This window comes from Perna viridis, chromosome 2, assembly GCF_037379345.1.
Source record: "Perna viridis isolate PV_CMFRI_1.1 ecotype Kerala chromosome 2, ASM3737934v1, whole genome shotgun sequence".
Lineage (NCBI taxonomy): Eukaryota > Metazoa > Mollusca > Bivalvia > Mytilida > Mytilidae > Perna > Perna viridis.
This window is the reverse complement of record NC_142446.1, coordinates 20,947,551-21,084,157: the sequence shown is the minus strand read 5'-3', so window position 1 is coordinate 21,084,157 and position 136,607 is coordinate 20,947,551. Positions and strand designations below refer to the sequence as shown.

General features: G+C 32.3%; 5 protein-coding genes across 5 annotated transcripts; 3 read left to right on the top strand and 2 right to left on the bottom strand.

The window, feature by feature from the left end:
* Positions 1 to 4,172: 4,172 nt before the first annotated feature.
* Positions 4,173 to 24,331, bottom strand: LOC148624025 (pinin-like). The gene is made up of 9 exons (XM_088566434.1): positions 24,172 to 24,331; positions 18,838 to 18,909; positions 17,792 to 17,851; positions 16,135 to 16,219; positions 12,720 to 12,817; positions 10,926 to 11,001; positions 10,477 to 10,632; positions 9,248 to 9,386; positions 4,173 to 6,447 (listed from the first exon to the last, which is right to left on the bottom strand). The coding sequence occupies exons 1-9, from the start codon at positions 24,291 to 24,293 to the stop codon at positions 5,621 to 5,623; spliced, it is 1,635 nt and encodes a 544-aa protein (XP_088422560.1). The 5' UTR covers positions 24,294 to 24,331; the 3' UTR covers positions 4,173 to 5,620.
* A 67-nt stretch (positions 24,332 to 24,398) lies between these two features.
* Positions 24,399 to 37,259, top strand: LOC148624024 (trafficking protein particle complex subunit 6b-like). The gene is made up of 6 exons (XM_088566433.1): positions 24,399 to 24,520; positions 26,283 to 26,344; positions 28,663 to 28,780; positions 32,816 to 32,899; positions 35,529 to 35,622; positions 36,664 to 37,259. The coding sequence occupies exons 1-6, from the start codon at positions 24,440 to 24,442 to the stop codon at positions 36,693 to 36,695; spliced, it is 471 nt and encodes a 156-aa protein (XP_088422559.1). The 5' UTR covers positions 24,399 to 24,439; the 3' UTR covers positions 36,696 to 37,259.
* Positions 37,260 to 53,482: 16,223 nt separating this feature from the next.
* On the top strand, positions 53,483 to 61,242 carry LOC148624023 (sodium-dependent phosphate transport protein 2B-like). The gene is made up of 9 exons (XM_088566432.1): positions 53,483 to 53,634; positions 54,443 to 54,502; positions 56,520 to 56,598; positions 56,860 to 56,988; positions 57,276 to 57,419; positions 57,648 to 57,839; positions 59,047 to 59,162; positions 59,595 to 59,772; positions 59,997 to 61,242. The coding sequence occupies exons 1-9, from the start codon at positions 53,608 to 53,610 to the stop codon at positions 60,893 to 60,895; spliced, it is 1,824 nt and encodes a 607-aa protein (XP_088422558.1). The 5' UTR covers positions 53,483 to 53,607; the 3' UTR covers positions 60,896 to 61,242.
* A 5,401-nt stretch (positions 61,243 to 66,643) lies between these two features.
* LOC148624022 (uncharacterized) lies at positions 66,644 to 104,804 on the bottom strand. The gene is made up of 8 exons (XM_088566436.1): positions 104,506 to 104,804; positions 103,135 to 103,272; positions 102,489 to 102,589; positions 96,956 to 97,196; positions 93,812 to 93,976; positions 88,649 to 88,808; positions 87,012 to 87,172; positions 66,644 to 66,808 (listed from the first exon to the last, which is right to left on the bottom strand). The coding sequence occupies exons 1-8, from the start codon at positions 104,639 to 104,641 to the stop codon at positions 66,666 to 66,668; spliced, it is 1,245 nt and encodes a 414-aa protein (XP_088422562.1). The 5' UTR covers positions 104,642 to 104,804; the 3' UTR covers positions 66,644 to 66,665.
* LOC148624021 (proteasome subunit alpha type-3-like) lies at positions 104,804 to 129,391 on the top strand. Its single transcript, XM_088566444.1, has 10 exons — positions 104,804 to 104,912; positions 114,257 to 114,339; positions 116,602 to 116,725; positions 120,038 to 120,139; positions 121,027 to 121,173; positions 121,485 to 121,550; positions 124,756 to 124,802; positions 125,102 to 125,169; positions 126,786 to 126,850; positions 129,215 to 129,391. The coding sequence occupies exons 1-10, from the start codon at positions 104,892 to 104,894 to the stop codon at positions 129,257 to 129,259; spliced, it is 768 nt and encodes a 255-aa protein (XP_088422570.1). The 5' UTR covers positions 104,804 to 104,891; the 3' UTR covers positions 129,260 to 129,391.
* Positions 129,392 to 136,607: the final 7,216 nt, after the last annotated feature.

Here is a 136,607-nt window from a genome sequence, read left to right as displayed (position 1 = left end):
TATCGATAATTGTAAATTTAATACTAAAAGAGGTGATTTTTCATTCCCAATTGTCAACTTTCCGTTTTAGACAGTGACGTCCCCTTGTCACCATATATATCACAACTGGGGCAATTTTCTCGTTCTGTAACAATGTTTCGGACTTAAACGAAAGGAATCTTTATATAACAGAGACGTTCACGATATCACAAGATCGTAAAACATTCACAAAAAATATAATCGATACAAGAACTAATTTTCAAATACAGATGTATTTGTAAAGCTTGATACTCACCCAATAAATTAACTAAACCGTTGAATAGGCTCATTTGTATGGGATATAGTTACAATCATTTATGACACTGTTGTCAAATCGGGAAGGACAGCATTTTTTTATTAACATTAATTCGCTCATAGGGACTTTAAATTAGAAATTAAAACAATTTATTTAAAAGCTGTTTTGGCATGACATGGGTTGTGTCCTTATTGTATGACTTATGATGTACCGTGTTTCTCAATCCCACACATACTCTAATCCCGTCGCATGTTTGCGCTTGTCCCAAGTCAGGAATTTCTGCCCTCTGTATGCCTTGTTTCATTCTTATCTTTAGGTTACAGACCACCAATTCAACCAATGAGCATTTGGAACGTAGGCAAAAATAGTCCTACGCAGAAATTACCCCTGTTCCTCATAGTGCTGTGAAAAAAGTTCTCATCTTATTTAAAAAATTTAAACAGTTTCTGAAAGGAAAAACATTTCTGTACATTTTATAGGTGCATTTTGCTTCTTGTGATGTGAAGCCTAATCTCCATAATGATTTTTAAATATACCCCTATCTTGTGAAAACACTGGGATTTCCCATGCTATTTATAGACCCTTCACTTCCGGTGACCAGTACTGCACTGCAAGTCTGCTAACCCCACATGCCATTCTGAGGATTGTGAGCTGACATATGTAGAATCATGCTGATATATAGTCCTCTGCAGGTTAAAGTTAAGGTAAAGTCCAGAGAAGCCATTGAATATTGTGAAATTAGCATAGAAGCCTATGGAAAGTGGAATTAGTGGTTTTTAGCCTTAAGTAGAAGCCATGGCAAAATGAAAAGTTTTTTGAAATAGCTTTAAACTACTTGAAGATCTTGTTAACTTTGCCATGAGAGGAATACACTACAAAAATCCTTCAAAATATGCATTTTTTTAAGTTATAGGTCCAAATTATTGAAAATTGGTCTTTTTGGCTGATTTTTATGTCCTATCTTGTAAAAAGTGTAGAAAATTAAGTAAAAATATCAAATATTAAACTTTGAGGGCTATATTTACCTAAATATGGTGGTAATAAGCACTTGAAATCAAGTTTTGTATAGATTTGAGCAAAAATTAGGTTAGAAATGAGGAAAAACTCACTTTCATTACTGCGGTTAAGGCCATATCAGCATTCCCCTATGGCAACATGGAAAATCCATTATTGAGTACTTTTTTTGCTTTAGGTGCCCTTTACTGGTCATGTTTTAATGTGAAAACACCGTATTTACAAATTTAAAGCCAAATATATCACCTTTTGTGAAAATTTAAAGATTTAGGATTTTTGACGTGATCAAGAAAAAGGGGGAGGCATGTCAGAAATAATTTTTTAAAAATAGACCAATTTCTCAGAAAATGATTACTTTTAAAACTATTTCTTCATTAATATTGTTAAAAAACAAGTTGTGATTGATATTTTTTATTTGAAAAGTCAGAAAAAGTTCTTTGCAAATATTTAATGCATTTAAGTATGGTAGAATATTGTCACTTTTTTGCTCGCACAACTTGGTTACCCTATATTTAAAAATCAAATATTTAAAAAAGTGCTTGTCACATTTCACTGAAACTTTGCAAATGCATTCAGTATGTGTGTAGGAAGATACCTGTATAGTTATTTATTTTTTCTAAGACAAAAAGTGACTCTTTAGGTTACAGACCACCAATTCAACCAATGAGCATTTGGAACGTACGCAAAAATAGTCCTACGCAGAAATTACCCCTGTTCCTCATAGTGCTGTGAAAAAAGTTCTCATCTTATTTAAAAAATTTAAACAGTTTCTGAAAGGAAAAACATTTCTGTACATTTTATAGGTGAATTTTGCTTCTTGTGATGTGAAGCCTAATCTCCATAATGATTTTTAAATATACCCCTATCTTGTGAAAACACTGGGATTTCCCATGCTATTTATAGACCCTTCACTTCCGGTGACCAGTACTGCACTGCAAGTCTGCTAACCCCACATGCCATTCTGAGGATTGTGAGCTGACATATGTAGAATCATGCTGATATATAGTCCTCTGCAGGTTAAAGTTAAGGTAAAGTCCAGAGAAGCCATTGAATATTGTGAAATTAGCATAGAAGCCTATGGAAAGTGGAATTAGTGGTTTTTAGCCTTTAGTTCACTGTATGTTACTCGAGTATGTAGGCGGCAACTCTTTCGCTGTACCTGTATATAATGGTGCTTTGGGTCGTATGGGGCCTGCCCTGTGGTGTGAGGGTTTCCTAGTCGTTCATTGAAGACAAATGGGTAGTCTTGGGCTGACATTTTCATCCCGTTGGGGTTGTTGTCTCTTTGGCGTATTCACCATACATGTTCTCGTTTTATAATCAAGTTTTTTTTCTAAGTGTTAGTGCAAAAAACAGTTTCAACAATAAAGTTGTTGGTATACTAGCATGTATTCATTGAAACATGTAAAAAAAAAACTCTTGCTGGGCAACTGGTTTTTTTCCTGCTTTGACAGTTAATTAGGCCTGAAGTTTTTCTGCTGACGGATCTGATGGGTGGATAGATATTTTGAAGAAGAAAAATTGCGTCCGACACAACATTCAAACTTGATATAGAACTTTAGATTTTGAAGAAATGTACAAGATGTCGCTGGGGATAAATTAATGCGGCATATATGGTCAGCCCGTGGTAAAACAATGGTAAAATGGAGTTTCCGTGATCTATTTCTTAACTAATTACAAATAAGTAATAGCAAATAGGTATCAAATAATAACAAATAAGTATTCACTAAAAATCAATAAAAATAAGAAATAACTATCTTAGAACAGAAATAGGACAAGTTCGCGAAAAATGTAAAATGGCCGAAGTCGACACCTTAGTTCTCGAAATTGGAATGGCGCTTTATGGTACAATTTCAAAGCCATCAATTTACTTAGTCAACTTACTGTACATACTTCATATAAATGGTTTTTTCCTAGGTCATTTTTTGGCACTCTCTTCTAAATAGTTAACCATCATAATCAATTAAAGTATTATCTTATATAGTGGTATGAATACCAAATGAATTACAAAACAGTTGGGGTCATAACCCCAAATTTCAATACCATCCTTCTGCGGTTTTGTAACTTTGTTGTATAATTTGATTAAGATGAACTTATATTTACATGCAAGTTATCACGAACAACTACTCCAACTATACGTTTCCAACTTTCCATACTCCAACTGATGGCACGAAAGTAAGAAAATAGACTACCTTTAGCACTGCTGGAGTAGAACGACCACAGCGCCTACCATTTATTTACGACAGCATTTTTTGACAGGTGCCAATTGATTGCAATAGATCACATGGCCCTTGTGAGCCACTGCTAAATATTCACATTAAGACTGCTTCATGATGTGTGTGTGTGTGTGTAAGATATCCTCACAAATACGTGTATAATACGATGTCCGTCATCAACAAAAACCATACAAGTCTCGACCCGAGTCACCTTCATATATTTGTCAGCATAAAAGTATCTTAAAAATGTATATGAACAAAATTGAAGTGTGGGTAATGAATTTTCTGGAGTAATTTACTAATGATGGCATCTATACAGCAGAAAAATAATGGTAAGTTCAACATGCTAACGTTGAAGAATACTATATCAAATTTCACCATAATAGAAGGTATACATCTGCAATAAAACTCTATGAGTGACAGATGGGGTTAAGTTGGTACTGTCCACAACAAGATATGACAAATAATTGCTAAAATTATAAAATTTCTCGATAAAAGGTGTACATATTCATTATGTTTATTATCAATGTGCAAAATTTGAACAATATTCGTTAAGACCTTTTTGGAGAGTACAGATTACACAAAAATCTTCCAAAATTGGCATCAGTCAGCTGGATAAAAACACTATGGCACTAAAAATCCATGTACTGAGCAATAGTGATAATACAGAAAATCCAACATTTTTATTATTTAATACAAGTTGTAAACATTACACAGTAAACGTCAAGTGTATTTCTGTAACATTTGAAGACAAGTGTGTATACTATTTACTTAATGGCTCTGATTATTTGAATCAGCAAAGTATTTTAGGAGAGAAATGAATTTAATGAAGATAATCCAACAAAATAAGCAAAACAAAGGATTATGTATATATTTACTGAAATTTAAAAGACCTCATCAATATGTACTTGTTCAAATACTTGTACTAAGTAAGAGGTTTAAATTCCATTCCTCCATACACCAACCGATGGCACCATCATAAAACAGCTTGCCAGACAACCTCTAGCATTGCTGGAGTACTGTTCAATTTAATCAAGCAAATATTAACCAATTTTTATATTACCCATACTCACCTTATTTGATTCAGCACAAAATCATTTGAATCAACTTAGATTTTCTATCTAAAACCTTTTAGTAATCATTTTAAAAGTATAGTTTAATAAAAAAAAGAAATAAATTCAAAATGAAATTTTCTAGAAATTTGCTAATTATATTTCTGTAGAGCATTTAATGAAAGTTGGTGAGAATGTAGAAGCATCAAATTAACGTCTACAATTTATTAACCCATGATTTCTTATTCCTATTATTATAAAACTGTCTGTCTGTCTGTCCTTTCAGTTCTCAATAGTGTATATCAAATTACTGGTGGTCAATTTAACCTTAAAATAACATTTTGGAATTACTAATTACTTTGGTTACTTTTAATGTACTGAAACACAATCAATTTGTTTTGTGTGAAAAATCTTGTCACTCACAAGTTTTCCGCTTTATTGTTCATGAATCTAATTTAAGACTAGAAATAAAAAAGTAACAAAAACTAAAATGGCATATAACATCAAAGACTAAAGTCATGCTTAAACAACTTCAGAAATGATTTTACAAAGCCAATGAAAAAGTGGAAACTGGGAAATTGAAAGTAAACAAATGTTAAAAAGGAATGGAATGGTCAAATCAGGATAAGAAAAGTAAGATTAAAGTAAAAGAAAATCATGTCCATAACTTGATCATTTCATTTTCTACAAAAGTTGACACCTTCTTTGACAAAAGTTCCTGAAAATTTAAGCAGCAGTCAATCTAATAGTATAAATATGGCAATCATAATTAAAACACGAATAATAAATGTGTGACACAATATTATTCTTCATTATTGATCTGATAATCAGACATTTGATTGACAGGATAATTTGGTTCTAGTCGGAATCCATATTTTAAGGCATATTATTTAATTTCCATAAACTACAATGGTGCTTATCAAGAGCTCTTTGAAAATTACTTCATCCTGTTTTATAATATTAATGAAATATCAATTTAAGATGAAATAAATTGCAAAGTATCGATCACATCATTCTTATAACCTTCATACAAAATTTATACTATCAAAAAGAGAAAGATAAATCTATGAAGGCATTGGCCTTATATCATCAGGCATAGGAATGTCTGCCATGTTTTGAGTAGTGGTGTTCACTGTAGACACTTCCATCTTTATTTCTGTCACAACTGGAATTTTATTAGGCTCCTCAACAGCTTCACCCTCATCCTGTTCATCATAGTCTATAGCAACCTTAACACCATCTTCCTTCTTATCACCTTTTCTTGAAGTTTCCTTGCCTCTATCTTTTTTCCTTCCATCATAATCATGCCCCCTATCACTCTCCCCATGACTCCTCCTCCTCTCTTCCTTTCTATCCTCATCTTTGTGACTGTCTCTTCTCTCATTCTCCCCATGACTCCTCCTTCTATCCTCATCTTTGTGACTGTCTCTCCTCTCATTCTCCCCATGACTCTTTCTCCTATCCCCATCTCTTTCTCTCCTACCCCCTTCCCCTTGACTCAAACGACGATGCCTACCTTCAACGCCGTGATCAGAGCGCCTTCGTTTATCTGATTCCCCACGGTGTACATCTCTATGGAGTTCATCAGATTTTCTATGTTTTCTATCATGGTCCCTGTCCCCACTGGATCTCCGCCTATTCCCCCTGTCCCCGCTTGATTTTCTACGTTTCCTACTAGATGGATCGTTTTGATTTTCTTCTTCCTCAGTTTTAGTTCTGTAATGTCTAACAACACGGTTTTCTTTTTCAGGTTCCTCCCCCTTTTTATATCCTTCCCCATCCCCAACCTCAGGATGATCCTCCTGGTCTTCCTCTTCCACATGTCCCTGTCTTCCTGCCATTAAATTATCTATTTCTTCTTCTAGCTGCTTTTGTTTTTGAGTAATTATTTCTGAAAAAGTAGTTCAACAGTAAGGTATGTCGTCCCACTAACAAGTTTTTAATGCAGTTGAAAAGAATACTGTAGCTGACAAGAGGCTCCCAGGAGCCTGAATCGCTCACCTGGTTAAATTTGGTCTTTCAAATGCAATACATTTAATAAGGAGTTGTCAACAATTTTGACTCAAGAAGACTTTGGTAGGACTATCATAAGGATCATTTCAGCGATAGAAAGTTTCTTTCTATCTATTATATTTTCAAGATATTGGCTGAAAACTGTAAAAAAAAACCCATCATTTTTCATCTTTCAAGGGCAATAACTCATATAAGGAGTCACCTGACAACTTTGATCCCTCGTAGACTTTTCTATGCCTTCTAATAAGGATCATTTCAGTAATTGAAAGAAGTGGGCTAAACCTAACCGTTTTGGAGATATAATATGCGAAAAACTACTGTCTGACCTCTATATTCTATTTTAAGTGACTGCAGCCACGTTTTTGACGGATCAAAACTCTCCACTTCAGTTCTGTGCAGGATACCTCAAGAAACATTCATACCAAGTTCGGTTCCAATTGGTCAAGTGGTGTCAGAGGAGAATAATTTTGAATTAAAAATAGCAAAAAAAATAACGTCGAATGGGGGCAAAAACTCCAACATGGACTAACAGATTAAAATGAAAATTTGACCACAGATAGATCTTATCATGCTGAAAACTTTAACCCCATCAGAATTTGGCAAAACCTAATGGTTTTGGAGATATATGCGAAAAACTATTGTCTGACCCCTATGTCCTATTTTTAGTAACAGCAGCTATATTTTTCGATGGATCAAAAATCCCCACAACAGTTTTATGCAGGATACCCCAAGATACATTCAAACAAATTTGGTTCCAATTGGTCAAGCAGTGTCAGAGGAGAAGAGTTTTGAAGATGACGACGGACACCAAGTGATGGCAATAGCTCACATGACCTTCGGCCAGGTGAGCTAATAAAGGGAGCACAACATCTCCAGTTAAGATTGCTATCATAAAAAGTAAAGTATAAACTGTGTCCATAATTCATCGTTTTTAAACTAGCCCTTACAATAATGTTTAAAATACCAATAAACAATTTGAGTGGACAATAAATAAATGATGAAATAAATCTGTATCATCAAAAGAACCTCATCCGAGAGGTAATCAGCTGTTTATAATGTTTGAGTGGGTGAAATAATAGCTTGTTAGTTCAATAAATCCACCTTTTAATAACTTAAACTGGTTGTAGAGAGTATGAACACAGTATTAAAGCTTGATACAGCTCCAAATTTCGATTGTAATTAAATGTTTGACACCACATAAGTTGTGACAAGGATGAAAAGAACTTACAAATTTGCAATGAGACAATGAACTAAATGTAATAAGACCCAATACCCATAACAAACATTAATATTATGGTTCAATTCTTGTATATCGCATATCAAAGAACACAAAGAATTCATTTTTTAAAACTATAGCTGTGTGTGTGCTTGCTGGGTACATGTAATGATCAGTGTTCACAACATGTAAAACGCTTAAGTTGGATTATCAATATTTACAAGTATCACCTTAAGAAATAATTATCTTGCTGCATATACATCTACATCTGATGCTTAAACTTCCTAAAATTTCATAAAATCATGAAAGGGTGTAGCTTGATACAATTAAAGCGGTCAAAACCTGAACAGTTTGGGCAAGTATGTATACATCATTCAAGCATGATCAAGTTGTGAATTTTGATCGCAATTAAATATTTCACAAAGATAAGGATTACACGATTCAAAATGGCCTCTTATTCATTAACAGTTCCAGTCACAGTCACCAAATCAATACTAATCTTCCTTTTTTCAGTATAGCACCATGTAAAATTTCAAAGAGATCCATTCACTCATTGTCAAGTCATCATTCAGACATCATGAAAATGCATATTTCTTGCCATTTTTTGCTGCCTTATTCCCTAACAGTTCAAGTCACAACCTCCAAAATCAATGCTAGTCATCCTGTGGTGGTATGGAACCTTCTCCTACGATTTCAAAGACATCTGTTCACTAATAGTGAAGTTATTTTTCCAACAACATGAAAATGCTTGTTCTGACCCCATTTTGGCCCCTAATTCCCAAATAGCTTAAAAAAACAACACCCAAAGCATTTCCAGCCTTCCTTTTTTAATATTATATTGTGGAAAAAATTTTAAAGAGATCTATGAACTAGAGCTCACGTTATTGTCCAAATATCTGGAAAATGCTGACTTTTACAACTTGCTTTATGGTATGGGTTTTACCCATCATTGAAGACCCTGTGGTGACCTGTAGAAGTTTAATTGTTCCTTGCTTGGCTTTTGATGGATGACTGTCTCATTGGCAATCATACCACTTTTTACCTCTTTTTACATTGTTTCTGGCCACCTTTTCACCCCTAATTCCTGACAGTCAAATAGTCACAACACTGAAAACCAAACCAAGACTTCTTTTTGTGGTATGGCACTGTGTGGTACAATATCACAGAGGTTACTGTCTGGACATAAAATGTCTATGGACAACACAACATAATACAATTATAAGACCACACCACTTTGCGGTCATATAGATTAACATATGAATGCACTAACTAGATATATGGGCAGACAAACAGATGGAATGACCGTGTCATTCCAAAACTTTGTTGAGAGTATATTCGACACAGGGACATAGACAGATTAATTCTAATATGCAAAACCCAACACCATTATTCATAATTTTTTTTTTGCAGTCTTAAAAAAAATATACACAATACAACTTCAGAAAGTAGCACAATAATATACCATTGATGATTGCAGCTGTTTCCTTTTTCTTGGATTCATGGATTTCTAACATCATTTTCGGCAGATAGAAGATATGTGGCTTTGTCTTAGTTCTTATAAAATTTACCAACTTTAATCTTTCAGCCTGGCATTCTTGGCTCTTAATGAAATAAAAAATAATTTCTAAAATTACTTCTGTAAATCCAATGAAATTAAAGTCTCTGTCTATTAAGCTTTTTTTACATTCCCTGCTAGGAGATGCACATTTTTAAGGCAGATCACACCTATTACAATGAGCATTCTTTTCTGTCATCTTGCAAAATCATACAAAGATACATATTTGCTATAAACTAATAGTATTTAAAATGACGTAAAAACAGTATGTTAATATTATTCATAATGATTTTTTGACATAAGAATTAGTATGGTAAAATTAAAAACATTATTTTTATAAAGCCTCTTTCAAGGCGAGAAAATTTGCAGGAAAAATTCATTCACAGAGGAAATAGTATTATTGAAATGTATTGGAAATATTAGTACTTATAATATTGCAATAAAAAGACTTTGGTGACCTTCAATATTTGGTTTGAAATATGAAAGAATGTCAGTAAAGTGTTCTTTATATAAAGTTATGAGGAATTTTATCTACCAGTTTTTTTTTTTTAGAAGCTTGCAAAATATCGAAAATTTACTACAGAATCCATATAAAATGTAGTAAAATATTGCCTTCAGTAAGGCTCAATGATGTCAAAATCATGTTTGGTGACTTATGTTTTTTACATTAAAATTTTAAAGTATATTCATCTGTGGTCATCTTAAAGAAAAACTAGGAAAGTTTATCTACTAGAAATATAAGGTATGATCTACCTTAATGTTAGTGGCAAAAAGTGGCTATAAAAGAATGTGTAAAAAATTTTTTTATTCTCCATAAAAGGGGGTGCACATCCTAAACATGCAAATAAGCACTGTGTAGTTTGAATTCTATTGGTTCTGAACAACATGATTTTTTTCTACATATTTTTTTTTAATGAGAATCATGTATTTTCTGCCTCTGATCAACCAGATGTTTTTTTTTTACTTTGACATAGTAAACAATTGCAAATTTAAAATAGTGACACTTTTTACACTATAACTCAGTTTAACTTGGGTCTATTTATGTTCTTTCACCCCCTATTATCAAAAATATATTTAATTTTTATCAAATTGCACATTTGTAATATATATGATTTTTATACAGTTGTAGTTCTTACTGTTTCAACAATCTCAATTTTCTGTTCAATTCTGCGTAATTTGGCTTGTGTTTGTCTTCTCTCCTGGAAAAGCTGACGTCTCTCTTTGACTATTTCATCTTTTTCTTCTTGAGCCTTTTCTTCCAATTTATGCTCAATTTGTTTCCTCTGGTCCTCCTATAAAAAGGTGGAAGTTTCTACATTTATGTTTTAAAAACATTCTGGTGATAAATCCAACTAACTGCTACAGTATGTCATGCACAAGTTAATAACATGTTAGCAAAATGATAAAAACAAATGGAAAGATGATCAGTTTTGATCTGGAATCTACACTAAAACTTCCCCTTCTTCAATGCCTAAAATTAGCACCCTTTAAAGTGTTGTTGCTACTGTAACTACAAAATAGCAAAATTAAGTAACATAAGCTTCAGTAATTCCTAGCATGTGCTAATATGTATCACAATACTGACTTTGTCTTTGGATTCTTTAGCTTCATCTTTAAACTTCTGCAGAGTACCAAGTAGCAATCCAAACATACGTCTATTTCTAAAATATATATATATATGAAAAATAAACTATAACATATTCATTCGAAACAAAAGTTAGTTGTTCTTACAAACCAGCAATCTATTTCACAAAATGAAGTGTAAAATTGGGTCATACGTAATGATGTCACAATGCCTTTAATCTGCTGTTAATCAAACATATCATATTTCCAACAAATTAAAAAAAGATAATGATAGCTACTCATACCATACATTTGTATGCCCTTGATATATGATATACATAAAAAGTGTTAAAAGTTCAAATACTTCTTTCAAAACTTGAGTGTCACTGTCAATTGGACAAAAATTTACCAATCAAAAACTATTGTTTTCGCTAAAAGACACATCCAATCTGGACAAATAAGGCACCAAATATCCTGTTTCATCTACTACGTTCAAAGAGACTGCAGTTTTGGGTAAAAATGAAACTTGTTTAGGGCTATTCCAGGAATAAATGTATGTGGGGGTGTCGGGAGTCACTTTTCATTTGACCCCACTATGCATACCATTTTAATTTATCATTTCCTTTCATTGTTAAGGTTAACTACCTTAAATAACAACCACCGATCAAATTTAAATGGAGGGACCTCCCAATCCCCAACAACTGATTCTGGAATAGCCCTTTGAGGAGTAGAAGCTTGAATAATTAAACTTGAATCATGTATATAGAAACTTGAATGTAAGTTTCTAAAACCAACTTTTTTGGACTTAAATTGAGATAAAAACTTGTATTGTACATAAAGGTATAAAAAATTTAAGCAAATAAACATGACAGAATAAAAACTCACTTCCAAGGATCCGGAAACTGCCAAAAATGCCGGTCATTGACAGACAAATTTTGCAAATGTCCGGCAACCATTTTCCAATATCGGACATAAAACACATTGTCAACCCTTATAAATTACAGTCAGCGTGGTTTTATAACTTTATAAACATCCTGGGTACCTGTCTCTAATTGTTTATTGGAAATTATTTGTCAAGCATACGTCAATATTAATTAGCCTATGTTGCAGCCACCTGTGACTGTGATTTTACCTGTAACTGATTAGTAGATTGCATAATTAAATTAACGCTACACGTGCAGCACCTTTGCGTATACTAATTAATTGAAGTGACTCTGAGAATTTTCATACATTCATTACTTGATTTAAATAAAAAAAGATTGACAAATCCATTTTCTCGCAGATTTTTCGGATGTAACGCAAGCACATGGTGCTGAAACTACAAATCAGTCGTAGTTTGTTATTATTCATCCATTGAGTCTTTTTAATACAGAAGTCAACAACCCATTCAAATCAATATACAAAATGTATACACGATTTTCATGTTTAAAATAATCATCATTTTTTTCATCACCCAGAAATTTTTCGGACGTTTGCAATTGCTGCTGTGATGAAAAAGTCTGAGAGACATGATGTTTTGTTTACATGTCAGAACATCCACGTGTGGTAGAAACCGAACTTATTTACACGTTCAGATATTTTGTAAAAGACAAAGTATGTGATGGAATAACACAAATTCCAATATTTATCTATAAATAACAAAAAAAAAGGGTTTTTGAAAGTTTATTCTCGATCTAGGCAGGTAAAAAACTGACACAAATGTCTGCTGAAATTTGATAAAATGTTCGACATGGGCTGTCAAAAATTTCCGGACCCTTGCTCACTTCATTTATTTTAAGTTTTAAATGCATTGACAAGATTTTATCAGTGTCCTGACCTTGCAGTGCCTTTCTTATCTTTCTTCTGTTCCTCTAAACTGTCTTGTCTGGTTTTCGGTTCTTTTGGGGTGAGTATGACTGAAGACTGGATAGTGGGCTGAAGAAAAAAATGATGAAATCTTGCAAATTATCCATGTAGTTAAATGAGATTTTTAGGTGTGCATTAAATCAAGGCTCAGTGTAAAGTGTATATTATTAATTATATATCAGAAATTCATACCATCGGTTAATGCAAAATAATCACACAAGCTGCAATAAAACTAGGGTGTAGAGGTACTGTAACTCAAGCTTGTGTTTAAATGATGCAATGATTCAGTCAACAGGCTCATGATTTCATTTTTTCCAAATTATTTTGCTATTTTAAACATGTAGCTTATGGTCTTTGCATGAGTTTTCAATCGGCATGTGAAATCTACCATGAAAAAAAAAAAACAAAAACCACATGCAAGTATAGCACATGTTGAATTACTTCCTCTAATTTAAGTACTTTAAAAAACAATGTAATGCAGCAGAGTAACTTTCTGTTCTTATCAGACAAAATGTTAGAATTAAACAGGTAAAGCACTTATTTTTATTTCTCCCTAAATTTTCTTCATCTTTTTCTATTTGTAACTTAAGACCCCCAAAAACTCATATCTTCATGTTCTGAACTTTCCACATCTGTTTGTCTGTCAACTTACTTGGACAGTATTGGTATAAAATCATAGGACTGTTCTAACCAATGAACATTTGCCTTTTTTAATTAGGAGAAGTAACAGATTCAGATTTATATACAATGTATAAAATTTGTTCTAGCTATTAAATCAAAGTTCATTATTTAACTTTTATTGTGTTTTTTTAGTGAAGATGCCTCACTATATTTGAATTTTCTTTATCCTCATCTCAATCCCTAAAAAATCTTAATTAAGAAAAAAGAAAATTAAGAAAAAAATAGGGTAGTATAAAGAATTAAAACACAACTTATAGATATCTTGATTTTGACAGATCAAGCATATTGAATACAAGTTCATTGCAATTTCAACTGAACTGTTACATGCCACATCAAATTCATTCTTCTAAAATATAAAATAAAACATTTCAACAATTTGTCTCATACAGTAATGTCCATTTACAACCTCAGTGAGTTATCTATCAGAAATTATCTAGGGTGATCAAATTCGTGTACTAGCAGTATTTGAAACATTGGTTGGAGGTCTGTGTAGAGTGAATAAAAACAAAAACAATCATATGCACTAATGTTCAGCAATCTATGCAGAAAGACTTTAAACAACCAACCTAATAAATCAAAGTGCTGTTAGCACTAGGGTTTGTTGATTCTTGTGAAAAGCATGAACAAAATTTAAAAGATTACATGATGTAAAACAAAACTATAATCATGCATTTGCATTTCCCATATTGTTTAGAACTGTTTTTCCTAATATGTCATATAAACTGAATGTAAATCAATAAAACTGACTTCTGAAGTAAAAACTGAAATCAATAGTGAAACAGTATCCAACTTCACACACATTTACAAATTTTGTTCTGCTTTACCTTTTTACCCAATTTTTTAAACCTGTCAAAAAGTAAATTTGCACATCACATTCAAAAGTACTTCAACAGAGTATTATCCTACACTGTAATTATTCTCAAATGGAACTTATTTCAGCTTAAGAAAATAATATCCTTGATCAACAGATTTTCAAAAGTAGACCCTTTCTATCAATTTGAATTTTACTTCTAATTTCACTTGGTTAAAATCAATACTCTTCAAATCCTGTTTATCAATAAAAAAATATTGATGATAGGACGGAGATTTTGACTGATAATTGTATTAAATGGAACATGATTAGCACATTAAATGTTTCTTGACACATTACTGCAAGAACTTCATTCACTTACTGCTAATTCATTACTAAACATCAAAAAAGGAGTTCCTCAATCTTCAGTTCATTTGAAGACTACATCTTGATTTTATTTGCAGGAATAATAGAATATTATTGAGCTGAACAATTGCCAGAAACATATTTACAGGAAACAAAAAATGTATTGAATGATATACCATATTCTTCCGTGTATACCACACACTTTTTTCAACTTTTCTTTGTTCCAGGAAGGGGGTGTGCAGTATACACCAAAACAATGAGTTTCTACATTTTTTCTTTCTGGAGACATAATTTTCGGTAATGTAATTTTCGGTAATGAGAACCGAAGTCGTCAACTAAAAACAAAATTGAGCCATTAAGTATTTTTGAGACCAGTTTTATGTGAAATAAACAAATAAAGTTTTACTGCTATTTAATAGTTGTCTTATCCATCAATGCCATTTCCTTGCATTTCATAACATCTGAGTAGAGTAGAGTAGAGCGTTAAATACACAAGAACGGGAGTGCCAACCTGTCCTCAGGCCCATTGTCATTTAATTATCAAATAATAAAAGATCAATTTAAAAGGTGAAACAATTGTCACTAATCCTTTAATCTGCTTGATGAACTGTTTCCAGATGGTTAAAATCAATACACAACTTGGAAAATTAAAACATTTTTTTTATAAACGGTCCGACTTTACGCCAATGTAATAGTGAGATACCTGATTTGCATACGAACAGGAAATGTAAACATTTCAGCTGACTCGAATCCAATACATCGCTGTATAAACTATTTTAATCAATAAATGGCTTGCAAACGTAGGGAAACATAGAAAAATACTTTTACTTAAAGGATATGCATTTCTGGGAATTTACAAGAATCCTTTCATCTCAATGTGGTCTTCTGCTGGTAATTTTTCCTTGCTTCCTAGTGCACGTTTTACACGGTAACTTAACTTTCTCCGCTGATCTGCCTTGCCAAGAAGGGAGTGCGTGGAATACAAAGATGCGGGTAATACACGGTAGAATATGGTAACAGGAACTACATTTGGACATCCTGTATATTTCTGTGTAGTGATCAGAAATAGTAGGGAAGTTCCAGGCATGAACAGCAACATAAGATATTTTGATAAACCAAAAACCCAAAAATAAGTGATATGCAAATTTATGAAATAATACAATAACAGTTGTTAGGTGATCGAAAACCTGTACAACCACCATAACTGAAAGGTATCATTTACCAAAAAAATCTAAAGATGTTTTAAGATGCAAGAATTTTCGAACAAAATATCAGGATTTTTCAAAAAATTAAAGAGAGCTTAACAGCATGAATATGTACACTTTTCACAAGTTTAATTTTAATTGGTACAAGAGTTTATGAGGTATTATGACCCTAACTTCTGTGATGGAGAGTATGATAGACAGACAGACCTACTGACAGGGGTAAAAAATACGCCCCCGAATTATGACTTTGGGATCATAATAATACTTTTTTTTCTATACAAGCCAGTAATAACCATAGATATTTTACTGGGTTCCTTAATGTAAGATAGGGAACATCAGTTTACTTTATTGGGCAGTTCCTCTTCTTCGTCACTATCAGCTGTCCTCCTGGGTCGTCCTCTTCCAGCAGCTCTAGGGCTGATACCAAGCCTAAGATAGCAGAAGTTAAAAGAAAGATAAGTGATTGGTTCAAGCTCCAAGTAAGCAACTGACAGTTACCTTGGGCATAATTTAAACAAGATAGCCATACTTAGCCATATGTCCCCAAACATTGCAGATTAAGTTAATCAAAATATAAGTCATTACTAGAGAAGAGCCTTGTTGTTAAAGTGAAAAGAGTAAAATACTCAAATTCAGAAGTAATGGATGATGTTATATGGTTAAATGAGACATGAAACTAAAAATATCATTTTATAAACGTTTTCATATATGAAACTATATAGAATAAAACTTCGATTTACTTTATATAAAAAGTTCAATCTAACATGACAGAACATTATGAAATATTTCTAAGTAATCTTCAAACAGAAGTGATGTGGTCTCACTGCAAATAGTCTAGTCATCATAAATGTAACAGCTTAATATTTCTGACATTGTTTATAATTTTCTTCTCGCAGTGGTTTAAATTGATACAACTGTAATTATATATTTGCTGGCAAAACAAAACTTTCAATATTTTCACTTTCAGTAGTAGAAATCTTGCAACAAATGCAGAAGCCCCACACATTTCAAGCACTTGATCTATGAACTGAGAACAAATGACGTAAATTGGTCATGTGACCACATGGATAATAAAAATTTGTATGGCTTGGGTTATCATCAATTTTGAATTAATTTATCTTCAATTAAATGACCGCTAGTGACTACAATTGGGGTTTTTATGATATATATTAGGTGTAATAAATCAAATAAACCAAAAATTGAAAAAAATGAATTTTTGCGTCACATCTCCTTTAAAGATTTAGACATTAAAGTGTAAGTTCTGAGGTATTGCGACTGCATAACAAATTTCCTCCCATAACTCAAACAAAATTCGCAAAAGAAAAATGTCAGTGATGTATGCTCGATACTACACTTCATAACAATACATCATATTAAATATCAAATGAACCAATCTTGTACTTTCAGAGGACCTGTGTCCACAAGGTCTCCATTGTTAAAACATGCTGAAAAGTTTGAAGTCCCATCACTCCAACAAATTTGTTGAATCAAAATGGCTGAGTAGTATGCATATCCACACTTCAAAAAAAATACACCACACCAAATAATAAAAGTTTCAGAGGAGATGCATTCACAAGACATTACAGGAGGACAGACTAAAAGACTAAGAAGGCCTACCATTACCATGCTGCTTCAATGCTTCACAGAAGGGGACAAGAATGGTTAGATAAAATGAGAAGGCATTTTTTTAAAGAGAGATTACCATGAAGATTTATGTTACACAAATATAAATACTTCCAGATTATGATTAAACTACAGTTTAACCTGTATGCTTACACATAATAGCTTCATCAAAGTTGATTGTAGAGTGTAAAACATTTGTAGTTGAAATTGTCTCACTTTGGATCATACAAGAATTTAACTCGTGTTTATGTGACTGCATATAAAAAATGCTCCAAATTAATATATGCAAGTTATGACACTGAACTTCAAAAACAATTTGGGAAAAGAGTACACTGTAACCTTCTTGCGCATTTATTGATTATATACGTATCAATGTACCTTGAGAAGGCTCCTCCAACAATCCTACGAGCTGCTTGGCCCTCACCATCTCCAAATCTTCTATAAAGTTTAAAAAAATAAATGTTTAAACCACAATAAACTTATGAGTCAAAAGTTAGATCATTTGCTCTCTTTCAAGGTCCTTTTTGAAAATAATAAAGAATAAAAAAAATTATATAAGTTAAGTACATTATTGAGTCCAAGCTCTAGTATGTAAGAGTCACTTACGGGCTAAGCAAAAGATCTGAATATATCTGTGTATGTGCCAGTCTGCCAATTTAATCAGTACCCTCTCTTTTTCGTGTCATGCTTAAAGATATGATTTTGGTATGTATATAAATATATACAAAAAAGTTATTACAAGATATATTGATGGGTTTCTTCGGATCTAATTATTTTTAATAGTCCTTTGATTAATAAAATTCATTTTTATTGGTTTATATGTGTACTCAACCTGTCTGTCTACCATTCATTTCCCCACATCAAGCTTGAAGATATGGACTTGGTTTTTGACATTTACTAAGTAGTTTTACAAAAAAAAGTTACAGATCTACTAGATAGTTTGCACCAGGTAATTTTTATTTTGTAGAGTTATAGTCCTTGGTCAGAGATATTTTGAACAATGGTCAAATTCACTGAATTAAGATTATAAAAAAGATCTGCACCAAATCTTCACAAAAGAATCAAATGCTAGATGCAAGATAAAGTATGATACCCTTGGTGGGATTCAATCTTTAAAAGTTTGGTTAAATATCAAATGAATCAATGTTTGCAGACACTTACTTAGTGTAGCGAGTCAAAACAATGACATGTCGAATTTTATTTATATATGAGATCCAGATAAACACACAATACAAAAAGTTTTAAAAAGTCAAGAAACGGTTCTGTAATGTAATAACAAAATGATGACAAAGATAAAGCTACACGTCCGAGCCACTTCTTTTACATACATGTGTAGTTACCTATAATAAAAGCTGAAAAACAGGAAAAAAATTCTATCGAACACATCTTTCAAGTGCAACTAGTTATGAGAAATAAATCTTTACCTTCCTCCTGGAGTTAATGTACGTCCTCTACCCCTAGAACCCTCCAAAGATGATCTCCTATTTCCTGCAGGTCTACAAGACAAGTAAAAATATGTGAATTAAGTTATACAATAACTTCCAAAATAATTCACACCTTATAAAAGCAAATTAAATTATGCACACAGTATATGTACATGTATATCAGACTTGTAAGTCTTGTTCTCATTTCTATTGTTGCCATTACTCATAATCCACATAAATAACATGTTTCAATATTTGGTATATGCTCCCATCTGAAGTTTAAGTGGTTGTACAAACAACTTGGGTGCCATAATATCGAAACTAGCAAATAATTTCTGAGATTGGTTTGGCTCTCAATTGCACATATGCAAGTATACGCAAATGAAGCTGCCATTATGCTGTTTTTCAGCTCCTGAAAATGCAAGTACAAACCGGATATTGATGTTTTTTCTTGCCATCATAAGTATACAGGACCAAGTTGATAATACAACCATAAAGGGAGCTTACCAATCATACATTTCTGAAAAAATACATGTAGGAATGGCTAAACATTCAACAGAATGAAGGCACCCAAATGCTTTTGAAAATCATGATGATATTGGTAATCCCGAATTACCATTTATTCCTTATAAATGCCTGACAATTTGTACAGAATAATAGGGTAATTTAAACCACATAAGGAGGCAATAAGAATAATTTAAGTTAACCAGGCTGAAATTAAAAGTGGTATATGTTTCTTTGGAGCACTTCGGGTTACATTTAGCTGCCATTTTCAAAATTTGGACCACAGAGCTGGAGATTTTGTCTGTACAAAAATTTGGGAATTAGCAACACAAATAGTTGCAATGTTTACAGGGTTTTCTGACAATCAAATGCCTTGTGTATGTTATGTTTCATTTCCTAAACATTTTCCTGTGAACCTACCTTATAATTTACACATTTATTTATATCCCTCGATTTACAGCTAAAATTATACAAAATGTAAGATCACAGCATAATTTGTTTCCACTCGTGTTTTGTTATAAGTTCGGACTTGAAAAGCGGAAACAAATACATGTATTTACTGGCATCTGATTTCTGCATTACCAGTATTTATCATATGAACACGATATTCCTGTAGTCTCAAAATCACTCCCTATATTATGTTCACATAATAATATGGCCAGGTGAGCTAAAAAGTTACTTTTAATGATCATTTTTTTATATGATAATATAACATTGTGCTTCCATAAAATTGTTTTTTTATAGGATGGTCTTATTTATGATATCATGATCCAACATGGTGACTATGACATCAAAAGGGGAACCAATAAGAAAGATAATACATTTCCATCTAAGTAATATGAAGTTTTAAATAGGTTTCTACAATTTTTTTTAATTAAAGAAATGAAGCTTTAAAAATTAACATAATTACATAGTATTTATTATATCAAAGCACTTATATTTCTCTAATGACCAATCTTGTTTTCTTAAGTATTTACTCATTTTATCGATTAAAATTATTAGAAAAGTAATTCAACTTATTTTACTCTAAACAAAGCAGATAATTACAATTTTGACATGTCTTTCAAGATACCCTGCTGATACAAAATTCTAGTTATATCAGCACATGGTTAAATATGCATGGGACCACAATTAATTTTCAATATACACATTTGAGCAGATTAAAAAAATTCCTACGGCACAAACTGAATAAAACTTCTCTGGCCTAAAGATATGTACAAACAGGATTTTTATATATAAATTGTAGAAAATTTTACCATCATTTTCTGAAATTAATACATACGAGCCGGAGATGGAGTGAACATGACAAATGAACTGAGTTAAAAGTCCTAAATTTTAACCTTCTTCCACTTAACCAAACTTTTAGTCAGAATTGATTAATGAAAAAAAAATCCCATGTAATTTTAACCTATTTTCTACCAATCAGACGCAAAACTTCAGCAAATAATTTTCCAGTAAAAATATGAAAAAATGTGGAATGTACCTACTAACAAAGTTGGCACTATAATCGTATACAACGAAAACCAAGGGGAATTAATTGTGTTCATGTACCTACTTGTACATAGTCAAATTAGCACCCAGTCTGATTAAATCTGCAACTTGTTTTTTTGTCATTAATCAGCATGTTTATTGTTAAAAGATTGGCCTTGGAAGAAAAACCTTTGGATATTTCGAGGGAAAGGTGAAAGACCTCAGCAAGTTAGTTGCAAAATTACTTTAATTACAAAATGCCATGGAACAATAAGCAGGATTTAAGACGAGTTATATTCCGTTTCTGTTTCCCATAAATAAAAGTTACAAGAATTTCAGTATTTTAACATTATTTCTTTTTTCTTCTTTTCATTTTCACAGATAATAATTTGCACCTTTGTTTTTAATCTTTCTGTTTGTGTCCCTGTCCTATTCTATTATTTTGTATTATTTCAGGTTAACCAATATTTGAATTAAAAGCATCATAAATTTCTTTAATTTATTAACGTAATTGATCTTCTTTTCATACATTTATCAAATAGCAGATCAACAAACAATGAGAAAATGGGAAAACACAATCATGATATATTAAACTATAGCTATTGAGGGATAAAGCATTACATTTTAAGTCGAATAAGTGTCATTACTGAGCTGCCGGTCCATAAACAGTGGTCAGTGGTACACTCGCCAAAGAGCTGACTAGCACTAACTACGCGATCAACATACTGTTGCCAAAGACAGAAAACTTTCCCTTGAACAAGTGAGGTTTTCTTTTGTTGGTACCACTGCAATTTGCCCTCTGCCACAAGCCTGAGTTCAACAAGGAAGCCACTTGCTTCAGCATTCAGATCTGTGATCAGATTGTAGAAGGGAATGACACCATGGGTGACAGTGTTGGCATTGAAGTGGCTGTGCCAACCCTCCATATCAATGTTGGTACCTACAGTGGACAGGACGCTCCAGTGATGAATCTTGTATACACTGTTTTTGATCCAAGTGTCCGCTTTCATCTGAACAGTAATGTGTGGATGTGATTCTTCTGTCCCCGTCCTTAGGTTTCAGCTTCCTGGATAATAGTAGCTGGGCAGTTGATGGTCTTGTCACCCTTGTTGTACTTCCATAAGATGTGTTACATGTTCTGTTTTGCCAGCTACTACAGTTTTCACACTGCAGGGCTTCTTGCCCCGGTCTGACTGCTATATTGCATTGAATAGTTCACTTATCATCCACAGACATTTTGAAAGTAATTTCAAATGCACCCATATTAAGGTATTTATGTTGAAACTATGGCTTGTCTTTTTGGAAGATTTATCAAGATGCTTGGGTATCAGTTTCACTGTCTTTTTGAAAACTTCTTTGATGAACTTGCATCAAAGGAACATAAAAAAAAACACTGAGTGAAATTACCTAAACAAACCCCAAGCTTAATTATCAATAATTATTTTAGTATGTATACATTTAATCACGATACAAGTCATTTCGGCCATACTACCATCTCGGCTATAGTTATCTCAGCCACAGACTGGCACAGTATATTTCATCCAAACATTTAAAAATATTGTCCTCTGTTTTAAATATTATACCAATTTGTATATATAAACTCATTTAAGTAAAATAAAGATGGATATAAAATAAAAATTGATTAAACAAGAGAATGAATCATTAAAACAAAAAACCTATAATAACAAGAAACAAGATAGACCATACAGAAGACCAGGCAACAAAAGCAATGTATAAAGTATTTAAAATGGGAAGGAAATATAAAATACATGTAAATATAAAGTTACAAATAGATTTATTTGATAAAATGGTGAAACCAATTTTATTATATGGTTGCAAGATCTGGGGCGTTGGAAAAACCGATATTTTGGAAAAGATTCATCTAAACTTTTGTAAAATACTTTTAAACTTAAAAACGTATACTCTGAATTATATGATATACGGTGAACTCTGTAGACTTCTGATTTAAACTGACATAAAAGTACAACTCATATCATATTGGGCAAAACTTGTGGTTGGTAAGAATACCAAAATTTCATGTATATTATACAAACTTGCAAGACGTCTGTTATCTAAATCATTGCAATGCTTTCAAGTTTTCGAACTTGATGTCGACTAAAAAGTCGCATCTACTTCTTAAACTTTGTAGTTTATTTAAAGATACCCAAGTTCAAACTAAGCAACATAAAAAGGAGCCCAACATGCTAATCCCTTTCACTATTCACCATGGCGTTTCCATGTGTGCTATGCAACAAAAATGTCTGACCGCAGAAATATGCTCCAAATATCATTCTTTACAAAGATTTGCCGTTTGTATATCAAGGATTCTGTATTATATAAGACACTTTTTAACTCTAATAAAACTACTTTTTCCTCCAAAAAAAATGACAATGCTAAATATATTGCAAAATGAAACCAATTAAATGTTAATTAACCTATGATATATTAATTGAATACATATTGAAAACCATGGCCGAAACTAGTTCTATAACATAAAACCATGTATTTTATGTTAATCTTTCATCAGATATTTTCATTTTTTGTTTACAGTCAAAATGCAAGGTTTTATCATTGGACAACATTTTGCGGGAGTAACATTCTGGCAAATTGACCTGTGGGTTGTTTTTGTCTAGGTATAAGGTAATATTATATAAAAATATTTGAAATAGATTGAAGTACTAAGTTTTGGATAATAAGTGTAATATCAAATAAAAATATTTAAAAATGATTGAAGTACAAAGTTAAAAGATGTGGCTCTAAAATAAATTTCTTACCAGATGCAGAAATTCCATTAAAAACATCCAAATTTGTTTTTAAATCAGCACATGCAAGATTCTATAAACACCAGAATCGATAAGTCCCGAGGGTAAATTTGACTTCTTTTTCTTGTCAATATATAGTTTTGTTGAAAAAATATTCTTAAAATGTCTGAATTTAAAGTTGATTTTTACACCTTCAAATTAAGGTCCAATGATATAACCTCACATTTTGACTATAAACAAAAAATGAAAATATCTGATGAAAACATGAAAGATAAACATAAAATGTGTGGTTTTACTATGGCCGAAACGTCCTACGGCCGAGATGACTATCATCATTGAATTGACCAGGTCCTGTTTTAACAAGGTTCCAATTTGTCTATTTTTTAGGTGCCGAATTAAGCAAATGACAAGTGACAAACCAAATGCCGATTTGACTTGTTACCATAAGTTAACTGTTGCAGATATTATTAGCTATTGCAGATATAACACTTCGATTGAATTTATTATTATTTTACATGATAAAAATGTTAAACGAATTACAGCAACATTAAAGGTCAGGGGCATGGAAAATTCGGACTAAGTAAACTTCGCTAAGTACCTTTGTTCGTACGGATCTCGCCCAGTTAATTTCTTTATATTTTCGTCGACACCTTTCAAGTTTTCTCTGGCTTTTTCAAGTTCATTTTGAAGAGCCAACACGCCACTCTCGATCGACGCCATGGCAGAAATCCACTGGTTCCCCTGACTTCCGAGTAACTAGTTATTCACGATGTAACGAAAGTTCAGAGTATTGGTACCAGTTTTCTAAAATAGTAAAATTAGAAATATATCGGGGTGATTCCGTCAGTCAGTTTTTGTTGACAGAAATGGCAGACGAAGTTATTTTGGAATATCTACACATGGAAATTGTTAATTACATTTATAGATCATGTGAAAAACCTGACCAAGTAATAAGGGGACTTCATTGGTATCGGGATGAACAAGAAATCTTTCGATTTTCTATAATTTGACGTGTGATTAAACTTTACAATTCCAGGTCAATTATAATCCCTGCCCCTGGTCAGTCGTACTTTGGTAGTCCTGATAATCATGACGGTCGCTGAGACATTTTTTTTTTAATTTGACGTTTATGTCTCACTTACGAAGGAAGGCGACCAAGCAAAATAAAAATAAGCCTTCCAAGTCGTGAACGGTCCAAAATGTGTAACCTGTACCCTAATAAATTTTAGGATTCGGCGTTGGAGATATTTTTTGTTTTTACCACCACCGATGATGAAAACAAAAATATCTCCAGCGCTGAATTCCTAACCATCATGTCATTTTGTAAATGTGTACCAACTTTCAACTGAAAATATCGTGTAACAATGAAGAAATTGGCAAAATAGTATTAGGGTAAATTTAAAAGTTGGTACGGGCTACACATTTTAGACCATACCCCCAAGATGGCATTATTATTTAGACTAGGTCAATGGTAGTTTTAACAGGGACATATAATCAGTTATACTAAACATAGTCCACTAGAGACTATTAGATATAATGAGAATAGATTTGGCATATGACACCCCCACCAGGGTGAAAATGTCAGCCCAAGGCCACCAAGTGGTCTTCAATGAACAGTGGGGAAATCCTCATACCATAAGGCAGGTTACAGCTGGCCCCAAGACATCATTATACACAGGTACAGCGAAAGAGTTACACCTATATACTCGAGTAACATAAAAAATAAACTAAAGGTGAAAAAGAAACAAGACATGCAGAGGCCAGAAATTCCTGACTTGAAACAGGCACAAAAAATGCGGCAGGGTTAAAGTACTTTGGTGTGATAACTACTCTCCCCCTTTAAGATCTGGCCACTGTGGAAAATATATTACACAATTAAACAAATAAAGAAACTGAATATAAGATACACAAATGTACAAACTAGGTAAATGTCACCCCAGCTCCAGACCAGTTTAAACCTACAAAAAGTACTTTACCCATTTTAGTTATTCTATGTAATAATAACAGATTGCTAAGTTTTGTCAGGTGCATGTAGTGCCAAAAACTTGAAATAGTGTAGAGTTACCAAATTTGTTAACTACATGTATACATATACCAATTATGTTAATTTTAATGGTATTCAATAACAATATTAGTTTAGAAGTTTTCAAGAACTGAACATGTTTTCTGAAATGAAACAGGTTACTATTGAATGCAACATTTATATTCTAGTCTGAGTCTTTTTAATGAAATTTTGTAGTAATGTTAGGTTTCATATGTAGATGTGCATGAAGGAATATAATTATTGAGGAGGGACTCCAAAAGGAGCAACTTAAGGGCTTTACATATTACATTGTAAGTGCAAGTCCACTAAAACAGCTCTAGAAATTTTTATGAAATTTTATTGGAAGGTTGGGCATCAAATGTAGATGTGCTTGAAGGAATTTAATTATTGTCAGTGAATTGAATTTCTAGTTGGTCATTAATAAGTATCAGAATTAGAAGTGTAATAACTACTATTTATACTTTTTACTTACTATACTCTTGATTAAAAAAAAACTTCAATTCCCTGACAAAAAGATCAAAACAAATCAACTTAAGCTGATAGGGAAAAAATTGCTTGAGCCCCGTTGATTATGTCTATGTGGGACTGTTGCATTTCAGAAAAACAAGGCATTTTATCCAATAGCTTGAATTTTTGTTATAAGATTTCAATTATGTACTTTTCAGGAAAATTGCATTTCTAAGTTGGAGTCAATAGGATACAGAATAGGACAAAGTTTAGTTGAACGGTAGGAATAATTATTATAACCCTACTACAGGCCTTTCATTAAGAGGTGGTACCAGGTACTTTTACCCTTCTCAGCTACTAAAAGGTACCTCCAGAATTTTTAAATTTCATATATGCTTATAAAAGTAAATGATGAAAAGTACCTCCTACAAAACCAACATTATCTGCAATGCAAAAAAATAATGAAACCCCTGCTACTAACAAAGTTTGGGGTATATTGGAATTACCATATCTATTATCTGTCCACATATTTTGTTTCAGCACCACTAATCCTAAACTGCTCAAGAGGTTTTGATTACATTGGAATCATATGTAGATTTACATAAAGGATTATCTATAAATCCAAAGGGAATTAATTAAAAAATTATAAGAATGTTAGGAATCATATGTTGATGTGCATAAAAGGAAATATCTTATTGTCTTAAAACTTCTAAGGGATATAATCGAACTTGCTCCTCCTCAAGTATGTCATCTTGCAATATCATAAAGACATTTTATTTAATTTTTTTTTAAAGAGTATTATACATAAAAATTTATAAATGCCTCTTTCAAGCGAGATAATGGTTGGGGAAAATACATTCAAAGGGGTGATAATTGGCAAGAAAAGTAATAGGTATTTTATTTTTTTAATATTACAAGAAAAAGAGTTTGGTGACCCCTAATTTTCTTTTTGAAATATAAAAGTTCTTTATGTAAACTTATAGAAATTCTATGTGCCAGGTTTTTGATAGTTTTCAAAATAGTGAAAGTTCATTACAGAATCCATATAAAATGGAAAAATCCCTTTTTTAAGGCTTATTTATATCAAAATCAAGTTTTGTGACCTATGTTTTTTACACTAAAATTCTAAAGTATGTTCATTCAAGGTTATCCTTGAGTTCAACTAAGAAAATCTGTATATTAGAAATATTAGATATGATCTATCTTAATGATGTCCTAATCAAAAGACAGTCAATCTTAAGGGTTTAACATAAAATACCGGTAAGTCAATATTCAGCCAGGGATATTCTCTTTGAACTTGCTCACAGTAGTTTTAAAAACAATGAAGTCTTCAAAGTTGCTGATTGTCAAATATTCTATGCAACTAATTTTGGCTTGCTTTCAACATCCAAGCGAATTCAATGCTCTACTTCACTTAACTCCCAATCAATTAGTGATTTTCACCATAAACCCTGGCATAGATATATGTATGGACTTGGTTTGGAATTAAAGTCACAAATTTTAGTGGGCAGAAACATGAATATTTTAGGTGGATATAAGGTAGACTATGCAAGGATGATGATTAATAATATACATTCACGTTCTTTTTCCTTTCACATCTTTTGACATTGTACGTTTGTACATTACTAGCAAAATAAGAGTATTCCTTTTTTGAAAATATACTCGACATTTTAGAACTATATTGTGTCGGTTTTAAAAGATTATGCCAGTTTATAAAGATTATGCCCTTTTTAAATGCTCATTAGAGCTTGTGTTGTAATGTTTTATATGTACCAACTTAAAATAAAGCTTTTGAACTTTGTTGTGTAACGCAACAGTTGGTCAGTCATCTAAGTTTGGCAAGCTTTGAGTGAGTATGAAATAGTATGAACTCAAGTGAAGTTGCAATATGCTCTGAAACAGTAACTGTGATGATTTGAATGTTTTTCAATCAAAACAACTTGGATACTAGGCATTCCTCAGCTATATAACAGAACCAACCATTTCTTCTTTTAATGTAAACTTCCTGCACTCATACAAATAAAAAACTCTCGTAGAAAACATGCGCATGTATGGTATTTAAGAGGTACATTATGAAACTAGAAATGACAGGTCTGTGGCACCTACCTGAATCATAAGGTGTTGTAGTAATATATAATTATGCAAATCATATACAAGTGTACAGTTCTGAAATTTCAAGTGCAAGAAGTTGCTAACAATATTAGTGATTTAAAAACAGGTTCTGTTGACATATTTAAAAGACATGTTACTCTTTTGGATCTACTTACGTATCAAAGTTTTAAGCACAAGCTGCCCATGAAATCAAAATATCTCAAGCTTTTCAAGTTTTTACTTTTATATACCAGTATGCTTTTTTAAATCTGTTAAGCTAGTTTGTAGGTTACAAATCCTGTTTGCTAACTATTTTCTTGTGTTTATTGTTTTGTTTTATGATTTTAACTGAATTTTTAATAGGAAGTTCATACATAACCTCTGTAAAATTGACAATCAGATTGTTGAATGCGTGAAAAGTATTGTTTGTCCAGTCATTATAAACATATTTTGTTAATTGATCTGTATGTCACATAATTCCTAATCAAAGTTTTGTTTGTTTTTTAGTTTTACAAAAGATGGAACTAGATTTAAAGATGAACTAGATACAATGAAATTTATTTGCAAAGACCTTTGGAATTTTGTTTACAAGAAACAAATAGATAATCTACGAACAAATCATCAGGTATTTGTTTTCATTTCTTATTTTATTTTAAGTCACAATTGGTGAAACTTAACTGGCATGAAAGTGAAACATCCATGTGAGCTATTGTTTACCCTTATCTGTCATTATCATTAACTTTTCTCTAGATTTTTTTTTTTTTGTTATTGTAGATAACAATAACATATGTTGTCAAGAGCAACCTGTGGGTCTCTTAATATTGTGTTGATTATACTGATCAAGCATAAAACTTTTTAGGAGGCAAGGTTTAAGAAATTAAACTTTAAACTCCATAGAGAGATACCCTTACCAAAAAAAAATCAAGCCTCTGGTGCACAGTTGCTGCAAACTTGCTGCAAATGTGGTTTTTTTTGCATGCAAAGTAGTTATCCAGCACACTTCTTTGGTGCAGTTGCAGCATACAACATTCTGGCACTACTATGGCACACTATCAAGTTCTGACACTATATCTGGTTTACATTTTGCAACACATAAAATCCTACATATATGTACATGTAAATTATGTCTCCCCCTACTTTGGTGGGGAGACATAATGTTTTTGGCTTTTCCCTCTGTCCATCTGTCTGTGTGTGTGTCACAAAGTTAGTCGGTGCAACTCCTTTCAAACTACTGAACTGAATTTTAGGAAAGTTTTTATGTAAAGAGAACATCTTTAGTTGTGCATATTACTAGGAAATTTTTATCTCCTAATTTTTGTAGTAGTTATGCGTCCTTGAACATAGAAATTTGCCAAAAGTCCTCATACATTATTTTGTCAGGGCAACCCCTCTGAAACTTGTGAACCAAATTTTACAAAATGTTGTATGTAGCGGGAACATCATATGTAATTGTGCATATTACCAGGAAATTTTGATCCCCTTATTTTTGTAGGAGTTATGCCCCTTTGAACTTAAAAATTTGCAAAAAATCTTCATAGATTTCCTTGTCAGCACAACTCCTCTGAAACTATTGAACCAAAAATCCTCAGAACAGTTTGCGGAACCAGGGGGAACTTATGTTTTTGCAGACAAAACAAACTGTAATAACATTGATTCATTTCAATGTTAAATGTTTCATTGTTTTATTCATCAATTTATGTGAAACAAGAATAAGAAATTATGTGTTATAAAATTGGATATATAATAAAAAGAATGCTATACATGTCTTTGACAAATATTTTAGCTATTAATTAAAGTTGACCTCAAACAGCATATTGTGAAATATTTGTGTTCTGCTTTACAAATATTGCTAGACTTGAACATGATATAATCTTATTTCTTGAAAATACACATACCAGTAGGTTAATATAGTACATGATTTGAACCATACAAGCATCTTCATAATTTCTATGAATGAATATATATCTTCCTTTGACCTGCATGCATTTGAATCTGTTAGCAAGGTATGTGTACCTTCAGTATTATATAGAATATGAAAAATTGCTTAACTTTAAAATATTCCATAAATACCCTTAAAATTTCCAACAGTTTTCATATTGCAAGAAAACTTGTCTACCTCCAAATTCCAACTGTGCGCATTTAAATTTTGTACAACTATACATTGCATTTGTTTGGCTCTTTATGTTACCAGATTTGGTTTTCAGCTTCAGGTACTTTTCTGGCTCGATTAGTGAATATTCATTACTTTGAAAAATCTGCAAAAAGTTTGTCAGAAGTGTTCCAGTAGTGGCCATCCATAACACTTCTGTCACGCTCATTCAGTTGCCGCAACAAATTTTTCATTTTCATAAGAATAGTGATACAGAAAAATGAAATGTGACTTTCCTCTTTTAGCTTAAAAATGTATGATAATTCTTTATTGAAGTTGTTGTGCTATGAGACCAACAAGGGCTATTTGGCTGCCTTGAAAAAACCACAACAGTCAAAAACATTTAATCTATGGAACCATCCTTATGACAAGTTCTACAACTAGTTTTCATTGGGTTAAAGCTGTATGACCACTCCTTTTATGATTTATTGTCTGTAAATGTGAAATGGTATTTTTTGCAATTTTATGCTTTTTACTCTTAAACCATAGAAGATAAAGAAACCTGCTGCAGTCATATTATGGCCAAGCATAACGATATGAACATAACGATACAGTTCCCCTCAATTTAGTTTCCCCTGCGATGCCTCTTTTTTTAATCCTAATTAATATCTATTAACAAACAATCTGATTAGAGACCTTTTTATTACAGTGTGTGCAAATGAAATAATATTATCATGTTTCATTAACTCATAAGCCCTGGACTTTATTTAATTTGATTATAAATCAGTGTGATTGATATGAGATGAACAATTATTGTTCTTTACCATCGTCAAATGTCATAAAGTGCATGTATGGAAATTTGAAGTCTAACATTTTGTTGTGAAATGATTTGACAAGTCATAATGAAAAAATTAATAACTTTTTGTCTATGTAGTCGGACTTGATTAATTCATCAATGCTTCTTTGATATGTTTCTGATTTGGTCCAAAAACACACAAATAATAATTGTGATTATGAAAGGTTATTTTAAGACACTACAAGTACTCACATATGATATTTTACATATTTTGCAAAATATATGTTGTTGGTTTTATCATGGGTCAATATCAATACACTTTGGATTACATGGTATTTTCAAAAACTGACAGGTAGCATTTTGATAATATTTAACATGGATTCAAGTTTATTACGATCAAAGTTATCTCTCTTACATTATTTGATGTAAATACCAAAAAATCTAAGATCTACAAAATGTAGGTTGATGTGTTGAAAAGAAACTTTGATGGAAATATGATCCTAGAGATAGAGTTTAAGTTTTCAAGATGACATGCAAATGCCTTAAACAAAAAATATACTCTTCATTTAATTTATACTCAGCAAACAGTTGGAATTACCCTGGGTTTTACATGATTTTACTTCTAAGCCCAACTCCACATAAAACCTATTTTTATGGTAAGTTAAAAGAGGGCTAGGCATCATTTGTAACACGGTAGATGTGAATAAAGGAGATTATTAATACTGTATGACCACTAAGTTAGTTTGGGGTTTACATGTTAAGTGGTTAGTCCCATTAAGAATCAAAGGGTGAAATAAGCCATCACTTTAACTATGTTATTTGACTTTGTATCATCATAATCTAGAAATAAGAACAGGATATTCTATACCATTATGGTAAAATGACTTATGATTTCATCGAAATACAGATAACTCTGCTGAACACCTAAAACTCTAGATATTTTAATGAAAATATTCCTAACTTCTTCCTTGGGTGAAATTATATTGTTAGATTGATGGGATTTTGACATGCACATTTCAGTTTTTTTTGTTTTTTTTCATTTTGCCTGATTCTTTCAAAGACTTGTACTGTAGACATGTGTAAATGTAAATCCTTTTAAACTGCTCATTGGATTATAACGAAATATTATTGAAGGGTTAGGCATCATATATGCATGAAGGAATATGATGAATGTCAAATAACTGCAAGGAAAGAGTACTTAAGGGTTTGATATTACATGTATTAAAATCCAGGTGAAGGGAGATGTTTTTTGTGGACTTTGTTGCAGTATAGTTAACTGTACCTAAAGTCAAATAAGATTTTCATCCCCCACCCCTAAAAAATTGACAAAAATTTTTAAATTGGGGTAGGAAGTTCAAATCAGGATCTTTTTAGTCAATTTCTAGTATTTAGGTACTATTATACACTAATCTTTCATTTCTTGGCAGCTTAGATGATGTTTCTTCTCAAAAACTGGTGTCACTATGGATTTAGAACATATCTATACTTCAAATAGCTAAAATCTGGCCAGCAAATATCTGGTAAGAAATAAAAAATAAAATCCTCCCACCAGCCCCATATATTTTTGTGAAGGTTGGATGAAAATCTACAATTTAAGTTTACTTGGCTTAAACTGATATAACTGATATTAAGGCAACCTATGAAGTGCAAGTTGACAAAATGTTCAATGGTAGTGACTTGCAACAAATCATTGAACTTCTTACGTGTCATTAGAGGAATAAGCACTGTATTTTTTCCTAATAACTAAAATTCATAATGTATAATACTTGTTTTAGGGTGTTTATGTTTTACAAGACAACAGATTCCGGTTCCTTACACAACTATCAAACGGGAAACAATACATGGATTATGCTCCTAAGGTAACATTAAATATGCTTTAAAACACAGTTGGTAAGTCAATAGTAGTAAAAAATGAAGATATGGAAAAACATGATTAGAGATAGTAACTCTGTATCTACAGGCTGGAAAAACATGATTAGAGATAGTAACTCTGTATCTACAGTCTGTTGTTAAAGATCTTTATTCCAGATCTTATTGATCAAGGAGGAATCATTTGGTTATTTTGGGGAATTATGGTCTTTGATGAAAGATATAATGGTAGAAATCATGATAAAAAATCCAGTAGCAGCATCGAATGAATTTTGTAAAAGTTATGACACAGAAACTACGAAGAAAAAAATTACAAAGATGTTCCAATCTCTCTCCAAAACAATTTTAAGGCATACATTTTTTTTTTCAAGTAGTTCTCTGAAATATGAAATTACTTTAACTTTGATCCATGAATCTGTTCAATGTCTTTAAATGGTGTTACATTACTTAGTCCCTTTATGTAGACTTTTTTTCAATACTTTCAATTACTAGTGAATATGTAGCTCTCTTTTCAAAGAGTGTGATGGTCAAACAAAAATCATAATTAGTGTAACATAATAGGTTTTTGAATATTCCTTTATTTTCATTTAAATTGGAAAACCAGAAAACTTAAAATGGTGTTACATGGATTTGTATGCTTGTGTTTGATTGCACTTATGATAATATTTACACAATAAACATTAACTAAAGCATATAGTATGTTTATGAGAGAACAGATATTATATCAATAGACTATTTTTTCTTTGTAAATATTTGACAGCTGGGTTGATCAGGTTTTGAAAATTATATGTAATGTATTTTTTATCTGATTTTATGGAGAACTTTGGGGAAGCTGTGGTATAAAGATTCACTAAGATGGGAAAAATTAAGAATCTGACACTGCACCCCATGTTAAATGGTATTTCTCCACAAAAGATAATTGAATTTTCAAATTTAAAGTACAAGGATTTAAAGTACAAGGCTTGTCAAGTGTTTACAATTGAAAATTTAAAGACAAAGATAATAGAAAATGCAGATTCTGTTTCTCAAATGACATGTTATCTTCTATAGTAATTAATCATTGTATTGTCCAAAAAATTGTGAATTTTGCATATAACATCATAATGCAAAACAACTTGTTATAGGGGTTATAACCTCAATCTCTTTTGGGCTTAGGCCAAAAAATGAGGCAACATTGTTTATGGACAGTAACTTAAGTAAAAATGTATTGATCCAATAAAATTGGTCGACAATATTCTTCATTATGCAAAAGAAAGTTGAGAACAATATCGGGTGTTATGAATCTAAGGGTTTTTATATGACAGCAATTGTTGCGGCTGTATTATGTTTTGAGTCAATAATTTAATTTCAGACGTAACACTTTTTCTGCTTGGATAAAAAAAATTCCATCATCTCATAAACCTAATTTTGTTATGTGACTGTGATGTCATCAATCATTTTTGATGATTTACTCATTGAATTTTGGTACTAAATTAAATTATAAGGAATGTCTGTTATACTTTTTTGCTATTTTTTAAAGTTATTTCTTTCAAAACTCTTCTCCTCTGACACTACTTGACCAATTGAAACCAAACTGGGTATGAATGTTCCTTAGGGTATTTTTCATAGAAATGCCATAGGGATATTTGATCTGTTGAAAAACATGGCTGCTGTTACTAAAAATAAAACAAGGGGGTCAGTCAGAAGTTTTCTTGTATATCTCCAAAACTATTAGGTTTAGCCAAATTCTTTCAATTGCTGAAATGATCTTTATTATAAGGCCCACAAAAGTCTCCATGGCATCAAAGTTTTGGAATGACTCGTTATAGTTATTGCCCTTGCCTTTTCAGCCAATATCTTAAAAACTATAATAGAGACAAAGAAACTTTCAATTGATGATGGTTCCTTATGTTAAGTCCTACCAAATTCTTTTGAGTAAAAATTGTTGGACAACTCCTTGTTAGAGTTATTGTTCTTGAAAGACAAAATTTTAACCAGGTGAGCGATTCAGGCTCCTGAGAACCTCTTGTTATGGGAATTATGTTCTGTAGTTCTGTATATCTGTCCATAACACTTTTTTGTTGCATTTTCCTCAACAATCTTAAATCACAGTTGCAGTGTGATACAGTTCCAGACATAGATTGGTCTAGCTTGAGTTTCACCGCTTTGAGTAATAAGGGGTCAAATGGGAGACTTTTTGACAAAACTTTTTACTGAAATATTTCGAAATATTGTGCTATATTGAATCAAAACTATTTGTGTCCACAATGTCCCTATGTTAAAGTGTGTCAAAAACTAATGTTGTGTCAATGCTTGCCTCATGTGAGTAGAGTTTAACTGGCTGTGGTTGTATCATCAGCCTTCAAAGAATTTTATATTTTTAGGTTTTTTTCCTTCAGGATCAAAATACCTTTGGTCAAAATGCAACTTTATGATTACTGGTTTATTTCAGATCATGTAATCTTAGGAATTCTGTTCATGCTACAATTTTCCCAAGGATCAAAAATCTTAGATTTCTTTTAGTTTTTTGAACAAAATTATGAAAGAATTTTTTATTCAATGCAAAAAAGAAATAATGAAGAGTTAAATTTGATTCAATCATAACATATATGGAACTGTTTGCCATTTTTTCTTTGCTAGTTGTTGGCACTACCGTGTGGTTTGATGAGAGGAGCTTTGGCCAACTTAGGTATTAACAGTATAGTTACAGCTGAAGTCACAGCAATGCCAGCTTGTAAGTCAAAATACTGGTATACTGACAAAGACATAGAAATATATTGATTTATTTAGCTGATACTCTACAAGTCAAAATCTCTAAACCTAGGATTTTTCTTTTTTATGACTGAGGTTTTTTTAACATCCTAGACTGCCCTTTTGGGTACTATACAGGCAGTCTGTGTTATGAAATTTTTAGAATATTTAAGAGTTGAAATAATCAAAAACTTTACTTTTTTACAACTGTTTCTGCTAGAGTAATCAAAGGAACCAATGTTGGAGTGGAAATCAAAAGAACATATTCCAAGGATAAAGCTTAGACAAATAAAACACACACACAACAAAGAACATAAAATAACAAAAATAACATGTACAAAGAAATAAAGTAAATGAGGATCCCCGACTCCACTAAAAACTAGGATCATGGACCAGGTTCACCTCTAGACATCCTCTGCTCTTCTAGAAACACCAGTTGAGTGCTCTTAAAATGTCACATCTTTGATAGACCATAGAGGAAAGGAAAACTATAACACCGTGAACAAAGCCGTTCTTATGGTGTTGGTGGATACATCATCACAATCCATGAGTTTATGCTGACAACCATAAAACTTCTGTAGTGTTGACTTTAATCTTGTAGAATCGTAAGACTGTCCTAGAAGCCTAACTGTGAGAAGTCAAGCACAGTACAAAAAGTCTGCATAGTTAAATGACAATATCTTGCATAATGTATGAGTTGTGATATGAAAACTATACACAGGTGCTGAAGGGATGTTGCCACAGATGAAAGGGAAGGACAATAAGGAAAGAGAGGTCATCACATTTGTTGTAGAGTTTTGTCAGGAATTTTCCTTTTCCATCAATCTCTATGTGTTGGTCAAGATAATAGGCTGACTTCATAGTGTCTGTACTGTCTTTCATCTACAACAAAGAATGACAAGAAAGAATGCTATTATTGATTATTAGTTTATTGGAATAAAAATAGAGATGATAGTAGTGTAGGTTAATGTTCTATTTCATTTGTAAAATAGAAACATAATACATTTATTAAGATTTTTTTCAGGCAAATTTCAAATTCAGATACAGAGAACCTGAAAAGTAAAACTGCTGACTTCATAAGTTATCCAAATGTGCAATAGATAAATGTGTTGATACATACTGGGACAACTAAGCCAACTACAGTAAACCATGTATATAAAATGTGAAACACTCAACTACATGTATATAATTGATTGGTGTATATTACTTTTCTAATGGCACTTTTGTTGTCTTGCATTTATTTTGAAGTTTTAAGAAAAAAATATGGCATACGAATATGCACTGTATATTTAAATCAAAGCAATGATATTAAGATTTGGAATTATTTTCCAATTCTGATTTTTTATTATTAATATGTGGGCCACACAGGAATTTTTCTGTTTTTATCAATTTTAAAGCTCAACAGATTACACTAATTATTTGTTACATACACTGTGTTAAAATTAGTTTTGCTTTTTACCCTTTGACCTTAAGGACCCTCTTCCATGGAAATGCAAGTCACCTGATTGCAATTCTGTTTCCCAATTGACCAAATACTGATAACTTAGTGGCGTTTGAAAATGTATCGAAAATTGAAATTGTGTGCCATGTGTTATTCCTTGAATGAAATGCAGAAACTTATTATTTTTTAGAGGTTTTTTGTCCTTTTTCTCCTTTGCAAATAATTGACAAAAAGTGGGAAATAAGAGTTGACATGAGAACATATAGAAAAAGTGTATTGTTATCCAATTTTGATGATTCAGATGTTAGTGTGTGTTTCTTTTTTTTTTTTTTTAATTCAGTTTTAAAAGTTTTCTACAGGATAGACTTATCTTTAACCGTTTCGGAGTTAAATGGGTATGAAATTGGGCTTTTCCCCCAGAAAAATCAACTATTTTATATTTGATTACATTTTTAGCTCACTTGGCCGAAGGCCATGTGAGCTATTGCCATCACTTGGCGTCTGTTGTCGTCGTTAACAATTTTTCAAAACTCTTCTCTGAAACTACTTGACCAATTGGAACCAATTGGCATGACTTGGTTCCTTGAGGTATACTGCGAAGAACTGATGAGGGGATTTTTGATCCGTCGAAAAACATGGCCGCCACAACTAAAAATAGAACATAGGATTCAGACAGTAGTTTTTCGCATATATCTCCAAAATGGTTAGGTTAAGCCACATTCTGACATGGGGTAAATGTGTTTAGCATGATGAGATCTATCTGGGTCAAATTTTTATTTTAATCTGTTCAGCCATGTCGGAGTTATTGCCCTTTTTCGACGTTTTTTTGCTATTTTTAATGTTATTTCTTTCAAAAATCTTCTCCTCTGACACTACTTGACCAATTGGAACCAAACTTGGGATTTCATGCATAGAACTGATGTGTGGATTTTTGATCTGTCGCAGAACATTGCCGCCATTACCAAAAATAGAACAAAGGGGGTCAGACAGTAGTTTTTTGCATATATCTGCAAATCATTATGTTTAGCCCAATTCTGACTGGATAAAAGCGTTTAGCATGAGGACATCTACTTGAAATTTTCATTTTAATCAGTTCAGCTATGTTGGAGTTATTGCCCTTTTTTGACGTTTTTTTTTTTTTTTTTTTTTTTTTTTTGCTATTTTTAATGTTATTTCTTTCAAAATTCTTCTCCTCTGACACTACTTGACCAATTGGAACCCAACTTAGTATGAATGTTCCTTGGGATATCATGCATAGAACTGATGTGGGGTTTTTTGATTTGGCAAAAAACATGGCTGCTGTTACTAAAAATAAAACAGGGGTCAGACAGTAGTTCTTTGCATATATCACCAAAACCGTTAGGTTTAGCCAAATTCTTTCAATAGCTGAAAAGATCCTTATTTTTAGGACTACAAAAGTCTTCAGGTTGTCAGATGCCTTCTTATAAGAGTTATTACCCTTGACAGGGGAAAATGACAGGTTTTTTTTTTACAGTTTTAAGCTAATGTCTTGAAAACTATGATAGATTTAAACTTTCATTTGCTGAAATGATCCTTATAATAAGTCTTAGCAGACTTTTCTTGAGTCAAAATTGTTGGACAACTTCTTGTTTAATTTGTTACCCTTGAAAGGCAAAATTCAACAAGGTGAGCGATTCAGGCTCCTGGGAGCCTCTTATTTCTATCAGACTGACGTTTTCGTATCCACAGGTAATTTGAACCAGGATTTTTTATTTAATCACAAAAATATCAATAAATCATTTTGTTCCATATTTGAGTTATTATATGTGTTCTCAGACACGTACGCTTGCTATTTAATGCTCATGATGCCGTTTTTCTGTTTATACTATCCCCAGTTTTTCGTATATCTCTTCTTTAAAAGTAGATCATTTTTTAACCAATGGTAACTCCGCTTCGTTTTCCTCCTAGAATTTTTCCAGTCAATATCGACGCATCGTTCCTTATCGTATTTTCCTTCTTGCACAATACTAATTTCCGGCACGACAGTGTCTTTATAGCCACAATCGGAACACCTCCGCCTTTCTAGTTACAGAAAAGAAAAACCTTGGAAGCACTTGGCGGATGGAGATTACAGACCACCAATTCAACCAATGAGCATTTAGAACGTAGGCAAAAATTGTCCTACGCAGAAATTACCCCTGTTCCTCATAGTGCTGTGAAAAAAGTTCTCATCTCATTTAAAAAATTTAAACAGATTCTGAAAGGAAAAACATTTCTGTACATTTTATAGGTGCATTTTGCTTCTTGTGATGTGAAGCCTAATCTCCATAATGATTTCTAAATATACCCCTATCTTGTGAAAACACTGGGATTTCCCATGCTATTTGTAGACACTTCACTTCTGGTGACCAGTACTGCACTGCAAGTCTGCTAACCCCACATGCCATTCTGAGGATTGTGAGCTGACATATGTAGAATCATGCTGATATATAGTCCTCTGCAGGTTAAAGTTAAGGTAAAGTCCAGAGAAGCCATTGAATATTGTGAAATTAGCATAGAAGCCTATGGGAAGTGGAATTAGTGGTTTCTAGCCTGGATCTGTCCGGAATTTTGACCGATCCGATTCTAAAATTATCAGTAAACTGGTTAATTTTTTTACAATTACTTTTTAGCTCACCTTGCCAAAGGCCATGTAAGCTATTGCCATCACCTCGCATTCGCCGTCGTCACCATTAACAATTATACAAAACTCTTCTCCTTTGAAACTACTTCAGTTGACCAATTGAAACCAAACTCGATATGAATGTTCCTTGGGGTATCCTGCATAGTACTGACGTTGGGGCCCCGTGCAGGTCCGGGTGTTAAAAGAACAGGCATGCAGCAGCGCTTAGCTTGTCGTAAAAGGCGACTAAATAGTGCTCAGAACCCTAGCCAGAGCAACTGGGATGTGTGCCCCAGGTTGTGGAATGGGGTACCCCTGGCGTGTTACATGCTGGGGTTGTCAGGCTATAATACGGAAAACCTGACCGCAAACCATAGTGGTGCACCGTGTTGGGAAAGATGCCACGATCCTCTCACGTTAAAGAACCCTACTGTGGTATTCTCCCGGAGTAGGAACCATAGGAGGCTAAATTGCCCGACCCTCCCCACCTCTCCCTATTTCCAGTGGCAATCAAAATTGTCGACCCCATTGTCCTTGTGTCCCATCCCTTTTTCATTTCATCATCATTTCATGTTCATCGTCTGAATATAGCTGAAATATTGCTGCTCGCACGTTAAACCCCAACAAACAAACAAACAAAAACTGACGTTGGGATTTTTGATTCGTCGAAAAACATGGCCGCCGTTACTAAAAATAGAAAATACGGGTCAGACAGTTGTTTTTCACATACATCTCCTAAACCATTAGGTTTAGTTAAATTCTGACAAAAAAGTAAAAGTGTTCTGCATGATGAGATCTTTCTCAGGTCAAAGTTTGGTTTAAATCCATTTAGCCATATTGGAGTTATTGCCCTTCTTCAACGAATGTTGCCATTTTTAATGTTATTTCATTCAAAAATCTTCTCTGACACTGCTTGACCAATTGAAACCAAACTTGGTATGAATGTTCTTTGGGGTATCCTGCATAGAACTGATGTGGGCATTTATGATTCGTCGGAAAACACGGCCGCCGTAACTAAAAATAGAACATAGTAGTTTTTCGCATACATCTTCAAAACCGTTTGGTTTAGCCAAATTCTTTCAATAGCAGAAATGATCCATATTATTAGGACTACAAAAGTCTTCAGGGATAAAAGTTGTTAGATGACTCTTTGTAAGAGTTATTGCCCTTGAAAGGGGAAAATAAACTTTTTTAAACTGGTTTCAGTCAATATTTTGGCAACTATGATTAAAAGAAACTTTCAGTTGTCGAGAAGATCTTATGTTAAGTCCTACCAAAGACTTCTTGAGTCAAAATTGTTTGACAACTTATTAAAATTTAGTGCCTTTGAAAGGCAAAATTTAACGAGGTGAGCGATTCAGGCTCCTGGGGGCCTCTTGTTTTTTTTAGCTTCTCGCTTCGCGCCAAAATTCTGTGAAGAGTTGCTGTTTTTTTAATTCTAGTGCTATCCAACTAAATTTTTAGCGCCACTTGGTGGATAGAACTAGTTCGGCTCGCGTATGACTACAATTCCGGCAATTTTTTCAAGAAGAAATTCTCCTTTCTGCACCGAATTTATTTTTAGTGTAGTGTAAATGACCGAGTAGTTCCGAATGTCTATAGCCAGAATATAAACTTTGAAAATTCCAATGCCCTTGCCCGGAAGTTTCTTATAATGTCTAGGGGAAAGTAACACGAGATGTTCCGAAATAGCTAAAATTAAAGGAAATGCATAAGAAGTTTCGATTAGGAGTATTTTTGGCGCAAAAATTCGAAAATGTTGAAAATGGAAAAAAGAAAATAACCAGAAGCTGTCCAGAAAGATGAAGAAGGACAAGAAAATCGCATTGATAAAGAAAACATCATATCATGGTAATTTTTGAGACAGAAATACAAGAATATTAGCCTTAATTTTTTATTCTCTCAAAAACTCCATTTCAAAAAGAAGGGGAAAAAAACCCTCTCAACATTAGTAAATACCTAATATGTTTATTCCACACAAATTACTTTCATCATAAAAATCATTGTATTCTGGTAATGAAGAAACATTTGTTTGCTCTCCTTATATACTGCCAAATATCACATTTTTTCATAAAATTCAATTTTGTGTTTACAAAATTGAATCCTGTCATAAAAAATTACTTCTGCATGCAATTTAACACAAAATTCACTTTTGTGTCAAGAAAGTCATGTAAGTCTATATTAGGTATTACTTATTTTTGCAGAATAGCTCATCCTTTCTCCTTTCTCGAAGTAATCTGAAACATGCGTCTGCGAGACCAGCGGTTACTATATCCAAATGAGAGGCCTTCTTACAAAATCGTGATTAGAGAATTAATTTGAATTTTGGTTAAAAGGATTCTGTAAACCAGTTTGCATACAAAATTGACATTTGTGACATAAAATTGACTTTTATGACTCGTCTCATAAAACTGACGTGTTATTTAATTTCCATATAAGGCAACAAAAGTCAATTTTCTATGCAAATAAATTAATATTTGTATACCAAGACAAAAATGAATTTTGTCATTACAGAATTGAATTGATCATATATAACAACATAGTTTTTTACACAAAATTGATTTTGATCACAAAAAGATCAAGTCCCATTCGGCGCCCTGTAATCGGTTTTTCGCTGGCTTGTCACCGAGTGGTCTATGGTTCGAAACTCGGTGGTTGAGTTTAATGTGTGGGTCAATCATGTTCTCCAGTTACACCATATATAACTACTCTCTTTAGTGAGAAAAATATGGAAGGCCATTTTGGATATAATTTAAGGTGTGATATCAGATAGTATAAATCAATTTAACCAACGAAGACAACTACTACAATTGTTTTTTTTACATGCTAAAGCTTTGCAAGTTATCAAAACTGCTTGCTGAAATGATATTAATGTACATTTGTACGTGTATATGTGAAAAATAAACACATTACCTTACATAAATTTTTTTTGGCAACTCTTAAAATATGGACAATGCTGTTGATTTGATGTGCAGACCAAAGACTTTTAAGGGTAAGGAGGGAATCGAGATTTCAGGTTAATATCGGCAGATTTTTCATTCAAAATGGCATTATGTGGGGCACAATAAAGGGGTTAAGTTCAAAATTTTGAAACAAACTGCTAAATTTTACACAATTGGTCCCTGAGAGATGGTTGAATCATACAACCTTAGAGAGCATTCTAATATTAACCCATATGCGCACATTTTCACTCTTCAGAAAAATTCAATTTCGATACCCAATAAATTTGACCTTTTTATGTTCAACTGTAGAATCGGTTCAATTAAAGTTGTATTGCTACTAGATATTTAACAAAACTGCAGGGAAACGTTCTAAGTAATAGAGGTGATATACAAGCAACAACCCCAAATAATTACTTTTTAACACAGTTCCCAAAACAAATGAAATATTTTGCAGGGTACAGCTTGATACGGCTGCAGAGGTCGAACCCTGAACATTTGGGGGCAAGTATGGGCTCGCCATTCGAACTTGACACAGCTAGGAATTTAGATTACGACTAGATATTTTACACAGGATAAAAAAATGGCTAGAACCGAAGTGGTATTTTTTTCATTATTCCAAAATGGTTACAGTAAAAACCTGCGAAATCTATTCCAAACTTCTTGTAGGCATATGGCACCTTGTGGTACAATTTCAAAGCGATTCATCCAATTTCATGCTAGTTATTGTCCAGAAATCAGAAAAAATACCTGTTTCTCGTGGCCACTTTGTGACCCCTTATTCTTACTTGGCGCAAATCACAACCCCAAAAATCTATTCCAGTCTTTCTTTCGTGGTATGGCACCTTGTAGTAAAATTATACGAGACCCATTCACTTTTATTCAAGTTATTATACGGACATAAGGAAAATGCTTGTTCAAGACCCCCTATTTTTCCTCTAATTCCTACAAGATTCAAGTCTAAACCCCAAAATTTTCATTGGTGGTACATTGGTACATTATTTATCACCTTGTAATACGATTTCAAAGAGATTTGTTTACTGATAATCAACATATTGCCTAGGCGTAAGGAAAATGCATGTTTATGGCCTCTAATTTCTGAAAAGTTCTAGTATTTACCCCCAAAATCAATCCAAATCTGACCGTTGTATAGAATGTTAATAAACATTATCATACCGTAAGGAACATTCATATTTAATTTAGTTCTAATTGACCTGGTAGTGTCAGAAGAAAAGATTATTGAAAGAAATAACATAATATAGTAAAAAAAAAATGTGGAAATGGGCAATAATTCCAACATGGCTTAACAACTTTACACGAAAAAAAATATTGACCACTGATAGTTCTCATGTTAAACACTTTACTTATGTTGGAATTTTGCTAAACGTAAAGCTTTTAGAGGTAGGTACTTACATGAAAAAAAACTTCTGTCTGACCCCAATGTTTAATATTTAGTAACGGCGGCCATTTTTTCGACGGGTCAAAATTGTTTTGCAGGACATTCTATGGAACAATCAAACCAAGTATCATTGAATTCTGTTAGTTTTAGAGGAGAAGATGTTTGAATAAAATGTTAACGGCGACGACCGACGACAAAAAAAAACGCACGCCAAGTGAAGGCAATAGCTCACATGGCCCTCTGGGTCAGACCAGCTAAAAAGGGAGCCAAAATTTTGGAAATGGCATGTTGGATTTACTTTACACTATACACAAGTACTTGTTTCAATTGTTTGATGGTCTGTATATATTTTGGTGAAATTCCTTTTCGATTTTTTTGAGTAATTGACTTTTTTTATATTTTCACGTTGCACCTTACCTTGATAACCTCTTGCACAATAAACCCTCAAATTTAACAAAATTGATTGTTATGGTTGTTTTACGGTCTATATACTTTTGGAGGGAAATTCCTGTTGTAGTTCTGAGTTATGACACTATTTACACTAGAAGCTCTAGAGAGCCTGAATCGCTCATCTAGTTTGACATGCTACATTCAATTTCTTGAAAAGGCGGTCATGTTGTTTTTGTAGATAAAAATCCCCAACGGTCATTCTGTGCAAGATGCCCTAAGAAACAATATACCAACTTTCATAGAATTCTGTAGAGTAGTTTCAGAGGAGAAGATTTCTAAAGTAATAACATCTAAAACAGCAAAATAAAAAAAAACCGTCAAGAAAGGGCAATAACTCCAACATGGGTCAACAGATTTTCACCCAAATTTGACCACAGATAGATCTTATCATGCTGAAACCTTTTATAAGTCGGAATTGTATATAACCGAACGGTTTTGGAAATATATGCGAAAAACTGCTGTCTGACCCCTTTGTTCTATTTTTAATAAAGTCGGTCATGTTTTTCGACGGATCGAAGCTTAAACTTTGTGCAGAATACCCTAAGGAACAATCATGCTGAGTTTCATCCAAATCCATTCAATAGTTTCAGGGGAGGAGATGTTTTAAAATATTGTTAACGACGACGACAACGGCGACAGGTGAGCTAAAAAAGGACCCAGATTTTAAGTCATCTATATTTTGGAAACGGCATGTGGATTTACATCAAAATATTCACAGCTGTGTGTTGCAATTGTTTAGAGGACGGTATATATTTTGGTGAAATTTCTATTTTCCTTTTTCCAATTTTCGACTTTTTCAAATTTTTCAGGGATTTTTTTTCACATATTGCAACATAACTTGAGAATCCCTTCTACAATAAACTTCAAACTTTATACAACTTAATAATACCAAATTTGAGAAGTTTTAATTGAGCAATATCTTGAAGAGTCGAATTTATGTTACTTTTTATGGAAAAATCAAAAACCCCATTTTAGCATTTTTGGATAAATTCTGACAAAAACAAAAACCGCATCAAGTCATCAAAAGGACCCAAGCGGTATCAACTGTGATAATACTAAATAGAAAATACCAAAATAAGGACTTTTTACTGATGTATTAATACCCTAGGTGTTTTGACATGTAAATATATGTCTATTTAAGCGATTTTTCGGTGGGATAGGGGTACATTTTTTTTAAAACCCTGTTACCGCAACTTTCTTGATACAATTGTGAAGCTGAGTAATTGGGCTACATGATTATATATATATATGAACTGGACGTATTTTATTGCATAAAGAACAAAGGGTTTGGATCATATTTCAACTTATAAACGTCCTTTCTCATATTACAGGAATAAGTAACTACATAAATTTTTTGCATGCATCTACAATTATAACTGCACAAGGTACATCTGAAAAACAAAAAACAACAACAAAAATATAAATAAAAAAAAACATATATTCAAATATAATGTAAGTATGCGCTTAAATATAAATAACCATCTTATAGAATAAGCATGAATATAGTTAATATAAAATGATATAATAATGATATCAGTTTACTTCGTTTTGTAGAATGAATAAGAAGAATCAAAAAACGTAAAAAATGATTTTTTTGCCTAAACGAGGTGTAAAAAGTAGCCAAAAAATGCAAAAATTCTTCTGTTTATTATTTTTATTATCTTTTTATTATTTTTTTTTTTGCGACAAAAAGATTCAAGAATGGGAGGTACAAGGATACCTGGAAATCATATTTTGGTTGATGAATTGAGGGTACACGGGGGTTATCTCAGCCAAAGTACTATAGGGACTGACCATTCATTCTTAAAGGGCAAACGCTTTGTTTTTTTGTTTTTTTTTTTTCTGAAACAGCTATAATTCCAATTCTGATAAAACAAAATTATTGTGAACAAGCAGGTAACTAACTGATATACTCTGAATCCTGATTTTCGTCAAAAATACTAAATGGTTAATATGGTTAATAAAAGTACGCTCACAAACAAACAAATAAACAAAAAAAAAACAAACAAAAACATTCGAATGATTGCTCTTAAACATTTCACTCTTCTAAAAACCTGATCCTTTCCTCACGATGTTAAATGGACAGGTTTCTAAAGATTTCTCTGTTGGACTACGATTGTAGGATTTCTCGATGGACGGAGGATCAGGATATCTAGTCACTAGTAGTATGATAAATTGTCTTGTACAATATTTTGGCTGAGTTGTTTACGATTTTGTTAATTTCTCCCATATTTATATTTTAATAAACACATGCAACACAGATGTGTTGAATGTTTGTAATCTTCACATTAATATGTAATTATTGTTCACCTCAGCGAAAATGGAGTGGTAAGTGAATATTATTGCCTTGTAATGATTTTTTTTTTATGTTTAAGGAAAAGGGCGTTTTAAGTTGAAAAACTTGTACATTCCTTTAAAGTAATGCCGGAGACTTTATTAGAACTGCATGTGCTCGTGTGTACAGCCGTGCCATTGGTTCTCCCATCAAAGGACTTTGGTCCTCTCTATTGCCTACACACTACAAGGGTTTTTCGGAATGTCCTTGCCAAAATGTTACCTCTTCTGCCTGCCACTTGTCCGTGCGTTCATATTGGTAAATACTGATAAATTGAAACAAGTCTGTTGAGAAAACTAATATTTGTACTTTAGTAGGCTTTTTGGGTCAAGGAATAGAAAACTGCCATTTTCCTGACTGAGAGAACACACTTGAATACGCTATTCTGTATCTGCTGATGCGATTAATTGTGCGTTTTGTGTGCTTTTCTCACTCAAAGACGTTACAGAAAAGGTATTTTCTACAAATGCAATATTTAATTGGAAAAATCTCCCAGTGCTAGAAAATGACTTAAAAGCTCTTCCCAGCATCGAGGCTGTGTTATTGGCATTTGTGAAAATCGAAGACAATGCAAGTTCTTCTGTCATAAGCATGTTCTCGTAGAGTCACAAGTCTCAAATTACAAAAAAAAAAACAAAAAAAACAGGCATGTGCTAGAGAAAATCATTGAGGTAATATAACTGTGTGGACGGCAGAACATTGCGTTAAGAGGTCATATGGAAAAAAGAACGATATTCTTTCGGAACATCTTTATATCAGTGTAGATAGTAGGGCAAAATGCATCACCTGATATCCAAAATGAGCTTATAGATATCTGCAGCGCAGAGATCTTGAATAATATTATCAATGCATGTAAAAAAGCGTCTTTTTGTGCAATTATTGCGGACAAATGTACAGATAAGGCAACCAAAGAGCAGCTTTCAATGTGTATACGCATTTTAGATTTTGAAAGTTACAGTGAGGTTCAAATCCGAGAAGAATTTGTTGGTTTCAGACATGCAAAATCGGTAAAAGGGAAAGCTGTGTGCAATATAATTATAGAGTTTTTTTGAAGATCTTGAACTAGACATTGACGAAGTTCGTGCGCAATGCTATGACGAGGCAGCAAACATGACAGAGAAATACAACGGATTTCAAGCTCAGATCATTCAAAAAAACTCAGAGGCAAGCTATATTTATTGTAAGCCACACACGGTAAATCTGGCTTTAATACACAGTAGTAAGGATGTTTGTGTCCGCAACATGATGACGGCAGTTCAAGAAATTGCCTTTTCATTTGGATATTCACCGCAGCGAAACGTTTGCTGGCATTTGCAGATGAGGTATCGCTAAACGAATTATATTTCCCAAAAAGTTCTCTATGAATTGCCATATTCAATACAATATTTACCCTACCGGTGCACCTGGTCCATGCTCCCAGTTTTTAGTGGAGTCCGAGTTGCTCATTTACTTTTGTTACTTTGTATGAATTTAGTTACTTTATGTTCTTTGTTGTGTATGTCTGTTTTCCATGTCTGATCTTTGTCCCTGGATTACATTCTTTTGATTACCGCTATAACCTTGGTTCCCTTGATTACTCTTTAGCAAATTACGATAGTTTTTTGTTGTTTTTTTTCTTTGAAAAAGGGGGCGTACGCTATTCACAAGTTTGCCAACGAAAAAAAAACCAGACGTCTTGACTTTATTTAACTTTTCTTTGATTATTCATTTTTTGATTATTCATTTCATTGTGAATGATTCCTTTCTAAATGGATATCGAATGCTGAATATTTGACTTTAGCAGCCCTAGACCGCTCACCGTAATGGTGCCTTCACTTGTTCCATGCATAGCTTCGCTCCTGATGAGGGGATAAATGATCCCGGTGAACAACTTGTTTCTACAGCGCCCTCTATCGATTTACGTTCCCCCTTAATGGAGCAATCGGCGGAATTACACGACTAATATTATTGAGGTTAAAATTGACATATAATTCTTCCGTTTTCGTTGCTTTCTCTAAGACAGTTCTTGACAGACAGGTGCACGCAACCGTATCTGTCATGGGTAGAATAGCCAACTGCTACACGGAGGGTCAATGAATAAACTAATCCATCTGTTTGAACGCATATCCACATCTTTGTATAAATCGACGCCAAGTAATGCGACACATATTCAAAGCAAATTACTCATTGACCTTTATCGTAATTCCACAGTTTTCGGCTGAAACATATAAACAAAAGGCTCACAGGAGCCTGAATCGTTCACCTGGTTAAAATTTGTCTTTCAAGGGCAATAAATTTAACGAGTTGTCCATCAAATTTTAACCCAAGAAGGCATTGGTAGGACTTATCATAAGGACTATTTCAACAACTGAAAGTTTCTGTCTATCTATTTTTGTTTTCAAGATATTGGGTGAAAACTAAAAAAAAACTTATTTTTCATCTTTCAAGGGCAATAACTCTTACAGGAAGTCGTCTGACAACTTTGATCCCTTGCAGACTTTTCTATGTCATATAGTAAGGATCATTTCAGCAATCGAAAGAATTGGGCTAAACCTAACCGTTTTGGAGATATAATATGCGGAAAACTACTGTCTTACCTCTGTGTTCTATTTTTAGTGACTGCAGCCATGCTTTTCACGGATCAAAACTCTCCACTTCAGTTCTGTGCAGGACACTTTAAGAAACATTCATGCCAAGTTTGGTTCCAATTGGTCAAATAGTGTCAGAGGAGAATAATTTTGAATTAAAAATAGCAAAAAAAATAACGTCGAAAAGGGGCAATAACTCCAACATGGCTGAACATATTAAAACGAAAATATATACGACCACAGATAGATCCCATCATGCTGAACACTTTTATCCAAGTCAGAATTTGGCTGAACCTAACGGTTTTGGAGATATATCGATAATAAATCCCCACATCAGCTCTATGCAGGATACCTCAAGGAACATTCATACCAAGTTTGGTTACAATTGGCCGTGGTCAAGTAGTGTCAGAGGAGAAGAGTTTTGAAAGTTTGTTAACGACGACGATGACGACGGACGCCAAGTGATGGCAATAGGTCACATGGTCTTTGGCCAGGTGAGCTTCAAATAGATTCTAACACTCGTCATCTGTTGGGGATCTGGGATTTCTCAACCTCGTGGAAGAAATCCGAGATCTTCAATAGAGACTCGTGTATGTACCTATTACACAGCAAGAGATTATGGAAGATGGTAAGAGGTAGTGATGTTGATCAAGTTCATCAAAATATAAGTTGATCAGATGATGGTAAATTAACATTTTATGTAGAAAAATGTTTTTAGTTCAGTTGGCAAATCTTGCCGTTATATTGCATGGTAGTAATTTCATGTAAATAACGATAATAAAACTTTTCAGGTACTTTTAAGTATTGATTATTATTCTTTATGTTATAATCTAATACTGGTATAAAAAAAAAAAAACAAACTCGTGAATTTATCAGGTTAGCATACTTAGTGAATATCATGTTTAAAAAGGCTACTTTAATATGTATCATTCTGTTCTGTTGCTGTTATCTTGTAAATGTGTAAGATGTCTACCTTTTGTTCAGTGTAAACTGTCTGAGAAAATCAAGCATTGTCTTACATAACTCGACAGTCTACCATTTTTTTTTTTAAAGAATGGCACATTCATTTATGATTGAAATATTTTATTGTATTTATAAACTGAAACTGCTAATTTATTTTCTAATATATGTATTTGAATAGCGCTAATTAAAACAAAGCACTCACTTGTAAGTTAGATATTCATTGTTGTAAAAGACTCCCCTTAAAAAGACCTCGAAATTAGAAGTTAAAGATACAATAGTTACATACCTGGCAGTATTTCTTTTTTTTTTTCATAAAAGCCTACGGAACTGCACTTCTTCTGTCAGATTACCAAAGTGTATAATTTGTCGACAAAAAATACTGAAGCATCAAAACAGAAGGACGATTCGGAGACATGAAATTACAATACAAGGCCAAAACATGAAACAGGGGTGATCTATACTACAAAGAAATACACTAACACAGAAAAACTGGAAATAAAGAAAACAAAGACAATACACACAAAGAAAATGGAAAATTTTAGAAATGTTTAAATCTATCCTGAATATTAAATTTGGGAGATTAGGTGTAGGTGTAAGAAAGTAACCTTTATTTGGAGTCAGAATACATTTGTATATGTACAATCAACATTACAAACATGAGCTCTAATGAGCTCTTTAACCGACAAGTACATAAAACAGCAAAATGAACATACAACGTACAATAAATTAACGTAATTACCCTGCTACAATATATACTGGTGTAATGTACCTAGAGGATCTTAGGAAAAAATATATAAAGAAAATACCTGGGAGATCATCAAAAATCACATGTTCTGAGTTGTTAAAAATGGACGACGAGCGGTATTGTATTTCCGTTTCATGCGCACCATCATTGTATTTCATTTCACTTTTAATTCATGGCGCAAATGAATTCACGTTTGTAAAAAGTAAGTAGCGCAAATACGTTGTGGTGCAAATTAATATCTCCCATTAAGAATGAGTCTAAAATGAACACAACTTAGAATGTCCGCAAAAAGTTCATTATACGAGTGTCTTCACAACTTACAGCATGTATTTAACAATTGGGTTGTTAACATTTCAATATACAGATTAACAGTTCGAGAATCATATTTTTCATGTAATGGTTTTTTATACTTTTTATCAGTGGAATAATTCGAATATTATTGAAAAACAAACTCCTGGTAATCGTCCCAACTTGTACTTATCATGACTGTCATGGTAATGATCGACAGTGATACGACCCCTTTATGGGACGTGTATACTAGTATACATGGAATGTGTTAAATACTGTGTCTAAACTTGATAATTATATGTAAGGAACAATTGATTCTATTTTTTTTTTCAATATTGTTGTTTAATATTACACATTGTAATGTCTTCACTGATGGCTTGTTTTGTCACTACTATAGTTTTAAATGTTCACTTGTGAAAAGTATCATATCTATACATAGTCAGTAGTTTAAATAGACTGGACTGTTGAAATGGTAAAGTATTAACACAAACACAAGGCATGTTGTAAGCAAGAAATATATGCACCTTTTTTATATTGTCAACAGAGAACGGTTGAAAAGGAGAGCGAAAGAAAATAATATTAGTATATGAAGTTAGACAAGTAGATGTACAGTGCGGCTGAGAATAATGTTACAGGTAGAGAGGGTATCGTGGAAAAAGTCACATGTTGATTAGAAAAAAAAAATAGGTCACAGGAAGAATAATCGCGGTAAATTGTCACTATGGTAACTGGTTGGGAAAAAGTTACAAGATAAATGTTTACATGAAATAGTCATTAATATAAAAACAATGAGTGATATACAAGTTACTTAATTTGAGCAAAGATTGGATTTATATTGGACAATTGACCTAATTAGGTAACAATAGTTGATAAGACCTTAATTAATCTATGAAAGAAACTTAATTCATCTCTGTCAATCGTCTATTTTCAGAAAATTAACACCTTTAAACGACTAATTGGCACGAGGTGTCAAATACCTGATTCTTTGAAAGTGTCACCGAGATGGGTGTTAAATTTGCATTAATTCATTTCATTTAGTTAACAAATTAACCTGTTGCTTCATTTCAGTTCATCTCTGAGGCACTTTTTATCAGTTTATCAAAATTCTGAGACTGTTGACCGAATTTATAAGCTACGATCTGTTGCAAAATTAGCTAACACCGGGCGATGAGAGAGTTCACAAAAAGGTGATTTATGAGGTAATTCCCACACGTTAAAAGAAATAAATAAACAAAAAAACAAAACAAAATTGGTAATAAAATGATAGTATGAAATTTAAAAATATTTATATGGATTATTTATGTAACTTAAACTATGTTATGTAAAAAATCAGAAAGAATGTTTCTTTTAAAAAAAGGAATAATAATAATAACTTTCTGCTCAGTAATGAGGATAACTCTTTCAGATTTATTATTTTGATAAATGTACATCATTTTCTAAAACTACTAGGTTTTTAGATTGAAATAATATGTAAAATTTGTATGTCCTAGGTCTATATTTAACTCCTTGGTCTATTATAGTAAAATACTGATAAATATTTCTTTCTATCATTTAGTAAAGCTTTATATGTGGAAAAAAATATTTGTCACCAATGTCACCAGAATTACAAAGATTGCATTTCCTGTTATTTCTTATTATACCCTGCCATCTTCCTGTTTCAACCACGTGGTTTCAACAGATAGTTCATGACTACGTGAATCTAAATTTACAAAAAAATATATAACATATTAAATGGCAGCAATGGTAATATTCTTCAAAATATAAATCTGATTTAAATATTCGGTAGCAGAGAGTTTTTGAGGAATTCTCAATAAATGAAGATTTGTATGTTGTCTCTGTATTTTATGAATATCTGTATTTAGCTCTCGTTAAGCAGTAATTGCGACTGTGCGTTGAAACAGTTGAAACCCCATATCTCTTTATTATGTAATTAGAGTGTATATATACATGTACATTAAGAGCAACTCCAATTAGGTATTTACCATGTCTGCATGTGCTGCTCTTGTTCTCCCTATAAATTTTAAAACGTAGTAAACTATATGGTAACCATATAATTTTAAAGACCTTTTTTCTTTAAAGTTGCCGCTTTTTTTTTAATTCGACCAGGTGTGACAAGTATCCCGAACAATCCTTGAGTCATAAGTGACGAGAGTGCTCTTTCACCCGTCACTTATATATTTGTACACCTGTAAGGAAAAATTTTATTCAGGTCGCCACGATGGAACAGCCACCACCTTATTCTGAGGTAAGGTATTTCAACGTGTACTGTTTAACATCATTTGGTAAATAATAATAATAATAATAACAATAATAATAATAATAATAATAAAGAATTTATAAAATAAAAAAATAAATACTTAATATAAACCATATAGTACTCACGTCGTGAATCAAATTATAATTTTATTATATAATGTATAATATCTGTGTTATTAAGGGAGATATCAGTTATTGGCATTGGTCAACGCCAGGTTTTTGTCATTAAACACCTTGAATGATTGTAACTTTCAGTAGATACTGAACCAACGTACATAGCAATGTTTCAGCTGTGGATTGTCATTCTTTTTCCCTATCGTTTTGCTCTGATCTTAATATTTCAGTAAAAAATGCATGTTATACTTCTAATTAAAAAATCTCCATCGTGATATGTATGATGGTACGTGATTTACTTTAAGCACAATATTATTGATTTGAAGGAAAAAGTAGAATGTAAAAAGGATGCATTCACGTCATTGTAATGCAAGAAAATGATAGAACGCCTATGGGAAATATGTGACAACAAAATTAATTTTTATTTTATTTTCTAAATGTCATTAGACATAAAATTGATTGACAAGGCGTACAATAAACAAAAGTGATAACATCACATTCACGATGGTACAGAGAACGTGTTTACTACAACACATGAATGCTGGAGAGAAGGGTGACATATGTATAAAAACTCTTATCGAATGAATAAAATGCAGCCGTTTTTATCCTTATAGTTGCTGTATATTATAAAATACAAAATATTCAATATTCAAATAGACTGGTTTTATTTTTATTTTTTATAGAAAGGACACTCCAATAAAGCATACGACGTCTCTCTTGATAGTGTCGCTGTGGAACTTCAGGTAATTACTTGCACATTCATAATCACCTGCTTCGACTGCTTCCATGCTGTTTTATGCCGCTTAATAAGCTTAAAAATAATCCGGATATATTGTTTTGACAAATGTCATGGTTCGTAGATCTTCATTTCTAAAACTATCATCTTAGTTCATGGCAGACCACTTAAACAGGGAAATCTACGTGTAAGCTTTTTTAAAACGCAAAAAGCGAACTCGGTAACATTTTACTTGCTATTTTTTCTCTCCATGTTGCTTTGCTGATCAAGTATATTTTGTTACTTGCAACAACTAAAAATGTTTTATGAAACATATTCATAATTCATAACTTCTATGACACGCCGCAGTTTATTCCTTGTCAAGATATCTGATATATTTTATCCTAAGATATCCTAACTTTATTATAAGATATCTTTTAAAGTATTACAGATCTCTTGTAAGCTTTAGTGATATATTTTCATTAATTTAAATCTTCATTTTGAATATAATTTATCGTACAAAAATACAAGATATCTTTTTAAGTTTTCCTAATAAATGTCTCATAATTTTATGAAATATCTCATTATAAGATATCTAATATACATTATACAATATTTGTATGTTGTATATGATATCTTTTTTTGACGTTTCTTTTATCAGAAATCTCAAAAACTTCATTAGATATCCTATATATGTTTTATAAGATATGTCATAAAAGAAAGTTTACAAGATATCTCATATAAACTTAATATCATAAGACCCGATCATCATGATGCTGTTCTTTATCAATGGTAGCCTGGTTTTATGCCTTTCTACTGATTAATTAGAACCGTAGACAAATATAATGTGACGTTATTTTACATTGCTCAGCATTTAGTAACTTAATAGAAATTTTATGTATTGATTCTATGAAAACTGATGCAAATTTTATGGATTTTACAGATATTTGGAAAATAACATTTTTATTCATCAATGACAAAACTTAAAGGTTATGTTTCAAAACCTGTCACCTTTTTTAAAAAAAAAGGCGTCGAGAACTAGCCTACTTTCTTAGGCACTATAATATGAATTTATGTGAATTTATTATGCATCATCGTCTCTAATAAATCTTGCTAGATACGTATATCCTTTTATATTCATATATTTTTTATGTATGTGATATTTGTAAACATTTTGATATGTATATACACAAGGTGAGACGGAAATAAAATATTGAACTGATCATTTGCAGTGATGAACATGATGTGCTTTAAGTTAATAAAAAATTGACATGCGTGAAATTGTATAAGATATCTCATATATTTTATATTATATCTCTTTTACCTGTGCATTAAATGAGATATCATAAAAATAATGGAAATGCTGGGCGTCCGTTCGTGTTTTCCGCATTTTTTTTGTTATGCTTTTACAGTAAAATTTACCAAATAGGTTTTTGGTATGTGTACTTATTATGAAGAGTTACTGATTAAGTTAGACTTTAAGTTGAACAACTTTTACGGAAGTTACGGCCCTTGAACTTAGAAAATTTCAGTGAATTTACAGCTTTCCGCACTTTTTTTGTAATGCTTTTACCAATTGATTTTATAGTTAGTATGTAGTCTTACTAGAAGTTACAGATTAGTTTGACTTTGGTTACGGTTGATTGATTTTTATGGAAGTTATGGCCCTTGGACTTAGAAAATTTCAGTGAATTTAAAGTTTTCTGCACTTTTTTTTTCGCGGGGTGATATTGGAACGCTCTTTTATTAATTTACAAAACGATGACGTACTAAATGTAAGTCGACATTTTATTTCGAATGACAGAAATCCGTACACGTCTATTCGTGTAAAAAAAATTTAGATCAAAATTGAATTAGCTTAATTTTTTCAATTTTGCATATGGTATACAAATATTTACTACATCAATGCTAGAGGTTGTCTGGCAAGCTATTTTCTGACTTGGTGCCATCCTAATTGTTGGGATATGGAGAAACGGAAATCCAACCTCTAACGTTGTACGAGTAACAAATATTTAGTCGGACGTGTGTTTTGTTTTTATTTACAGAACAAAAGCTTTAAGAACAAAAAAGAAGATGATCCATGGGCTTTGCCAGATATTGAAAACACCGAGACTCCTTGGAGTGGTAATTTTCATTCCTTTGTGTATATTTTATTCGGTCATAATTAAATGAACTTCTGCACCTAATTGCCGTTTTGATTAATGATCTAATTAAATTTTGGGTTTCTATTAGCGTAACTAACCGAGATAAGTGTTTTGTGACACCCTTTTATCATAACATTAAAGGATACCCTTCCCTCCTGATCTCTTTAAAACTTTTTTAACAATGCATTGTATCCAGGAAGCATGCCGTTAGTAGTATCTTATTATATGTTTTTACTTTCAGAGTTGAGTTCTGTTGGAAAGGTGGGAAGATTCCTATGGATTGTCATCAGATTGATTTTGTTCATGGCCTTTCTATACTTCTTTATTTGTTCATTGACATTCCTCAGTGATGGATTCAAACTTGTTGGAGGTAATTCAAGAACTTATACGACTTATTTATTCTGTATACCGGTAGTAACTAGATTATTGAACACCTTATGGTGACTTGTGCATATGCCGTGAACTGCTTCCTGTATATAAGTGTCATTTTTTTTTAATATTAGTACTGCTTTCCACCAAAATTATTTGAACGATTATATAATACTGAAGTTTTTACAAACAATTTTTTTGTCCATGGCAACAACATAAAGTGCATTTTATAATATCTCATTACCCATAAACGTTTTCTTCCTATATCAACATTATATATGACAACAGGTAAAACTGCGGGAGAAGTTTTTAGGCAGAATGAAATCCTGAAGAACCCAGTGGCAGGGGTAATGATTGGTGTATTGGCTACAGTACTGGTGCAGAGCTCCTCTACATCAACCTCAATTGTGGTGGGAATGGTTGGGGGAGGGCGTATGTATTATTTATATTTGTAATTGATGACTTCAAAAATAAAGCAATGGTTACATGTAATACGGATTTTTACAGTCATTTAATTGTTTTTTTTCCCTTAGCGTTCAATATAACTTAACTTAATCGCAACGGTCTTTACCCGTGGTGTTAATGATTTTATTTGAAATTTCTACAAATTCTCAATATCAGCCATATTTTAAAATAACATTCTTCCATTCTTTCTTTCAGTTTTGGATGTGAAAACATCTATCCCAATTGTAATGGGGGCTAACATAGGGACTTCCGTCACCAACACAATCGTCTCTTTGGGTCAAATCACGAACAGGGATGATTTTAGGAGAGCATTTGCTGGTGCCACCGTTCATGACATGTTTAATTGGTTAACAGTGATTATTCTTCTCCCAATAGAGGTTGGAACAGGTGTGTAACACATCACTATTTTAGTAAAAACTCTAAGAACTATCGTGCAATATATATCACCAAACGAGTCTCAAATTACATCTTTCATAGAAGATTGTTTGTTTGTTTGTTGGGGTTTAACGTCCGAGCAGCAGTATTTCAGCTATATTCAGACAATGAACATGAAATGGATGATAAAATGAACATGAAATGAAAAAAAGAAAGGATGGGTCAGAAGGATAATAGGGTCGACAAATTTTGATTGCCACTGGAAAATGGGGGGAATGGGTAAGGTCGGGCAATTTAGCCTCCTGTGGCGGAGCGCAAAGGTTCCTACTCCTACCGGATACCACAGCAGGGTTCTTTAACGTGCGAGGAACGTGGCATCTTTCCCAACACGGTGCACCACTATGGTTTGCGGTCAGGTTTTCCGTATTATAGCCTGACAACCCCAGCATGCAACACGCCAGGGGTACCCCATTCCACCACCTGGGGCACACATCCCAGTTGCTCTGTGGGCAGAGCGCCTAACCCCCGGCTAGGTTTCTGAGCACTATTTAGTCGCCTTTTACGACAAGCTCAGCGCTGCTGCAGGCCTATTCTTTTAACACCCGGACCTGCAGATAGAAGAGGATGCATGCATCTCTACATCAGCATCTGAAAAATTCCCAACGATGTTAGAACTGTCAAATTTGTGATGCAAAATTTTGGTCGTTTCCTCCGCGGGACTCGAACTCGTACTGCTGTGACATCTATGGCAACACCGCATGCACAAAGTCCAGCACCCTAGACCACTCGGCCAGCTAGGCTATATATATATATTTGAGTGGAATTTAAAAAAAAACTTTGTGCTACTTACAAATTCAACAGGCATTAGCCTAGTAGACGTAAAATTTATCAGACATAAAATGTGGGGGCATATGTCCTCTTGCTCATATTGGCTACAACGTGTACATTTGTGCCACAAGTAAACGAATTGTCCTTTTACCATTACCGTGAGATCAAAGTATTTATTTGACTGTTTATCATGCAAAAGGAATACGTTAAGGAGAATAACAGTATATGTATACAAATTATATTGTTTCACCTCTAGGACCCGGTAGCAATTTTATGTTCTAGATATGTGATAAAGAGTTATGTTTTTTTTCTTTGCCTTGGGATGTTTTATTATTTGATGACTTAGTCAAGGTGAGATATGATAGGTAAATAGTATTATATTTTGATAAAGGTTATTTGTATCGTCTGAGCAAAGCCATAGTGGATACCATACCTAGAGAACACGACTTAGAAAAGCAAGAGTACCTAAAGAAAATCACCAAACCATTCACCAATTTGATTGTTATCGTAAGTTCTGACATTCACTAGTTTTATTATCCACCTGCCTGTACAAAGTCAGGAACATCGTGGCTACTTTTTTTCCATTTATTCTTGACTTTACCAGCACGTATTATTTGACATGTCACTCCAATTCTTTAATTTGGTTACCTTTATTCAATCTTGAATCCATTAAGGAAGTATTTAGCATGTAAGTTTTTTACGTTTTCAAATAGATATGACCAATATTATTATACCATTACTATATTTGTGTGATATGCAATCTTTCTTTAACATCTACATGTCTATGATTTAACAAAAATGAATATTGATATAAAATTTTCTATGACCAAGCAATGTAAAACATAATACTGACATTTGAGAGAAAATGCATTGGAATTGGCATCATGAGTCAATATTACTACACTTCGTTTACTCATTACTTATTTTATCATATTGTAGTTAGATTCTAAAAAGATAACTGATGTAGCCAAAGGAGCAGACGTTAAAACACTTCTTAAAAGTTGTTGTGCAAAGGAAGAAGTTTATAAAAATGTGACCAAGTTAGTTGCGAGCAATTCTACTTCGGAAAACACCACAATTACTGTCCTCGAAAAAACCAAAATTTGTGTCAAGAAATGTAAGTGTTATACTGAGATTTCTTGTTTACCTTTTAACAAATAAATACAAAAGCATTTTCTACTCAGTTCTCTTGACTTCCCATTCTACTGCATTTTTCACTGACGCGTTATAAATATTTATGTTTAGAAACTGACAGAGTGTAATACCACTAAGCATTTAAAACAAACTAGAAAGTAAGGTTTCAGATATGAGATGGTAAATCTAGTCTTTCTTCCTTTTCAGGTGAATTTGCATTTAAAGATTCGGGTTTGAACGACTCTGAGATTGGCGCTATTGTATTGATTGCTTCACTGATTATGTTGTGTGTTTGCTTATTTGGAATAGTTAAAACCCTGAACTCACTCCTCAAAGGTAATATCCGAAAAGCAATTAAAAAATTCATCAACTACGATTTTCCAGGACGCTGGTCGTACCTCACTGGATACGTTGCTATTCTGGTTGGTACAGGGTTGACCTTCCTAGTACAGTCAAGTTCAATCTTCACGTCTGCTCTGACACCTTTGGTTGGAGTTGGTGTTATCGGTCTTGAAAGAATGTACCCAATGACTCTTGGAGCCAACATAGGAACAACAACAACTTCAATCCTCGCAGCTTTAGCGACAGATGACATAATACTGCCACTCCAAGTATCCATGTGTCATCTTTTCTTCAACTTATCCGGAATATTAATTTTCTACCCCATTCCCTTCATGAGGTTTCCAATACCGATGGCAAAATTTTTGGGCATGGAAACATCAAAATATAGGTGGTTTGCCATTGTGTATTTGTTTATAATGTTCTTTATTTTGCCTGCATTTGTTTTTGGATTGTCACTAGCTGGTTGGTATGTTGCGCTGGCAGTCCTCCTGCCCATTGCAGTGGTAGTGTTTTTAGTTGGTATATTGAAAGTAATTCAACACAAAAATCCAGAATGCTTGCCTGCAAAATTACAAAACTGGAAATTTCTTCCCGTTTACTGTCGTTCATTGAAACCCATTGATACTAATATTTGTGGGCGTTTCACTGAGTGTTGCAAATGTTGCGAAAGTGTAGAGGAGGACGATGACCATGACAAAACGCAATATAATGAGCACGCACAAAATGGAACTACAAAGTACACCGTGGATAATACCAAACTCTGAGATTCAGCAGAACATCGATTGTATAATTGTTTGTCATAAATATACCAACTACATTTCCTTTATTTGCAATTTAGAAGCCAGGACAGTCGCAGGCGACGTAGCTGGCAACGCAAGTGTGTAACATTGGATTTTGCCGTTGTCGTTCACAGGGTACAGTTGACTGCTTCCTTCAGTTTCATCTTAAAACAACCGAGATGGCGATGATAAATATTTCGTTTCATTCAGATACATTTGTATAATTGCTTTTTTTGTTTTTGTTTTTGTTTTTTTTTTATAGAATATCTACTTGTTCATTTCATATACAAAGATTTTTAACATTTTGTTTACCATTAAATATTAAACTACAATGTCGTTGTTTTTCTTACAAACGTTGTATATTCTTAAAGGAGTAACCATTTTATTTTCTGGAGAGGCTATTGATTTTAAAGTTGCTGTCCTTATTGCTTGGAAACATATTACTAATCACTATATAAAAATATAGCAAGTTTTAAAACAAATTCAAGAATACAAAAAACAAAAAAAATAACTAATAATAATAAAATAAATAAACAACATGCACAAAATGTTTAGCTAGTAATAAATGACAAATTCAAACTTTAGCCCCAAAACAAGAAAGGATACGAAAATAACTTAAATAGGAAGAATTCGGGGCCATATATCAGTGGAAAACTCAATTATGCTTCACTATAACCAGTTATGATAACGGCCACTGCTTTTGTTATTAATGATACAAACACATGTCGGCTAACCAATTCGCGCCCGGTTTCATTAAAAATAAAGTATTTTTTTCTCTCAAAATCTCCCTCAAATCAAATTTCAACCAATCGGATTAATTTAATCTGAAGAGAGTTTGTGGAAATTTAAGAACTCGGGTCAAATTTCCCAGGATATTGTTCACGAGTCAATGTTAAAATAAGAGACTTTATCTTACACGGTCCATCTATAGATTCGTGAAATTTAAATACGAGCCATTCTTCGAACACATAAGACAATAGACAGTTGTTAAGAGTAAGGAACTGCATTCTAATAAAACAAGCTAAACCAATTTCAACAAATATAACTGAGTAAGGATGGAACAAAAAACATTTTCCGATGAATACATTACCACTTTTTATACTCAGTTAAAATCCCGACTGAAAAAAATACCACACATCGTATACTCCAAAAAGACGGTGCACTAGATACAAATGTGTAATTCTTGATACAGATTCATCATACTTTGTGCAAATAATTCCAGGTCATCTTCCAATTATACCGAAGAAGATGTTTTAAAAATGCTGAATTTTTTTATCGGCAACATATTTGTCCAGTGTGGTGGACGCGTTTTTCAACAAACGGTCGGCATTCCGATGGAAACAAATTGTGCTCCTCTACTAGCTGACCAATTCCTTCACTCTTATGAGACTGACTTTATAGCTGATCTGATCCAAAAATCGGAACATCGTTATCTAGACCCTTTAATCTCAGTTTCCTCTTAATGGATGACGTATTATCATTAAACAAGCTTAGTATCGGGAATTTGATACATTGCACCTACCCCAAAGAACGAGATAAAGGATACTACAGACATTGTGAAGTCGACCTCATATCTTGACCTACACTTGGAGATCGATGGTAAAGGAAAACTATTGACTAAACAATACGACAAACGCGATGACTTCATTCCGAATAGTCAACTTTCCTTTCATCTGTGGCTACATCCCTTCAGTACTTGCGTATGGAGTTTTCATATCATAACTCAATTTTGAGTCACAAAAAATCAATTTCGTGAGACAAAAATCTATTTTGTGTCACAAAATTCAATTTTGTATGCAAATTAGTTTACAAAATGCTTTGAATATGCAAATGAAACTTCTCATCACTATTTTGTAAGTTTCTCTTCGGCTATAGTAACCGCGGGTCCCGCAGACGCAGGTTTCCGATTACTTCGAGCAAGGACATATCATATGGGTGATGAGCTACAGGGGCGGATCCAGGATTTAAAATTAGGGGCGCACAATTAAATTTTTTTTAGGTTAAATCTTTGAAATATTCTTTTAGAGTGGGTGCAATGTAGCTGTCTTTTGTGGTAAAATTAGCGAGAAATTAAAGTTTCAACCTAAAACCGCCCAAATCTACCCCTGACAACTCATGCTTTGCCAATTTTTGGAGGTGGGGCGCACGCCCGCCACGCCCCCGTCCGAATCCGCCCCTGAGATATTCTGTAAAAGTAAGTAATATATAATAAGGTATTTCTTTTGCTGAACAGTGCATCCATCATATGATATTCCCTTGCTCTAAGTAATCGGAAATGTGCGAGACCCGCGGTTACTATATCTAATGAGAGGCCTTCTTACAAAAATGGTAATGAGAGAGAATTCATTTAGATATTCAAAGGATTCTGTAAACTAATTTGCATACAAAATTGACGTTTGTGGCACAAAATTGATTTTTGTGACACAGAATTGACTTTTGTGACACAAAATTGAATTTTGTCTAAAAAAATGAATTTCGTCGTTACAAAATGAAGTGATCATAAAAAAGTATGTGTAACATAGTTTTGTACGACAAAAATGATTTTGTTATGACGGAATTCAATTTTGTGTACACAAAATTAATTTTAATTAAAAAAAAGAACAAGTCCCATTCGGCGTCCCGTAGTTGATGCATGTGTATTGTTTTACATTTGCATGTTAACTATAGAGTTTTAAAATAAAGATGTTATTGATATTTGTAATAATCATTCTATCCGACTATACATCCATGATCGAAGAAACTTTTATTTTACTTCAAAAGTAGATGTATCTAGGAATATATGGGATAATAAAGCTGTAGTTGAGCAAGGGACTTAAAGGTGCATGGATAGTGAGTGGTTCCTTTATCAGACCGACCTTATTGTTGAAATCATACTCTAATATAAAAAAAATAGACTGCCAATGAAACAGTCATCCACCAATACAAAGAAACGAACAATTAAACTTCTACAGGTCACCACACGGTCTTAAATGATTGGCAAAACCCATACCATAAAGCAAGCTGTAAAAGGCCCTAAAATAAATGATGTGAAACTATTCATAAAAGACGAAAATCGACCTTATCTATAGATAAAAAAAAACACGAAAAACGAGTAACAATGAACATATCCTTATTATAGTTATTTTAAGTCAGTTCCTTAGGGTAAAAATGTCAGCAGTGTATTTAAAAATGTCAGGGTTACACAGCGCAAAAATATCAGCAATGTAAGATAAGCATTGTGAAATTTGTCTATTAAATCAGATTTGGAAGGATTTTGATGGTTTAGCCATGAACTGAGATTCAATACAATACAGGAAAAGACCTATTAAGGGAGCAAAATCTGTGCCCATCGGAATCCGTACAAGCTGCCGATACATTTCATCGCCGAAACAGATATAAATGTCATGACGAAAACTGACTGAATTAATTATGTCCTCACAGGTCCAAAAAGTATTATTTTTATTTTTGTCTCGTTCGTCAGAGATAATGACCTTTTCTATTACAGCAAATATATTTATGATCTGTTTTATCGAAACACCATTTGATGAGATAAGAACGTCTCTTTTTAAATAAGGTAACGTATAAGTGTGTTGTAAAGTGTGCAGAAATCATAACTGTCCACACTTTCTACGGGTTTATCAAAAGCATGTAATTTATCAAAAACTTCCAGTAAGTTGTTCACACTCCTGAAAAAGATAACACCATTTTTTTCATAGACTTTATTACAATAATTTATAATTAGCTCTTTTAATTTATTGAAAACACTAGTTAAAACGACAGAAATTTTAGTTGTAGTACAACTTGAGGACGATATTTATGTCTTTTTTCAAAAAAAGTTTATTACCTCTGGGTCTTCGACAATGCTAAGGTCATCAGTAATGACATGACCACTGGGCTCATATCTGGATTTGGATAGTGTACAGTCTTATTATAGAGGAGTGCTATCTTAAAACATCCGATGACACTGATGTATAACTAAAAAATATATCTACTAGATTTTTTTTTATGGCTGTAAGAAATAATTGGTGGTTCAATGTTATCTAAACAGGCAGGTATAAGATTGTGTTGTGTCATTAAATATTCTTTATTATGGTTTAATTTAAATACCAAAATTTAACCAGTAAACCATTAAAAAAGTTTGATGAGGTCAGAGTCATTACAAAATTTGGTCTATTAGATAGTAAAGGAAATTTTTTTATCCAATCAGAAACCGTATTACATCTGAAATTAAACTATTAGGTTTATGTCGATTAATTTGTTCACCATGAGACTTGTGATTCTATTTCCTTTAGTCAATACCCATGATGTTAATAGGCAATGTTCGAGATATGCCCCACCCCCACCCCCCCTTGCCCGTGATATTATCAATAAGTCTTTCTAATCTATGTCCTCGGTAATGTCTGGAATTAGGTGCCAAGAAACTAAGTGTCTTTACAGGACACATAGGTGTCTAAATGACAATTTGTAGCACACACGGTGAGCTTATCAACTGAGCAACACTTTTAGCTAGATGAGAGGTACATGTATCTTAAGGCAGCTTTGATTTCTACCATTGTGACTCAAGTTTAAATACTCTGAAAGACAGTATTCGATAAATTGAATTTCGACTTGAAAATTTAGAAACTGGAAAAGGCCAACTATAGTTTGAAGTTCAGTTAGGCAGGATGTCAGATAGTTTCGTGTTCCTTCTTCCAGATGTTCCATGTAAACAAGACAACAACCGCGAATATTACACAAATTGGTACACTGCTACGATGCAACGTGAATTTTTGTGTGATGTTTTGAAGATGAATTAAATGTCATTCATAATCAGAATTGTGAACTTAAATAAAAAAGTATGTTTTAAATTTACAACAAGCTAGATGCGCTTGAATTCGATTCTGGTTCTTTCCTTTCACATGTATCTTATCCCTATTTTGCAATATGAAGAATTTTCAGGCCTAAAAATTCAATAATCGATATTAATTGATTCAGTACCTAGTACTTTGATTTTAAATTAAAATTAAACCATACTGCAATAAGAATACTAAGCTTAGTATTATTAACAATATACATTATTTTTAAAATATTATGTCAAGAAATCCAATATTATTATTATACCAGAAGAAAATACCAAAAGTACAAGTAGGCAATTAGTAGGGTATCAAAGTTGAGCATGAACAAGGTGTACTTGTAAGAGATAATTTCCTTCAAGTGTTACATCATTTACATGTGAAATTTCCACCAATCAATTTAGGGGGAAACATAACCTAGATAAATTTGTCTACTTATTAGAACCATAGAATTTTTCTATTCTCATTAAACACTAGCCCACATTAAAAACCTGCTGTTTTGCCTGCAGACTAAGATATTAAAATCTGAATATTCATTAGTGCCTTTCATGTAAACTTGTATTCGGCTAGGTCACTTAGTTGATTCTCATGTAAATTTTATGGAAAGAAACCAATAAGTATACTGATTAATTGTATGACCTTTTATCTTGAAACAAGACAAATCAAACATTCAAACTCCTTCAGATCAGTGTGCTTCATTCTTAAGGGTCCATGAAATGACCATCCTTTTTATATGCGACTGCTCTTCCCACAGATACTTTTTTTGTTAGTTCCTTCTATTAAAAGTGTAGAAAAGTAAAATTCAAGCAAGGAATTGAATCTAACCCCTTGTACAAGTTCTTGCTATTTTCGAGAAAATAGTAGGAGTAATTACTTGTACATAAAATTAATCAACTTCTGGATTAATAACAAAAAGACAAAATAAAATTTTATACACATTTTATTTATTTCAATTTTATATTCATTTCTTGTAGAACAATTCTGATGGCAAACAATAAGCCTTTCATATCTTCAGGGAACAAATGTCCAATATTTCCTATTCTAAAGCAATCAGCATTTAGCACCTTCCCAGGGTATATGACAAAACCTGAAATGTTAACAAAAATGCTTTGAATAGATATAGCAATACAAAGAATGAGGAACATGTATTGTTGTCTACAAATATCAGTGTTGGGAAGGAGATTGTCATCCTTAAGCTTAAATGTTATGCAACTTTTATACTACCAGTATATACATAATTTAGAAATGATTCAAAAGCTTTATTGCAAAACATGAAATTCTTCCGAGCCTATATATCGCTCACCTGGAAACCAGGAGAATACACTTGTCACCATGAATAAATATCTAGCCAAGTAATAGGGTTACTCGTAAACTTCTATAATAATTTGTCATAATCTTTTAAAAACCATCTTTATACATGTTAATTAAGCTCTTATGAGAATAATTTGCTCATTAGTGTGCTATTTTTGGCAAATTCAACAAATTTAGCAATGTCAAGCTTAGCTACTTTCAGCAAAATATGCAACGAACAAAATAAACTTTAAATCTGTAGGTGCAACAGAATTCATCATTCAAACTTCGTCTATGTTCATATGGTAGACATGCAACTCTAATTTTAGTCAAATCTGACTAAGGGATGCATCATATTATACAAGTTTCTGGTCCTGTTAATTAGTGAAAACTTGAGCTACAAACTGGGAAGACTTCACGTCATATTTTTGTGTTATAAATATGACTTAACCAGAACAAAACAAGATTTATGAGCGGTTACATGTCAAAATGACGTCACAAAGTACTGTTTTAAGCAATATCTAACAATTTCTTACGAAAGTTTGAGGTTTGTTTGTAGTTTTTTGGTCTGGACATATTAGTCACAAGTTTGGATAAACTAAATTATATGGTCAAAAATTGTCTTGATACAATAAGCTTTCATGGATGGAATTCAAATTGTCATCCCATGTGGCCAAAATCTCCTGTATAGAATATAATGAAGTGGAGTAATTTTAGCCATTTTGGCAAAATTAACACATTTTGGTTCCATTTTGAACCCTGTCTACCACCTGTAACTGTAGTGCAACTGAATAAACCACCCAGCCTACCATTTTTAATTGTAGTGAGTTCATTATGCTGTAAGGAGTACTGAATGCTGTAATATGTTCTTAAATAATTTCTATAAAACCAACAGTGCAAGTACTTTGGTGTTACCATCCCTATAAACTTACTAGTGCAGAACACTGTTTGAGTTCATTTACAAAAAAATATTTTATGAACTAAAATCCTGCATTCATCTATAACAAAACATGTTGAAGTAAATAGAATGGAAATTAAAAAAAAAGATATTGTCAGTGACTTTATACCAGGTCATGGTGACTTGACATTGATAGCATAATAGTAACATTTTAATGTGGTTATGAACTATTTATTTCAGATAAATATTTGACGAATAAAAAACATATTTGAAATGGTGGTTCATTGTGTAGAGAATGTAAATCAATCACAGAAACAAAACAACAAGAGGCTCCAAGGAGCCTGAATTGCTCATGTGGTTAAATATTTTCCTTTCCAGGGCAATAACTCTAATAAAGGGTTGACCAACAATTTTGACTCAAAGAAGACTTTAGAAGGACTTATCATATGGATCATTTCATTAATTGAAAGTTTTGTTCTGTCTATTATAGTTTTCAAGATATTGGCTGAAAACTGCTAATAACATTATTTTTTGCCTTTCAAGGGCAATAACTCCAACTTTAGAAACCCAATAATAAATGTTTCTTGAACTTAAAACATATTTATTTTTTAACCTTTGGACATTCATATAGACCCATTTAAAACATGACACCAAATAAAAAATAGGAACAAATGGTTAAATTCAGAACCACAATAATTCCTATCTTGATTAAAATCAGACTTTGAATTTGGTTCAATTTGAAAACAGACCCAGAAATCTAATTTCTAAAAACACAGAAATATCAAAGAACACCAATAATCGAGTCTTTTAATTCAAATACCGGTACTATTAAGAGTGGTCAAGAAATAAGTAAATTGTAATAATGCCTTTCTGTAAGCAGGAAAGGGACTAAAACCACAGAAAAAGACTGAAAATATGAATATGTCAATCATGAAATTAAAAGTGACATAAAAGTGCCATTATAGAATATATAACAAAAATTAAACTTGTTATAGTTCAGAACTAAATACCTTATAAATTTAAGATGTACCTAATTATGATCTCATCAGTTCTATGGTGCAACATCTCCATGAGATGATGAAAAGTTTGATACAAGTAAATTCAGTGTAGAGGTTGACCTCTAAAAAGTTGTGGTAATTGTGGAAACATCATTTAACTTGTACAATGTGGATTGTAATACATCATATGTTTCTTGTAGTCATAGAACTATACAAATGGAAATAAAGCATTTACACATAATGGTTAGAGTAAGCAATTCTTATAAACTCAAGAATTTATTTTTTCTTGAATTCAAGCAAAATTTATTTAGGACACATTGACCAATTTGAAAACATCGGCCCAATTTAATAAAATGCTTTGTAGGACATAGCACTGTACAACCACAGAATAAATTGGACAAGTATGGATACACCATTCATTTGACACAGGATAAGAATTAAGGTGGCGCCTTCATATTCTGTCAGAACCTCCAAAATATATCCAAGCCTTCCTTTTGTGTAACAGCACCTTGTGGTAAAATTTCATTCATTAAGATCTTTCTTCGAATACTCAAGTTATTATTTGGATGCTGCCTCTGCCTGGCATCAATGACGGCATTATGGTTTTTTTTTTGGATCGTATAAAAATCTAAATACATGGTTAGATTTAGCAAGATTTGATGGAAATGATCATACAAGTTATAGTTTTTCTTAAACGCTAGCCATCTCTTAGCTTTATCTAATGTTAAGAATAAAATTTTATGCAAATTTGTCTTGGAGGATGAACACTTTAGACTAGTTTTTATGAGTGTTGGATTATTTACAACACACTTTCAAATAATGGACTTTGACCTTTTTGCAACACGTTCTTCTCAAGACTTTCAAAATATAAGTTTTGTCTAAGAGGCCATCTCTTGTTCAAGATGCACCTTGTAAAAATTGACAATGATATTCTCACATACCCTTGAAATATACAGTTCTTTCCTTCAGAATTCTCAACAACTAGCCTGAATAATAGAGGACTGTATAGGATTCAACTAGCCTGAATAATAGAGGACTGCATAGGATTCAACTAGCCTGAATAATAGAGGACTGTATAGCAACTAGCCTGAATAATAGAGGACTGTATAGGATTCGATTAGCCTGAATATTAGAGGACTGTATAGGATTCAACTAGCCTGAATATTGGAGGACTGTATAGCAACTAGCCTGAATAATAGAGGGCTGTATAGGATTCAACTAGCCTGAATAATAGAGGACTGTATAGCAACTAGCCTGAATAATGGAGGACTGTATAGGATTCGATTAGCCTGAATATTAAAGGACTGTATAGGATTCAACTAGCCTGAATATTAGAGGACTGTATAGCAACTAGACCAAAACAAGAAAAGTACAAATCATTTCACTAGCTCAGGCTACAGCATTACTGTTTTGATAGACATGTGACAACATTTGGTGAAGGTTTTATTATCTTGACTAACTCTATAAAAAACTACTGTGATAGAAAGCAATTTTAGAGATAAGCATTTTCATAAGTCTTTTTGACTAAAGATGAAATTTTCGTCTGCCAAAATCTAAGAGAAAGCACTTTATATTTTTTAGTGTGAAGCTTTTCTCTGTGAAATAACCCTTCTCTTGTACAGGTGACATGCAATGAAGAGAACATCTGCAAAGTTGTTATATCAGCATTTCGAATCAGAAATATTATCCGCAAGCTAATGAAAAGAATACCCGGGCTTCACTTGGATTTCAATATCCTTAAAGGTTTTCTTCTTATTCAGGCATTATTAACACATGTTGCATAATCTTTGTACAAACCATCATCCAAAATTGACTGAAAGAATAGAGAATTCCAGGTATAAAAACTCCAAGAAACTATGACAATAATCTGGAAATCTGTGAGCAAGGTTACAAACAGAATATTCCTACTCCTCAAGTGGATTCAAATCATGTGTATTCTGATCATCTCTTCTGACCTGACATTATCTTGTTCATACATATTTACTTAGGATGCCTAATTCATCAAATTTTTATTGTGCAGTTTTGTAAGATTTAGATTTAAGTTCTATGAAGAAATGAACAGACAGGCAGACAGACAGGATAATTAAAAAATAACCCATACTTTGTTTAAAGGAGGTATAGTTATACATTATTGAAATTGGTCAATAAATAAGCAATCTACACACAGTTTATGCAATGCTTGTTTTTGATCTCTTAAGATCATTATCCCTTACATCACCTCTCCCCCTTTTTTTTCACGTAACCTGCAAAATCAACTATATAAAGCCTTGTGATACAATGTTATGAAGATCTATTGTATTGTATTGTATCTATAAGTTATTGTATGTGAACAAAATGTCTTAAGATGGAGACAACAACATCCCCATAATAATATGCCATCATATTGGATATTGAATGATTAAGGTCAACTTGGCCTGATAACACTTAATCATCTGCATAACATTCAATACTGAATACAAATTATAACTTGAGAAATAGACAAATAATTTTAAAGCCCTACACATATAGTACTACAAAGAGTTAGTATCTAAAGACTTGACAATTTTCTACAAAGACATTTATGTTCCAAGTTGGATGTGTAACTATTACAAACAAATAAAATTGAGTTTGCATTCAAAAGGTCTATTCATTTAGGTCACACTTGGCACAAAGAAGAATGATGGAATTTAACAACTTTATTTGCTTATCAGTTCCTCTCACATGACAGACTTCGCATTTAACAAAGTTACCAAACCCCCATCAATGGTAATATTTTGTTATGTGCAATTCTAAATAAATATTTCTAAATAAATATTGCTTCAAAATAATTTATACCAGAAATCACTTTCTATGTTTATTTTGGTATTATGTACTTCACAGCAAGGGACAGACAGAATATACTTATCAATGGTATATCTATCAAATTTAAGTTGAGCATTAATTAATGTGAATTTTGTGTCCATCAATAGTATCAATACACACCAATATAAATGTGTTACTAATGCCATTGAAACATTGGTGCTAAGTCTCTGACTACCAGCAGAAGCCTCCCGAAATTTCATTAAAAAAATCTACAATCTTCCACTTACATGCCTGTATAAAAGAGGAAATTTCTTCAGTCTTATTTAAACTTTTGGCATAAAATCATAATAAATTACTTCAATTCTTATCAAAACAAATTAATTTTGAAACCTGTTACTATTACTATCATTATATAACATTGAAACATTGCAGGGCAGGGGATGTCATGAGAAATTGTTGAAGTTAATTTGGATTTAAGGTAAAATAAGCGGAGGTTGGTAAACATGAAACTCATTGTGAATCTGGAAATCTCCTGCTTTTAGAAAATTTTGAGAAGGCAAAGCCTGCTTTAGAATTTTCGAAGGTTAGCACTGATGCATTGAAGTGTGGAACATTAAAATAGTAAAAATGATTTCAAATAGAAAAAACCAGTAAAAAAATGAAAGGAAAAATTTCCACCTTTCTAACCCAATAAAAACTTATGACTGAAACACAGTATTAAATTCTCTTCATACATCAACTAACCTAAATATAAAACATATGTGGAACATAAGTGAAAAAAAAAACAACATATATTCAAACTAAGGAATGGTCTGTATCTAGGTGTCTCACTGTGTCTTAAGGAAGATGAGTGATCATGGTTTAATCAGATTTAAGATCTCTTTCCTCTTTATTTTCATCTAATATAATCTTTTTAACTGATTCAAATTTTTGATTCACTAAAACAAAGTCTATTCTTAACAAAATTCTTGTCCTACACAGATGTACAATCCTGAGCAGTTGGAGCTAGTATAGGTACACCATTCAAGTTTGATACAGGACTGAATTTTGAAATTAAAAAAAAAATGTTTGACACAGGATAAGAATTGAAGTAGTCGCTTTTTGGCTCATAATTCCTGTAAAGTTACAGTCAATAACCCACAAAATTAATTGTTGCCTTTCTGTTGTAGTATGACACCTTGTGGTACAATTTCAAAGAAATACTTCTGGTACACTTGTACTCCAGTTATAATACAGCAATCAGAAAATCGTTGTTTTTGGTCCTGTTTTGTTGGTCCTTAATTCCTAAACAGTTCAAGTGAGAACCCCTAAAATAAATCTCAGTCTTGCTTTTGTGGCATGACACCTTTCAATGAGGTCCATTTATTCCGATTATTGTCCAGACATCAGGTAAATACTCCTTAATATTTCAAGTCAAAACAACCACAATCCAAGCCTACCTTTTGTGGGATGGCACCTTCAAGCACAATCTGAAAGAGATCTATTCTCATTTACTTAAGTTATGGTCTGGACATCAGGGAAATGCTCATTTTGGTCTCTTTTTGGACCCTCATTCCTTTTTTGGTTCAAGTAACAACCCTAAAAAATCAATCCTAGCCTTCCTGTTGTGGCATGTTTACTTGTACAATTAAAAAGAGATCCATACATTTATGCTCAAGTTTTGATCTGCAACCAAATGTCAGACACTGGACAACATACAACCACAAATTTGTCTTGTTGTTTAATAAATCATTTCCAAAAATTTTCAGAGAACTGGTTGAAGTTTTATGTTGTTATATGAAATTGGAAAATCACCCCTTTTATGATTGAAGTCCAAAATCACACATTCTGAAAAACAAAAATTAAAAGGGAGCTTACATCAATATAAATATTTCCTTCAGTTTTCATGAATACAAGTAGAAGTAAAAAGTTCTGCTTTCATGGTGCTTTGTACTCCATTATCTCAAAAACAGTTAATAATAAAGTAGTTTTGCAAGCATTTATCATAAACCCCTTGTAGAGACATACAATGCACCAAAACAATTCATTAAAATCAGATGAAAAAATCTTAAAATACAGTAAAATTCTGTCTTCCAAAAATGATACATTTGGTTCACTATAACTAAATTTATCGAACAGAAACAAGAAAGTTAACAACAATGACAAAGACAATGACAACAACGATGACAGCATCATGACATAATATGACCACAATTTTTGTGGTCATATAAAAAACTTGGAGTGAATCCCAAATTAGAAGTTAATTCATTTAAAAGTGTTATATTTTGTTCTAGGAAACGATTCAAGAAAATTTAATGCTTTTAAAACTGTGAATGTTCAAAATACTAATAAATGGTCAAAATTCATGATAGCCTATTTCTTAATGATACCCCAGTCCCCAATTGATAAAATACACCTTTTGACCTCCAAATTGATTTGATTCAAATTCTAAAAAAAGGTTCACAATGGTAATAAGTAATAAAGTAAAAAGATTCTGTAAAAGTTTCATAAAATTCCATCAGTGATGTAAGGGGAATAAATGATAAGGGATGGGTCCCCCTATGATCCAATTTTTATAAATGACAAAGTCCATGTTTTGCTATGTGAAACACCCATATTGATTTGGAAAAAAATCTAAAATACGAGAAGCACAATGGGAATATGTATTTTATATTTTCTGATGGTTTCATCAAATTCCATTCAGTGGTGTAGGAGGAGTAAAGATAAGAGATGGGTCCCCTCTGTGTAATGGAAGAAAATACAGAAGAAAGGAAGGAAGTACAGATGGAAGGATGGAAGGATCAACACCTCCATCACCTTATAGGATGGGAGGATCAGTATCTCCATCACTTTATAGGATGGAAGGATCAACACCTCCATCAATTTATAGGATGGGACGATCAGTACCTCCATCACTTTATAGGATGAAAGGATCAACACCTCCATCAATTTGTAGGGTGGGAGGATCAACACCTCTGTCACTTTATGGAATGGAAGGATTGACACCCCTATCACTTTATAGGATGAGAGGATCAACACCCCTATCACTTTATAGGATGGAAGGATCCACACCCCTATCATTTTATAGGATGGAAGGATCAAAACCTCCATCACTTTATAGGATGGAAAGATCAACACCTCCATCACTTTACAGGATGGAAGGATCAACACCTCCATCACTTTATACCCCACAATGCAAAGTAGGAGTATAAAAATTCTGAGCAGAGTGCAGCTTAATTTTGATATTTTTTTGCATGTATATTTAGTCAACAGAAATGTTACACATGCCTTGAATTTGTGTAAACTGACCCACTGTTCCTGAATGGTGAGTAATAACCAAACCATTAAAGCTTGTGTTTTAACTGATACAAAGTATTAAAGGTTGACTTCTTTACAGTTTTTAAATTAAAATTACCAAATAACTACAAGAATTTTAAAATACTTTAAAAATTATTTGCCCTAATATGTAGATACATACGAGTCAAGATGACCATTCTATGTAAGTGTTTAAAATGCTGCAAAATTAAGCTCATTAAGCTCACACACAGGTCTATTTTCACACTAAGATAAAATTCTAGGTGCTTTTTTTATATGTCTAACTTAAAAATATTTAAAACTTTGAGTGTCTAGCTCAGGTTTTATATTATCACCATTCAGATGTAAAGTCTTCCATACTCAATTCTGGTATCTGAATCAACCACGAAGATTTAACCCCTTACATGGTCCAAAATATCCAAGGTATCAGTTACAACTATGCTGTATGAAGTGACATGAACATTTGTGTTAATATTCTTAATCCATGTCCACAATTGTCAGGACAAATCAATTGACAGTTAATTCACCTTTGCTTCTTGATAATTATGTCAAACCTGGGTTTATAAAATTAAACATGAAAAGTGAACATAAAACGTCCACTTAATAAACTGAGGATTTAAAAGTTTTGACTCCTTTTAAGTACATGACAACAAATTTGATTCCTCTAAATTGATGACCAATTATCATAACTCTTCAAATCCATAAAAACCAAATATTTTCAATGTTTAGTCTTAATACGCTTTGGTTATAATGACCTGTTATCCCAGAGATATGTTCCCCCCTGGTAATGTCATTCAATATTTGATAGTGACTGCTCAGGCATATGCACGAAACAGATATGGAAGTGTAATGAAGTGATGCTAATGCAACTATACACACTAAAACCATTGATCAAGAATTCATGAGTAATTCATGTTAAATTGACCTGTTTAGAAAAAAGAATAACATAAAAACTTGAAAAAGATATTTTAATATGACAATAGACCATAACTGTGGGGAAATGTATGATACAGAAATGGAACTGTGATGTAGTAATGTCAAAGCCACTACACACCAAATAGGATTGACCAAGCCTTTATTAAACTGATATAATAAGAAAACTGAACATTAAAATCTTAACCTGAATGCCAAGTTAGAAAAACAATACCGTAGTTTCACCTTCCAAAACTTTCATTGCAGGTAAGAAAAAAATACAAGATGTTGATTTTTGAACAATGCAATATTCTTTGAAAATTAATAAATGGTAATATTACAAACAAAACAAAAAAAAGTCTGGTGACCTATTTGTGGTCATATTATGTTTTGATATCAAGCTAAGGTATACAAGAAAGAGGATATGACACTGGATTTACAAAACATCTATATCTTTCTAACAGAAAAACAGACTTGTGAGTAATATCAGCTGTATATACTATATTGATAAATAAAGAGCTTTGAGAAGCACAGCATGATATGACCATAATTGTTGAACCCTGAACAGTTGGGATAAGTGTGGGCATAATATCATTTTTTCCCACATTTAAGCATAAGGACTTGTTGTTCAATGTGGACACAACAACTGGTTTGGATACAATATAGAAAAAAAAATAGAAAATTGATTGAAAATTAAGAAATCAAACTAAAAAAAAAGTTAATTTTTTGGGGGTGTTGCCCCTTTGACCTCTTATAACTTGAAAACAGTAAGAGATATCTGAAAACTAAATGAAAAATGAGCAGGCAGGAATTTTTACAACGAATCTAATAAAATGGACCAACAAGAGGCTCCCAGGAATCTAAATCGCTCACCTTGTTAAATTTAACCTCTCAAGGGCAATAAATTTAACAAGGAGTTGTGCAACAATTTTGACTCAAAAAGATGTTGGCCTTATAATGAGGATCATTTCAGCAATTGAAAGAATTTGGATAAACCTTAACGTTTTGGATATATATGCGAAAAACTACTGTCTAACCCCTATGTTCTATTTTTGGTAACATCGACCAAATTTTTCAACAGATAATAAATCCCCACCACAGTCCTATGCAGGATACCTCAAGGAACATTCACACCAAGTTTAGTTCTAACTGGTCAAGTAGTGTCAGAGGAGAAGAGTTTTGAAAAATTGTTAATGACGACAGATGCAACAACAACGGACACTACTGATGCTGCCAAGTAATGGCAATAGCTCAAATGGCCTTTGCCCAGGTGAGCTAAAAATCAGATAATACAATAAGCTTTTTCTATCAATTCTACTGATAACACATATTTTCCTCCTTTTTGCCCCCGCCTTCCAAAAGGGGTGGGACAAAAACCTCCAAAAATCTATAGGGCCTCTGCCATGTTCATAGGAACAGTGTTTTAAAATTTCAAAAAGATTGAAATTTTCCTCAGTGAAATAAAGTTAATGGATGCTAACAACAGAAAACAATAATAACAATGTTAACAGGGTGGTACCATTAAACGACTGGAAAAAAAATTTTGCAATTGTATAAAAATGTTTTTTTATGTACTGAAAACATTGTGTTGACTTATTACATGCACATGTTTAACTTGGTTAAATGCACTGTAAAATACTACAGTACTTTAGCATTTTATTTTTTTTTCATGTGAGTTCTTTAGTTGACATTTTTTATTAATATTATTATTATTTATTAAGACTTCTGACTTTTGTTGCAATATTTCATAGTGCAGATACAGTAAATAAGTAAGTAATTATTTTATTATAGTGATCTGTGTTAACATATATGATAACTATGTTACATCGAATAAGTGTATCAAACACTTGGCCGTTTGGATCTAAAAGTCACCTTATATTTAAATCATTTTATATAGAAACAATAAGATAATCATGGATTGTCAATAGAACAATGACAAAAAAGAAAAACGGAATTTGAAAATTGAAGTATTAGAAAAAAAAAATGTTATCAGTTGATCAATTACTTGTACACTTTGAAAGTGCTTTAATTCGTGGATAACAATTTCCATGAATTAGGGAAGATACACATGTTCATAGATTCTTGAATTTGTGGTTTTCAGAATTTCAGTAAACACATCAATGGGAATCTCCTTTTCATTGAAAACCAAATTTCGTCGTCTGGTTTACCCACAAAAACTATGAAAATTGGTACCCCACGAACAATAGTACTTTCACAGTATGTGAGAATGTCTTAAATTGGAAGCTCGTACAATAAACTTTGCTAATTTCCTTCCTTTATTTGGACATTAAAAGATTCATCATAGCAATCGTGTTCATGAATGTATATTCATTAAAATCAAAAATATCATGAAACATGTCATTTCAAATGTTATCATAAATATCACATTCTAACAGAAAATGGGTCTCGGACTCCACGGTCTGTTGGTTACTCAGTCTACACCGCCTATCCTGGACCTGTCTACCAATATAACGTTCTGTCTCAACTCATAGTGGTAAAATAACACTAATTGCACTAAATGAAATCGCTCTGATATGTTTATGTTCAACATCACACAACTCTCTAGTTTGAAATTGGTATTAAAAGTTCTGTAAGTCCTCAGTCTCGAAACGTTCTGTAAAGAGTCTGACCATATTACAGGGTACATTTCAAGTAATTTCTATTCTACAGTTTTTAAATCTATTGTCCACTTCCAGATGAAAAAAATGTCCATATCAAGGTGTTGGAGTAAATATATAAGGTTTTTTGAATCCCCACAATTTAAAGATACTTCATCAAGGAGAAAAATATAAATTTACTTTTTCCATTGCCTAACAACAGGCTGTCCGACTAACAGTAAACTGGATTTTTACTTACCATTCAGACTTCAAGTTATAAAGTAGATAATGCGCATAGTCCCATTTTTCCCATTAAAAAGGTCCATAACTCAAAAACAATAGTATCAAAATTATGATATCGAAACAGATCCTCCTTGTGTATCAAAAACAACTTGAATTTATAACAAATTCTGTCAAAGGCAGTTTAAGTTAAAGCATGGACAAGTTTGACAAATACATGCTGGCCCTTTGTAAATCTCTATTTTAACAAGCATTCTGAGAGTATTGCATGGCAATACAAAGTCCCCTACCAAAAGAAATTTATGTAGAAGAGAATAGAATGCAAATTTCATGCATATTCTGTTAATGAGAAAAGTGTAAAAAAAAGTCTAAGGGCCAAAAAATTCAACAGACCAACAAATTCAAGAATGATCTGCAACTTGTAAATGTAAACAATTAAAGTTTGTTTTTGTCTGTGAAAACATATGTCTCACCCCCTGTCCTGGAAACTGGTTCCACTTGCAGTATCCACCATATCCACAGAACAGCTTCATAAGTTTCAGAGGATTACTGACAAATTTCTAAGTTAAAAGCACACACAAATTCCTATGTTCAAAGGGGCACAACTCCCACAATAATTAGGGGATAAAAATTTCCTGGTAATATGCACAACTACATACGATGTTCTTGCTACATAGCACATTATGTAAAAATTTGGTTCAATGGTTCCAGAAGAGTTGTGCCGACGAGGTAATTTATGAGGATTTTTGGCAAATTTCTAAGTTCAAAGGAGCATAACTCCTACAAAAATTAGGGGATCAAAATTTCCTGGTAATATGCACAACTGCATATGATGTTCTTGCTACATACCAAGTTTCATAAAATTCGGTCTACCGGCAGTAGTATGAGAGGAGTTGCCCTGACAATTTTTGTGAAGGCCAGATGGACAAGCAAAAAAAGATGTCTCCCCACCAAAGTAAGGGAGACATAATTTACCAAATATCAAAACATATATCTGCAAGCATGACGAGTCCAATGGCCATAACTCGGTAAAAAAAAAAAACCCAAAACAACGGACCGTAAAACAATTCAAACTTGATCTGTAACTTGTCATGGTTAAGCAATGTTTCAACTATTTAATATATATCCACAAAAAATCATGACCTACAAAAAGTGGGAAACTATCTTCCTGCATGAATTTTCAAGTCAAAGGGCCATAACTCAGCAAAAAATCACCAGATTGGAACAACATTTGAACTTGATCTGTGACTTGACACAGTCAAACAATGCACTAAATATCAATTGTGTATCTGCAAGAAAAAAGTGCCATAAACTGATTTCCTGGATTGAAGGATGGACAGAGTGCAAACCTAAAGATGAAGATAAGGAACTAATAACCATGAAAATTACAAGAAATATTAGAAATGACCCTACTGTATAGTTCTTCCTGAAATTAAACTGGTTAGTTGAACTTGTTCCACCTATAAGTTTAATCATAAATGTATAAGGCACAGGTAATTTTTTTTATTTTTTTATTAAAGTTTCATGCACTCTAGTGTAATATCATTTTATGATCATAAAAAAGAATTCAACTGCTTTCTAAAAGTACGTACATTTAAAATTGATCATATGTTTTACGCACTGAAAATGAACTCATACACTTAACTGACAAAAATGCAGAACTGATTCATCATATCTGTTATGGTTGTTTGGCAATAGAGAAAATTAGTTTTAAAATGTAAAAAGTAATACTTAAGAAAAGTTGATAGTCTACCAGATTTTAATTAACAATTAATTTAGTTGAAATTTACATGCCTATATTATCAAGACTAAACTAGGATTTATGAGACTGTAAATATAAAAAAAAAACTTTTGTCTTTATAGACTGAAATGTAATTTGATATTTTGTGATTTCAATGAAATATTTGCAAGTGATGCTAAAATTTCCATTATTTTAGTCTTTATTATTGCAATTGTAACCACATCACATTTTCATACAAAAAACAAAAAAACAAAAAACAAAAAACAAATATGAAAATCAAAAACATTACAATAAATGCCTTCATCTGCAAAATCCCAAAGCTTCTTCAAGTGGATAAATGATACTTTAACATTCACAAATCTGTTACATGGAATAACATTTATGCAATTATTGCTACAATTGATAATACTGGTACAATGTAACTGATAATCTGGGAGAAAAAATGTTCAAGGCTGTCTTGGATCCAGAAACATTCATTCTTCTTAAATCAGAATGTTTGTGAGGGACCAGCTTCAAAGATTATGAAAAATGTTTTTTCAATAGGGTTTTAATTGCAACATTGAAAACTCTGAAAAATCATCTGCCCATAATCCAATCTAACGTCAAAACATTTGCATATATAGTTTCAGAAAAGTTGAACCACACAAAATGTTTGGTCATCTTGGTCACTAATGCTGAACCAAAAGTGAATTGTAGAGGACAATTAAAACCATAATTTCTGCCAGATTTATTAACAAAAGTATCTCTAGACATTAACTTGTAAAATGTGTTTTCTTGTAGGGTTTGAACAGCAAAAGCAAAACAGATTGTTAGTAAAACAGAAGAACTTTGAAAATAGACCAATGAGAAACAATTAAGGCCCCTGGTGACCACCCTGTTCAGTCAAGCTAAACCAAATAATTTCTTTGTAGAATGCCTATAAAACATCATTTTGGTTATAGATAATACAGTTATATCTATATAATACAGTTATATCTATATAATCCAGTTATATCTAGATAATCCAGTTATATCTAGATAATATCAGCCTAAAAATTTAAAAAGCTATGCTAGAAACAATTGAGTATAAAAAAAATAATTTCCAAAGATATTAAGAATCTAACACCTACATGCTAGTGAAAGATAAGGTAATCTCAGACATCAATTTTTAAATTGTTCTCCAACGAGGCTCCATGGAGTTTGAGAACTATCATATCTTACAAAAAGGTGTAAAAAATTCCTCTATCTAGCATGAGAAAAGCTGGTGTTTGATAATTTCTCTCACTTCGAGCTTGTTTTCTGATCAGATTTTGAAATGACATTAAACAGTTGCTGATCATAATGCATTGGGCTATTGCAACATCACAACCAGGTATATATAGGTTTCTTATAAAAAGTTAATGAGTAAACAAACTGAATGAAATAATCAATCACTAGTAAAACTCCTTCAATTTAATATTTTTATGGACTTTTCAATCACACATTGGTAAGATATGATTGATCTCTACAAACTCAATTTTTTTCTGTTCCAATTTTCTACTGGAAAATTCAAATGTCCGTCTAAACCTGTGAGGCACAGCTAAAATTAGGCACTTTTTTTGTCATTTTTTTAAGTGAGAAATTTAAGCCATTTGTCCATGATTTAATTTCAGAATTAACATGCTTTCTGATTGGATATAAAATTTGTCCAACATCTCACAGACCAAATTTTGTTAGGTGACTATGTAGTCAAAAATCTTTTTTAAATGATTTACTCGTTAAATTTTAATACTTAAATTAAAATATAAGGAATGGCTGTTATACTTTTTTTGGTCTATATGAAATAACCACAATGCCAGTGATGAACACTTAAATATAACTTGCTGTGTAGATTATTTAGTGAACACTATGTGATTGAGGTTATCTCTTCATAGACAGAAAAAATAAAAGACAGTCCTTAATTAATATCTAACCTCCCTCTTCTATTTTACAAGTGATGGATTTTTAAATTATCAATTTTGACTAACTCTTCAAACTATATGTTATGAAACACTAATCAAATGCTTTTATTTTTATAAACAAGTTTAAACATATTCATTTCAATTTACTGGTACATAGCCATTATTTTAACTAATAATTTTTTTTTTGTCTTTTCACAAAAACCCAATACTACACCCATAATTTAATCATCATTCAAGAATTTTTTTGTAATAAGGTTTCCAATGGAAAAATCCAAATGAAGATAAACATTCTCAAAATCAATATTTGCTTTCCACACCTAAATTATTTCAGAAATGAAAGTTTTCTACTTGCCTAGAAAGTGGAACATCCTTAGTCTAAGAGAAAGTGTAACATCCCTAATTAAAAATGCACTCACCTCCAGGTGAAGGGAAAGTGGAATCCTGAAACACTTAAAATGCTTTGCCGGATTTTGACAGATATACAAAATTATAGGGTTGTAAATAACAAATTCGCAGTCCCTTACTGGGTGTAAGATTGAAATGAAAGGATGATAACCATATTAAGTGAGAATATCAATTTAAACATACTAAGAATCTAAAATTCATCTGGTAATGGAAAAATGATCTGAGTGAATCACAAGAAAATAATACAAAATAAATTTAAAGTAAAAAATTATTTTTCTAATTATTCAAGCATGTTGTGTTGTATCTAATATCCATGGAAATATACAAATATACCAAATTACAAATCATCACATAGGAATAACAGATCTAACTCAAATTCAGACTTTATCTAGATTCCATAACCTCAAAAGAATTAACTGTCACTTCAAAGAAGTTAAGTCCAATAAATCTGGAAAAAAAAATCATCTTTTCATATTCAATGAAAGGTAAGTCTAAAATACTTTGCAGGGAAAAAAACTGAGAATGAAATTTAAATTTTATCTACATAATACCAAACTGAAGTGCTCACCTGGTCAAAACCAGTCTTTTAAGCCTTCTAAAACAAGAACTCAAAATTGGACTCTTGACCCTACAGTACTTTTGTCATAAGAATCATTTAATCAATAACAGTAATGGCGGCAATGTTTTTACATGGATAAAAAAAACCAACAGTCATGTGGTGCATCACTCCAAATTTGGTTGGATCAGTCACATAGTTTCAGAGAAAATTTTTGGTAATTATAACATCAAAAAGTACTTAAAAATATAAAAAAGGGCAATAACTCCTAAATCGGTCAATGGATATTCACACAAAAATTTGAAAAGATAGATCATCATGCTGAACACTTTTACCCCATGTCAGAATTGGTTAAACCTTAGGGTTTTGAAAACAAAAGGCTCCCAGAAGCCAAGAGCAACTGAGAGTTTTTATCTCTCTATCATAGTTTTCAAGAAATAGGCTAAAAACTGTGAAAAAAGTCATTTCAGTAACACTTTTATCACTTTTAAGTGACAACTTTTATCCCTAAAGACTTTTGTAGGCCCAATAATCAGGATCATTTTAGCGACTGAAATAATTTGGCTAAACCTAACGGTTTTGGAGATATAAGCTAAAAACTACTGTCTGACCCCAATATTCTATCGTTATTAAAGGCAGCCATATTTTCCAAGGATAAAAAATCTCCACATCAGTTCTATGCAGAATACCCCAAAGAATATATATAATAAGTTTGGTTCCAATTGGTCAAATAGTGTCAGAGGAGAAGATTTTTGAAAGAAATAACCTTAAAAATAGCCAAAAAAAAAAAAAAATAGTCAAAAAAGGGCAATAACTCCAACATGGCTTAATGAATAAAAACAAAAATTTGATCACAGATAGATCTCATCACGCTGAACACTTTAACCCCATGTCAGAACTTGGTTAAACTTAACAGTTTTGGAGATATATGCTAAAAACTACTGTCTGACCCCTATGCTCTATTTTTAGTAACGTCAGTCATGTTTTTTGATGGATCAAAAATTTCCACACCAGTTTTTCGCAAGATACCACAAGAAACATTCATACCACGTTTGGTTCAAATTTGTCAAATAGGGTTAGAGGAGAAGATTTTTGAAAGAAATAACATTAAAAATAGCAGAAAATGTCAAAAAGGGCAATAACACCAACATGGCTTAATGAATTAAAACAAAAATTTGACCACAGGCAGATCTCATCATGCTAAACACTTTTAACACCATCAGATTTTGACTAAACCTAACGGTTTTGGAGATATATGCAAAAGACTACTGTATGACCCTTATGTTTTATTTTTAGTAACGCTGGCCATGTTTTTCAACGGATAAAAAAATTCCCACTTCAGTTCTATGCAGGATACCCCAAGGAACATACATACCAAGTTTGGTTCAAATTAGTCAAGTAGTGTAAGAGGAGAAGTGTTCTGAAAAATTGTTAACAACTGATGCCAAGTGATGGCAAAAGCTGACCTGGCCTTTGGATAGGTTAGCTAAAAACTGCTGTTTGATCCCTTTGCTCAATTTTTAGTAATGACAGCCATGTTTTACCATGGATCAAAATATCCAATATTCATTATGTGGAGAATACCATAAGGAACAATCATGCCATGTTTGGTTCCAATCAGTTTCAGTGGAGAAGATTTTAAAAAAATTGTCCTGCGACGACAAGGACGACAACAATGCCAAGTGATGGCAATACCTCACATGGCCCTTTGGACAAGGTGAGCTAAAAAATGCAACAAATCTGTAACTACAGGGCCTCAAGAGCCTAAATCACTCATTTATCTCAATAACCAACATTCTACATTTGTAAAAGTGGCAATGTTTTTCTTGGATAAAAATTACCTACAGAGCAATCACATCAAATCTCATTAAATTCTTTCCCAATACTTCCTGAGGAAAATTTTAAAAAATTTAATTACATAAAAATAGCAAAACTCCAACATGACTTAACAGATTTACACGAAAATTTGAACACTGATAGATCACATCATACTAAACAATTTTACCCAATGTCAGAATTTGGCTAAACCGAACAGTTGACCCCAGTGGTCTAAAAATAACAATGATGGCCATGTTTAATGCTTCATCTATATAATCAACATAATTTTTGCAGAACATACCCTAAAGATGCTAGTGACCAAGTTTGGTAATAATCCACTAAGTGGTTTCAGAGGAGAAGATTTTCTATGAATAGTTAATGATGGAGGACAGACGATTACAATGATAACAAAAACCATGATGCAAAGGATGACAGCAGATGCCAAGTGATGACAAAAGGTCACATGGCCTTTTAGGCAAGGTGAAGATTCCAACAAAGATAACTCAAATTTATCAACAAATTTTTTAGGGGTTAGAACAACTTGAAATGGCCACAACTTTTGTGTAAATAGCCCGCTCAAACTGAAATTGGAACTTGATCTGTACTTTATGATACTCATTATCTGTACAAAATTCTCTTAAGTTATCATGTGGAAACTGTCAGGACCACACAGACAGACAGACACTAAACTACAATATTTTCAGAGGGTATTGCATAATATCTCATCGCTAAGGGTATAAAAACCAATTATGGATATAAAACTGAAGGCAAACACACTACCAAAATTCGAAGTATTTTATTGTACATTCAGGGGCAATGACAAAGCAACGTTTTTGATTAAGTATACAGATACATGTATAAAGACATAAATAGGAGTTTTTTTTGTTTTTTGTTTTTTTGTACGATCATTTACAACTATATAATTATTATCGGCGTAGTAGTAAGTGATCATTGATATGATAGTGTACTTTGTCAGACAGTGAGACACATTATTATCCAGCATAGGAGGGGCTTATAAAATGATCATATTGAGATTCATCCTATTGACATTATTTTGGTTATTTATTTGCAAGAGGCACCAAGAGATAGTGCTTAAGGAACTACAATTGTTATTATTCAGTCCTCCTTGTGCCTGATGCAGAAAAACAATTATATTATAAAAACAAACAAATATAAACAAATACCAGGTAAGCTATCAACATACAATTAATATTTAAAAAAAAGGAACATGAATTTTAAATTCAGTGATTGGCGGATTGATATCAAAATTGTGACGTTTTGGCGAAAGAAAGTCCGAGAGTAAAATTACCAAAATTATTTCACAGTGTGAATTATTGAAATTTATTACACTAGGAACAATCAATAAAACACTGCTATCTATATAATAAAATGAAGTATTTTAGAAAAACAAAAAAAAACAAAACAAAACAAAAATCACTAGACCACCAAGATTGTTGAAAGTTTGAAAGTTTACAAGTTATAAGTCAATAAAATGCTTTACCAGCCACATCTCTATATGACAGGAAAGGTCGAACCCAGAGAAATTGGGGAAAGTATTGACTATCCATTTCTATACCACTCTGTTTGGATTACAATTAAATGTTTGACACAGGATAAGCTTTTGATCAAAATCAAAGTGGTGCCTTTTAGGCCAAAATTCAAACACAGCCTTCCTTTGATAGTATGGCACAATTCCAAAGATTCATATTTCAGTGTCTATACATTAGGAAAATGCTAGATTAATTGTAAGTACTGCACCCCACTAGGTCATGTCAATATCATAGTACATATATCATTGTGACTATTGTACTTACAATTATCACTGTCAATATTATACTTACCTAAATCATTCAACCTTGAGTAGAAAGAATTGAAGTCCCAGTTAGGGTCCTTTGGGTATTTGTATGATGTAATTATATAGCCTGTATGATTATTATCAAGGAACTCTTCAAATCCCATCTCAGTCATTCCATCCCTTAAAATTTGTCTATTTTCCCTGTATCTGTATAAAAAACACAAGTACACTGTAAGTTTTCATTATCCTTAATACATGTTAAGAATGGGTCCTATTCCCCTATTTGACAGTGTACAAAGTGGTTGTTTATAGAGTCTTGTCAATGGAAACCTCTTATGACTATGATGATAAAAATATGATGCTGAATTATTTCTGCATCATAATAACTTCCGTAATAACAAAAATAAAAAATTATGATAAAGAAGCATCATATTGTTATAACTGAAGGTAGCAAACGAAATACAAATCAGTCTTTAAATTTGAATGCTTTCAACACTAGAAATTCAAGATCAAAACTAAATTGAAAACAAAACTTATAAAATCCACTTTTTACACAGAAAACTGTTGAGTATGAGACTATGAATAAAATAAAATAAATAGAACCAAATTTCAAATAGCATAAAAAAATTGGTATTTTTAAAGTCAAATAAAACATGTAATTTCTTAAAAAAAAAAAAAAAACAGATAACTGATGCAGAAAATATTTTTTTTTATATTTGCTACATTTCATTATAAAATAATAACACATGAGACACAACTTCAATTTTCAATACAGTTTTTTTTAACCCTACTCAGTTAAGGGTATTTGGCCAATTGGGAACCCGAATTAGGATCATTGACTTGTGTTTCCAAAAAAGAGCTCCTTAAAGTCAAAGGGTAAAAAGTGAAACTATACGAATTGTGTTGGAATTATGGGCAAGGGAAAGAAGTGATTATTCAGTTTTTGCAACCAAAAAAAGAAAAAAAAGACAAATTAAAATAGAGCTTTACTCCAGATCCCATGTATTCAATTAATATCAAAGAGAAGCCAAGAAATATGTGGATGAACAAAGAGATAAGTTACATCAGAAAGTAAGCAATTGTTACCACTGTTGGATAATCATGATCTTATGTTCAATCAAAGTGTCACTTGCCAAATCAACATCATAGTACCATTAGTTTTATTATGTTTCATGTCTCATGTCATCATATCCAATTCTCCTGATCCAGAAGACATCAAACCTTAAGTTCACATAACCTCATTTCCAAGCCCAAGACCAAAGATGTCATCATACCTTATTTGCCCAGTTCCAAGAGTCATCATACCTCATTTGTCTAGCCAAAGGGTAATTATACCTCATTTGTCTAGCCAAAGGGTCATCATACCTCATTTGTCTAGCCAAATGGTCATCATACAACATTTGTCTAGCCAAAGGGCTATTATATCTCATTTGTCTAGCCTAAGGGTCATCATACTTCATTTGTCCAGCCCTCAGGTCATCCTTCCTCATTTGTCCAGCCCAAAGAGGCATCATACCTTATTTGTCCAGCCCAAAGGGTCCTCATACCTCATTTGTCCACCCCAAGGGTCATCATACCTCATTTGTCAAATGGTGCCCAAAGGTATTCATATCTCATTTGTCATCATAATTCATTTCAATCAATAAAAATAGCCTCATTTCCAAGACTTAAAGGTCACCATACCTCTTTCCTCTGCCTTCAATGCCTCCTTCCTCTTCAAATTCTTTGACTGCTTGTAAAAAAGCCAGCATGGTGTGCGTTGGAGGAGTAAATCTAAATTGGCTTGTCTTTTCTAGGCCATCAAATTGGTCAAATAAATCTAAGCTCAAACTTCTTGAGTTTCCTACAAAAATGGTACAGTGTATTTATAAAATACTGTAAAGGTAATACAATTGAAAAAGATGCATTAATGTGCATTTACATGTATGTTAATGGTCTTATCTATGGAAACATCATTCTACAATATGAACTAATATAACTGAAAACAGGCTGTTGCTCAAAATTTTTGGTTCACACTAATTTAACATTGATTGAAAAATGCACCAATAAATTTTTATGAAAAGTATGATCTCAGCATGTAGTATAACATACAAATTTAGTGAATTTTTTTAATTAATTCATCAAAATACAAATCTAGAATAGAGCTTAGTGGAGTGCAGCATGATATAACCCAATTGGTCGAACCCTGAACAGTTGAGGCAAGTATGCCCAAAATATTAGTTTTTGACATACTCAAGCAGTTACAATTCATTATGGACACAACAACTGGTTTGGACACAATATAGCACAAAATTACAAATTTTATTCAACATTTTCAAAATCGCAACAAAAATAAATTAAAGGCTCTAAACAGCCTGAATTGCTCAACTCACTTGATTAGTCACATTCAATTCTTTGTAAAAGCAGCCAATGTTTATCTTGGATAAAAAATTTTAAAAAATACAATCATATCAATTTTCATTGAATTCTATACTGTAGTTTTACAGGAGAAGATTTTTGAAAGTAATATGAAAAATAGCAAAACCAAACTCCAATAAAAGATTATTTAATCTTACATGGGTAAACATATTTTTCACAAAAATTTGACCACTGATAGATTTCATCATGCTGAACACTTTTACCCAGTAAGAATTTGACTAAACCTTAACAGTTTTTGAGATATGTGCGAAAAAACTGCAGTCTGACCCTTTCGTTCTATTTTTATTAAAGTTTTTTTTCATGGATCAAAAATTCAAATGTTTTTGGGGAAGAATGTCCTAAGGAACAATGTCTCAGGAGATTTTTAAGGTAACATAATAAAGATTCACATCATGATATGATCCCAGTGGTCAGACCCTGAACAGTTGGGGCAAAAATCCATTTTTACCTTCCAAGATCAGTCATCATACATCTGGGAAGACTTCTGTAAGCCGTGTCATTTTTTACCTTCCAAGGGAGATGACTCAAATAAGGAATCATCATACAATTTCAACCAAATGGAGACAGTTAGACATTTGTAGAGCTCTGAAGATGTTTGATTAACATAATCCACACAATTTTTAAAAGATGCACATGAGAGCAGCTATAGATGAACTTTTGACTGGATGACCAAAAAAAATCGAGAATAGATGTTTCTTTGATTTTCCCTCAAGACAGGCTAGAATGCATCTATATTTGGTCCAAATTACTCTAAAACGTCTTCTTAAGAGCCCTTTAACCAAAACAAGTCTTTGATAATTGTTACTGGATATTTATCGGTATATTTCTTTCATAAATATTTGATAAATGCTACAGCTACCTTAAAAAGAGGCCCCCAAGGAGCCTGAATTGCTCACCTGGTTAATTTTTTGCCTTTTAAGGGCAATAACTCAAACAAGGAGTTGTTTGATAATTTTAAATCAAGAAGATTTTGGTAGGACTTATCATAAGGATCATATCTTCATTAAAAGTTTTTTTCTATCTATTATAGTTTTCAAGATATTGGCTGAAAACTGCTAAAAACATCATTTTTTGCCTTTCAAGGGTAATTACTCTAACAAGAAGTCATCCAACAACTTAGACCATATGGATCATTTTAGCAATTGAAAATTTCTTTCTATCTATCATAGTTTTCAAGATATTGGCTGAAAACTGTAAAAAACAAACCCAACATGTTTCACCTTTCAAGGGCAATAACTCTAACAAAGAGTCATCTGACAACTTTCACTCAATGCAGACTTTTGCAAGCCATATAATGAAGATCATTTAGGCAATAAATGAAATTTGGTTAAGCCTAACGATTTTGGAAACATATGTGAAAAACTTCTGTTTGACCCATATGTCCTACTTTTAAGAATGGCGGCCATGTTTTTCCACAGATCAAAAATCCCCACATCAGTTCTATGCAGAACATCATAAGGAACAATTCATACCAAATTTGGTTCCAATTGGTCAAGTAGTGTCAGAAGAGAAGATTTTTGAAAGAAATGTCATTAAAAATAGCGAAAAAATGTCGAAAAAGGGCAATAACTCCAACATGGCTTGACAGATTAAAACAAAAATTTGACCATGGCTAGATCTCATCATATTGAACACTTTTACTCAGTCCAAATTTGGCTAAACCTAACAGTTTTGGAGACATATGCAAAAAAACTTCCTGTTCTACCCCTACGCTTTATTTTTAGTAATGGTGGCCATGTTTTTTTTTACAGATAAAAAATCCCCACATCAGTTTTATGCAGGACACCCTAAGGAACATTCATACCAAGTTTAGTTTGATTGGTCCAATAATTTCAGAGGAGAAAAGGACAATTACTCCAACATGGCTTCACAAATTAAAATGAAATTTTGGCCACAGATAGATTTCATTATGCCAAACACTTTTACCCAATGTCAGTATTTGGCTAAACCTAACAGTTTTCGAGATATATGTGAAAAACTAATGTCGTACCCCTATGTTCTATTTTTAGTAACAATGGCCATTTTTATCGACAGATCAAAAATCCTCACTACAGTTCTATGCAGAATATCCTAAAGAACATTCATACCAAATTCGGTTTTAATTGGTAAAGTATCTTCAGAGGAGAAGAGTTTTGAAAACTATTTGATGACGGACGATGCCTAGTGATGGCAATAATTAACATGGCCTTTGGTCAGGTGAGCTAAAAATATATGTAACTCTTGGACAATACCACTTGCCAATTTTCCAAAAAAGTATAAATCATATACACATAAACACTATGCAAACTTAATAAAATGCTTTGATACGACCACAGAAGCAAAAAATCTGAACAGTTGGGGCAGGTACGGACACACCTTTCAATCTTGATACAGCTTTAAAATTTAATTGTGGTTAGAAATTAGACACAGGATAAAAATTTGACCAGAATCAACATTTTTCTAATTTTCACAGTTAAAAACATATTGGTTCAATAGAGTTTCAAACTACACAAAGTATATGCCATTCACAGTCTGATAAGAATTAGACCAACAAATCACTGCATGTAGGATCCAAAAACACTTATTTTAATTTCTGCTCAGATCACCTTTCCCAAATCATTAAGTTTTTCTCCTCAATTAATTTTTCAAAATCAAGAAAGTTGAAATCTGATTGGCTGATCAGAAAGGTCATTTAAACAAAAAAATAGAATGGAGTGTTTTTTAGAACTTACATGCAGTAACTGGATGGAACAATGTTGAATAAGACTCACAACATATCTGCACCTGAGCTGCCATCAAATATTTGTCAGTACATTGACTGCTTCAGTATAAGCAAATTAAAGATTAAGCTCAAGTATGTACATATGATAGCATATACTGCTAAAAAAATGACCAAGTTCAACAAGTAAAAACTCATACCTGATATTTGTCAAAGTGTATGCATTATAAACACTGTTCAAAGTAAGAATATCCCTTTAAATCCATTAAAAATTCCTACTGTGGTATGGATCCTATCAATACATTACAATAGAAATCCATATACATTGTAATTTTTATCTAACTATTGTCTGAAAACCAGGAAAAAATTCTTTGTCCCCAATTCCTTCATAAATACAATAAAAATTCACAAAATCAATCAAAGCCTGACTATGTTGGTAATGAACCTTGTAATACAATATCATAAAGATCCATACACAGATACTTACATTCCCTTAGTTAAGATTAAATATACACTTAACTACTTTTTGTGAAATCGACTACATTTTCTTAGTTTAAACATATTCATTCATTCAGAAGACATTGATTACATACATATGAGTATAATAAAGGATTTGGTAACAAGCTAAAAAGCTTTTTTTCCAAACCATCTCCTGAACAAAAATGACGTGCAATTATAAAATACATTGCATGTGATTCAATTTTGTAATAAAGAAGAAAATCTTATTCGTTTCATTCTTTTCAAAAGGATATAAAAAAAAAAAAAATAATAAAATAAAATATAATAATATAAAAAATAAATAAATAAATAAAAAATAAATAAATAAAAAAAAATCAAAATATTGGATAAGAAAAAAATATATATAATATATAAATGCAAGTTAGTCATTTTCAAAGCACTAACTCTTGACAATAAACTTTTGAACTGTCAGAAAAATTATCTTATTTTGATCGTCATCTAGATGATGTGAACCATACAATAATAGTTTTGTATCGATATCTGCAATATTAAATGAAAATATAGTTTGAATTCATAAAGAGTATAATTTCTACAATACAACAAAAAATGAGTCACAGACTCTACACAGTCACAAGAACAGGTTGGTGATTGAATTAAATTGTGAAGAAACAAGTGTTGTTTCAATGAACTGCAATTTAACCTCAACCTGTAATGTAGAATCTGACCTAGTGTATTGCCAACAAAGTAATATGATGGACACTATGGATTTTGCGTTTTTATGTAAAATTTAAATACATGTAATGACTGAAAGTTATGCCATTTGGAAATCGATTCCATAATTTTATAGAAGAAGGTAAGAAATAATCCCTATACAAGTTTGTTCAAGTTCTTATCTCCCTTATCAACTAATCATAATGGTAGTGATATTAATGACGCAATGACTTGATGACTGAAGGGGAGAAGCTTAATGACGTAATTGCTGTTGGGAGAATTCAGGGTGTTGTTTAATTTATCGTTTATGGTTTTATTCATGGGAGAAACAGATTCTCCCTCATTTCTCTCCGGGATTAAAGGATTTCTCCACTCTTGATAGTTAAATTTTAGAATTTATTGCAAAACTTTATCAAGATCAATCTACCAATATTCAAGTTATCAGATGAAAACAATATGTCTATGGATGATGACAATGACTATGACAGCACCATACCATTATACAACCACAAAATATTATTACTGTCTTTTCACTGAAGGTAAAACCAAGAAAGTAATACCTTTACAGTTCAACAGAACTGACTTTTTAGCTATAGCATAGGAGAAACCAGGGATTCCTTGAAGGCATTTATTTGCAGAGCTGACAAGAAAATCAACACTTCCTTCGTTAAGATCTAATGGTATTGCACCGAAACTGCTCATAGCATCCACAAAATAGGCACAATCTACAAGAAAATAAAAATTGTAAGTAGGTATTTTGAATTTGTATACCCTAACAGGTTTGTGATGAGTTCGGTTTCCAGCAAAAAAAAAATGCTTTGATGATAAAAAGTAATGTAGAGGCACGAAGGGCCTGAAAACGTAGATAACATATTATCTGATCACACAAAACAAAATGTAAACATTTACAGAGGTTTCAGCTTATATTATTACTACCCAGTTTGTTAAATTAGCTCAGATGTACTGAAAACCAAAACATTTTTTTCCTGGTTTTTGCACAGTTTTAAATTTGCAATAGTTCATTAATTTGTATCATAATGTCATCAAAGAAAATTTGAAATATTTTTGCATCATATATTTTACCACAAAAACAGAACTGCCATGAAAGTTTAACTGCATACATTATGCCATACATGTGATAAAGTCATTCCTTCAAAACTGGAAATTTGTCATTATTCAGCTGGAGATTTGGTTTGAAAACTGGAGGTTTTTTATCAGTGTTTTTTTTTTTTTTTTTTTTTTTTTTTTTGCGGCGTATGTGTGAAACTTAAGAAAACCCTTGCATTAAGTCTGTATCTATGAGAAAAAAAGTTGAATAATCTATTGGAATAGTTGGATCAATATGCCAAAATATTCACATTGAATTTGTGAATATTACTGAAAAAGACTTGGACCAATTTCCCCTAATTTTGTTCAAACCAAAAACCTACAATACAAATTGCAATGTTGGTATGACTATCAATTGGATTACAGATATTACACTTTAATTGTATCTTCATAATCTATATAAGGAATCATGTTAATATGTTTGGTGTTTTTAACAAAACAGTTACAATTTCACCAAAAAGCACATCATCAACCATATTACGCAATCAGAAGATGTGTTCTTTAATCATAGAACACAAAAAACATTAGGCTTTAATGTTTGTAAAGGTGCTACTTTGGAAATTCCTTACTTAAAGTGTTCGATTTTGTCAGAGGACGGACAGATGGATAGACTGGTGGACAAACATACAACTTTTCTGAGGGTATCACATAATACCTTGCCACTTCATGTGGTGGGGTATAAATACTATGTTGTCCTTAAGTTAATGCAAGTTGTAAAATACCCAAGATTTGGTAGTCCCCTGGGTAAGTAGAATAAACATTTATTTGGCCGATGTGTCAATTTTACTTTTTTCAGGCAATAGGACAAACTTTGGCTTCATGTTAGTGGCATTTGAATAAAATTGTTTCGAAAATTGAAATCAAGCCTCAAGTATTGTTTTTTATAATGAAATGTTGATAATTCATAAGTTAAAAGGACAAAATTTTACTGTGTCAGCTATCTTTTCAGTTCATTCAACCAATGCCAACATTCTGAAAACTAGGTATAAAATGGTAGAGCATTTTGTTGGCATTCCTTGAATGTTGGATAAGCAATGCCTAATTAATTGGTTTAGTTATAAAAACAAAGTCTAATTAAATTCCACCTTTACCTATCATTCCAAAGTTACAGTATAACACATGTATTTATTTAAATTTAATTAACTATCTAGTAAAAAATTTAATGAATATGGTTTATTTTAAGTAATTACTAATAATGGCCAGTTTACAGTATGAAATACAGGATTAGTGCAGCAAAAAGGTAAAAATATGTAATACAGTAAAAGAAATCATAATCAAGCAAATTAAAAAAGAAGTCAAATCTGGCACTGAGAAATTTTACCATGGGATAAATTGTTTAAAGAACTGTCATCTCTAATAAATTATAATATACATTAAGTGTATAATCATGGAAGTATAATAATGTCTAAATATTATACTTCCACGGTATCATGAATTGTCCCAACTTGACTAAGGAATCTATTCAAGAAGAATCTATGAAGGATGATTGTTATATTTAGAAACAGTGAATTGTAATATTTAGAAATGGTGAATTCTGTCTATACACAGCTCAATAGATTTAAATACATTTTTGTATGACATTGTAGATTAACATCGTCTCTCTAAAGAGAGATAAATCCAAATTAAGGAATTTAATTGCAATTAAAACCTTGTATGTGCAACTGTTCCCCTACTGCACAAAACATACGTTGACTATGGATTATATGCTTATGTTCATGAATGAAGTACCAGTGCAAGGGAAGACTATCCTACTTAACAGTGTAATATAATTTGAGTCATCTAGAAGCATTGGAGAGTGTGCTAAGATATTTCTATTTTTTTATAACCAAGGAAGATATGGGTGTATTCTTTTTTAATTTAATTTTAGTAACCAGTAAAAATATTTTCTGTCTGTATATTTTTTAAAATTTTACATTACAAGCTGAACACTTTTACTCCTTCAAAACATGGCTAAACCTAATGGTTTTGGAGATATATGCGGAAAACTACTATTTGCCTCCTATGTTTTATTTTTAGTAACAGTGGTCATGTTTTTTGATGGATAAAAAATCCCCACACCAGTCAAGTTGGGTCAGAGGAGAAGAGTTTTGAAAAATTGTTAATGACAACGATGGACACCAAGTGATGGCAATAGCTTACCGTGGCATTCACCCAGGTGAGCTAAAAACTCATGAAGTACATTGTACTATTATTGCAATAATATTACAATTTCCAATGTAAGGTTTTACTGTAAATCTTTGATATCTACCTGTAATCATGGAAATGATTACTATCACAACATCTATTGTATTTTGTATGTTGGCATTCCCTGAATATATATATATTCAAAATGTTGGCATTATTGAAGACACCATCATTATTTAAAGATAAAAGTTGTTTTTGTGTGTCTAAGGGCCTCAGGAAAGAGCTTGTTGTTAACTTACAGTGTTACCATCTTGAAATAATGATTACTTCTAAAATCTTAATTGTACAGGCTTAGGCCATCAGATTTCTAGCTGAAAAAGCCTAAATTCAAAGACTACAGTAATATAACAATCCACATTCAACTTTCTTTGTTAAAAAATGTATCTAGATGACCAAGAAATACCTTGAATTACCTGGAATGTGTTCCTTGACTACTTTTCCAACATCTACGACAGGATTAATTACACCAGAGCTGGTTTCACAGTGTGTCACACAGACTAAAGTGAATGACTTATCTTTGGAGAGAATGTCTGCAACTCTACAAACATCAACTTTACTGTCTTCAGAAAAACTTTCCAAATGGTATTCAACACCCATGGCATCACAGATTTTACCCATTCTCTTCCCATAAGCACCATTTTCTAAAATTAGCACCTAATTAATAATAAAAGATATGTGAAAATGAAGGAAACTATTAATACTGACAGTTGGCTATATTTTATCCACAATAAGGTGCACATCTCTAATATGTATGTAAAATTTGTGCAAAAATTATTGGTATATAATATTGGTTCATTAAGTGCCAAAAAAAAAATAAACCATTGTACACCAATACCTGATACACAAACACTTGCACTCTTTCAGAAAAACTTCATTCCCTGTTCTCAAACTAAAGGCTCTAAACTAGGGCTTGAATTTCTCACCTGGCTTGACAATCAACATTCTTTTCTTTGTAATAGCAGCCATGTTTTTTCTGGGATAAAAATTCCAAGCACTCATACCTTAAGGAACAATCAGATTAGTTTTCATTGAATTCTGTCTAAAAGTTTCTGATGAAAATTTTTGAAAGTAATAAGATAAAAAATAGTAAAATGAAGTTGAAGAAAGGCAATAACTCCAACATGGCTTAGGTCTCATTTACCATTTCCAAGTCAAATGGCCACCCCCTATTAGTATCAAAGGCACAATGAATATAAATCTATGCATTGTAAGTGCATAATTTGTGTGTATTCTGATCAAGAGAAGTCAAAATAAAGCTGAAAATGTGTACTTTAAAATCATATTTATACTTTACTACAAAAGCCTATGTATATTGTTTACATGTGTGAGTAATTTGCCTCTATGCTATCAGTTAGCAGAAAAGGGAAAAATGTGGATTTTTCAGTATTTTTTAATCAAGTAAATTTTGTGACGAATTTTTACTATCATTGTACCATTAGCATAATGATTTTGAAAGCCTTATATTCAAAGCTTCGCAATGGTATGCAACTTTAAGATGTCCTTTGTCCTGGTAATTCACAATGAAATTTTGAAAATTACTTTTTTAACAAGTAAAATAATGGAAACTTTAGAAGTGGTTTGTGAGACCTTAACAGATTTACAAGAAAATTTGACCATAGATAGATCTTATCATGTTGAATACTTTCACCCACATTAGAATTTGGCTAAACCTAACAATTTTGGAGAAATAAATGAAAAACTTATGTCTGACCCATATATTCTATTTTGAGTAACACCCATATATTTTATTTTTAGTAACAAAGGTCATGTTTTTTAACAGATCAACAATCCCCACATCAGTTCTATGAGTATGCAGAATACCCTAAGGAACACTCACAACAAGTTTGATTCTAATTGGTCTAGTTGTGTCAGAGGAGAAGATTTTTGTAAGAAACAACATTAAAATAGTGAAAAAAATACATCAAAATGGGCAAAAAGTTCAACATGGCTTAACATATTAACATGAAAAATTTGACCACAGGTAAATCATATGCTGAACACCATAACCCCATGTCAGTTTTGGCTAAACCTAACGTTTTGGAGATATATGTGAAAAAAAGTCTGACTAACCCCTATGTTCTTTTTTTACTAATGGTGGCCATGCTTTTCAACCATAACAAATCCCCATATCAGTTCTATGCAGAATACCCTAAGGATACACTCATACCAAGTTTGGTTCTAATACATAAATTCACACTTGTCATTTTGCTCTAAATTACCCCAGATTTGTCTCCGAATATCCGAATAACCTTTTGACATCAATGAAACAATGTAATTTTAAATTGTGACATCATTAATCTTTAAGCTGAAGGAGAATTCAGTACAAAAACTATGGGAAAATATATTATTTACGCCAATGGTGTCCACAAGTGTAAATATGTCTATTGGTCCAGTAGTATCAGGGGAGAAAAGTTTTGAAAAAGTCTGTAAGAAATCCATAAAATAAAAAAAAAATAGTGGTGCTATCCAGGCCACAAGCCTACATCATTGTTTTTTTTACTATCAGGGGTTCAAATTTTTTAGGATTAAAGGTTCAGGATCTTCATCGATTTCAAATGGAAAGTCAACCTGATGTAAACCAATGATCTTCATTAGAAATTCAGTATAGTGTATTGTAGATCCAGAACCTATGCTCATGAAATATCTAAAGTCCTTGGTCATAAAACCAAGGTTCCCAGACCTCTGGCCTAAACCAAGGATCCAAGACATCTGGCCTTGTACTTAAAAAAAAAAAAAAGTCAAAAAGTTGTTCTCTTAACTGATTTCTGTGAAAAGCAATCCCATTCAAGATTTTATTGCTACCAACCATTCATCAAAGTTTGAAGGAAATCAGTCAAAAAATGGAAGCTCAATCAAAGTGACAACAAGCTGTGATGGAAGGACTGATGGGTAAAAAACATTATCCCTGGCAACTTTGTTGTGTGAGTAAATAAAATAACATACCTTAGGTGTAGGTCAAAAAATAACAAATATGTCCAAAATAAAGAGATTCAGATCTTCAATATCAATAAGTATGGACCAAAAAGTGTTACAGAAGGATTGACATGCTCCTACTAAACCTACTTTTACTGTTGGTAATGCAGATAAAAAAATGTAAGAGAGAACTAAAAGCAGCTTTATGATACCCATGTACTAATAATGGAGAAAAATCTAGGGAAAAAAAGTTAACACTGAAATTATTCATTGCTACTACCTCTTTCATTTTGAAATCATCAGAATGCCATTTTCACTTAAAAGTTTTAACATTAATTGTTTTATATTGTTTATGCAATTTCATAATATATTTTTTGTTCTCTACTCCAGATTAAAATTGAAATCCATGTGCCAAAGAGTTAATTAGCAAGATTGTAACTACAAGTTAACCCTTTAAACTGTTATGACTCAGCAAGTAAATGAGCATTTAAATTTACATTAATACGATAAACAAGCTACCATGGAGTTACTTGGGTATACATTTTGTATTGAATGTTCACTCAAATGTGAAATATTCAAATTCACAAAAAACTATGCACTTGATCCAGTATTTTGATTTAAATCATGCTATGTTCAAACAACATTAATATTAATTTGATAATACACACCAGTTTAATTCAAATGGTTTGGCATTTGAAACTTCACTTCATGTTAATGCATTTTGGAATTTGAATAAGTATTTGAATTGCATTAAATACTTTAATGCACATTATATGTACAGGATGTACATGGTAAGCAAAAAAAAACACCAAAGGACATCAAAATCTACATACATGGCCTGAACATGAAAACAAGAAACTGACATTATAGTGGACAGAATTAAATACAATTTCATATAAAAACTGAAGATGGGGAAAAACAAGACTTCAAACAAAAAAAAAAACCAAAGCAATAGTAATATGAATGGGAGTGAAATCTAGTGCTACGGAAGGGTAAGCATGTCTTGCTCAACCAGCATCATCTGTCACTGTCAAGGAAGAGTCACAAAAAGGTTCCATCATAACAAAAAAGCAGTACGCACTTAGGTGATATCAATTAATTTTACAAAGTTTCATAATGTAAATTATGTAAGTAATATGGAAATGGTGGAAAATTATCTAAAATAGACAAATCAAATATTGATGTTCAGAAATAACAACAATGCATGGGACAATACAAACTATGAATACGTAATGGTTGATCTTGCACTTGTTATTACATAGTAATAAATCTGACCCAGTGTCAAGAACTTATTTTAAGCTTTATAGGAAAAAGAGGACAGTAAAACTTCTGTAATGATGATATTAGCAAAAGTTGAACATATCCCAGATTTAGAAGCTTATTTGGCAATAAAAGTGTTCTACAAATAGTCTGTGTACAGATCACAGACTTCACAGTAATGAATCAGCAGTGAAATGTATAGTCAATAGACTGTTGCCACTAAGAAGGGGAAGTTCACAACTGGAAAGTCAAAATCATCACATTTGTCATGAATTTTGGATTTCAAACGTCCTGTATCATTTATGTACAAGTTAAGGTCTAGGTATGACACAGAGGAAGGTGTATCAGTTGTCTCTTTAATTTCAAGTTTATTTGGGAAAATTATATGTAATTAATCATTTAATCTATGATTATTCAGATATAATACATCATATTTATAACGAAAACTGAAAGACTGCTTTAATGGCCTCTGGTCTGTTTCTTTTTTCTGTATTAGCCCCTGTAGAAATCTGGCTTCATACAAATCTAGGAAAAGATTGGTCAAGAGTGACCCACTTTCTGTTTGCATAGGTATTCAAATGATCAGATTATCATAAAGATCAAACAAAGTTTTCTTGACCTAAGGATTATTAAAAATAGAGTTGGTTTTGGAACTCATTGTCCTTCTAAGGTATCAAATTTGAGAGAATATTAAAGACTTCATGAAAGTTATCCAGTAAGAAGGTTCCTGACCACTTCTTTTTCGTTCATTTCCTTGCATATCAGTATTCCTCAACTAAATCCATCAAAATTCTTATGTTTTATTTCAAGTTCATATGCTGGGATTCACCATATTTAGGATCTTTTGCCAGAATATCTTACAAAGCAGCATTACCAACAATACTTAGGTTATCAGTGAGAATATGTCCAGCAGGAACATAATTCAACATGAAGAAGAACAAACACAGTCAGGTAGTTTGAATTCCAATTCAGCAAGTTGAATGAAAAATTACTGATTTTCCTCTTTCCTTCAGAAAAAAGGAGGAAGACCTAGCAAAAATGGAGGACTGTCAAGAAGGAATGGAAAGATCTAGGGTACCTGTCTTGGGCAGATGCATCAAGAAATGTACAGGATAGAATGGAGAGGACTTGTTCATGGCCTCATTCACCAATGGGAGACAGGAAAATAAGTCAAGTAAGTAAGTTATACATATTTTCTAAATCCAATTTTATTTGATCAATTATGCAATGCATTCTGCTATCTAATAAATCTATATAAATCAAATTAAAATATCTCCTTGATATGTAGCAGTAAATTGATTTCCTATTATTATCTTTCTGTAAATACAATCTGTTACAAAATTGTCATTTAGATATAACAGATAAAAACAAATTTTCAAACTTAAAGATTATCTTCTGACTAAATAAGACCATGTTGATACATTTAGTACCAATTAAAACAACTTTTTTTTACCAAAAAAATACTGAAAACATAAGAAAAAATATGTAACATAACTATACAAGAAAAAACTGTTTATTTCCCTCACAATAATTATTTTTACCAACTTACTTAGCTTATTTAGTTTCATCCACTCAAATAACCTCAGTTCAGGGCATATGTTAGTAGATAAAATATACAAGAATGGTGTACCTTGATTTTCTCATTTATATCATATATTCTACAACATGTAAATCATTTAAACTTACATTTTTTCTAATACAATACCATTTAAAATGCATTAATTTCTAATATAGACCCTAGCAACATATACTAAGCATAGTCATTTAGAATACCTTTCCATGTTTTCTTGGAACAGCAGTTTGGAACACTGCTTCTACAGCAAAAGTACCGCTACCCTGAATAGGTACACAAGTGTAATTATCTGCAGTTACACCTATTAATCAAACACAAAAAAAGAAGTACAAGAGATATTTTTATAATTAGCAAATAATTTCATAATATTAATTTTGCAGAGTAAGTATCAAAATCAAAATGATGTACTTTTAAATACAAATTCTTCCGAACTTATTGTTCACACGATCAGTTTTATGATGAGAAAAAAAGAGCATGATTGAAAGAAATAAATGAAGAAGTCATACAAGTTTATCAGTACAAAAATGTATATGAAATATAATATAGTTTTATATGAATTCAAAAAGTTAAAGATATTTCAAATAAGGCATTAGTCATATTACTATTTTGACATAAACATGTACTGAGTAGGGCTAGGATAAAGCTTCGTTCCTATAAATGGAATTATGTCAATGTTTGATAGTTGAAATCAAAACTCAAAGAGCTAAAATACTGTGAAGTGATGGCCATATGAAGATGTTCCAAGCCAAAATACATTAATGAAATAAAAAATGTCATTTGTATTAATGTATCAATAACAATGATAAAGGACTTAAAAGACACATCAATTCTCCAACAGTAGCTTACCAGCAATATCTACTAGTTTTGACCTCAGAGTTTTAATAGCTGCAATAAAAGCCACATCTCTTGAACCATATTCAGTAAATGCTGCCTGCCTCACAGTTGGTGATGTTGATAATGGCCCAGGTGTGAATAATTTTTTCTCTATAAACACATTAAAAATTAGACAAATTGTGAATAAAGTTAAAGAAGCTCATATCTACATTTATTATACCAGTCAAATCTTCCTGTGTGGCTAAGAAATGTTCATACCATGTATGAAAACCCTCTCTTTCTGCAGACATGATAGTAATATTTGCAACTAATAGAGCCTCTGAGTTCACTTCCAAGAGCAGTAAATGATTTCTAACAAAAATCAAAATTCAAATTAATAGGCTGACTGATGTATACATGTACATAAGACCGAAAAAATCAGATTAAAGGCAGAAATAAAAATAAACATATTTTATTTGGTTTAACTTTTTCAACTTGAGACTTAATATTTTTATACATTTTTTAACTATAATTAATAAATTCTGTACTGTTTTACAATATTTGAACAAAATCAGTCCAACTGTTTCAGAAGAGTTGCATTCACAAGATTACAGACGGATGAATGTACTGACAGACAGAGGGATGGACAGGTAGGGACCATTATCATTCCCTCTGTCAGGACACAATAGTAAATGACAACTAAAATATAATCTTGCTGGTAGCAGTCTACTTAAAATGTTCAGGAAAAGTTGGATGTATGCACATATTTTTCTCTAAGCTGTTGAACAGTTCCACTGGCTGTTCAAAAGCCTAACCTGTTTTGGAAAAAATATATACATATATGGCTCCTATTGTATTATCCAAATCTTCTAAGATACAAAAGGTGATCATTATCTTTTAAGAATTCAGGCTGTCAGTTGCATAAAAAACCTTTTAATATGCACTTGATACAAAAATGTATATACCCACTGTCCATGGAGACTGTTATTTATCCAGAATCTGTACAATTTATGAACCACTATATAAAGATAAAAATGATGTTGCTGGAGCTGTAATACTATTACAATGTAAAAGGTTGCAATTCCATTTCTCCATAATCTTAAGGATGGCAGAAAATAGCTTGCCAGACAACCTCTAGCATTGCTGGAGTAGAGCTGTTAGTAATCTTAAACATGAAACTTCAAGTATGGTGAAGTTCTCAGTGCTTGATTATAGTCAATGCTATTCCATAGAAAGCCTATTCAGTGCCATTATTTCATAAATGTTGGCCTTACATGTACCTTTCTGTTGTTACTTGTAATTTAGACCAAGGAATACCAATGAGTGTCCAATGCATCTTTCTCCTACCTCATCATTTAAGAATACGATGAAATTGTATAAAACATTAACCTAATGCACACCTACCTTTACATTCCGTTGAGTAGACTTTTGATAGATTACTTTGGCCAGCTGACATGTTCTGTACAAATTTCAATCTTTGTAAGTTACTTATTCGCACAGTTTTTAAGAAGTTCAGTGAGTTGCCCATCAATTTGTTCATCCTTGCTATCCTGGTTTTTCTCTTTTAATACTTTGTATCAGTTGACACGCACATAATTTTTATGAATAAAGTAGTAACTGCTGTTCATTGATCTGTATAGTTACACAAATATTTCTCTTATCTTTTCCGACTTTGGTCCTCACAAAAAAATCGTGTAGAAGACCTCGGCATTTTTCCAATAATGATAACGATATTATTAGAGGATCACGCATAGAAAGCACTTCCTGTCGGTAAATGACAAAGCAACAACATGAGCTCAATTGGAACTGGTGTAAGTGGTTAAAACATTCTTTAAAGTTTGTTTAAATGTTATATTTGCTGTAGTGTCTTAGTCTGTCTTGGAACCAATGAATGACTGATACTACAATCGGTCCTTGGTCAATTTTGTTTTTTTATCCAGGGAGTCGATATTCTCCTCTCCCATTTTTTCAATATGATAAAGGCATTATCCTTAACTTAAGTGTAAGCGAAGCATAAAGCTTCCTTTATTTGAAGTAGACTTCATGTCATTTATCACTTTTAAATATAGGTCTATGATTTGATTTAAGATATTTTCACAGGGTTCTCGAGGACCCGACATCTGACTCTGAGACCCTTGGCCTTGCATATCACAACAGGGGAGTCCAGGGGCTTGTGAAAATTCTCAATCCAATTGCCTAAATCTACACTAGTAATACGATTACTCAACATGAAGTCGGTTTGATTGTTAATTTGTCCAACTTTAATTCAAGCCGTCGGTACAATAAAACAGTGGCTCAGATGATTAGCAATCGAAAAAATGGCAGGTTTATAGGGGTGGCCGGTTTTGTGAAAAATAGCAATGCATTCTAAGAGCTGTTCCATTAATGTGTTCTATAACCCTACACCTTGTCAGTTTGTTGGTTGAGACATGTTTAATGCCGATTCAAAACTTTTTGCCGTTATTACATTTCAAAGCTTGCATCATTTGTAAATGATTAGATTTTACAAACGGTACTGCCAACAAAATAATGTTTACGGTTTTGAAAGAATGTGTATTAAAGATCAAAGGGCTATTGATGGTAATTAATTATTTGTATTGTTTTCGTAAATTACCTATCAACAAAGTCTAATAATTTCACCCCTATGTTGTTTTGGCTTGGGTACAGGTCACATTAATTGACAGTTAAGAGATTGTAAAGATTGTACTATTAAATGACCCCAGTTGTCTGACATATGTACACAACAATTAACACCAACCAGTGACAAAATGTAATGACTGGATTAAATTTTTTGTTTAAACTACTGTCCCCTTCAATTATCATCTGTCCACTGATGAAATGCAAACTGGTCAGTGAATGAATTATTAATTACGTAATTTTACGTAGTCATTTACAGTTTTGTTGACACATTTATTAAGGTGAACAACAACTGGGCGGCCGGAATTGTGAGGTTGTTTTTATTTGAAGTATGTAACTAAAACTGTGAAAAACCGGCCGATGTACAGTTTTAGGAGGTGGCCGGTCTACTGAAGACATAACACACAGGTTTTAAGGTATATCAGCCAGGACTTTTGAAAACGACCTGTTTGAAGGGAAGACCGGTTTTCTGTTTTTGTTTGTTTGTTTGTTGGGGTTTAACGTCCGAGCAGCAATATTTCAGCTATATTCAGACAATGAACATGAAATGGATGATAAAATAAACATGAAATGATAAAAAAAAAAGGATGGGTCACAAGGACAACAGGGTCGACAAATTTTGATTGCCACTAGAAAAAGGGGGGATGGGTAAGGTTGGGCAATTTAGCCTCCTGTGGCGGAGCGCAAAGGTTCCTACTTCTATCGAATACCACAGCAGGGTTCTTTAACGTGCGAGGAACGTGGCATCTTTCCCAACACAGTGCACCACTATGGTTTGCGGTCAGGTTTTCCGTATTATAGCCTGACAACCCCAGCATGTAACATGCCAGGGGTACCCCATTCCACCATCTGGGGCACACATCCCAGTTGCTCTGTGGGCAGAGCACCTAACCTCCGGCTAGGTTTCTGAGCACTATTTAGTCACCTTTTACGACAAGCTTAGCGCTGCTGCAGGCCTTTTCTTTTAAACACCCGGACCTGCACGGGGAGGCCGGTTTTCTGAGGTATATATATATATATATTGTACAACGATACTGAAGGCACTGAAGAAGGTCATTTGTTGACTGAAAATTTTGCTCATTATATATTTTATTATAGTGTATTAACATCTTTCTCTATATCGTTGTACAATCCTTTAGACTTATAAAAAATTTTTGTTTGTGCTGCATCGTCATGACTCGATGATCTGATACCCATTAAGTTGAGTTCGAGTCCCGCAGAGGGAACGACTAAAAATGATTTTTCAGATCCTTCTATAGTTTTACATTATCTTCCCTGTATCAATTTGATCCGATGGAGCAGTGTAGCGAATAGAGTTTCTGAGACGTATAATATTGATTTGTTGTGACATGCATCATTAATTTGATCCTCTATCCTACATCATAACACCTAGATGAGCTGTCCCATACTACCATACATCATGTACTAAGTTACAGCCCTAGATTAGTCCTATGAGGATGAATGACCCGGCCAGTGAAAGCTATATTTTAATATAGCATAGCTGGCAGAGAGGTCTACCGCACTGGACTTAGTGCAGGCGGTGTTGCCATAGATGTCACAGCGTTATGAGTTTGAGTCCCACGGAGGGAATGACTAAAAATTTGCTTCGCAAATTTGACAGTTCTAACCTCGTTGGGAATTTTCAGACGTTTATATATATATATTTGAAACGTACTGTAGATGAGAAAGCTTTTATTGGTGGTCGAAAATGACCAGCTGAAGACTAAATAAGGTCGCTGTCTTGTCTTTGTTGGACAACACAGAGGAAGAATTTAGTTCTTGTACAGCTAGTGCACCAAAGAAAAAAAATTTTGTATGCAATGGCTGAAATTGTTTCAATGGTTGGAGAAATTTGAAGAAGAAGAACAAACACGTGTTATCTACAAAACTGTATGTGGTGCAAAGACGCTAAAAAAATCTGTTTGTTACCGTTGGCGGTACAAACTTGAAACATAAAACCCTTCACTTTTCTTGGGACCCTCATAATTCCTTAGAGGACTTGTCATTTTTGTGGCAGGGGAGTCATGAGACTTGCAATTTTTTGGGAGGTGTGAGTACCCTGTTTTCATATGTGGGAGCTGAAAGGATATTTCAAATATTTGTTATTTTGTCTGTTGAGCAGTTCGTAATTGAATGCAGGGTTCTGTCAGGTTCTCTTCAACCAAAGTAGCTTTTTTTGAAAATGTCTGAGTAGATGGAATCAAATAACATTAAACATCATTGAAACTTTTCTTGGGACCCTCATAATTCCTTAGAGGACTTGTCATTTTTGTGGCAAGGGAGTCATGAGACTTGCAATTTTTTGGGAGGTGTAAGTACCCTGTTTTCATATGTGGGAGCTGAAAGGATATTTCAAATATTTGTTATTTTGTCTGTTGAGCAGTTCGTAATTGAATGCAGGGTTCTGTCAGGTTCTCTTCAACCAAAGTAGCTTTTTTTGAAAATGTCTGAGTAGATGGAATCAAATAACATTAAACATCATTGAAACTTTTCTTGGGACCCTCATAATTCCTTAGAGGACTTGTCATTTTTGTGGCAGGGGAGTCATGAGACTTGCAATTTTTTGGGAGGTGTGAGTACCCTGTTTTCATATGTGGGAGCTGAAAGGATATTTTCAAATATTTGTTATTTTGTCTGTTGAGCAGTTCGTAATTGAATGCAGGGTTCTGTCAGGTTCTCTTCAACCAAAGTAGCTTTTTTTGAAAATGTCTGAGTAGATGGAATCAAATAACATTAAACATCATTGAAACGTTTAAAATGTCTAAGCTTCAATATATAGCAATGTCGCATTTTGCTTTAATGAAAGTTTCTCAACTGGTCAATATAATGGAATTTTTTGACAAATAGCTATGTACATTTGGTGCTTATTCAAGAAAAATTTGAGACTGGTGAAACCTGAAATGCTCCAGAAGAATAGGGGTGAAATGTTACTTGAGGTACTGAAAAACAATGGTACTTTTTCCATTTTTGTTACAAGGTTCACTTAGTGTGCTTCCAATTTGGTACATGTTGGAGAAAGAAGTCATTTTTTTAGTTCACCTGGCCTAAAAGGCCATGTGAGTTTTTCTCATCACTTAGCATCCGTTGTCATTGTCGTCTGTTGTTAACATTTCTTTAAAAATCTTCTTCTCTGATATTACTAAACAAAATTTTATAAAATTTGGTGACAACCCTCCTTCACATGTCTACTCCCAAAATTGTATCTGTTATGGTCCTTTACCTAAAAACATGGCTGCTGTTACTATAAATAGAACATAGGGTGTTACTGTATATTTTTTTATATAAACCATAACAGGTATAAATATCTGATACAGTCGAACCTCATAAAGTCAAAGTCTAAGGGACCATGCAAAAATTTTCGAGTTAACCGAGGTTCGAGTAATTAAAGGTCGAGGATAAACCAGATATACTAGTGGTTTGGTCAATGATTGTTTCTGCATTTACATCATTTGTTGTGCTTATACATGTACATGTACTTTACTTTACACAGTACTTCGTAATGTCTTGCCAAAACATCCCAGTTTAAATTTATATGATGTTTTCTTAGCAAAAAAATATAGATGGTGAAAAAAATGAATTCCTAAATCTCGTCTTGAAAAAAAGGTGTACCTTTTTATAGGTACCAAAAAAATTGCAGTTGTATATTGGTATGGCACTGTCATTGTCCGCAGACACTTGGTTTTTCATGTGATAACATCAGTTATGGTTGACAAAATTTTATATGATTTTACTTACATGTACATGTTTGCTAAAGAAAGGTTCCTATTTGATTTGGAGTTTGTGGTCCCTACCATTTTAGAAAAAGGGGCCAAAAGGGTAAAAAAAAGGTGGTTTTTTTTTTTCTAAACCCATGTAGGATGTTAGTTTTTTCTTGCAATATTGATATTTCTTTTTTGCTCAAGGCCAAGTGAGCTATTGCCGTCACTTGGCGTCCGTCGTCGTCATTCGTTAACAATTTTTAAAAAATCTTCTCCTCTGAAACTACTGAGCGGAACTACCTATATGAAACTTTGCATAGGTGTTCCTTAGGGTATCTTACACAAAATTTTTGTTCAGATTTTTTATCTTTGAAAAAAACATGGCTGCTGTTTCTAAAAATAGAACATAGAAGTCGTACAGTAGTTTTTTGCATATATCTCCAAAACAGTAAGCTTTTGCCAAATTCTGACATTAGTAAAAGTGTTCAGCATGATGAGATTTATCTGTGGACAAATTTTCATTTTAATCTGTTAAGCCATGTGGGAGTTATTGCCCTTTGTCAACATTTTTTGATATTTTTAAAGTTACTTCATTCTAAAATCTCTAATGACACTACTTGACCAATTGGAACCAAACTTGATATGAATGTTTCTTGGGGCATCTTGCACTAAAGTTACGTTTAGATTTTTGATCCGTCAAAAAACATGTCTGCTGTTACTAAAAATAGAACATAGGGATCAGACTGTAGTTTTTTGCATATATCTCCAACACTATAAGGTGTAGCCAAATTCTGACATGAGGTTAAAGAGTTCAGCATGATGAGATCTATCAGTGGTCAAATTTTCATTTTAATCTGTTAAGCCATGGTGGAGTTATTGCCCTTTTTTTCGACATTTTACATGTATTTCTTTCAAAAATCTTCTCCTCTGACACTACTTGACCAATTTGAACCAAACTTGATGTGAATGTTCCTTATGGTGTCTTGCACTAACGTTATGTTTAGATTTTTTATATGTCCTAATACATGGCTGCCATTACTAAAAATGAAACATAGAGGTTAGACAGTAGTTTTTCCCATATATCTCCAAAACCGTAAGGTTTAGCCAAATTCTGACATTTAGTAAAAGAATGATGAGATCTATCTGTGGTCAAATTTTGATTTTAATCTGTTGGGCCATGTTGGAGTTACTGCCCTTTTTGATGTTTTTTTGCTATTTTAATGTTATGCATAGGACTGATGTTGGGAATTTTGATCCATCAAAAAACATGGCTGCTGTTACTAAAAATAGAAAATAAGGGTCAGACTGCAGTATTTCACATATATCTCCAAAACCATTAGGTTAAACCAAATTCTTACATGGGTAAAAGAGTTCAGCATGATGAGATCTATCTCTGGTCAAATTTTCATATTTATCTGTTAAGCCATGTTGACAGTGCCCTTTTTTGACATTGACATATGAAAAATGTCTTTTTTTTCCAACCAATATCTTGAAAAGTGTAATAAATAGAGAGAAACTTTCAATTGCCGAAATGATCCATATGAAAAGTCCTACCAGTCTTCTTGAGTCAAAGTTGTTAGACAACTTTTAAAATTTTTGCCATTGGAAGACAAAATTAAACCAGGTGAGCAATTCAGGCTCCTGGGAGCCTCCTGTTTTTTGTGTTAATTCTGGTAAACAAATGTATCAACAGATTTGATGTGTTTTGGGCTGTTTTGGTGTTTTAAGGAGTCAAAAGTGTCAAACCCCCAACAAATAATTTTTTAAATTTTTGGTCCAATTACAGATATTTTTTTTATTGGATTCCTTATGAAAATCTCTGCCTGCATTTTTCAATCAGATTTCACATAACTTTTACGGCTTATGAGTTTTAAGGGTCAAAGGGGCCACACCCAAAAATATTTACTCCTTTTTTTTGTTTGGTCTAATTTCATAAATTTTTTTTCTTGGATTCCTAATGGAAATCACAGCCTGTAATTTTCAATCAAATTTCAGATATCTCATATGGTTCTCATGTTATAAGGGGTCTAAGGGGCCACACCCCAAAAAAAATTGACTTCTTTATATTTTGGTCCAGTTACTAGATATAAAAAAAAATCTAATGGATTCCTTATGAAAATCCATGCCCACAATTTTCAATCAGATTTCAGATATCTTGTATTGTTTTTGAGTTATTAAAGGGTCAAAAGGACCATTTCTCATAAAATCAACTTTTTAGCTCACCTGGCCATATTGGATTGTAGTTACAATTTCTGATTTTGGCAATAAAATCAACTTTTTTCAGTTTTTAGGTGTTAAAGTTGTTTTTTTTAATCTCAGAAATTGGAATTCACAATTTTTTCAGTTTTTGCTGAAAGATGATCTACACCATTACCTTGGCATTGTGTAAAAATTAAAAACCAATGTATGGAATTTTAAGGATTTATGCCCATTTGTAGTTTTCTTACTATAGAATTTATACAGGAATGCACAGTTACTTTTTTCCATAGAAGATATTCCAAATTTAGAAATAATTCATTAATTTATTCTTTCCCTCACTTCCGGTAAAGATTATTTGGGGTAAATGGCAGGTCACTCAATGAAGAGCCAGGGAGAAATTCCTAAGGGAAATTGTTGTTGATTGATTTTTAAGTAGAAAATTGATTTCAAAAGCCAAACAATGCTCTTACTTTCTACAAATAAAAAAATTGCTTCAGTAATTATCTTTTGGAAGACCAACAATGTTTTAAACAAAAGTTTTGTTATAAGAGTACTTTTATTTTTGAACCAGTTTTTGTCAAGTAGGGCTGTATAATTCTGGAACAATTCAGGATTTCCCAATTTGAATATTGTCTATTATGATATTAACAGCCATATGGAAATTCATGCCATATCCACCAATGTGTCTTTGTTCAAATCTTACAAATTTGCAAGATCAGAGCATTTATATTGGAATTCTTATGATCATCTATGTAACTAAAATTTTTTTAGTATTTCAAGACATCTTCATGTTTATTTGAGTATATTTTTGTAAATAGACAGACCCCCTTTTCGTAGCATATACATGTAATAAATACTATTATTGACTATTTTTGAATATTAGCCTAAATAATGATAAAAAAAAACAATACAAAATACAAAAGTGTGCCAATACAGGATTGAGCCATACAATACAGCTTTTACCCATCCAATACTTCATATTAGCCTAGTTAAAATCCCTATTTGCCTAGACCAATAGGACATATTGAACTAGTTAGTCAATAAAGGTATAATTGCATAAGATTTTCCATATTGGCTGAGTTATTGGTCTTCAGCTAGCAATATTGGACTGAAGCGTAGCTGAGGACCAGTAACTCAGCCAATATGAAAAACTTAACGCAATAATAATATAGTATTGATATGAGACAGGTGCTACCTGAAATGCTTCCAAAGAAACTGAACAAATTCAGGAACCCTTGGGACTTGACTTCATTTTGTATAATTAAGTCTCTGCTTCAAAACAGCAGGATATTGTACATGCAAATGGTTTTTGGCTTCTGTGTCACCTGTTCAATAGCAAAGTTGGAGAAAATTCACATGCTGGAAACACCTCTCTAACATTCAGTGATCCCAATTTAGTTAAGGAATGACAAAGTCCATGTTTTGTATCATGAAACTCTGAAAGTCATTCAGATGGAAATGCTGAATTGGAAATTGCATAATGCATAATCTGATAAAGAATGTGTGAAAGTTAATTTAATTCTCCTGAGCAGTTTCTTAGGAGTTGCTGATGAAAAATGGGTATAGTCTTTCTGAATGATCACAATTCAATATTGTGTATCACTTGATATAATTTTTCAACAAAAATAATGAACTCACATTTTGGGTTGTTAATTTTTCAGTAGGAGTTGATGTCTAGTGATTTACTTTTTTCACTCATTATGAAATTCCATTACATAGATTTAAATGTTTAAATATGTTCAACATCACCACATGATGGTTCAAGAACACAATTAATTCCCCTTGGTTTTCGTTGTATACGAATATAGTTCCAATTTTGGTAGTAGGTACCTTCCACATTTTTTGATATTTTTACTGGAAACTTATTTGCTGAAGTTTTGCCTCTAATTGGTAGAAAATAGGTTAAAATTACATGGGATTTTTTTTCATTAATCAATTCTGACTAAAAGTTGTGATTTGGTTCAGTGGAAGAAGGTTAAAATTTAGGACTTTTAACTCAGTTCATTTGTCATGTTTATCCCATCTCCGAATTATATGTATTAATTTCAGAAAATGATGGTAAAATTTTCTACAATTTATATATAAAATCCTGTTTGTACATATCTTTAGGTCAGAGAAGTTTTATTCAATTTGCACCGGTGGAATTTTTTTTATCTGCTCAAATGTGTATATTGAAATGCACTTGAAAATTAATTGTGGTCTCGTGCCTGATGGTAAAATTTACATTGATTATTTCAGATAAACGATATCCTTCACCAATACAAAAATCAAGATCAATATTAAGTAGATTCTGAATCTGAGTGACACAAAGAATGAATGGTATCTTTATCAAAGCAGTCCTTTCCTTCCAAATTTTCAACAACTAGCCTGAATAATAGAGGACTGTATAGGATTCAACTAGGCCGAAACAAGAAATGTACATATCATGTCTTTAGCCCAAATTAATTTTTACTAGCCCCGGGCTTTGGGGTAGTGGCTAAAGGCAAGCACTGTCAAACGCACATATACCGGTAACCAAATGATTATGAAACTGAATGAGAATGTGGGTGTTTTTATCAAAAACCGGAAAGATATTAAATATAGAAAATAAATATATATGGTACTCAAACTGTATATTTCAGTATGATTTGTCAGCCTCACAGTTTTCCCCAGATGGCAGAGTTTTTCAAGTAGAATATGCTTTAAAGGCAGTTGAAAACAGTGGGTAAGTAGCTTCTGCAAAGTAACTATACACCATACATGTTCATGTCACATGCTACATAATGCAATGAATTTAACCAATCTTTGTTCGTGAAAAGAAGTCTGAAATCATGTTGATAGAGATACATGTATGGTACCTGGACTAGACATGTTTTTTTTTTACGATATCAAAACAAATTCCACTTCTTTCATTCAGGATTTTATTTCTATGACTCCTGTTTTTCATAGCATAATTGACAATGTCAATTGAGATATCTGTTTTCTGTTCAGTAAAATTAAAGTTATTATAGTAGCAAACCTGTCATAGGTACAAAACTCATCGCACAAGGTTTTAACATTTTTTGCAGAAATTTTATGAATTATTTTTCATTTTTCTTGTCTATATTATTTTTGTAAGCTATTAAGGAATTAGACCTGAAATTAGTCATAAGTCACAGATGGCTTAAGTTGCTCTCTTTTGATTGTTATTGTTTAATTGCTTAATAAGAGTGACAAGTGATTTTCATCTTTCATTAAATTATCATCACATAATTAGCTTTTGGCATATTTCAAACAAATGTTAATATTGCTTAAATATATGCCAGTCTTGAGCAATTGTCAGTTTTGGACTATAAATAGACTCTATGAACAAATTCCAAGTCTTTGGGATCTTTGTTCTTTAATATTATTTATTCAGCCCCTTTAGGATCCTTTTGAGAAAAAAATTACAGTATCTCAAGTCTCCTTGTTTTCTTTGGAAAACATTAACAACTAAATAAAATTTATGCAATTTGAATTAAATCTCACAAGTCAACTCCTAGATTTGTTGCATTCGTCTTCAAATCATTTTAGACAGACTTATCCAATTCATGTTCCAAATGACAAGTTATCCTGGGTTTGTTGAGTTTAAACAACTTTTGTACAAGTAAATTTTTGCAAATAGAGTGAAGGACATGTATTTTATGGTTCAAACATGAAAGATTAAAACTAACTTGACAGTAGTACAAGTAATTTTGGGCAAATACTACTTGTTAAACAAAATTTTGTTTTTACTTCATCCTATCTACCTGTAGGAATTGTTATTTTTGTCGAATGTTAACAATCTAACTGAATTGAATATTTAATGTTCCTTACATCAAGTCTCTTCCTAGATTCAGTTTAATTTTACTGTCCCATGGACAGTATTGTACACAAAAGTTTTTTTTTGAGGTTTTGCTGATTAAATGATGTTTGTTGTCTCCCCTTTAATGTGAAAAAGTGGTGTTTACAAAGCTCCTGTAAAATATTTTTTATTTGTGTTTCCTGGAAGTGGCATAAGTTGTAGAACAGTCAGATTCAGACAAATATGATTTGGAGTAAATTGGCTGAAACAAACCCAGAAATTATTGACACTTGTGAAGACCCATTAAGTCAAAAAAGTGCAATCAATTTTGTGCAAAAAGTAATGGCGGCCACACCATTGTTACCTGTTGACTCTATAAAAAATAGAAATGTAAGGACAACAACAGCAATCACAGAACCCAGCCCAACACCCAGAAAACGGTCAGTATTTTTGTATCTTCACTGAAAAGCATTGTAAACAATAAATAAAAAATGACTTACAGACATTTCTAAGATTATTTTTGAATAAACTGGGTTGTTATACACCTTTTAATGTTTCTGATATGCCATAGGTGTAGGCATTTCTGGCTATAGGTAATACAATTCCTGGAACATCTACTTTTTAAAAAGTTTGGAAACAATTGGATATGATTCTTTCTCAGCTGTTCCACTTGATGTTCAAGAACCCAACCCACCTTGGAAAAAAAAGTAGCTCTGATTGTATTATTCAAATCAAAGCATAAATTTTAGATAGGAAAGGCAATCATTATCTATCTCGAATATTTTTTTGTGCATTTGTTTTCATCACAGGTTATGTGTAAAATGTTTCCACCATCTGTGCAACTGTTACATTTCCAGAATCTATACTAATTATGAATCAGACCCACTATTAGTTGCTGGAGCTGTTCCTAATTTGATATTTTAAAGGTGAAGCTCATGATGCTTGCTTATATAGGCAATGCCTACCACATATTTAAGACTATAGTCACAGTGAATTAGAACACAGCCTGCAGACACCCCAATAAAAAAAAACAAACAAACAAACAAACTAACAGGATTTAGGACATCATCAAACTTATGAGAATTGACATGATAGAGGCCTCTTTATCTTCTTAACTTCATCCTCTCACAAGTTAAACCTGTCTCATATTACATATTAATGTGAATCAATTGTTTTCTTTTTCAGGACTGCCATTGGAATACAAGGAAAAGATGGGGTGGTTTTTGGAGTTGAGAAGTTAGTAACATCAAAACTTTATGAGTCAGGAGCCAATAAAAGGATATTTAATGTAGATAGACATATAGGGATGGTAAGCACACATGTGATAGTGATGTATACTCATATGTAAACATGTTTCTATTTTAGTCATAAATAGTAGGATAACAGAGGTTTAAAAAGTCTTCAAATAACAAAGTTTAATGCACCGAAATACATGTATAATACAGCTAAATTTGGTATCATTTTGGAGGAAAATCATTCTACTTTCAGATTAGAATTGTTGTACAAATGTATTGTGGTCACAACTTGAAAAATTTTGCATTTTGTGAGGGCGCCCAGTTTACCTTCACAAATACAGGCTGGTAAAAAGTCAGTTTTGATTATGAAAACATGAAAAAAAAATTGTTAAGGATCTAAGTGTGTTTAAGTAAGCATAAGGATTACATAAGGCTGTAATTTTAATTTAAATATTGATATGCAGAAAATATTGACACAGTTTTTGAAGACCGTATTTTTGTGCCAATTTTCATCAATTGTATGAAACTCGTACATGTTTTTGACCACAGTTGGTTTAAATGCATAGATTTTGTAACCAGGTACCTTCTGAATTAAGTCTCAATGTTGTGCAATGATAAAGAAGTATTTTTAATTAGTAAACAAAAAGGTCAATATCGGTCGTACAAGCTACCGCATAAATGCGGAATTTCATGTATTCCATGTACAATCTTCCGTATATTGTGGTCAGAAAATAGCTAGTACACTTAGCCAAAATTACAGTCTAGCGTTGTTGCGTCTCGCTAATGGTATATTGTGTACTGTTTATTCTGCTTGGCTATTTTTGTTTTGTTTGCAAGAAATCTTCGACAGAATTTTGTATTTGTGTTCTTATTTGGATGTCCGCTTATTTTTTTCAAGTGACATTTATGACTTGGACCAAATCTTAGTATGGTACATTTTAATTCCGGATTATAGTAGTCTTTCAAACTTTCAACATCTAGTACTAAGATTAGTAGATTTGAGAGATGATTTTAATGGGTGTTGAAAGAAATCTTAGTAAATAAATTATTTAGGCATATAAAAAAGGGTTGGATCAGTGGTTTAGCTAAATAAGAAATCATAAGTGTGCCAAAACATTTGAAAAGAAGTACATGTGCTTAACAAATGGGAATGTTTGTTTCTTACTTATAAGAAGGCACACTGAAAGGTTGCGATTGCATTAATTTGTATAGAATCGATAAAACATTTTGACTTTGATCCACATTTCCATTTTATCCACAACACATTGAATTCATAAATAGTGTGTCAGGTCTTATACAAAACTCCAATTAATTTGGAATATCTGACTCATTATGGTTCTATGTTGGTGGTCTAAGAAGAAAATTGATGCTATTATGATTCTCTATTTATCCATTTCTCTATGGAACACCCTGCATATTTGATAGACGGAGTGAGCCCGTGTTGTAACTGATCGTGAAATACCTCAGCGAATGAACACTTTACAAAGCAATCAAGAACCATACTAATGATTTTCAGATCTAGGTCAAGCTGAAATCGTAATTTTGTTGTTTCAAAATGTAGCAAATGGCATTTTGCTTTACCATTAGACTCAAAGGGAACATAAACTGAACACACAGAGCCAAACTAACGAACTCACCTACTTTGTTTTAGTTCATTTGAAACAAAAAGCTATTCCAATATGAAATATGGCACGTTGGTAAACAAAGGGGTAGAACAACTTGCTATCGTCAATGCTATCCCCCAAGAGGCCGATGCAAAGAAATTGAAATATCTTCTCTCTTCCTTCAAGATATTCTTGTAACCTGCCAGGCTTTCAAATCAAAAGCTATCCCAGTATCCAGTCACAAACTGTATAATCATAACAGGTCTGTGTGAAGGATACAGGTTAACTCTGCTAAGAACCTATTCTTTCGACACGTGTACTATTAAAAATGTTTTCCAAGTCAATGGCTAATATGATTTTTAAACCGAAAAAAAAAAAAATTGTTGCTGACACAAGTAATCAAACTAGTCAGAAAAAAAGTGTCTTGGAGATGCAGTTTTTGTCGCATGTCATGACCTTACAAAACTGGTACTGGTATACTATACAATAAAAGTCTTTTTGTTTCTTTCTTTTGGCTTGCACTGGCATGTTTAAGAGGAATATCGGCGATGTGGAGTCAAAAACAAACTAAGACCAAATCAATTTGGATACAATGATGCACTGTTTCGTTACATGCAATAAAATCCAGTTTGGCCAATAAGGAAGTGTTGTTTCTGTTATTTTCTTTTAACTGCATTTATTACATTATTGGTACATTGTATTATCTTTTTTAAATTAATACATGCTTTCCGTTTCTCAACAAACTGATAGTTTTCGTTGTAGTCAATACAACAAAAAATTATAGACAGGTTAAGTGGTGTTCTTTTGAGTTAATGAAAAATTCCATATTTATCTCAAAATTTGTCAAGAACTGAGATGGTTATATAAAACTTAGGCCTACTAAACAGTTTTGTTTTGTATCATATACTTATCTTTGCAAATATATGAAATATTCACACACTGGACCAAATGGGAACTTGTTTTTGAACTAATGGAGAAATGACTCTTTCAGAGCTTTTTTAATAGAAAATTCCATATTTTACTGATATAAGATGGATATAGATATTAAAAAATAATTTCAGAAAACTTTCTAGTTTTAAAATTTTGGTACCTCCAAGTTCAAGGTCGGCCTTTCATTTCGGGCTGCTAAAATTTGAAAGATTTAAGCATGTTTACCAAAAACTGCTGTGGACGGCACTATTTTATAGTTTTTTTTTTTAAATATAGCTATTGATTCTTGTATGGGATGGAATTTGAGCTGATCTGATGTAAAAAGTTTGGAATTTTTTGCACCAGCAAAGGGAAGTATGCCATACAAAAAATGATACAACTTTTTCTCTTAAAAATCATGATTGACCTTTGAACCCATTTTGTTAGAGACGTGACCACAATCATTGTGTATGACGTCGCTATTTCGATAGAGCTTGAAATATGCTTTCCATCGATATATTATTTAGCCATAGTATATTCCAGTGCATTAAATTCTCAAAAATTGATAGCCTGCTACCCTACTAAAAAGGAAACTATTTCTAGATTTTTCAAGTCTTCATGTTTTTTATTTTTTGAAACATTTACATAGTACGCTGTATTACAGGGGTAAAACTTGGGATTTTCAAGCTGGTAGCCTAGACCACATTCCAGTTAAATACTCTGTATATTTAACTAAATTCAACCCAAAAGTTTGGTAGCCCAACTCAAAATCTTGTAGTCATGGGATACTGGGCGTCTGCTAACTATTACTTTTGTGTAATATAATACCTATGTATATGTGTCACATTAAAGTTAATATACTGTAATTTTCAGGCAGTGGCTGGTTTACTAGCAGATTCTAGATCTATAGCAGAAACTGCCAGAGATGAAGCCTCAAATTACAGATCTAATTATGGATCATCTATTCCTCTCAAAGTAAGTTCTAATTACCTGAAGGATATAAGTATGAAAGTCATTATTGTGTGTTGTTATAATACAGAATTTCAGGTGAAGTGTATGGTTGGATGTTGTTTTTAAAGTATTATATTATAATTTGCCTCTTGAAAAAGCACTATATGAAATATCCCACATTGCATCATATGGATGCGGGCCACTATGTTTAAAGTATTCTCTGTCCTGGTCAAATTGTTCTCTCCCATGATTAACTTTTACCATTATAATCATCGGCTTACAATTATTTTATGCCTGAGAAACCTGTCAATTAGTGACTCAGAATATACAAACCAATTAATCATAACAAATTAACAATTGAAGTCAATCTATAGATAATTATGACATTGCCGATAAGATTCTTAATTAGTCGCCCAAGAAATTAATTTTAAGGGAAGTGTCAATCAGATGAAAATATTTTTAGTGAGCCAATTAAAACTGAATAAGGTCAAAGGTAGCTCAACCTTGACTAAATGCCCATGGCTGTTATTAAATGCAAAGTTGAAAGAAGGTTGAATATCATACATTTTCAACATGTAAAAACTGGTTTACCTAATAAAAAGTCAATGTTTATTTATTCCAACAAAAATAAAATGGCTGACTTGTTAACACTGCCGTGTTGTTGTTTTGTTGTATATCATCCTCCAATGTCTGGAGCACACATATTTTTGTTGAGAAAAAAGATAAGAAATAGACAATAAAAGTTCCCAAGTCTGAATATAGTACCAATTGCAGGATGAGGAAAAATGGACTGTTTAGTTAATATGCACATGCTATGACCCATATTAGTCCTGATGTCATGACTGTAAAATTTTTGTTATGAATTATCTTCTTATTAATAACCCTCCCCTGTGTCAATGTTTTTCTTTCAGCACCTGGTAGACAGAGTTTCTATGTATGTTCACGCTCACACCTTGTACAGTTCAGTTCGACCATTTGGTGTCAGTGCCATCTTAGGTTCATATACAAAACAGGAAGGTCCTCAGATGTATCTTATAGATCCTTCTGGTGTTTCATGGGTAACTATTATAATATAGATATATCTTTTAATAATGAAATTAATTAAGTTCTAAAACAACATATTTCCTTTCTGGAAGTAGAAATTAAATTTATTTATCTTTTCTTCAGAGTAAATTAATTTTAAAATGTCACATTTTGATAGAATGAAGCTCTTGATTTTAATATGAACAATATACATGTGTAGTAAGCATTTTTATAAACTTAAATTTTTTTTTTAAATCCTCAATCAGTGCCAGAAGTGTTGAGAGGAAATAGGTGATAGTATCATACTTGTCATCACTTACATGCCATATTTATTTTTTATATGTAGGGTTATTATGGATGTGCAACAGGAAAAGCCAGACAGGCAGCAAAGACTGAAATTGAAAAATTAAAAGTGAGTAGTGGACATCAAAGTTATATTATTAGAAGAAATTTATTCAAAAACTTCATCATAAATGAAGGCATGTTAACAAAATAACAAAAAATAAAGCACTTTGGATTGATTTTGGGGGTAGTGAACAAAAAACTTTTAGGAGGAAGTGGTGAAAACACTTTATGCTATGTAAATTGAAATGGTCACTTCTGAAACTTAGTGCTTTGAATTATTTATAATGAAGGAAAGGGTGAATTAAGTAGAACAATGTTAGATATGGCAATTTTGTTTACATTATAAAGTCAAAGTGTTCCCATATTGACAATTGTTATTGTTTGTTTTCCTGCATGATGTCACACATGGCGAGTGCAACCATGTTTGTGTGTAAGTAATTTTTACAGAATATAATAAAACTTTTCTAAAACATAACGTTTGGTATTTTTATTAAGGATAAATTTGATGTTCATTCACGCTACTTAAATGAATGAAAACAGCTGATACACGTGGTAATGTAATGTATGTTTGTTTACATGGTTTAAGGCAATGAGTCAACCCTAGGTGCTTCTCATATAGCAATCGAAAATCAAACACAGTCTCAAAGACCTTTATAGAAGTCAGAATAGTTTATAGACTTTGTATAAAACATTTATTTTCACATGAACAAGTTATCTGTAAAAATTTTGGCATGATAACCAGACTTATTGAAAGTCAGATTGTAAGAGTGCACTCTTTACTAAGTAACCTCTTTCTAACATAAATGAAAGTGACATAGTTCATAAAGCTAAAGCTTTATTTCATAAAGTTATATAAAATAGCCTGTAACCCTTTTTTTACCTCATGTGAGATATTGCCATTACTTCTTGTCTGTTGTTGTCTGTTAAATGGTGTGAATGTTTTGTAAGATATTCTGCATAGAATAGATTTGGGTATTTGTGATCCATAGACAAACATGGCCACCATTACTGAAAATAGAATATAGGGGTCATGCAGACAGCAGTTTTTTCCATATATCTCCAATACCATATATACTTGAGTATAAATCAATCTGCCCATAAGTTGGACCCCTATTTTCAGTCCAAAATTTCTGGAACCTAGCCTAGACCCACCTATAAGTCGGACTGATTTCTGACAGCTGCACACTTTCATTCATTCTAATTTTGGTACAACCAATAACCCAAATTAAAATTATAAATATAGTTTACAATAAAGAATGAAACAGGAAGTTGGTAATACTCTTACAACTCATTTTTGAAGATATTTCTATTAGTTAATAGGTTTTAACCTGAAGAAAAATAAATTCATAGAAAGAATTGTCATTAACTAAATATTGATTATTTTTGTCGCGCATTATGGAACATATTGGGTCATGTTTCTATTACACAGTTGGGTTTTGTGCTGTATGAGGGGTACACAGGTAAAAATCAAAACAGCTGTGTGGAAAATATGAATAAAGTCATTAAAGGCCAGTATTGTGGCAAAATGAAGACTAAACATTAAATATTCTTTTACTGCATTATATTTTAGCTGTAAAAGGTAGTATATGAAGACAGTATTCCTAAAACTGACATTTACAATTCAACATTGGGGTAAACAGCACTGGTCTGGCTGTTCAATGTTGGTTTCATGCTCATGTCAATTATCAGCCTTTTGACATTTTCAAGCAGAAAATTTTAGTTTATATGCTATTAACTCATCTGTAAGTCAAAACCCTTCCCAGCAATTAAAAATTTAGTCCAAAAAATCTGACCTATAAGCAAGTATATACAGTACAGTAGTTTTAGCAAAATTGTGTCATGTAAAATTTTTGTGAAAATCTATCACCCCATGTTGTAGTTCTTGCCCTTTTTTGTTGTTACTTGCAAAAATCTTTTGCTGTGAAACTAATAGACAGAATTCAATGAAAGTTGATATGATTGTTCCTAGTGGTCTCCTGCATGAAATTAGTGTTTGAATTTTGTATCAAAGAAAAACATTGCCCCTTTTACAGAAAATAAAATGTAGCTTTTCAAGCCAGGTTGGCGATTCATGCTCTTCAGAGCCTCTAGATCGTAGACACCCCTTTCAAAATCTCTTGACCCACCCTTACATATGTTTTCAAAACCCTTATTATGAGCTAATATTTGCAGATAAAGTTAGTCTTTCTTTGGTTAAGGTTCTGCAAATATCAAAATCTAGGACATTAATTGTCAAGATGTTCAGAATGCAATTATCATGTTCCTGAAAACTTTGCTTAATACTTCTTTATACAGTATTCTACATCTATGCATGTTTCCTTCCTTCACTAAACATATTACTCTGGCCAAATTTTGCTAACAATAAATATGTAAACATCAAATTTTAAAGTAAATGTACAGATTTACCAGAACAGATTTTTGTTTGGAAATGAAAATATGCTGTAGCCTAAATGTCTAATGCAGTGTGACAAATTGCTACATTTGAATGAAAATTTTAATATTTTATGTTTATTGGTGTTAGTATTTAGCTGGATCATGGCTTACAATATCTCAATTCATCTTAATTTAAAAGAATAATCAAGGGAACCAAGATTCTAGTGGAAATCAAAAGAATGTAATCCAGTGACAAAGACCAGACTAGGAAAACAGACAAACACAACAAAGAACATAAAATAACTAAAATAATACAGACAAAGTAACAAAAGTAAATGAAAAACTTGGACTTTACTGAAAACTGGAACATGGGTGCACCGGTAGGGTAAGCATCCTCTGCTTTTCTAGAAATGGCAATTTTTCAAGAAAATTAATGTTAGCTTGCATTCCAGAAAACATTTAGGAACAGGACTGTATGAATTTCAGACTTCAAATCTTGTTTTTGACAGCTGTAGGTTTTCTATAAAATATATTGTTTACACTTTTGTGGTTTATGTTATACATGTATTAACTTTTTTTCCTAAGTTTGAATTGTGCTTGTGTATTAAATACATATAAAGATGTATTTAGCAATGTTTCAGTGTTTATTTTAATGTATTATTAAAACTATGAATGAAAACATTTCATTAAGGTATGTCCTAGATATTGACTTAAGCTGAACCTTCATTTCAATTAAAAGATCATTGTCTTATAGAAAGTTTTATTCTCCTTGGGTGGTTATCATTTAAACAAGGGAGGGCCATATATATTCTAAGAATTTCATAATTGCATTATCTGTAATAGTCGAATAAGAATTGAAATAAATCTTGTTAGCCATGCATGTTTTTATTTCATTGCAGATGAAAGACATGCCTATTGTAGACCTTGTGAAAGAAGTAGCAAAAATGTAAGTCAAAAGAAAAGTGATCATGATGTATTGTTCGGGAGAGTTCACTGTTTGCAGATTAAAAAAAATTCAGACAGAGTCTTGTTTGCTGTTACCTTGACAGCTTTTATGTTGGTAAGACAGGTAATGAAAACAGACTTCAGATTCTCAATTTTTTATATATTAAAATATGGAAATGCTCATGAATTTTTGACATGGATGGATCACATCCTCTTATAAATCACAACCTTTATATTATAGCATTTGTTTCACATATGAACACAGTTTGTAATGTACCAATATTTTTTTTTTTTTTGCAGTATATACATTGTGCATGACGAAGTGAAGGATAAAAATTTTGAATTGGAATTGAGTTGGGTTGGAGAATGTAAGTTGCAGTATGTTCAGTATTACTAGAACCCATTGAATGACTGACTCACTAGTTACACATACAAATGATTCATGCATTCAGTTTTGTTTCTCTGAAAATAAGTTCTCTCATGTAAAGCCAAAAAAAAATACATTTGTTTCCCCTCACCCCTTCCGGGTCAAAACGAAGCCTATGGGTCAAAGTATTATTTCCAAAAGAAAAATTTATCTTTTTTATTCCAGGGAAAAATAGTTTCTGTTCTGTTTCAGCCTGTCCCAGCTCATTGTACCACATCATTTCCCTCATGTTTTTAGTCTCCTACCGGCTTTAGCCAAAGGGGACTTTAGATTTACACACGGTCCCTCTGTCTGGAGAAAAATTGAAGTTTTCCACACTTTTTTTCTAAATGCTTGCAGACATTGAGCTGAATTTTGGTATATGAGTCAACCCTTATGAATTACAGATCAATTTTTCATTTCATCCTGCTCCCCTGATTTTTGTACGAGTTATGGCCCTTGAACTTTGAAAAATTTATCAAAACCTAAGTTTCTGCACTTTTTTTTATACGCTTGCAGATATTGAGCTGATTCTTGGTATGTAAGTCTACCCTTATGAGTTACAGATCAATTTTAGGTTTTGTTCTGCTTCACCAATTTTTTTTGTCTAAGTTATGGCCCTTGAATTTACTGAAATTTTAATTTTTCACACTTTTTTCTAAATGCTTGCAGATATTGAGATGATTTTTGGTATGCGAGTCTAATTTGATGAGTTGCAGATCAAGTTTACATTTTGTTCTGCTTGCTGTTATTTTCTAAAGTTACCAACTTTCAGTTGTACACACCATACCAAAATTTCAGTTTTCACATTTTTTTCTAAAGACTTATGGTATTGAGGTTTTATTTTTTTTTGACAAATCAGTCAACTCTTATTTGAAACCTAATTTTTCCAGTTGTCTGTGCTTAAAACTTTGCAAATCTACATCTGTTAAATGGGTTTGAGCATCTTTCTTGTCTTTGTCCTTATTCCTTCTTCTGTTCAAAATCAAGGTCATTTCCTCAGTTTGTCATTAATACTTGATGATCAAGGTAGTGATATAAACAGTTGGTAGGGGACTATGTATTGTTTTGCAATAATTTCAGAATGTTTGTTCTATTAGAAATAGGACTGAATTAAGAGAAATGTATGACAGCAACCTTGTGTGTTACTTGACAGACATTGACTTAGATGAAAGCATCTTTCAGATCATAAGCAAATGTCCTCTAAATCTTGAAACCTATCTGAGAATGATTCTAAAGGAAACCCCAAATCCATTCAGATCAAATATGAATATAGCAGGTACTCAGTATCCTAAGCTAATACAATTGTAATCAAACTCAGAAAGTTTTATAAAAATCCATCAAATGATTTGAAAGGACTATCATAAGTTATCATTTACAAACCATCAAAATTGGGGGATGGCAAAAGTTGAAGAGAGCTTAATTGGAAAATTAAAAATGGAATTGTGCTTTAAAATCAAACTTAAACTGTAATAAAACTGACCTACATGTAAATATATAGCAGTATGTACCTTACAGTAACTACAATTTTCTCGACATCCCATATTCTATATTACTATGTTGTTTCTTTAATTGCAGTAACAGGAGGCAGACATGAATTAGTGCCACAAAATGTTTATACTGAAGCAGAAAAGTTTGCTAAGGTAACAGTATACCATAATATCTCTTCTGAATGTCATATTAATTTTTCAATTTTTTTGTATGGGCCTACCCCATGAATGTGACAAAATGTGATAAGAATTATCTGCTGCTATGGTGGTTAGTTTAGGAAACTTGGGGCTTTTTTTTAAGTGCACCTCTTTGATATAATTATTGGACAGACAAAGCATTGTTTAAACACAAAATTTTAAACAAAATCCACAAGACTTCCTCTGTCTCAAGTTATTGCTGTTGAATGTTATACTACTCCTTGAGTGGCATTAGGGTTCACAATGAAATTAGACATCTTCATAGTCAATAAACGTCTTCAACTTTGATAAAAATCTGTGTTAATAATAAAACAATTAAAAGGACTGTGATTTCTCTCCGAATCAAACACTCTGGCGATTGTGAAATGATTTTAAATCTTAATAAAAAAAACTGATGCTGGAAATGGACACAATTGCCTTTCCGGTAGAGGCAAGCAGGAACATTTTAAGAAATTTTTTCATACCTGTTTCGGAAAAATATGTGCAGGTGGGTTTGTGACCAATAAATTATATTAATGTGGCCTTAGAAAATGAGGTGAGAGATATAGTTTTAAATTATAATCTACAAATGAAATATGACTGGAAAAATTTGCAGCGTATTTTCAACCATTTTCTATTTGATTGTGTAATCTTATGGTGATGATGCCCTTACCACCTTTAGTCTGTTAATATTTGGTTTCAGGATAATAAATGATGTACTGGTAATAGTGATAGGATATCAGTTAATTATTACCACAAGATAAAAAACAGAAAAGGAATGTTAGGTTTAATTTGCGGGGGTTATGACCCTATTAGTGAATAAGGGACAAAAAAAGGCAGCCAAGAACAAACATTTTATATAGAAAAAAAACTATATATATTGAACAAACATTTTATATAGAAAAAAAACTATATATATTATATAATAACTCAGATAAGTGAATGGATCTGTGTGAGATTAAGAAAGATCAGACTGGGACTAATTTGGGCATTGAGACTATGTAAGAATTAAGGGTAAATAGACAAAGTGATGCCCCTGCCCTCCACATGACACAACTGCCTAGCCAAAATACTCTGACAAAAGTAAAACTACCCTAGAAACATTTTGTGTCTTGAAGACATGGATGAAGCCCAAACATGTAAAAGATTTGTCTTTTGACACTTTGGTAATGCTTTTCACTGAGCTTCTAAATACATTTTCTATCAATACTCCACAAGATATGCTTGTGCATAAAGAACACATGAATATATGTAGATGAAAATTGTATAAAAAAATTATACTTAAAAAGTAGAATTGGTTTCACCATTCTGATTTGGATCAAATATCATTGTGAAAATTCTTATGTATCTCACAAGTTGGAATTTTTCAAAAAATTAAAAGAAGCTTCCCACTTTAGATGTAAAATTTCCAAAAGCTTAATTTTAATCAGTTCAAGCATTTATTTTTTTTGGAGTTATTATGCAAAAACTTGAACCCACCCCTACCCACTTTGTTATGATTAAATTTCTGTAGAATTTTTTTTTTAATTTAAGGTAGCTTTGGTGGGATAGATTTTTATGGCTATGATCCAATCTTTAAGGATTAATTGGCAAAAATTAGATTTTAAATTGCTTTTTAGCTCACCAGGCCAAAGCCATCAGAGCTATTGCCATCACTTGGCGTCCGTTGTCGTTAACAATTTTTCAAAACTCTTCTCCTCTGACACTACTCGACCAATTTGAACCAAACTTGGTATGAATGTTCCTTAGGATATCCTGCATAGAACTGTTATGGGGATTTTTGATCTGTCGAAAAACTTGGATGCCATTACTAAAAATAGAACATAAGGGTCAGACAGTAGTTTTTCACATATATTTCCAAAACTGTTAGGTTTAGCCAAATTCTTTCAATAGCTGAAATGATCCATATTATTAGGACTACAAAAGTCTTCTGGGATAAAAGTTGTCAGATGATTCCTTGTAAGAGTTATTGCCCTTGAAAACATTTTTTTTTACAGTTTTCAGTTAATATCTTGAAATCTATGATAGAAATTCTTCTTAAATTTACTGCCCTTGAAAGACAAAACCAGGTGAGCAATTCAGTCTCCTGGGAGCCTCTTGTTCATGTCTAACAACAAAAATTTTAAGTTCTTTGGCCAATTTCATTCGGATCAAAATCTTATGCTGTGTTAATTACTACATTACAATCCAAATAATGAGTTGTATCAAGCTTGAATGGTTACGTCTATACTTGCCCAGCTGTTCAGGGTTCGAATCCAGCAATTTAATTATTTCAAGCTGCCCCTTATGAAGCATTTTATGTAGAACTATTCTGACCAGAGAATTGTATTTTGTTTGCAGGAAGCACTGGAAGAATCTGATGACTCTGATGAAGAAGATCTGTGATTTTAAGTTGTAGATTTCATACCATTGACATTAAGTGATATTGTTAAAGTGCTCCAACATTTTCATGAAAATCTACTCATAATATCTGTTCTCATGTTGTTACAACTTTGTACATTAAATGATTGATTGATATATTTTTACTTTTTTTTTGATAGTTAAACAATATGTATCCTAGAAGTAATCTAATCAAAATGATAATTCCCTATTCAACTACAAATACTTTCTGTATAGAAGTATCTTTCTTGCCATCAGTTCTATCATCAATGATACCTTGGATTACCTATAAGCATATCAATATACATTAACTAACAAGATTAGCAAAAAAAGCTGAGGTTATTCATTTGGCATATTTGATGGAAACTTCAAATTTATAAGGAATGAAAAGTGAATAGAAATAGTTTTCAATACTTAAATTATAATGTATTTTGGAAATTAGAGAGTTGGAAGTATTAGTACTGTTAAAATTCTGGCTTATTTTAATGGTATCTCGGGGTCTGTTCATTATGACCCTTTTGCAGTTCTTTGATTAATATTACAAGTGGAAATATAGAATATGGATGTTGTTGTCCTAATAGATCAAATATGCTTTAATACTTGTAGTTGCTAAGATATGAACCTTTGCCAAAGTAAATCATACAGAAAATTCAAGTCCAGATAATCTGTATCTGGTAGGGATGTTGCTTAGTACCATACATCAATGCACTAACAAATTTTCATCCTTCCAGTACTTAAAGTCATGGTGTTTTTAACCAAAAAATTCAACAGAGTAGTTCATGAAGATGTGTGTCAATGCAACAAAATTTCTGTATGGATGTTGCTTACAATCCAAGATGCATGCACTTACCAAATACCATTCCTTCAACACTAATAATTATGGAGATTGACTCATTCTTTTTCTTAACATGAATTCTTCTTCAAAAGAAAAAGGCAGAGTGGTTACGATTTGAAATATATGCTATGCATTCGATATTGTAACCCCCAAACAAACAGGTCTGTTCTGAAGGACCATATAAAAAATGCAGTAAACATTAAACTAGAGCCTGAATCGCTCTCACCTAGTTAACCATTTGCTTATTTGAAAAACTTAAGGAATGAGACAGGCTAAGTTAAAATCAACTAAATTGTCAAATGAGGAAATGCTTTTCATAGCATTTTCATTACCTGAACCAGAATTTTGCTAAAGGCAGCAATTTTTTATTTTTTTTCAAAAACCTGTCTTATGACCCCTAAGTTACATTTTTAGTATAGGCAGCCATATCTATCCATGGATTAAAAATCACAACAGTCATTTTGAGCGCAATACACTAAAGAACTATTAAGCTTATTTTCATTCAATGATCTTAAATGGTTTTAGAGATTTTCAAAGTTGCATATGTGAAAAAACAACAACAAAAAAGACTGTTTCAGGGGTCATAACTCCTACATTAGTCAATGAATGGTTTTGAAAATTTCGGCATAAGTCCATCTCATGATGCTGAACATTTTTTTTTAAATTTGTCGACAACGACGACAACAGATGCCAAGTTATGGCATAAGCTCACTTGGCCTTTAGGAAGGTGAGCTAAAAAAAATATTATATTTTTGTAAAATTGGAATGCATTATCATGAGAAAAATGATTAAATTTCAATATAATATTAATTTTTAAAGTCATTAACTCTCACAATTTAAAAACACATTAATTACTTAAAAATAAACTTTTAGGGAAGAGGCAAAATACACATGGTAGTAAAACAGCAACTCCAACTATATTGCTCATTTATATCAAAAGAAATTAATGCACTCATGCATAGAATGGCAAGTACAAACTAATGCTTTTCATTTCTTAAAATGTTGAAACAATTTATTTGCGGAATAACTTTGTATTATTCAAGCATCTTTCTAAATAAAATGAATTTTCAGTTGCAACCATCAGGAACAGATATTTTTAGATCAACACTTCATCAATTACCCAGTGTATCCAATTTTTCCAAGCGCTTCAAAGCTTCATTAGTTATAACTTCACTTGAAATGTTTTCAAGACTCAGATTTAACAAAGCTCATATCAATTTATAGTCATTCACTGTGGTGAATGACAGAAAATTATCTTAGTTATTTTGTCAGATAACTTCAGAATTCTTATCAGTATAGAGCAAATACTATCTAATCATACAAAGTAATAGCAGAACATGGTTATGGTAGGGCCTTGGAAATTGCTAGATGGATTCTTTTGATATTTGGTGTGGTGTATTATCATGAAATGTAGATTTTCATAATATATCCTCCATAATTTGTCAGTTATTTCAGCATGTTTCAAAAATAGAAGACCATGTGGAAGTAACTACTTTGAAACTATTCCATGGTATTTTTATACGACCTCAAAAAATTTACACACATATAATGTTATGGTGCAGTCATCTTTGTCGTCATCTGCAAAGGGTACACATTGTTTCTGTGCAATCTCTTAAGTTGTTGACCAATGATTCTGAAATTTTGATATGATTTTACTAACCACTAAAGGAAGGTTTGTTATTTAATTTGGGCTTTGTGGCCCCTACAGTTTTAGAAAAAGGATTCGAAAAGAGAAAAAAAATAGGTGTTTTATTAAAACTATGTAGAATAGAATGTTCGGGGTTTTTTTTATATTATAATTATTTTTTTAGCTCACCTGGCCATAGGCTATGTGAGCTATTGCCATTACTTCGCGTCCGTCGTTGTGTTAACATTTTATTCAAACATCTTCTCCTCTAACACTACATAATAGATTTGCATGAAACTTATAATGACTGTTCCTTAGAGTATCCTGCACAATATAACTGTTTGAATTTTTGATCGGTTAAAAAACTTGGCTGCCATTTCTTAAAGTAGAACATAGGGGTTAGACAGTAGATTTTTGCATATATCTCCAAAACCCCTAGGTTTAGCCAAATTCTGACATACTTAAAAGTATTCAGCATGATGAGATCTATTTGTGGTCAAATTTTGGTGAAAATCTGTTGACCCATGTTGGAGTTATTGCCCTTTTTGGTCATTTTTTGCTGTTTTTTATGTTATTACTTTCAAAAATCTTCTCCAAAACTACTATACTGTATTCAATGAAAGTTGTAATTTTTGTTTTTTAGGGTATCCTTAACAAAATGACTGTTTGGATTTTTGATCAGTTAAAAAACATGGCCGCCATTACTAAAAATAGAACATAGGGGTCGTACAGTAGTTTTCTGCATATATCTCCAAAATCATTAGGTTTGGCCAATATCTTTCAATTGCTGAAATATCCTTATCATAACGCCTACAAAAGTCTCCAGGGATCAAAGTTGTCAGACGACTCCAAATAAAAGTTATTGCCCTTGAAAGGCAAAAAATTACGTTTTTTGCAGTTTTCAATCAATATCTTGAAAACTATAATAGTTAGAATGAAACTTTTGATTGATGAAATGATCCTCATGATAAGTCCTACCAAAGTCTTCATGGAGTCAAAAGTGTCGGACTTCTTGTTAGAGTTGTTGCCCTTGAAAGGCAAAAATTTAACCAGGTGAGCGATTCACGCTCCTGGGAACCTCTTGTTTTCTATTGTGTTCCTTATTTAATTCTGGTAAACAAATATATCAGCAGATTTTCTGTGTTTTGGATTATTTTCAAGTTATAGGGGTTCAAAGTTGGACAACACCCAAAAAAATTCAACTTGATTCATTTTTGGTCCGACTGAAAATTTTTATTATTGATTCCTCATAATAATCCCTGCCTGTGTTTTTCAATCAAATTTCAGATATGTGCTACGGTTTTCTAGTTATAAGGGGTCAAAGCAGTAACACCTGAAAAAATTGACTTTGTTATTTTTGGTCTGATTTTGAAAATTTTAATTTTAATTTAAAATTTTGTGCAATAGTGTCAAAACCAGTTGTTATGTCCATAATGAATTGTAAGTCCCAATGTTTAAGTATGTCAAAAATTAATATTGTGTCCACACTTGCCCCAACTGTTCAAGGTTTGATCACTGCAGTAATGTCACTGCAGTGCTTCACAAAGCTTTTTATTCAGATAATATTTAATCTGTAATAAAATCTCCATTTTTAATCACTATAGCAACCACCAGTTTCCATTTATGTCATTTTTCATCCCTAGCCAAAAGTAAGAAGCTCAACTAAACTGTGGAGTACTGGCCTAAGTATTATATTCCTTCATGCACATCTGCTTATGATCCCCAACCTTCCTTTAAAGTTTCATAAAAATCCCTTGAGTGTTTTGGGAGGATTGAAATTTTTTTAAACCCAATTATCTCCCTTTAGAGTATTCTGACAGTAACTATATTTTTTGCAAATAACTCAAAAACTGTTGCCTTTAGCAAATTTCTGGCATGAGTAAAATTGTTCAGCATCATAATATGGACCTATGCCAAAATTTTCAAAATGATTGGTCAGCTGATGTAGGAGTTACGGCCCCTGAAACAGTTTATTTTTTGTATTTTCGCATGTGCAACTTTGAAAATCTTCTCAAAATCCATTGCACAGAATTCAATGAAAGTTGGCATTTATGTTCCTTAGGGTATTCCACACAAAACGATCATTGGGATTGTTGATTCATGAAAAAATATTGCTACCGTTACTAAAAAACTAAAAATAGAACATAGGGGTCAGATGGCAGTTTTTTGCAAATAACACAAAAACCGTTGCTTTAATAAATTTCTGGCTTGGGTAACAGTGTTCAGCATCATGAGATGGACCTGTGCCATATTTTTCAAAATGATTGGTCAACTGATGTAGGAGTTACGGCCCCTGAAAGTTTTTTTTGTAATTTTCGCATGTGCAACTTTGAAAATCTTCTCAAAATCCATTATACAGAATTCAATGAAAGTTGGCTTATATGTTCCTTAGGGTATGCCACACAAATTGACTTTTGGGATTGTTGATTCATGAAAAATCATGGCCGCCATTACTAAAAATAGAACAAAGGGGTCAGATGGCAGTTTTTTGCAAATAACTCAAAAACCGTTGCCTTTAGAAAATTTCTGGCTTCATTCATTGACTAATGTAGGAGGTATGACCCCTGAAACAGTTTTTTGTTGTTTTTTTTTCACATGTACAACTTTGAAAATCTTCTTCTCTAAAACCATTTAAGATAATTGAATGAAAATACGCAACATAATTCTTTAGCGTATTGTGCTCAAATTGACTATTGTGATTTTTAATCCGTGAATAGATATGGAGTCATAAGACAGGTTTTCAAAAAAAATTCAAAAATTGTTGCCTTAAGCAAAATTCTGGTTCAGGTCATGAAAATGCTATGAAAAGCATTTCCAGTATTTGACAATTTAGTTGATTCTAACTTAGCCTGTCTCATTCCTCAAGTTTTTTCAAATAAGCAAATGGTTAACCAGTTGAGCGATTCAGGATCTGTTGAGTCTCTAGTTTAAAAGTTAAAATATCTTCCTTTGGAGTCCTGCAATAGTAATTTTATCACTTATGTACATGCATACTGATGCCAACCTTCCTACAAAATTTCATCAAAATCCCTTCAAAAAGCTGTTTAGGAGTCGTGCATACAAAGTTTTAACATGAAAATCCTGCAAGTTGGATTATACCCCTTTGGAATCATCAAAAATCATATTCCATTACATGTTTGACACAGAATAAGAATTTGACCAGAATAAAAGTAGGCCGTTGATTCCTAAATGGTTAAAGTCACAACCTTAAAAATGTATTCCAGCCATCCTTTGTAGGTACATGTATGTCACCTTTTGGTACAATTTCAAAGAGATCCATTCATTTATGTCAAACAGACCGAAACAAACCTATACCTGAATTTTGGGAGGAAGTATAATAATTCATAAACTGATACAGCAATATAAAAAGCATGAGATTTATTCATAAAAACAATGATTCACTTTCAATCAAAATATTACATGTACATCAACAGGAACCATATCATATTACACTCCTTTACACATATACTCCTTACACTTTGGCAATCACAAACACACAGCTTAAGAGAGGCTGGTGAGCAATCTAATTACGATTGTCCACTATCAATACAATTCAGACATAAAAACATGTCATAGCTACTTCCAATACATGCATGTGTTACATGGTGGTGAAACACGACACATTTGTGTACTTGTTTGTACATATTGTAAAATTTATTCAATTCAGATGGGGGAATATTTTTTATAACATATATATATATATGTTACTTGCACAGTATAAAATACACAGTGTGTTCCAAGTTCTCTTTAATTCTGGTAGAATAAACAGCTATTTCGGATCGTTGAAAATATAAGTCTGATGTTAACAAAACATCAAAACATTTTATATTATGTACCTCAATGATTTAAAATGTTAAGTATACACATTCATGCTTTTTTTTCAACCTGTAAAGAATTACAACTGCAACTTAAACATGTGACAAATCTTGTCTATTCTACATGTACATTTGTACATATGTACAATAATCAAAAGCTGGTTATCAACACTGTTTCTCCAGTTTTATACAGAGATCAACTTTTCACGGATAATACAGACATGCTTTGCAAGAGTTTTGGTAGATGTCATCAATTTTAAGTCTTGAATATCATCAACTATGGTTTTCAAATCTGTCAGAGATATAGTTCAGTATAGCTACCATATGTGGTTGCATAAAGTAATAGCTGGTGTAAACAAACATTGCTGTAATAACTACTAGTATTGTATCTGATGGAGAATTAAGGTAAATATTCAATTGTCAATTTAGTGTACCAGTAATGGCATTTAGCCAAGTAAATTACAAATTGTGAACACAATGTCATTTATGAAAGAAAGTATATAAATGCAATAAGTTCAGAATGAAATGAACTTCTGTGCTTTAGTAAACATTGGGCAGATAAAACTGTTTTTACCTCTGTATTTTTATTGGTTTAACTGCCCTGGTCAATATCAGTTGATGAGAACTTTACAAATAAGTTTTGTGAAAAAGTACGGGAAAGTTTTCAGTGATATCACACACCACATAATAAATAACAAACCAATCTGGTTTGTCTATTGATCAAGGTTGCGGTAGTTTCACTTTGGATCCAAGCAATTGTAGAAACATTTAGTTTAAATGTACAATTCCTTGTTTTGATTTAATTAGAAGTGTTTGATGGTGATGCCTGTATTTATTTTTTAGAATCATGCTTTGTTTAAAGTGATTGGACAGAGTAAATAGTAATACCATAGACCTCTAATTGCAGCAGCGAGACATCCACTAAATGTATATAGGATTAGGCCATATCAAGTTAATTTGTAGATTCTCATCCCCAACTGCCCTTACTCAAAGGGCCGCCCCAAATTTTTTTAATTTTTAATTTTTTTTTTATGGTGGTTCAAATTTCCAGATTTCCTCTATATCTGTACCCATCAC

Excerpts from the sequence above, each read along its gene's own strand:
- LOC148624025 (XM_088566434.1), bottom strand. The coding sequence starts at position 24,293 with ATGGCGTCGATCGAGAGTGGCGTGTTGGCTCTTCAAAATGAACTTGAA. Across the intron at positions 17,852-18,837 it reads ACATTAACTCCAGGAGGAAG|AAGATTTGGAGATGGTGAGG; the intron begins GTAAAGATTTAT and ends TAAACTTTATAG. Across the intron at positions 6,448-9,247 it reads AACAGCTGCAATCATCAATG|AAATAATTACTCAAAAACAA; the intron begins GTATATTATTGT and ends CTACTTTTTCAG.
- LOC148624024 (XM_088566433.1), top strand. The coding sequence starts at position 24,440 with ATGGCAGACGAAGTTATTTTGGAATATCTACACATGGAAATTGTTAAT. Across the intron at positions 26,345-28,662 it reads GGACAAAGTTTAGTTGAACG|TTTTACAAAAGATGGAACTA; the intron begins GTAGGAATAATT and ends TTTGTTTTTTAG. Across the intron at positions 35,623-36,663 it reads AGTCACAGCAATGCCAGCTT|GCAAATTTCAAATTCAGATA; the intron begins GTAAGTCAAAAT and ends GATTTTTTTCAG.
- LOC148624023 (XM_088566432.1), top strand. The coding sequence starts at position 53,608 with ATGGAACAGCCACCACCTTATTCTGAG. Across the intron at positions 53,635-54,442 it reads AGCCACCACCTTATTCTGAG|AAAGGACACTCCAATAAAGC; the intron begins GTAAGGTATTTC and ends TATTTTTTATAG. Across the intron at positions 54,503-56,519 it reads GTGTCGCTGTGGAACTTCAG|AACAAAAGCTTTAAGAACAA; the intron begins GTAATTACTTGC and ends TTTTATTTACAG.
- LOC148624022 (XM_088566436.1), bottom strand. The coding sequence starts at position 104,641 with ATGAACAAATTGATGGGCAACTCACTGAACTTCTTAAAAACTGTGCGA. Across the intron at positions 102,590-103,134 it reads AAAACTAGTAGATATTGCTG|GTGTAACTGCAGATAATTAC; the intron begins GTAAGCTACTGT and ends TTTGATTAATAG. Across the intron at positions 93,977-96,955 it reads AGTCAAGGAACACATTCCAG|ATTGTGCCTATTTTGTGGAT; the intron begins GTAATTCAAGGT and ends ATTTTCTTGTAG.
- LOC148624021 (XM_088566444.1), top strand. The coding sequence starts at position 104,892 with ATGAGCTCAATTGGAACTGGT. Across the intron at positions 104,913-114,256 it reads TGAGCTCAATTGGAACTGGT|TATGATTTGTCAGCCTCACA; the intron begins GTAAGTGGTTAA and ends TGTATATTTCAG. Across the intron at positions 114,340-116,601 it reads AAGGCAGTTGAAAACAGTGG|GACTGCCATTGGAATACAAG; the intron begins GTAAGTAGCTTC and ends TTTCTTTTTCAG.